The sequence below is a fragment of the Thermobia domestica genome, chromosome 17 (assembly GCF_964235325.1).
Source record: "Thermobia domestica chromosome 17, izTheDome1.hap1.1, whole genome shotgun sequence".
In the NCBI taxonomy this organism is placed as follows: domain Eukaryota; kingdom Metazoa; phylum Arthropoda; class Insecta; order Zygentoma; family Lepismatidae; genus Thermobia; species Thermobia domestica.
The window spans coordinates 179,738,433-179,882,611 of NC_137470.1; the positions used below are offsets into that span (position 1 = coordinate 179,738,433).

General features: G+C 35.4%; 2 protein-coding genes across 2 annotated transcripts; one reads left to right on the top strand and one right to left on the bottom strand.

Moving 5' to 3' along the window:
- The first annotated feature begins 3,242 nt into the window (after window positions 1–3,242).
- LOC145673836 (uncharacterized) lies at window positions 3,243–29,168 on the top strand. The gene is made up of 4 exons (XM_081743605.1): window positions 3,243–3,389; window positions 11,800–11,867; window positions 24,419–24,683; window positions 28,996–29,168. The coding sequence occupies exons 1-3, from the start codon at window positions 3,369–3,371 to the stop codon at window positions 24,642–24,644; spliced, it is 315 nt and encodes a 104-aa protein (XP_081599731.1). The 5' UTR covers window positions 3,243–3,368; the 3' UTR covers window positions 24,645–24,683; window positions 28,996–29,168.
- An 11,698-nt stretch (window positions 29,169–40,866) lies between these two features.
- LOC145674254 (uncharacterized) lies at window positions 40,867–106,511 on the bottom strand. The gene is made up of 6 exons (XM_081744089.1): window positions 106,458–106,511; window positions 73,337–73,416; window positions 66,917–66,964; window positions 58,309–58,414; window positions 46,980–47,117; window positions 40,867–45,186 (listed from the first exon to the last, which is right to left on the bottom strand). The coding sequence occupies exons 1-6, from the start codon at window positions 106,509–106,511 to the stop codon at window positions 45,046–45,048; spliced, it is 567 nt and encodes a 188-aa protein (XP_081600215.1). The 3' UTR covers window positions 40,867–45,045.
- Window positions 106,512–144,179: the final 37,668 nt, after the last annotated feature.

The following is a 144,179-nucleotide window of genomic DNA, read 5'->3' on the forward strand; positions in this document are numbered from 1 at the left end:
AAAGAGAAGTCCACAAAAGCGAAGTTTAAGGTGTGGGATTTCTTGGACATTTTTCTCGAAAATGACAGTTGATTTTAGTCATAATTTATGAATAAATATGTTATTAATAACATATGATATTGCGTAAATTATTTGTTATGAACATATCCACAAAAGGTAATTTACTTTTGGGGGTGAATTTTCCTTGGACGAAGCCTTATAATTTTGTTCCGACCTGCCAACAAAAATGTTTCGGTAATGACAGCAACATAACGTGATTTAGTATGAGAAATTAAAGAGAAAAGATCCCCTACTTTTTCTTAAAATTTTCTTCTTGCATCCCTTCCCTCCCCTCCCCCCCGATAGGGACACGGTGGCTCAGTGCTAGAGCATTCACTTCCCGTTTGAATGAAAGTGAACGTGAAAGTGAATGAAGATGATGGAATTGATTCAATGAGAATCTGAGAGGAAACAGAAGAACCTCGGGAAAACCCATTAACATGATGTTGTCCAGCACTAACTTTATTTGGCCTGGGATCCCTACCACCAAAGATGAGTGCTACGCCACTGAGTCAATATGCTCTCCGGGTATTATGATTTTGATTCTTATTTGTTTATTTTGTTCATTGTTGAGAATTAGTTGTTCGTTGAACTGTACCGTATCTACGTTTTGAGCCACGCGACTATACAAGACATAGATTTACAGTTTTTCGAAGTAAAAAATTAACCACCGTAGTTTATTCAGCGCTTTTGTACCAGGAGTCAAATCTGAAATCACGCGCACCAAAATTGTGCAAGCTATAGTACGAAAGGTATAACGTTGTTGGCTTCCCGCGAAAAGATGTAGTGACGTTTATGCGCAGTTGTCAGCTTGGTTACTCGTGGCTCGCTGACCGCAGTAGGCGGTTGAGATTGAGTGACCGTGCAGTGCGTAAGATAGGCAAATCTGAAGGGTGGTGATTGGTTATCCTCTTACCACACCCCCAGTGACGAGCAGGTCTAAGCACGGGAAGCCAGCGACGTTATACCTTCTGGACTATAGATACTGGACCAGATGAGAGGACTATGAATTTGACGCTCGTTGGCGAGTGGCGCGTTATTTGCCACAACACGATTTTTGTGTTATTTGCCACGATTTCCCACAGTATTTGCATTGCGATTGTATCAGATCTCATTATTGCGAAGATTTACACACATCTGGAGTAAAAGAAAGGGTTGCCAGGCACCTGTGTCTCTGATACACTGGAACAAGTCGTAAGTGTTCTCGCCTTTGGGGCGAGACAGGTCTCATTAGACTCGCTGCTGAAAGAAAACATTAAGATCCAAACATGTGAACACTAAACATCATTAATTTCACAATAGCTTAGTAAATTGATATAATTGCATTTTCTCTTTTAACGGAGTTCTTAATATCACCTACTGTTACATAATGTTGTTTCTCGTTATGCTACGCGACTAAAGAACTGGATTTTATATATTTAAGAAAAATGAAATGAAATATTTCAGATTTATGTTTCACAATTATGTCGTGTAAGCTAAAGGATATGCCGATGATGAGAATGAATGAAAAATAGAGTAATGAAGAAAGTGAGAGGAAACAGAAGAACCCTGAGAAAACTCACGTCGTTGAATTACAAACGGCTTGATTGTCGAAGCATTTTTGAGCAACAGTACACGCAACACTGAATCTTCTGTTCTTGCAGCGGATGAAGTTATTAATTACCTAATGGAAATTTATTTTAGAGGCAAGTTCGTGCTCTGTTGACAACAGTGTTAGGTGATTTAGTTTATCTCGTCCCAAAGAACTAACGATAATGCAACTAGTAAAATACGGACGCACTTGGAAAAATGTCTAATTGTGCTTTTAAAGGTACTTGCAGGACGTTGAGTCGAGTGAAAATATTTCTCAATATATCCATGCATAAGGAATCACAAGAAAAATGACCTCATTGATCTCAAGTGTTTGTGATTTAACAATAATTTACTCTCACCTGAAATAACAGTCATTAGCAGGATAAGGAAAATTTTGAGTGCCTTACAAAGTTCAGGAAACACAGATATATATACACTGAAAAAAACATATGTGGCGTACATAAAAACGTAGGTTACATATGTAAATCCTGTAGTTTTTGGATTTAACGTACAGCAAACGTATAACTGAAAAACTATATTTTATACGTGCTTTCCGTAAGAATGAAAGGACTGTAGGCTATATGAGCCGTCAGGATCTCACATACAGGTGAACGTACGTAGCATAGATTTGAAATATGTAACACACGTCTATGTAGACCCTATGTCATGTACGGAAGACTGTTAGGTGTCATACATCATGCAATTGCATGATGTAACATCTAAGGGCGGTGTGTATGTAGCATATGGAAAACGTATGCTCCATACTGATTTCCGTAGTAAACATAAGGATTCCGTATATTTTACAATATATCGCTGTCCGGATAACGGATTTTCTCAGTGTAGTCATCTGGAAACCCTTAGCTTATGAGTCGATTTTGTATAAATCTTCACGATTATGAGGTAACATAAATCAGAGAAAACAACACCAAAATCGAATCGTGGCAAACGACACCGTGGCAAACAACACGTAGTCGTTTGGTGTACGGTTAAACACCACTGGAGAATGAAAAAAAAAAACGAAACGTTTAAAATAAAAAAGTGTAGCGAGAAGAAATAAATGACTGAAGGGCAAAAGATCCTCACGAAACCTTAGATCAGAGACCACAGTGACCAGTCGATCGGCAGAGGTTGTATGTGGATACCACAACACGCGATATATAGTCTGAGGGGGCAAGACGCGTACAAGAAAATATATTACTACCTTCATACTTTCTCTTACAGAACAGAACAGTTATATTTCTCTATTGTTTTTTTATTATTATTTTCTTTCTGTTTTTTTCTTTATTTCCGTAACACACGTACATACATATATACATGACGTTTCTCATTTAATGAGAGAGTTAGATAATTCGTTAGTTACAGGTGATTGTTATGATAGAGTGCATTTTAGTGGACGCAACAACAGGAAGTAAAGAACACCGTTTCCTCTTTAACATCAGTAGTTGTGTAATGCATGCTGGCCAGATGATCCTTTTCTTGTGGGAGGGATACGATCCTCTACTTCCGGAAATTTTACTTTTTTGTTTCGTTTTCTTGTTGTGTTTCTCAAAACTGCAACAATTTTGCCGATCTGTTTTCACTCCTTCGACCATTGTTACAGATGGGATTTCCCTCTTACCCCCTCCCACTCCCGTTTCCTGGTCTTGTTTGGAGAAAAGTTCTATATAAGAGCACGGTACTTCCAACTTTCAGTACACTCAGTATTTCTGTTGCTTTGGGTGTCTTTGGAATAGTAGTGTTTATTCTAGGACACAGCGATGGCTTCAGTTACTCTTCCAGTAAGTGATGGGTTTTATATTTTTTATTTGCGGTAAAACAGCTTCGTAATGCAAGGATACATTTTGTGATGTGTTTTCTCCAAGGATGATTACTAGTGAAAATTTAAGTTTTGCTGACTAAATTACTTTCCTAAAGCGTGTGGATATTTTGTTAATGTTTTATTATTATTGTTATTATTACTATTATTGTTATTTGAAGTGGAGTTTAACAATGAGTTTAACATCGAAGTTATGCCGTAGACAAATCCAGTGTTTGAAATAGATTAAACGTATATGCAAACTCCCTGGTGGCTAAGGTTTTTCACCTTAGTCTTTGGTGTGCGAGATCCAGGGTCTATTTTTGGTGAAAGTTCATATAGGTTGCATCTTACATTAAGCTGCACATCACATCTCACATAATGGGCATTAAATCGAGGGGAAGCGCTCTTTCAGGGCTGAAGCGGTTAGCGTACGTGCCTTTGGCGTGGGAGACCCGGGTTTGATTCCCGGCGGGAGCTTATGTGGTTCGGATTACACGTTAATTAGTAGGTCCCATCTCATATAACCTCGCTGCTGAAAGCGTCGTTAAACTCAAAATTAACTCAACTAGACTGAGAGCTAACTATTAACTTACGTGTTTCTGCCGAGGATCGAATGAGGGACCATTTATTCGGAGAGTATGTGTAGTAACAAATCACACATTAACATTTCTACTTTGTTTTAACATAATTTTATCTGAGTCACGGTGGCTTAGCAGTAAAGTGCTTACCTCTGGTGCGTAGGTTTTCTGGTTCGATCCTCGGTTCAGTAAGTTTGTCATTGACAACATCGTGTCCATGGGTTTTCTGTTCGTACTCTTGTTTCCTTCTACTTTCTCATCCAACGCTTTTTTCCATCATCACTCACTTGCCATAATTATCCAACTCCCTTAGCCTAAGGGGCATAATCGTGCGACGTTAAACTCAAAGATTTTATTTTTTATTTCTTTTCTGAATGTAATCAGAAATACAAACTTCTGTATTTCTTTAGGTTTCAAACTTACTTTTCTCTACTTTTATTTTTAATTTTGCAATGATAACACAACTTACCTTAAGGTTGAACCTCCTTTTCAGCATTGAGGTCTAGTGGTTAAGGTCTTGTTCAAATAGTTAGACGAAATTGCTTCCAGGAGAAATTGCTCTACGGAAGATCGAACTATGGATCAAACAGTAGCTCCTTAGAAAAGAAGGTCTTATAAATTAAGAAAATATTTTATAATAGTATTTGTTTCATACTCTAACACTAAAAGAAACAAACAATAAACTCGTAGCGAAACAGCTCTTAAGAGCAAGGGCAAATAGTCGGCTTGTGACACTCATGAATTTGGGGCGATGTGTGGGCAGTGCATCAGCTTGCATAATAATATTGCATAATTGTCAAACAGTGTAAATTTCATAACGGCAAATTAATATAATATGTGATATCACTTATAATTTATAGAGCAAGTGATACATCACACTAAATAAGTAATAAATTTTAATTACATCCTGCTTTAGCTATTAGAACACCTAGGTATATCAAATTCTAATTATTTTGTAAAATCAATTTTCGTTCAGAAATTGTTGCTAACATAGTGAAATATAGTTCTTGCTCTTTCAAAATACAATCAATTATTTAAAGTAATAAATAGGTAATATACGTGTTGCTGTTAGAATAATGTGTGTCACTGTTAAAACTCTGCGTTTTAAAAGTGTATGTATGTATGTGTGCATGAGGGACGAGAAGAGGTGAAAAATAAAATGTCTAAGATGCCAAGATAACTGTCAAATTCAGAGAGGTTCATTATTGTTAATTCCTGTGTTTTCGGGGTCGCTGAGCTGTTAGGTGCCATTTTCGATTACATTTAATCCCGAAATTAGCCCCCCTCCCAAAAAAAGCATGTCAGCTGGCTTAGGATTTTGATTTGACTTGATTTTGAGCTTAACGTCCCTTTCAGTAGCGAGGCTACGTTGACCTACTGATTAACGTGGAATGCGAACAACATGAGCTCTCGCCGAGAATCGAACCCGGATCTCCCACGCCAAAGACCTGTACGCTTACCGCTTAGCCCCGAAGGAGCTCTAGCTGGCTTAGGAATTTCGAGGGTCAACGCCGAAGGCGTCGCCTGTTGTTGGTTATTGTACTCGATCCCTTATTTTCTGACGGTCAACCCCAAAGCTGTTGCGCATACCAGTTGGCGTGGACAACGCCGCAACAACGACAACTCTTTATTTATTCTATTCAGTCAGTAGCGGATTTATCATTAGCACACTAGACACGTGCCTAAGGGCTCAGCCTTTAAGGGGCGGCAGCCGGAAGAAGTTTTTATTCTTTTACCGGTAAATTATAGGAAAATTGGTACTTACAGTTAGTCAATGTGACCCTCAATTTAATTCCATTGGGAGGTTTTATTTTTTAAAATTCATTAACGAAACATTCCGTGCCAGGATATAGCATAATCTTCTATATAGTTCCTAGTCACGAAGTGAATCAGGCACCGTCGCATTTTGTGATTTAGGTAGTCTGATGGTCTTACTGCCTATTAGTTGCAGTCTGCTGCGAGTTTGCAGAAAGCACAATAAAGTTGTAATACTCACCAGTCTTACTGCACAGTTGTTAATGTTTTGTGATTATTTTACGGTTTTATTTCTTTGAAACGTATATATATATATATATATATATATATGGAAAATAATAGGAGCGTGAAGTGTATGGAAATTAAAATAAATTAAACAAATTTCTTAATTACACGGGTAGTGTCAAAGTATGGTCTTTGCATAGTAGAGTAGGACCAGAATTTTAAGGCACAGAAACGTTGCTTGTGTTTAAAAAAAAAAAAGTATTACTTGTTAAGTGCATTAAATAAAACTTACAAATCTTGTGAGCTGTCTTATTGTGAATCTTCTTCACCAACGTATGAAAAAGTGAAGGGATGAATATTTTCATCAAATATTACCTTAAAATATAGTACGTAATACAGACTAAGCAAATTTTAATCGAATTTTGCCAAGAACGGTATTGCGTCCAGCGATGAATTTATTCATATTCACTCTCTCCTAAATGGCAAAATATTTTATCTCAAAACGTATTAATGAAAATTCAAAACAATTTATTTCACTACGCGTTTCTTGGACAAAGACATGAATAAAAGCAAGGACGTTATAAAATAGAGGATCTACTTATATGTATCTTCATTCTATTAAATCAATGAAGCCAAAAAACAACCGAACATCTGCACGTCTGATTGGCAACTCTCGTTCCCGCCATCTTCTGATTGGCTACTTTCGTTTCCGCCATGATTGTTGGCTCAAAACATTGCGATTCTATTGGCCAGAGTGAGCAAAGTAGGGGTTGCGAAACTGTGACGTATGGCTTCAAGATTTTGTTGTAAGGGCAGATCCTATATTTTATAAGATCCTTGAATAAAAACGTGCCAATGACGGAAAATTAAACGTTGAGATATTTCCTATATTCGCGAAACACAAAGGGCCAAATCGTGCCTAGGGGCGACGCCATAGGTAAGTCCGCCACTGTATTCAGTTATCTATTTTCTGACAGGATCAACGTCTGTTGCTCGTACATGTATATATAATGTGTGTGTGCGATCCAAAAGTATAGTGAATCATTCTATTAAAAACAAAGTAATAAGTTTACATGGAAATTGATTTAATTTCCTTCAAAGTACTGTCTTTGGCTAGCAATACACTTATCCCAACGTTGAATACATGATTGGAAGCATTTCTGGAAGGCTTGTTTTGGAAGGGCGTTCAGCTGCTCTGCCGTAGCTCCCTCAATGTCAGAAATGATGTCAAAACGTTTTTCTTTAATCGCAGTTTTAAATTTTGGGAACAGCCAGAAACCGCACTATGCTATATATCTCGAGAGCACAGCGCATGTCGAAAGATAGGAATGTGTTTTCCACCAAAAACTCGCGGATCAAAAGCAAGGTATGGCATGGTGCATTTTCGTTGTGAAAAAAGGAAGTCATTTGCTCATTTAATGGGCGGTTAAAATACTCTTCACAGACCCATACAAGATGTTAGTTCTTTGGAAAGCTCTCGAATAGTGGCGGAGAGCTAAAATGACTATGATAAATCCATAGTCTCATACTCCCTAACTTGAGGGGTTCTGAGATACTTTATTGTCGGCAAAATTTTAAATGCAGATGCATTAATCAAAATGACATGATTCGAAATAGTTACTGTGTTTCAAAATTCGTTTCAAATGGTTCAACTGTTTGTATTTGTATAACACACAACCAAACAAAGAAACATTCGGTTTTATATATAAAATTAACATTTTTCGAGATTGGTTAGATAAGTGTTTAGTATTGTCTTCAGCTAAACCCCGTATGAGATAATGACCTAAACTTTAACGTGAATCGGAATCAGTATAAGACGTTCAATGCCCTCCCAACAGGAACCAAGCCCGGGTCTCCTCCTCCGGCCCAGTGTCGTGAGAACAGTTGAGCTACTTAAGGGCTCATTGATTAATAAAGTGGTGACTCCTCTAAAGAAAATCAGCCAAAATAGTGATGAGGCTTCCTAAGAGCTGTGCATATTCCAAAATTTACAAGCTGTCAGGTTTTCGATTGGTTAATTGATTTCAAATTTAGCGACCCATAAAATACCTAGGTTACATGAGACATGGACCTAGATTTTAAGATGGGATTCGAATAACATGAATTCTTAAGGAGAAATGAACTCCTGTCGAAGATTCAGAACTTCAAGCCCGGGAGTATAGTTTACTATGATTGTCGTTGAGTGTCCCTCAAACTACTTAAAACGGAAACGAAAACTTATCAGAATGTTATAAGCAAATAACAATAATTTGCATGCAGCTTTCAACTTTGGTTAAAATTGATCAAAATGCAATAAAAGTTGCGTTTACAGTAACTAATTTTGTGCTTCCCTCAGAATAACATGTTTCTCCTTGTCTTTCAGAGAACACACTCTTCCCAGTAAAGTTGGTTATAAGTTCCTATAGGCTATTAAAACGTAGTAACGGGTTCAATTCCCGGTGGAGGCACTCGGTCGAAAAAGTGTAAAACGCCTTTTCAGCCCCGCCACCCTGAAGGAGGTTTTCCTCATTCACACCAGGCAAATACCGGGATGGTACCTAACTTAACTTATAGGTCCCACACCAGGGACGTAGCCAGAGTTCTGAGTTTGATATATATATATGACTGTTTTGCCAGAGTCGTTGTTGAACATAATAAAAATAACAAAGTAAGTCTGCATTCAATATCTTCTCGTAAAACAATTAAAATATAAATTACTATGTTTGCAAAGATCAGTAATGAGGGGCAGGGCATCCTCCTAGCCTCTGAGTTGAATCAACCTTTCAGATTTGTCTTAGTTGGTTACAAAAAGTTCATTCACATAGATTTTTAACCCTTAGAACCTCAAGGCGACTATAAGGCTGGAATCACTCTAACGGTTGGAAGAACCTCGCAATGTTAACGAAGATGACGACCGGCCCCCAAAGTTACTGATCTTATACACTTAACATTTAAGAAATAGCATATAAATGGATTTTTAAAAAAATAACCTTTTCTTAGAAATATAAATGATTTCAGTTTACTGTGGATAAATTTTCATTTATTGTCGGATAAAAACAATTTGTAACATATAATTTTAAATAAATATTTGAAGGGGCCAAGCCAAGATTTTGGGAGGCCGGTGCCCCCCCCCCCTTAGCTACGTCCCTGTCTCACACCGCTTCCTACCTTCCCCAATCCTTTCTTCCTTCCCTTTCCCCGGATAGTGTGCTCGCCGAGGGACGTCATCCCTCAAACGTGATGGGCTAAATGGCCTTAGATGCTGAAAGCCCAGAAATCTAAATTCTAAATCTCTAAATCAAAATATAGTAAATATTTCATTGTATGAACAATTTCATTTCTGAAGTAGTATAACCGTCTGGGGAAAACAGAAAGTAATCGTTTGATTGAAATTTAAAGTGTGTTCGATGTGGATAAGGAACGAACGATATTGTAACTAAATCAAACATGTTAACATCATTTACAGGCGCAAATAAACCATCCAACTCAAAACGGAAAGAACTGAATGAAAGTGAAAAGGAAATTTGTGTTAAGTACTCTTAACGTAACGCAAGAAGTTCAAGGTTTGGCGTTAAGCAGGAAAGAATCTCGTACAACGGCGTTATTACATTTGCGTAACGTAATACATTCAAATATTTGCATAATTGTAGATGTTATTACGTATTTCGTAATGAGGGCTAGCAAGTAAGAAGATACCGTTTTCAATTAGAAGCAAACATCCGGTATTTTAAAAGCTTTCAAGTATTATTCACATAATCTTCTTCCTCTTCTTCTTCTTCTTCTTCTCTCTCTCTCTCTCTCTGTCTTTATTGTTTGTTTAAGTATTTAGTCTATGGACTTTCATTCGTGAGTTGCACGAACCGAAGAAAAAATAAATAAAAAGGCTTTAGTAAGATTTCATGTTCCACTTTCTCTGGATGGCTATTTAGAACATCATTGTACTTTTTCCCGTACAGGTTTACTTTTGGCGCATCACTAGAAGGAATTGTTGAAAGATTATAATCCCTTCACACCAATTTCGTTCTTTTTGTCCGCTAAAAGGTTTCCATTGGGCAACATGAATATGTATCATATGCAAGAGCGCCGATTTCTCTGTAAATTTGGGAGGGGGCATTCAGATGCAGAAGGTATATATATGAGGATTTTGAGACAAATTGCATTCAAACTATGCCAAGTATTGTATATCCATAAATACAATAGGGGGACCACATGAGCTTTGGGGGACCCGGCCTCCAGGATCGAAACCCTTGATCATATGGCATAGATAAAATTTAAGGGGATCACCAGAAGTAATTATTGAAAAATTACGATTATTTTACGATTTGCGTATAAATACTGCTTCCGAATGTGTAGCATAAAAACTACAGTGCGAGAAGCAGAAACAAACCTCTGGTAGGTGCCACTAAAAAGCACGAATGCTATCTAACCGAGTTGGAGCAGGGCAAAGCTCATGGGCTCGCGCGGTAGTGCGTGGGTGCATGCTAAGAGAGCAGGCGCGTTAACGATGGAGTGTATGTGCGCAAGCGAGGGTAGTGGAAAGAAGTATGTTTTGGCAAAGTTACAAGTTTCAATAGCACTTGTCATGGTTTCATACTAGTAAACATAAAATACAAGTTCTGTACACTATGCATAAATATGCTGCCGATGGAAAATAGCATGTAATAAGAGCTATCTTTCATATCCACTCACTTATTTTATCCGTCTTAAAGCACTTGTATTGATTTTGCACTAGTAACCCTACACTTGTAAATCTAAAATACAATTGTATTACTTTGTGTTTTATTCTGTTGCTTGCAGAAATTTCTTCCTTATAAACATGTCTCTTCATGCAAAGTATTTAATTTTACTTGTAAATCTTTCCAAAATGTGGTACACCAAAACTACGCCTGCACCCTTTTTTCTCTTCCTTGGGTCTTGTTGTACGATTAATCGCGTCTGAGTGCATTGTTTTCATTAAGCTATTTTTTCTTAAAAATGTATCGACCTTAATTACGGGTTTCTTTTTGTTAGTTTGTTGGAAACGAGAAAACAAAATGTTGAGCACAAGTCACATGATATGTAATAAAACAGTCTATATTATTAATTAACATTACTTAGTCACATAACGCTTCCAGGGCATTGGTTTAGAAGTGAATGCAGAGAACACAAGTACATGAAAGTTCGCTGGGATTGTCATACTGCAAATTATGGATGCGTCAAAATATCAAATAACACTTTCGAATATCTAGGATCAGTATTAACAGACCAAAATTATGTTCACGAAGAAATAAAAATATCGGCTAAAAGCAGTGAATTCGTGTTATTGTACAGTTCAAAATCTCTTGTCGTCGCGAATTCCGTCGAGGAATTTGAAACTTAAATAAAACGATAATCATGCCTGTTCTATATGGTTGCGAAACATGGTCGCTTACTCTGAGGAAAGAATATAGACTGAAAATATTTGAGAACAAGATTCTGAGACGAATATTCGGATGCAAGAGGAACGTGAATGGGGAATGGCGGAAACTTCATAACGAGAAACTTCATTTTATTGTTTCACTATAACTAAGTGGACGATATGATAATGAGCGGCGGAAAGTCTAGAAACAAACCAATCATAGAGAGCTGTCACTTTTATCCTCATTGTTCCAGGGATTGTGGTCAACTGATTCAATCTATCCAGAGATAACAGCGGTTAAATGGATCATTCGGGAGGGCCTGTGAAAGTCGACCATTTTTGTCATGGGGCGTTCTTCTGTATTGTTGTTGTAGCCTTGTTGATGTTGAATACGTTAATAAATTGACTAATTTACTCATTTTTTCCTCGTATCTAAAGGGATAATTAATGAAGATTGTATTTGTTGTCTATTTCAGATTCTTTGCATCGCTACATTGGCCTTTGCGACCATCTGTATGGCTGCTCCAGAACCAGGATATAAACAGTAAGTATGATGTATTTAGATGTACGTTATGATAGCAACTATGGTGCTGATAATATAACATCTTGTATGTGGATTTTCACCAGGATTCTCCTTTGTCCTCCCGCGTTATCATTCCTCCGTTTCTTACATAACAATTCACTTTTATTAATTCTCTGTATGCTTTAACCTAATAGAGGGACGTAAAACTGAAAGATACCGTTTCATTTTATAGAGCTGAAAAATGTGCAATCTTCAGTAAATAATTCATTTGTTCTTCTTATTATGCACACAAGAAGCAGTTGATTACGTTTAATTTCGTCTGTTGTGGTATCTACAAAACACGTGATAACACATTTGGGTCATTTAAAATATCTGGACTGTTTCGAGGAAGGTGCATTTGGAAGGAAGTTTTTAACTGCAGAGCCAAGCATTTCCTTCGTCAGTATCTGAGACAAAATTTGACAGACAATAAGTGTGAACGTGAAATAAAATCAAGGATAGGAATGGCGAAAGAAGCCTTTAGGAGGAAGAAAAGATTTTGTGGGACCTTGAATAAAGAGTTGAGAAAAAGACTCATAAAATGCTTCGTGTAGAGTATTGTTCTATATGGGTTAGAAACATGGACATTATTCAAAAATGATGCAAGAGGACTGGAAGCTTTCTAAATGTGGATGTGGAGAATAATTGAGAGAATTAGCTGGACGAGTGAAAAATGAAGGGGAGGATGTTAGGGGAAATAGTAGGACAGAAAAGAACAGATTTATATATTACTAAGAAGAGGAAGAGAAACTGGTTGGGATATTGGCTAAGAAGGAGTTCTCTCATGAGGGACGTGATAGAGGGTATGGTGGCAGGAAAGAGAGGGAGGGGTGAATGAGACTACAATTCATGAACGATATCAAAACAGAAAAATCGTACGTGAGGACGAAGAGGTTAACGGAAGACCGTGGAGCATGGAAGGTTTCCAGTTGGGACAAGTGTCCCGCTAAAAATAGCAGAATACCTATGATGATGATAATGATGATGATGATACAGTTGAAGGTCTGAATAGGTCTAAATAGTAAACCAACAGTCTCCTGTAGAGTTTGAAAAGTTCATGATTTAACAAAGCATGCAGGATCTAGTTAGAATTTCATTCAAAATTTTGACAAAAGTCAAATTTCTGTAACTTTTGAAGGACTAAAGAGCTTGGGCTTTCGTGTTTTCCGTCCTTGTGCAACCCCAAGATTATGAAGAACATGATCTACTTTTTATACGGGCTCCGAACAACAATCGAAGCTTTAATTTAAAGTACTTAGCTCAACTTTCACCGTATTAGCCGTTTCCCGCTATATTATCTCGTCTACACAAAGGCTGGATTGCACGACCACGTGCCCGGGAAATTTGAATTTTAGGATAAAGGAAACAATTTCAAGGGGGAAAAAATCGAAAGGAGCGGTTCTATTCTTTCTTTCGCTATGAATTTAGATCAAAACTTCCAACTTATGTAAAAAAGAAAAAACTTTGGGCTACATACAGGCCCGCAGTCAGAACATTGTGACAGGAGGGCCGATATAATTTGGGGAGGTAACTTGAGTTCACCTTGTATTCGTATATGCAAACTAGCAGGAGGCATCCAAGCACTTAATCTCGTATCAGTTCATTAAAACGTTATATCAGGTGTTCTAAAATGGCGCCCAAGGACTACAGACCAATATTTTACAAGTCAAAATAGACCGAATATATACAGGGTGTCCCAAAAGTAGTGATGAAAAATGAAACAACAGATTCCTGGCACCAAAACAAGAAAAATGTTTCTATGACATATAGTCCGGAATTGGACGGGGGCAGAGCTAGACAGCTTTGAATGTGGGTGGAAAGAACTTCATACCTGCCAACAGAATAATGATAGGAGTTAGGAAGGGGGTTCAGAAAGACATAAAAATCATATGAGCTTGACATGTTAAACGTATGTTACATAACTGCGACAGAGATTCTCCATACGTCATTTAGGGATTCACCGAATGTCTGTGCGGCAGGGGTATTGAAACGGTGCAGTAAAGATGGAAACCATACAGAAAAAAGTTCTTATCCATGGTACGATTGTACGCACATGTACCGGTACAATGGGAGTCAAAGCAAAAATCACTTAGCATGGTTGCATAATCTCAGGGGGCAATGGAAAGTGGTATACCAGATAGAAACTTACAGAGAGAGGGTAGCAATAAGAACAAGTGTAACTATTTCTGTCATATAATGAAATAACAGTCAGAATCCACAACGGCATACTGTATTTGTAACGTAGTATCTTACACAGAATAGCACTACAAACTATTAGGTCCTACGCGCTAATAACAAACGTACCTACAGAAGACGTTCAAAGTGTTGCCCTCCCACATCTATACAACGTGATAATCGTGAGTTTCTAATTCATTCCATCATTGCCGGTGTGTTGCGTAACTGTACACACGCATATTCAATGCGGTTTTGTAAGTCGGCAAGTTCCTTTCCCTAAATGTGAAGTTCATTTCCCCCACATTCGAAGCTCTCTATCTCCGCCCCTGTCCACTTCCGGACTATGTCATACAAACTTTTTATCTTGTTTTGGTGCCAGGAATCTGTGGTATCATTTTCGCCATTTCTTTTGGGACACCCTGTATATATAATATTATATAAAATTTTATATCTTTCGGGTCCACGTTCCTATGTGACAACGGCTCAGATAAAGAACCCCAGAGTGAATCTATCAATCCATCAAATAGTTACATGAATTCTTTCCAGATGGTATTTACAGTCGATAGACGTTCACACTAGTACCATCTATTAACGTAACAATCGATGTAACTGCTTGATGGATTTGATGTAGGCTGAAGGAGGCCCCGGCAGATGTATATTCGCCTTGCGTGCACCATGGTATACGGACAGTCAACTGAAAATTTCAGGGGGCTGGAGGAGGTTGCAGGAGGCGTCAGTCCTCCTTGGTCACCCTCTAACTACAGGCCTAGCTTAACATATCATTTTCAGTGTGTTTTGGAACTTTAAAATGACGCTGTTCAACATGATGCTTCGTTTAAAGGCTCTATCGCTAATGATCTGCTGGTTAATTGTCTTTTGGAGTTTAATGTTCTTTTAAGGACGAAGTTTTATTAAATAGGCCACCGCCTTAACTGGGTGCCGTGTTACCTCAGCTTCTGTACTAAAGACGTGTACGTTCACCACATAGCCACGAGAGAGCACCATGATGTCCGGAGCTAAGGAAATGGTACAAATTAACAGAATCGCCCTGTATAAACATTGTGTTATTTAGAGTGTCCATTACAGTAGATATTTGCAAGTGAATGCTCTGTGACGTCAAAGTTTGTTGCTCCGCTTGTCATTAAAACACATAGAGAGGAAGACAAGCATTCAGGAAACTTGGCGTTGAGAAAGAGGAGTGGAGGCAGAAATACCATCAAATATACATTTAGTTTTCCAAGTAAATTTCTTATATTTAACTCACAATCTTTATCCCTGGGCGAAGTATCTCCTGCTCCCACTTGAAAATTCTAAGTGATAAGAAAATGAAATATTTCAGTTTAACGTCTCACGATTATGCTATTTGGTTAAGGAGACGGATTATTAAAGCAAGTGAATGACAATGGAAGAATTAGTGGAATGAATGTGTGGGAGAAAAGGGAAGGGAGAAAACAGACACACACGATGTTGTCCACCATTAATTTACTTGGCCGGAAATCGAACCAGGGACCCCACGCATTATAGGTAACCGCTCTACCACTGAGCCACCGTGCCCTCCCAAGTAATAATGACAGCAATGTGATAAGTTGTCAGAAAAAAAAACTTTCTGATTACCTTTCCAGAAATGTTCTTATCTCTGAGTTTGATGCAGTACGTGTTGAGAAATTGAACTTGGCCTTTTTAATGTCATTTGTTTTATCTATCCAACTTCCCTGTCGATTTCTTAAAGATCTATGAAATTACATTAGAGAAACAAAAGTCACTGGCAAAAATAAATTGAATTTAATTGAATTTTATTGCGTTCAATGACCATTTATATTGGCTGATTGCCATATGGTACAGAACATGTCAATGATGTGATTATACAAATATATATTCACATTAAACTAAAAACCTAACTACTTTTACAATATTTCCCAGATGATAGAAAAATATAAAATATTGTGGTTTCCTTATACAAAAGCTACAGTTTTTTTTTTTTTTTTACATTTTCTATTTTTATTTTTTATTTATTTATTATTACAAAATAGAAAAATATAATATGCACAAAAATTACATTTACGACTTAGCAGAACCTAGATAAGTTTGCAAATATTCCTCCACAGTGATTTAGAAGCAGTGATTTAGTAACAGAGTACGTACTGACATTTTGAAACTTTCATGTTTGGTAGGGGACTTAAAAGAGTTCTACACCTTTGTATGCAATTGTTTTGGAAAACAACGTGGTATTATGAAGATGAACTTGAAGATGTGACTTCGTCCTCGTATTATATCCATGTTTAACTGAGTTCCTTTTATACAGTTCTTGTTTCTTGTGGACCAAAAGTAATGTCTTTTACATACACAATGAAGAAAGTGGAAGAATATTTAGGTCTTTGAATAGTGTTCTGCAAGAAGTATAAAATGAAGTATTGGTGACTATTATCACTTTCTTTTGAAGTATAAATACTTTCTTAAATTGAGTGGATGAACCTCAGAAAGGATATTCCATATCTGATTTTGCTGCGGAACAGTGCATGGCAAGCGTTGGTACTCTTTTTCTGCTTAAAATGGGAACAAGTGACCTTATTAGGAAAATTACAAAGGATAATTCATGACATAATTTTGCAATATGTTGAGACCAGGACAAATTATTATCTATCAGAAGACCAAGAAACTTGACTGTTTCGGCTGGCTTCGTTATTTTTTCGTCTATTTGAAGTACTGGATATTATGTCAATTTAGTGTGGTTAGAATGAAAATATAAGCAGAATGTTTTGTCAAAATTTAGAAATAGTTTGTTGTTTGCAAACCAGGAAACTATCTGTGACATACTGTTATCTATTTTCTTTTGGAATTGGTTGGTTCTAATTTTATAATGACGTTTGTATCATCTACATATATAATAAGTTTAGTCTTTCTAAGGTGGTCTTGCATATCACTTATGTACAGAAGGAACAGTATAGGTCTTAAAATTGATCCTTGTGGAACACCTACGTTGATGTATTCAGGGTTTTTTTTTTTTTTTTAGTTTGTTTTGACTTGTGCTTACTTTTGTATTTAGAGCCTTGGTTTAAGTGGGATACTTTTACAATTTCTATTTTGTTCGAGAGATAGGATTCTATCCACGATAATGGAATACCCCTGACACTGTATCTATACAACTTATTTAATAAAATCTTGTGGTTCATGTAGTCAAATGCTTTCGTCAAATCACACGAAAGATATTTGAGACGATACACCACACGAACGACATTGCCATTGAAACAGTTTGAGAATGTTTTCCTTATACTCTATATAGGAAAACTGCATGTCTCTTAAAGAAAACGGAGTCAGAAATTTCAACAAGTATTTATTTTATAAAGAATGGAAATTTTAAATGACACAAAGGGACTCTGAAAAACTATTAGAGCGGCACAGATTGTGTTTATCAGTTACAAATCCTTTCATCTTTTTGTTTATTTATTTTCTTGCTTCTGCTTCTTATCTTTATTGCCTTACTGCTGGATTGCTCGTTCTTCGCATGGGAAAAATATTTTTATGGGAAATATTTGAGTCTCCTTCCCTTTAGAATATTTATTTCTACGAAAATGTAATAACAAAAATACAGAAGATACTCTACTACTTTTAGCATAAATATTGAAATACCTACCCTACTCCAACGTAATACGCCTTAATCAAATTGTTATGAACAGAAAATAGTCAGCTTGAAGTGGGTACAGACTATATCTCAAAAGTCATTTCAAACGGGTCACACTTGTTTTGCCACCCCAAAAACTATGATTCGACACAAATCTAAGTCATTTGTGACATTTTGACTTTACCTACCGCCCTACCTTCTGCTGATGGAGATAAACTTAAGCGACATTTGGGGGCGTCACTGTTCATTTCACATACATCTAAAACTATGGATTACACACTAATATCAGTCGCTTTTCATTATCTTTAATGTCACTCCTTCCGACTCCCACCCCTTGGGGTATCTCATTGCCATTTTTTTGATTGAACATAATTTGCCTATCATTTTTTGTTAAAATTGCTCGAGCATTTCGGAGTTACACTGGAATATATATTCATAAACATAGCCTATATCCAAACTTATATAAATGTACGGGCAACGCTTTTGGCCTTTCCCTGTATATTTCCAATCCAGCTGATATGTTCATTCATACCTAAACTTGGAATTAAATGTCATTTCGATTCTAACTTACTAGCTTGGCGAACCGAAACTATGTATTCGACACAGTGATTTGAGACATTTTATTTTTCACCCCTTCTCACCCCTTGCCGGTGGTTGCTGGATTTAGACGTTAACGCTATTGGAACTGTAATTATTAATCTCAACGACATCAAGGACTATGGATTCGATATTAATATAGGTCGTTTTCGTTTATTTTAACAGACGTGTTCAAATCATTAGGCTCAACATTCAGTTTCTGAATATTTTACTGTTCTTACAATATTACGTGAGAAAATATGTTCGACCTTAGTCCAAATTACTACTTTGTAACTCTTTCCTAATTTCTAGTGGGTATAACATATGCTTTTCAACATCAATAAAACAAATGCATACGTAACATTTAAATATAATTACTATAAATTGTGTATATCCAAATTGGAAACAAAAAATGAAATGGAATACTTACAAGAAAATAATCACTCACACAAAGATTAATATTTCTTATGAAATCCCTTATTCTTTATTAACTCTTCTATCCTTTGTGGCAACCTATGTACGAGTTTAGCACATTTTACCTTCAATTCAGCATCGTGATACCACAAATTGTTTATCTCCTTGATCAATTGAAGTTTGGTTTTAATGTGCTTTTTCTCTAGCTTTTCTTTCATGAAGCTCCAAAAGTTTTCAATCGGTTTCATATATGGACTATTGCCCGGCCACTGAAGAACACTAATTTCGTTGTTCTCGAAGAATTTTATCACAGCTTTGGCACGGTGGCATGGGGCTCCATCATGCATAAAGATGAATTGTACGTCATCAAACTAGAGTGCAGTTTGGGAAAGTAGTTCTTCTTGAAGAACTTGTAGGTATTGGTTGTGCTTCATTGTCCTTTCTACTATATACAGTCTTCCAGGCCCGAAGACAGAGATCACACCCCAGACCTTGACTGAAGTAGGATGTTTCGCGTTTATTAAAGACATTCCAACTTGAATTCCTCCCAGGTCAACGTCGCACATATTGTGAACATTCATCAGACACATGATTTATCACTGAAACACACTATTCTCCAATCGTCAGCAGTCCAATATTCTAGGCCTCGTGCCCGTTCGAGGCGCTTTCTTTTTTTCTTTTTTTTTATTCTTTTTTTTGCCATGATTGAAATAGACTCTAATTTTTGTATTCTTTCATGACTGTGTGCTTTTATTCCCTCGGCACAAAGAATCCTTCGAACACTTTCAGGCCAAATGTTTGCGCCATACTCAGCCATTTTTTATGCTTAAGTCTCTTAGAAGTTGCACTTCTGTTTCCCAGAGCCAATATTTTTAGTTTTCTGATACCTCTTAGCGATAGCTTTGGTTTTCGCCTACACTTCCCAACCCTATTTTGGCTCTTGTTCATTTCAACAGAGAGTCTACTCACAGATTTTTGCTCTATCCCAACTCTACTAGCAATGTATTGCCGTGTATGTCTTATTTCCACCAGAAGTATTTTGTTAACTTCTATTTTACGCGATTAATTTTTTTTTTTTTTTTTTTTTTTTTTTTTTTTTTTTTTTTTTGCTTTTCTTATTATGCTGCAATTACAGGACTACACAGAATAAAAGATTAATACACGAAACACGTCACAATCATTTTAAACTGGCCCATTCGAACTGTTGAACGCTTTGAATGTCGTTAACTTCTTACGACAGCAACCACAACACTTCAGACTGTAACATGTTGATAGGAACCACAATAGCTATCTACAACTGAAACACCACTTTCAGAATTTCCCCCCTCACTAATACCATCAGCTGTTCAACGGTGATATCACCACTTCAACTGTACAGCAAACAAATGAAAGATCCTATATTGGTGCTTTAACCATTAAATTAAATGTTCTAGAACTCTGAAATTAGGACTCCTACATCAACTTTGCATTTTTCGAGCGTGAGTCTAATAATTTGAGCACGTCTGTACATATCAACCTTCCCACCACTAGGGGTGCTAGTGAGGATTAAATGCAGACTTAAATGCTACAGGTATTGTCACCAATCAACTTAAGGGCCTCAAAACCTATGGATTCGATACTAATATCAGTCACCTTTGATTCCTTTCTTCATGTTATCATTCCTCCCGTCAAGGCTACTAACGGGAACTGAACTTGGATTTAAACGGCATCTGGATTGTCACTATCCATCTCAGCGACCCCCAAAAATATGGACTTTATACTAATATCGGTCGTCGTTTTCTATCATTTTATACGTTACCTCCTTCCACTCTAGGAGATCTTACCCTTACTGGACTCTGAACTTGAACTTAAAAGTAATCTAAACTACCACCAATCAACTGAGAGTCCCCGAAAACTATGGAATACTTAACACTTATATCGGTCGTCCATTTTATCAATTTTATGTCTGCCAATACCACTCCCCACTTGGAATGTTAAAAAGCACTTGCACTTACTTGGAGCTGAACTTGGACTTAAGCGGTATCAGAACTGCCACCAATTAATTTAGTGATGCAGAAAACTAATGATTCGTCACTAATATCGACCGTTTCCGATCATTTTATATGTCTTCCTCTACCCCCTATTAGTGCTAGGGGATCCTCTTACCCCAACTTGGAGCTAATTTTGGATTTAAATGGCATCAAAACTGTCACTTATCAACTTAGTGACACCGAAAATTATGGACTCGACACTAATATCGGTCATTTTCAATTATTTTGGTATGTTACCATCCCCCCCCTCCTCAGGACTACTAAAGGCAGCTAAATTTGGATTTAAACGGCTTCGGAAATGTCACTGTTCATTTCAGCGACTCCGAAAACTACGGATTTGACATTAACATCGTCCGTTTTCTATCATTCTCATATGTATCCTCCTCAGCCTGCCCCTAGATGTGCAAAAGAGGCCTTACCCTTAATGGGAGCTGAAGTTTGACCTAAAGACCATCGAAACTGTCCCTTATCAGCTCATAAACCTCGAAAACTATGGATTTGACACTAATATCGGTCATTTCCGATCATTTTTATCTTCATTTCCGATCTGTTGCTCCTACTCCATCTAGGTGTGCAAGGGGAATCTTACCCTCATATTGGCGCTGAACTTGGACTTAAAGGACATCAAAACTGTCACCAATCAGCTCATCCACTCCGAAAACTTTGAATTTGCCAATAGTATGAGTAGTCTTTGGTCAATTTTATGTCTCACCCATTCCCTCTCCCCTAAGTATGCTGGGATCTTATTGTAATAGTACTCTTTTCCAGACTACAATATGTGTAACAAGTTTGGTTAAAATTGCTCCAGGCGTTCCAGAGTTATCTTGGAACACATAGATACATATATACATATATCCGTTTATATAAATGAAGCATTAGCGAAAGTGTTTACCATAATTAACTCTATTTCTAGGTAATATTGTATCGTTTTGGAGTAGTTCGTTATTCATATACATATATGACAAGAGTTCATTAAGTTTGGCTGTTTTGATATGTAATTTTCGAATTGTTATGAACGTTTAAGTTTTTATTATAAAATAAATCTTCTATCACAATTGTCTATATACATCATTGCAAAAAAAAAAAAAAAAAAAAAAAAAAAAAGGATGAAACATGTGAAATGAAGTTTGAATCATAGTTATCACCTATCTTGAAGTGGCTTTTTACCCTTTTACTTTTAACAAAATGTGTGTCCCAAGATAGGGTGGGGGGAGTAGATTTTTTTTTTTTTTTTTAATAGAATATCTCAGGAACCTCTGAAGTAACGGAAATCCACCTATGTATATAAAATTACTTTTAAAAATAATTCACTTCTATGGGGGAAAAGGGTGATTTCTATAGTTGGAATTTCAATTTAAGATTTTGTATTTATAACATGCCCAATGTGAAGAAACGACGAACCGTTTGAAATAAACTTTTGAACATTGTTAGCAATTGAGTTGAGCTGGAATTTTATCACTTTACTTTGATTGAAATTCGTAGTCAAAGAGATCAGTGGGGTAAAGTTGGTTCAAATCTCTTGCTGAAGAATACGGTAAATTACGACCCCGTCAAGTTAGGGAGATGAAACTCTTCATGAAAGCTCCTTATTAAAACTTAAGCAAGAACATCTCTCAGCGTTTATGAAAATCCCGTTTCTAAAAGAGGGAGAAGGGGGCAATTTCTATAATATTATAATTTCCGATTTTGTGTAAAGAAATTGTTAAATAGTATTAAATCAATTTTTGAACATCACTTCGTTCCAGTCGAGATTTTATTACTTCATTTTCACCGAGGAAAGAGAGGTCAAATTACTTGCCAATAATGAAACATGTTGAAAGTTTTTCAAGGTAGAGAGATGAAACTCCACATTAGAAACTTTTCATTAAAAAATTTGTAAAAGAAAGTGACCTCTTATCTCAGCGCCTTCGAAAATTCCACTTAAAAAAAAAATAATCTTAAGTAAGTCATTTAGGGAGTTTAATACATTTTTTGTAACCTTATTCATAAAATGTCAAATGTGAGAAAGTAACTGAACAATATAAAGTGAATTTCTGAACATTTAGTTTGCCCTGCGTTTTTATTCTTTCACTTTGATTGTAATACTTATCCTAAGAGGTGTAAAGAGGGTTCAAATTATTCTTTCAAATTTTCCGTAAGTCTTACTCTTATCATGCAAATAATGGGTATTATTGCCAGCATTAAATAATTTATGTACAACTTAGATTATACATTATTTTTGGCTTTTCAATCAGCGATCTACAGAAAAAGAAACGTTTAATATTTGACCACATACAAACAAACTATTACATTTAGTATATTTGATACTTATGTAAATGCATAGCTAGATACTGTTTGGTATTATTGTAGTGTGTTAAGGAGTTGATTGTCAATGCTATGATCAAACTTTAGGAAAAAACTAGCCTTTGGCTAGCTGGGGACTCCGTCCCCAGACCCCGCGTTTACTCGTCCTACGGCCTCGAATCTCTTAGGTATCAGCCTTTGAGCGAATTTTGTGCATTTGCTCTTTAATTACATTTCCTGAATTTAGCACAGCTGGGGACTTCGTCCCCTGACCCTCACGTTTACTCAGCCTACGGCCTTGCAGCTTTTAAATCCACAATTCTACCAAGTTTCAAGGTTTTTTTTTTTTTTTTTTTCTATTTCAACTATCTAAAAGATAAGATTTTGTATCCCAAGAAAACGCCCATTTAAATAACATGTGAGAATTTCTTCATCCCCTCTTTAGACCCCTTAAAAACAAAAAATATTCACTTTTGGCAATTTTCCTGTAGGTTAATCCCGGAAGTTAGTAGGTTACAATCATGCCAAATTTCATCATTCTAATCCTGCCCTAAGTACCTAAACATTTTGGGGTGCAGAAGATGTCCCATATAAATAACATGGGAAAGATTTTTCAGTTTCCCATAAAACCACTCTACAGTTGGATTTTTTTATTTTTAGCAGTTTGCTTAGTTAACGCTAATAAAAACGTACAAGCATACCGAATTTCAAGTTTTTATTGCAATTCTAAGTACCTAAAACATGCGATTATAGGTAAAAAAAACATCCATTTAAATAACATTGGGAAATTCTTCATCCCTCCTTTAGACACCTTAAAAATTAAAAATATTCACCTTTGGCAGTTTTCCTGTCTGTTAGTCTCAGAAAGCTACAATCATGCCAAATTTCAACTTTCCACGTCAACCGGAAGTACCTCTTTAATTTATGTCAGTTCATGTAGTTAGGATATATACACTCATAAGTACTTTATCGTTCAATTTATAGGCATGAATTTTCTTATACTTTGCAAAAATAAATAACTAATAGAATGGTATTACCAGGATCTCTTTATTTACAAATCTTCACGATCTAACTCAAAGACCTCAAGCGATCGAATTCAGTGTGAGAAAATGCATTCAAAACAAAAAACTTTTAACAGTTTGTTAGATACATGTTAGGTTTATTTTGGGGATTCTTCTCTCTGTAAGGAGGTGATCTGAGGGTAAGATTGGTTAATTTCTCAATACTCTCAAAGTTTTTAATTTTTCACATTTTAACCAAGTACGAAAATAAAGAATTTTCCCGAAAAGAAGGAAGGATTTTTTTTATCCTTTAATGAGAAGAGTCTGAAATTGAAGCCTTGCCACTGACCACATAAGACATTTGTTGTTAGCATTAAAGGTATTCTATACATGATTTATTATATATAATATTGATCATTGTTGTTTCTTTCCCAGCAAACACGTGATCATTCATGTTCCTCATAAAGTACACACAGTGCACCATCATCATACAACGATCAAGAAAGTTCCAGTCTACATTGAGAAAGAGGTCAAAGTGCCCATTTACATCCACAAAGAAGAGCCCAAATACGTAATTAAGGATTGGGAACCTCATGGATGGGAAACCAAAGGATGGGATACGAAAGGATGGGACTTGAAAGGATGGTCCGGATGGGATTAAGCACATAAAATAAAACACTTCAAATTCTGCATCAGAAAGGTAAATTCTGCATATTCAATTGAGACAGTACTTTAGTATATTTATTGCTCACAATTTAATTTTGAGTGTATGCCACTAGTAGAAGTTCTAGTCATGTACGAATCAAAGATAGAAGACAAATTTGAAAGTAGTATGTTACGAGTAAGCTAAAATAATTTAATGATAGTAATATTGTTAATATAAAAAAAATCTGAACATCGAAAGAAAATACATACGTAATATATATCATATACAATATACAGGGTGTCTCAAAAGTCTCCTGACAGACTAACTCTGTTATTATCAGAGTTACAATAAAGTGTAAGAGGGGAAACCGTCTCCAAATATAATGTTTTCAGTCTAAAGTGAAGTTGTTTTTTTTTTTTTAATTGGACGATCCCTTTGGGCTGTACACTCTTTATGCGCTCAATGTTAAATAAAAATGCAACGTTGCCATTTACCTGGGGCTGGAGGAGGAAAAGACGGAACAGGAGGTGGACAAATTTTGTAAGAGTACGGTGAATGGGGGCATGTTTGAAATGGAGGCTGACCATCAACACGTTAACATAACAGACAGTAACTTCATTCACTTATTTTGTGGGTCTAGGTAAATGGAAACGTTTCATTTTCATTTAACATTCGGCGCTTAAAGAGTTACAGCCCAAACGGCTCGTCCGATTAAAATAAAAAAAAATAAAAATAAAACTTCACTTTAGATTGAAAACATCATATTTGGAGACGGTTTCCCCTCTTACGTTTTGTTGTAGCTCTGATAATAACAGAGTTACCCTATGTCAAGAGACTTTTGAGACACCCTGCATATGATCGTACTTCTCACCATTCACCTCAATTTATATAGTGCAAATGATATGTGCGTAAGTATTATATAACAAAAGACCAACAACAATCTGATAATCAAAGTGCATTTTGCAATAGATAATTACATAAATAGATAATTTGTATCTGCAAAATAAAAAGTCAATTACTATCTTGTTAGTGCAACGATAAAGAGATTTCTGTACCAGTCGCACTTCAATAAGGGATATAGTTCTTGAACAGCATTTTTTTCTTGATTTTCTCAAAAAATATACACGATCTTTTACTCTCACCCATGTCCTTTATATGACAAATAAGATTAGTATATGATATGCAAAGAGTGAAAAAGTGGATGACTGGACCGAGAATTGAACCTGAGATCTTCAAGTGTACCGTGCCGATGCGTTAACCACTACACTACCCAGTTCGCTCTCCAGAACAGCCATACACTGTTTTTCTCTTGAAGTCGGTGCTCTTTATTTAGAGCACATGGCTTGTAGCCCAACCTACCCTAGAAGCAGAGATAACTTGCAAACCGCTTGCTGTAAGCTTGAGTTTCAAGTCCGCCAAGCTTGCATCCAGCTTGGAAAACGTGCAAGCATGCCGCAAGCTGGACTTAAGTAACGAAGTTACAATGGGACAACTTTGCATTTAGTGTTCCATTCAAGCGTGACGCAAGAGTTTTACAACTCAAGTCAAGTCAATAGTCAATAAACGGCCAGTGATGCTACGACGCTCTGACGTCAAGAGTTTAAAGCACAACAAAAGGCATATTGCATGAAAGCATGCGTTTCAAGTGCAAGCGTAGACAACGACAAGCACGCGCCAAGTGGCCGTAAGCTTTCTTGCTGCTAGGGTAGCTGTTGTGCTTGGACAATCCAGTATCCATATTCAGAATATCTTTGACGGTTGTAGTATCATCTCCCATCTTAGAACAATTTGTTTGTCATTCAACACTAATAATATCTAGAATATTACTTAAGGGCTTACCCCAAATAGACAAGCTCTGGGAAAATGCCACATTATATTATTGGCCACTTATCTCCAGAAAGTGTTTAATTGTAAGTCGAACTTCACTCTTTTATGCAAACTTTCTCTTTGAAGACAACACTGGAAGTCGAAAAAGTACCTCCTGAACCGAAGGCGGATTCGCTAGTCTCATAACTATGAAGGAGCTCGGTTCAAACATATTATTGGGATAAATTGTCAGCAGCAAGGGCAACTATGTGATAATTATGATGATGTTTCATAACAAAAATCATACTGTGGCTACGAATTAACTAATTCTTCAGGGGATAAAGAAATTAGAAACAATGAACAAGTTTAGGTTATTTTGAGACATTTTTATCTAAAATAGCTTTTGTCTAGCTTGGGGCTTCGCCCCCAGCCCCCACGTTTCCTCGGCCTACGGCCTCGTACTTCTAAGATCCACAATTCTACCTAATTTCAAGTTTCTTTTCCTATTTCAACTATCTAAAAGATAAGATTTTCTATCCAAAGAAAACGCCCATTTAAATAGCATGGGAATTTTTTCATCCTCATTCAGACCCCTTAAAAATTAAAAATATTCACTTTTGGCAATTTTCGAGTCGGTTAGTCCTGGAAGAATACAATAATGCCAAATTTCATCATTCTAATCCTGCCGGAAGTGCCTAAACATTTTGGAGTCTAAAAGATGTCCATATAAATAACATGGGAAAGATTTTTCAGTTCCCCATAAGATCTCTCTCAAATTGGACATTTTTATTTTTGATAATTTACTTCGGTAATGCTAACGAAAACGTACAAGCATACCGAAGTTCAAGTTTTTATTCCATTTCCAAGTACCTAAAATATGAGCTTATAGGTAAAAAAAAAAAAAAAAGAAAAAAGAAAAAAGAACCATTTAAGTAACATGGGGAATTTCTTCATCGCCCCTTTAGACCCTCCAAAATTAAAAAAATATTCACTTTTGACAAGTTTTCTGTGTGTTAGTTACCAAGAGCTACAATCATGCTAAATTTCAACTTTCCACGTCAATCGGAAGTACCCTTTTATGTTATGTCAGTTCATGTAGTTTTACATATATTTAGGAAATGTCGTAACATTTCTTTATTTTCCTCTGAAGTGTTATATTTTGTCAAGACAAGTTCTATCTCGTACAAGGTTTTGTCTTACTATGAGCTGCTAAAGACAAATGAGTTCCCAGTTCTGATGGTTTATTTTATTTAATTCCCAGCAACGAATAATTTTCTGTTTCTAATATTTCACAGTAGAATTGAACCAACTCTCAGGTAGACTTGTAAAAATTATTTATTCACTTTGAAATCTAAAAAAGTAAGGAAAAATTGTAAAAGCTAATGTGGTAGCATTAATAATTCTCTTCATTAATATATTACTCATGTCCCAAATTGACATACTACGAAAGATTGCAATCTGTTCCAATTTCGTAGTCGACAACGCTAGATATCAAAATTAATAAATCATTTTTCTTCTATGGAAAACAGTGGAATGATTCTTCCTATATGGAAATGAAAATTGAAAAATAACTTATTCTGTCATATGTTTGAAGTATCATCTAGAGGCATAAAATTCGTAGTTTGTGACAACAAGCAAACATTAAGTTCTGCAATATTGCCAAAAAGTGTGAGAAGCTCCAAGCTATGAAGAACAGATACACACTAAGTCATAACACAACCTCAAATCTCGTACTTACTTCAGTATAGTGATAACAAAGCAAGGCAAAAACAGACTATTTGACAAGATTTGTCTGGTGGTGGTACCCTATTCAATGAACTTAGAAAGTTCGTTACTGAGTTCGCTCTATCTCTCTCTATCTCTCAATTTTAAGCCCTCCATTCGATAGATCATCAAAAATTATTTGAAAGAAGAGATTGAACTTTTCGCATCACTCTTGCCTTTATCAAGATATTGGCCAAAAAAGTTCCGATTTCGGGAGATTTAAGGAGCCATATCACGGGAACCGTAAGTCATAGAGAGAGAGTATTGGTGTTGATCAATACCTAAGAGGATGGTGAACATTTTGGTACCAAATAGTAACCAGTGACCCCCAGATATTGGCAAAAAAGGTTCGGATTTCAGGACATTTAAGGAGCCTTATCTTAGGAACCATAAGTCATAGAGATGATATTTTGCGAATTTTTCAATGTTGAGCCCTCCATTTTGGACATGTGTCTTCATAAAACAACATATCGTAGAACGTTTTAACAGAAATTTTAAACAAAACATGTAGAAAAATTTAGTACTCAAGGAAATTATAAATGGATAGATATATTACAAGAATTGTTTAATAACTATAATAAAAATACGTAGTACAATTGGTACAAAGCCTTTAGAAGTTAATAAGAAAAAATAATTAATTTTAAGTTTGTTCTGGCAATGTTCTGGAGAATTCTCAAATGGTTTGCTTTAAAATTGTTTGTAAAATAGTTGTTACTTTCATTAACATTTCTAACATAAGAATAACATTTTTACATTAACTTCTGAAGATTTATTGATTTTTTAATCTATTTTTTAGATCTTCGGAGAGCATGCTGAAAATCAACACCACCGTTACTACATTCATATTTCGTTGGTATCCAGAACTGCTCAATCACATTTATTTTTGTATATTACAAAACATGTATTTTGTATATATCTTTCATAAAATAAAAACAAAAGCAACTTGAGTTGCTAACAAAAATTTCAAAACAGTTTTTTCACTTCATTTTCCGTTCATGTTAGTGAAGAATTAATACACTACGTATTTAATACTTAATTCTGCACCTAGGTTTTACTAACAGTCCTTTCCAGATAAAATTTTCAGTTAAAACTATAAAAGCATTCTTACTTTCTTCCGTTCTGCTACATGACCTGCCCTCCTGAACCTCCTAGACTTCATGACCCTAACGATGTTTGGTAAACGTTATAACTTATGCATTTTGTCGTCAGCAAATTTCTGCCAATTCCCATTCGCATCCCTCTTGAGTGAGAAAATTTGCCTTAGAACATTTTCATTTCATTTCATTTTATTTTCATCCATAAGTCATACATGAAGCTCAAAGGAAGAGAGCGTATGAATCGGACACGTCAATAAATAAATACAAAGAAATGGTTATTACATACTGAAAAGCAATAACGCCATGGTACTATATGAGACAAAATTACACTATACAATCTACACGCTGCATTTAACAGTTAGGTATTCATCTACTGAATAAAAACAGTTGTCCAATAGATTCTATTTTATAACTGATTTGAATACATTCATTGATTCAATGTTACGAATATCTTGAGGAGGATATTATATAATGTTGGACCTAAGTATATGGGACCGTTTTGTACCTGTGATTTTGAATGTGGAGATTTTCCCCATATCTAGTATTATGACAGTGAAAGTTTCCTTTATTGGCAAAGAATGTATTAAGACTTTGGCGCGTGAAAATTAACAACTGTAATATATAAAGACACGGCAGTGGTAATATTTGTAGTCTTATAAAAACTTTTTTACATGGTTCGTTTACTCTCGCATTCGATAATACTCTAACAACTTTTTTTTTTTTTTGAATACGAAAGATTAAGTTACCTCTTGAATCATTTCCCCAGAAGATAATGCCATATATTAACAAAGATTGAAAGATACCAAAATAAATGCTTCTACAGCTATTTATATCCAAAATATTTTTAATAACTTTCAAGGCATACGAAACATTATTAAGTTTTTGTGCTAACGACATTATGTGAGTATCCCATGTAAGGGTGTTACTTATATGAAGACCTAAGAATTTTGTTGAAGTTACATACTTTAAGTCAGAATTCATGATTGATACATTTATGTCATGAGTATATTTGTTTCGTAAATGGTGAAAGTTCAGGGCCACCGATTTTTCTGTATTTACTTTTAAACCGTGCAAAGTAAACCATTTCTGTAATTGATTGTTTATGTTTTTTATTTCCTGTTGCAGTGTATCGTATTTTTCACCTGTAATGAGAATACTTGTATCATCTGCATATAAGGTTGACTCCCTTGAGTGAATGTAGTTAGGAAGATCATTAACGTATAGCAGAAAAAGGACAGGTCCCAAAACAAAACCTTGTGGAACACCGCTTAAAACTGGGTTGGATTGTGACAAGAAATGACTACGGGATGACGGGTTTTCAAATAACTGTAGTCTACATTGTTCCTTGAAAATAAGCGACTGTGTTTCGTAATCATACAACATAATAAAATTGTCGTTCTATCTTCCACAGATTTGCGAAGATAAAAGAGTTTGGACTGAATAATGACAGGAACTCTCTCCTTTCAGTCCACATTTAATTTATTCGTGGATATGGTTTTGATTTGTTAATGTTAATCCTAGTTATTTGAAAGTGTTTACTTTGTCGGAAGTATTAAGTCCACAGTTTGCAGTATTACAGTGACGGTAATTTCTCATGTATTTCGTTATCTCCACATTTACTTATTTATACATATATATAAAGGCCTGAAGTAAATTTAAGTGCCATTTCCTGAAGTTTCGAGTTATAACCGGAATGACGGTCTATGGGCCAAGCCAGTTTAAATATATTCGGATCTAAGCGCCAGACCTGTGCGTAGTGGTTCAGATCATTTGCCAATAGTATGCGTAAGGTGTATGTGCACGGCACAAATTCTCGGAGGAAAACATCATTATCTCATAACTGTTCAAATGGCATTTAGATCTTAATTTACTTCAGGTCTTCATATATATATTCCTTTTATTATGTACATTTTTAAAGTATCTATGAATAACTACATATAACTAAACTATATTCTTTTGTATTCAGGGTCTTAACCAGTCTTCGCCTCTCTGCTGATAGGCCTCTGTTGCTTTCAATTCCTGGATTAAAAATACATATTTACGTTGTAGTCGGAAGTGATGAGGTTCCAGTCTCATTAAGATTATCAATTGTTCAGAGTGACTACTTTAAAATACAAAAAATATATGCTGCCATATTTCCTTCTTGTATTCTTGAAGTTGGTGTGAATTCCTCTAAAATAAAACAAATATTTTGGAATGGTCGTAATGAAAGTCTCGAGTGTATGACATAATTTCGTAAATGATACATTATGCCTATTTACAAACTTCTGCAAGATAATTACCGTTTTGGCGTTTTTCAGTTATTATTTCCACTACCGTCATTCGTTCTATTAAATTCTTGTCTCAAATTCGAATTTTAGTTTGGAGTTTTTTATTTTTAATAAACTATATAAGTGGAAGAATTAATTATTTCAATTAACCAACATACCATAGAGCATGGCAGATGTAAAATGTATTAAAATTGATATACACAAAGCATGAACTATCAATGCGTATAAAAGATTGAAGAATAGATACCTGAGGTTAACACAAGAAGAAAATTCCTCTGCAATTCTTTTCGTGTTGGTGTAGTTTCGGATCTACAAGATCTAAAAGCATGGGGAAACAAAGTTTAAAACCATTTGTTTCGAACAGTAACAAACACGCTGTTCGAGGTCAAATAAATTTGCAAAAAAGCCGATCTTTCTTCTACTTGATCTTTCCAAAAATGCACATTACAAAATTAAGCAATGTGAAATACAATGATTCCTAGTTATTTTTTTATCAGATAAAGGTAGGTTGAAATTAACTTGTATTGAAGAACCTCACAACAGCATAACAGGCAACACTAATTCGTTTGAGCCAACTCGATATTTAAAATTACAGTCCGCGACATTCTATCTATCTATCTATCTAACTATCTATAACAATGTTCTTTGCTTTTTAATCTATGGATGAATGAAATTAGATTATACTCTTTCGCAAGTAGAGGGCTGCGGAGGCTCAGTGGTAGAGAGGTCACCTCTGGTGCTGGGGTCCCGGGTTCGATCCCAGCCCCCGCCAAGTGAATCTTGTGGTGGACAAACATCGTGTGCGTAGGTTTCCTCGGGGTTCTTCCGTTTCCTCCCACTTTCTTCATTCCACCATTTCCATTCATTTCTCATCATCGTCGTCTCATTTAGCCTAGTGGGCATAAGCGTGGGACGTAAAACTCAAAGATTTTATTTCATATTTTCTTTGACAAGTAAAGAAATGCACATATAGATGAATAGTGCATCTTTAAATTGAAGTCACAATGTTGTGTAACTAAATTGATTTAATGGAAACAACGCAACTAAATAAACTATTTTAAATACAGAAAGTTGTCATCTTCTTAAAACAGAAGTTGAAGAAATATGAATACGCATCTAAGACATTTACTTTCCAAATAACTCTTTTCTAATCTCTGTTCTTCCGAAGAAAAATAATATCTGACCCAACACATAACGATTGCGTGCAATATTTAATTTATTTAGTATTTCATACCTATAGCTATATTTATCTATCTATCTATCTATATGTGTGTGTGTCCATTTGAAACTCATATATTAACCACTTTACCTCTTTCAATTATACCTATTTCAGCGATTTTCCCTTACCTCTCAGTTTCTCATCTTACTTGTCATTTCAAATACTTTATTTTGCTTTCAGTGATTTTTCCAGAAACAATCACACAGAGAAGAAAACAAATTGTTCTCAGCAAATTAAAAACTTCAAGTATTCCTAGAGAATAAACACACTTAGTAAATGCATTTAGTAAGGCTGTTCGCGTATGGATATAGAAAACATTGTATAGTTTGACTATACATAGAAGTTTTTGAAATACATTAAAGTTACCAGATGTGGGAAATTCTAAAACTTAAAATCAAGTGATTGGTCCGAACAGGTCTAGCCAGGCTCAATGTGTTTCTTCCCTCATCAACGAGAAATTACTTTTAATGATACTTAATATTGGAATGCTATCCATTCTGACTATGGAACTTCGTGTAACTTAAATAAACATAAGATTTGACCAAAACAAATTCTTATTATTACTAATCAGTATCTTCATTATCCAGAAAAGTTGCTGAAGAAGACAATGGCATATCACTGAAACTTGAAATAATAATAATAATAATAATAATAATAATAATAATAATAATAATAATAATAATAATAATAATAATAATAATAATAATAATAATAATAATAATAATAATAATAATAATAATAAAATTTAAAAAATGAAATGATGAAAAACTGGCCTGCACTGCCGTAAGCATGTTATACACGAACAGGAGTTTTCGGTAAAATCGCCGATTTCGAGGCTCTGTTAAAACGATTCTGTTAAGGGTAGAAATATGAGGTTTAGAATTTAAGCAGATATCGAAGAGATGTGCACATATACCAAATCTCACATTCCTAGCTTCAACCATTTTTGAGTACTGGACCCTAAAATATGCAGTTTTCATGCTAACTGATTCACTGACTCACTCATCAAATTGATTAGGTGCTTTCCAATGAGATAGAGAAGTGAGACTTTGCATAAAGGTACCTTCAGTATGGAAAATGTTCGAGAAAAAAAAAAGAAATGAAAGTTTAAGTTTTACCTCTCACGGTTATGCCGATTAGTCTAAAGGAAAGGGTGATAATGAGAAATGAAGAAAGTGGGAGGAAACTGGAGAACCCCCACGATCACGGTGTTTATCCACCACAAAGTCCACACGGCGCTAGCTGGGATTGAACCAGGGACCACAAGCACCGGAGGTGAACGCTTTACCACTGAGCTACCGCGCTAGTAGATGTTCGAAATTTAAGGAATGAACTATGGGAGATTTTTAAGTGCTTGAACTGTCCGTAGCCATTAGGTACTTCTTAATGAGATAAAGATGTGAAACTCTCCATAAAGATGTGAAACTCTCCATACGGCTTGAGAATGAAATTTGAGGAATTTCCTGTGATGAAATTTTTAATGAGCGAAAACTTGTCCTTACAATCAGAAATCGGGAACGGATTCCGTTATTGAACATATCATGTACATAGTTGTAATGTTAATCGTTCGAGTTGTCGAGTGGGCTAAGGCGCGTACATGCTGTCGTAAATTTCGTGGTTAGAAACCCAGAGAAGGAAAGCTAATATTTTTTCTTTTCTTTTTCTGTGAATATTTTTTCTTAATTGCAGTCATTGGTATGAAAAAGATATTCAAATTAAATTGCTAAGAGAATGTAGAAGTGAGGATGTTTAGAATCAATGAAGTTTTCCAAGAAATGAGAAATCCAATTTCTCGACTTTTATATGACATATGTTGGTGGCAAATATAATTAAGTTTACAAGCTATTTGAAAGGTGCATATCATTGGAAGGAAAACCCGAAGCAGTATGAAACTGCGCAATATGCGCGTGACGTAATAAACTCCGTTACTTCACAGTGTGGAAGAGTAGAGAACGACAAAGTATGTTGAAACACCAGCCATGTCTAGTGATGTAGCATCAGGGATTCAGCATCAAGGGTTTCGGGCCCTGTTGATTCTCTTCGTATTTAGGTAATGAAAAATGAGATGTTAGCGATCGTGTTTTTGTAGCTCGTGTAAATGTTAGAATTTCGTTTGGACATAACTCTCTGAGAGATGTTTAATAGAAGAAATCCTTTGCGCTGGTCTAATAGCTAGTATGTGTGCCTTTGTTGTACAGGGTCCAGGGTTCGATTCGCGGTAGGATAGCCCTTGGGAACTAATGTTGCATGTGACACATTATGACTCTTTTAAAATGTACAATTCTAAATTTAGATCCAACAATATGCCACAATTGAGAATATGAATATACGATATTGATTTGGTGAACCATAAAAAGCACTGAAATCTGAAGAAAAACACCAGGGGTGCAAAAAGTTCAGCCAAGTTCGTCAACCTCAAAAAGTGTTGAGATGAGGATGGATGAGCCACTGCATCTGAAACGAACACTGGAACTTGGCGTGAGGTGTCAAGAAAAATGATGTTAAGGAGCCTTAGGGATAGTGGTCGTGGGCGTGATGTGTTTGGGGCCACCACCAAACTTAGAAATATCAACTTCGCTAATGCGCTAAGGCACATATACAGTATACTGCAGTAAGATTGGTAGTTCGGAACCCATACAAGGAATACTTATAATCCTCCACGAGAAGCCAAGGAAAATTATGTTGACGAGCCTTAGGGATGGTGCTTGTGAGCGTGAAGTATTTGGGGGCCACCATCAGCCTTAGGGCTAAAATGTCCCGATCGTGAAACTAGGAACAGACATTTTGGTGTATTCGAATATGTTAGACACCTCACGTCAAGTTCCAGTGTTCGTTTGAAATGCAGTGGCCAGGGAACTTCGCACATGCATCGTCATCTGAACACTTTTGAGGCTGATGAACTTGGCTGCACTTTTTGCACCTCTGGTGTTTTTATTCAGAAAGATTAGTCAATTTTTTTCTTATTCAAGACTAACAGAATACCCGTTGTTCACACGGAGAGAATACATTTCATTTCGGAAATAAAGGGTTGAATTTGGATTTCAACGACATCGGAAGTGTCACTGTTCATCTCAGTGACTCCGAAAACTATGGATTCGACAGTAATATTGGTCATTTTCTATCATTATATATATATATCCCTCCTCCATCTCCCCTACATTGTACCGTCAAAGTGAAATAATAAAAAACATCCCAGGCACAGACCTCATCTATGTTGAAAATTTGATATAGATCGGTCTAGTGGCTCCAGTGGTACGAAGTCACAAACATAGTAACTTTCATTTAAGATTCAAAATATTGCTTCTGGAAATTTCCCTCCTTACGTGCAGCAAAGCAATAAATAAATAGATAAATAAAATTTCCTGTTTTTACATTTCCACTTCCAGTAATTCAATAGTGTTCTTTGATTTTTAATCTATGGATGAATGAAATTAGATTACACTCTTTCACCAGTAGAAAAAAATGTATTTATTATTAAAATAATCAAACGGGCCGCTCTGATGATTCTTATTGTTGGAAGATTCTTTAATAGTCTATGTATTATATCTCTTAGTAACATTTCGTTTCAAGATGAAATAGGAAATGGTAATTGTCTAATCAGATAGATAGATAAAGATAGATAAAGTAATAGGTGTTTCAAAATTCTAAAACATAACTAGTTTGTAAAAGTTTGCAAATCTCTGAAAAGTCACGGAATCTCAGCAAACTATTTTTTTTGTCGTGTTTAGTTACAAACTAATTTTCAATTAACTTAAAAAGTTCATTACTAAATTCTCTGTCTGTTATTTGCGATTTTTTTTTTCAATTTTGAGCCTTCCATTCGATACATCATCAAAAACTACCTGAGAAAATTATGAGATTTTTCTCGTCACTCTTACCGTTCCCAAGATATTGGCCAATAAATGTCCAATTTCGGAAGATTTAAGGAGCCATATCTAGGGAACCAGAAGCAATAGAGAGACGATATTGGCGTTGATCAATGCCTAAGAGGATGGTGAACATTTTGGTTCCAATCATACCAGGTGGCCACTGTCCAGCTAACCACTGGTTTAGCCAATGGCCACCAGTTAATATTGATATTTACCATCCTGTTAAGTATTGATCAATACCAATACCATTTCTCTATGATTTACTGTAAAAGAGATATTGGCCAAAATATAGTTCCGATTTCCAGATATTTATGAAGCCATATCTCGGGAACCATGAAGTTATGGAGAGACGATATTGGTGTTGATCAATATCTAAGAGAATGGTGAACATTTTGGTACGAAATAGAAACTGGTGGCCATTGATTAACTGTCTACTGGCCAACTGGCCACCGTTCTCCTGATATGGGCTAAAAAAGTTCGAATTTGGGGAGATTTAAGGAGCCATATCTCGGGAACCGTAAGTCATAGAGAGATTACATTTTGCGAATTTTCGCGACAAAGAGAAGAAGACGCTTATAAAAAATACTTACTATTACATGTAGGAACAATCACAGTTATCCTTCCCGCTCCATCTCTCCATTCATTTTAAGTTCGTTCTGGCAATGCTCTTAGAGCATTCTCAATTGTTTTTTTTATTTCTTATTTATTTATTTATTTATTTTTGAAAACAGAGTTTCAGTCTGTTTATTCCTCTAGCTTTTAGTATAACAAAAAGAGAACATTGAAAACCCAATATTTTCAATGGAAAAACTGATACATCATATCTTTTCCTCCCAGCACGTAATACGCTGTGAACTATTACTTGCTTATCACATCTCTTAAATCAATTAGAATATTATTTATGTCCTGGATTTCCACTACAAGCTTAAAAGAAACACAAGTCATGAGGTTTCATTTCGTAGTAGGATACATCAATGCAACACAAAATTTACGTTTTAGTTTGTGAAGAGCACCACTCATCTACAGAAGTCACGTAGCATAGAACAATATTTAGAATTTTACTGTTAGGTGGAAACTTCTGGTCTCTTCTAACTCAATAAACATAGAGAAATAAATCAATCTCTGGTTTTTCAACCTGTATGAAAAATATTTAAAATATATAAATAACTTTTTTTTTCGACTGTGATTTTTTTTACCACAATAGTCAGCATAGCAGTTATAATTACTTGTTGCATTATTTGCGTTGCTATTGACAAATTTTGGCAAGACCGTTGCTGGATGAGGTCCATGTTCTTCATCAACGTGGTTTGGTACTGTCATGTTCTCCCAAGTGAGTATCGAGTAATAAATTTGGGAAATGATACTGCACACAGGAATACGAAAATAAAATATCTGTGAAAAATCTTACCATTTCAGAATATAATAGGCCGAAATTTTTGGAGTAATTTTTCTTTAACAAGCAATCACTCTACATCTGGTGCAAAGATGGTGTGGGTCAATGGGTCGTGGCTCAACTGGGTCAAGATTTGTGAGTAGGCCAGTGGGTCGTGGGTCAAAAGGACATGACTCACTGCGACCTACCATGACCCAATGATCCACTCTGACCCACCGACCCACTGTGCTCAGTGCATTGTAGACAGCATCTTCTGAGCACTGGTAAATTTGTCTACGTTTTTACTTTCGAGGCTTCCATTTTTCTTCCTTTTTCATTTATTTCCAGTTACTTACCTGAGATGAGCATATCTAAGTAAGAAAAACTTCAGGCAGTTTCGAATATTGATATTTGTAATTGTAATAATAGCAATAGACCTTAGTACTCGGCCTTCGAGACACAGCCTGTACGGTTTCTGAAGAGTTGACTACTGGGTAAAAATATATATTTTTGAATCACCTCTAATATATGAATAATTGTATAAAAAATTGAATGTAATTATATGTGTGTGATTGTCACTGCCAAATGTCAAGACAAGTCAAATAAACTTTTGGTATGTAGTTAGGCTCCAATCCAAACTGGGATATTACCATATCGCTTTCATTATAATACATATCCTAAAGAGGGAGTGGGGTTCGAATTTTTGCGAAAAAATCAGTCTCTCACAAGTGGCTTAAGGTGGGTGGTGGGTCATGGTAGGTCGTGCGTTACTTTTGGTGGTGGGTCAGTGGGTCGTGGGTCAAGTTTTCATTGACCCACACTATCTCTGATCTGGTGCTTTAGGAGTTTGTCACATAAACTGTAAGTTTTCTATTACAAACCGCAGGTAGTAAACATGCAGAATAACAGCTCAAGGAATTCGCCAAAGGACATGAGGGATTCCCCGAAGTTCTGTTAATCAATAGTGAGTCAAAATAAGCATGGAGGAAAGACCACATCACTAGGAAACAAGAATTTGTTGTTGGAAGAAGTATTGTTTGAAAACAGTAACTTTCCTAAAAGTTGATTAATTTTCCAATGCTCTTCGTTTTATCCATTTAATTTTGTTATCGTTTACAACTCAAGACAATTATCATGGCATAATATGCAAGAAAAATTGTCATACGTAACTTTAAATTTAATCGATTAATTTCGAAGTTAATTTTAATTTTAACCGTTACTCTCATTTAAAATTAATTTTAATTGTAATCAGATATTTCTTCCTTATCTTAAGTTTAAATTTTATTCTATAACTTTTTTTAACATTAATTTTAAATTTAATGAAATCTTTATCTTAATTTTAAATTTCATTCCATTGCTCCTTTTAAATATTATTTTTTAATTTAATCAATTAATTTTTTTATTTTAATTTAAAATTTTATTCCATTACTCCTTTTAAATATTAATTTTTAATTTTATGAATTATTTTTTCTTTATTTTAATTTTAAATTGTATTCCATTACTGTTTCTTAAACTAATTTCTTTTTAGTTTAATCAATTAATTTTTCTTTATTTTAATTTTAAATGTTATTCCATTACTCTGTTTTAACATTAATTCTTAATTTAATATTTTTTTTTTTTTTTTTTTTTGTTATCTTAATTTTCAATTTTATTCCGCTTAATTCTTCATTATTTTTTTTAACTATACTAAAATATAAGACTGATTGTTCTAATAGTATAAAAGGCAACTTGCAAAGTTTTGAAAACACTAAAATGTAAATGTAATAATTCTTAAATCATATGTTTGGATTTCTTTCTGTAATGGTGCGAGACAGCTCTTCATCTTGACTTTTTTTTTTCTTAATAATTTGGGTGCATCTCAAGAAATTCGCATCTGTGACAAACATATGCCAAAACTAAAATATTTTTTTTTCTCTGTTAGGTCAAAAGTGATTCTAACGAACTATAAGAATAAAAAGGTTCCATCTTTAAATTAGACAAAACCAAAAATTACACATAAAAATTGTTGTTCTTGTGTAGCCTCCAATCTCTGGTGCATATAATCTTGATGACCAGTAATTTGTTAGAATCACTGGCTGACCACACATCATTCAACGATAATGACGCTTTGTCGGCCCGTAGCCGGTAGAGTGTTAAATGTTTAGCATTTTTGATTTTTTGGACACTCGCTAGTAGAGTAAAATGGTCAAAAATCGAATACCGTGTAATTTGAGCTGTATTGATCAGATATATCCCTCGTTTATGTGACCGCCCATTCACTTTCAAACTTGAGGATAGTATGTAGGGTAACCAGAATTAGTAAGAAAGGGCACTGAGCGATTTTTTAATCTTTGCATTTCTATATTTTACATACTTGAGATGGTGATATGCTATCTGTTTGCTTTTTCTGGGTGTTATTGTTTGCTCCCACTGTATTCAATGTGTCCATTCTTCAATCATTCATTTATTTAGAGTGTTATCTAAAAGTGGATTGACTCTATGTTCACTTAAGAAAAAAATCTTTGATGTGGTTTACTCAATTACAGTACAAATTTCTGTAGCTTATAGAGGAAATCTTTGCCTGCCATCTGGGACGTGTTGGATCTTCTCAACGCTCTTCACTACTTCTACCATTTATGGTTTCATGCCATGCTGTGGCGATATACTTGACTTATTTTTGCATACACTAGAGGTGCTGGTGCTTTCTGCCTTGGACTGAAGCACAGATGACATCTTGAAATCAAGAGGGACATTTTCAAATTGTATTTTGAGAAATTTCCACAATAAATGATGCTTTAATTATTTATTTACCAGCGGTAAACGCAGTAACATACAGAAATCACAACTGATATTGATGGGTTTAGAAAATCTGTTTATTTTGGTTCCAACAGTTTATTTACATTGTTATAAACAACTGGCTAAACATTTGTGTTTCAAAATATTCCAAATTCACAGGTAAAATTTCTAACGAATAAAATTTTACTTACTGTATTTTTAGAAATTTATTATGAGCTAAAAATGTGAAACTATTTTTTAATTTGCTACAAGATGCTTTAAAACAAAGGTATCTATATTATATATTTATTTACTGTGATATTACATGGGTCAGTCAGAAAGTTAGTTGCACTCCTTCGTAAATATTTTCGGTCAAAGGCTATTTTGATGAAACTGTGTGGCAACACTGTAGACATCGAGCTGTATTGTGTGACGTAGTAGCTTTCACGAAGCAAGTCGAGGTGCTCTGATAATCAGTCGTAAACATGTCTCAAAAGCTGTAAGTGGCGTCCAAATTGGAAATGTGTGCAGTGATTCATTTTTTGCTGGTGAAAATGTGTAACAGCACTGAAATTTATCGGTAGTTGTATCAAGTGTATGGTCAAAATGCAATATCACGTCAAGGTATCGCGAAGTGGTGCAACATGTTTGAGAACGGACTTTCGATATTGACGATCCTGAGCGCGAGGGAAGACCAACAGCGAGAAATCTGGAAAATGCTGCTCGCGTGAATGAATGCATTCTTACAAACAGACGCATAACAATAGACAAAAATCACAAATGAACTAGGTATTTCTCATGGTAGTATGCAAAACATTATCGCCAATCAGCTGAAATTTCATAAAATTTATGCACGATGGGTGCCTCGTCTATTGACGGAGGAACATAAAGAGAATCATTTTGCAAGTACGTTTGACTTTCTGCAACGGTACCAAAAGGAAGGAAATGAGTTTTTGGACAAAATTGTAACCGGCGATGAGACTTGGATTCGTGAGAACTTCTGACAAAGTTTAGGTGGGAAGTGTGGGATCACTTTTCTTATAGCCCAGACCTTTCACCGTGTGACTTCCATGAGTTTGGTCCCATGAAAAAGGAACTTTCAAAGCGACGATGCCACTCGGAAAACGAGGTGAAAGCTGCAGCCCGAATATTTATCGGGCATTGAAGGGAATTTCTTTGCAGAAGGCATAGAAAAACTTGTACCACGCCTCGACAAATGCCTAATAACGGAGGTCATTACGTTGAAAAGTAGATTGTGAATGGAACTTTACGATACAAATAAAGTTATTGTAAAATTTCTATCCTGTTTAATTTTCTGAAGCAGTGCTACTAATTTTTTTGACTGACTCTCGTATTATGATTGTATGTAAAACCAAAGTTCTCAGATAGATGAAAACACAAACTTATCAAGAAACTAAACATATTTATTTTAAATGTAGAACCTTCAAATAACTGGTATGATACAAACTATCACAGTTTCATGAAGTGCTTGTGAAAACCCATGAACACGATATTTGTCCACAACAAAACGTTGATGATGTATACTATACAACTCGCACACTCATATGTATGAATGTCCAGATGTCCAGAAAAACCTCATTATTTCTGTACTTTATTCTCCCCTAATCGAAAGGATACATTTACAACAGCCATGAATGAAGGGATTGAACTTTCAACTTGTGTTGTTCTTAGCTTAAAAGTATACTCTTGAAGGATTTTGCCGTCTGTCGGTTATAGATATCTAAAATTATTAGTTCATAAAATAGTTCATACCACTACAGTCAATAAATTCGTAGACTGGACGCAGTGTGTCGCTGGTGCTGTACTACAGCTAATAAGTAATGTTCTAAGGAAGCAGTGGAAGTTCGTCTATCGACGCAGCAAGAGTCAGGTATGTGCGTAGAGTGTAACCAGACTACTGTCTCTGTTATGAAAAAAGTTGAACTTGGCGGACTTGGAGAATGTCGCAATTTGAGCAACAGCCAAACATCATGTTCTGCCAAAAACTAGGCAAACATACTACAGACACGTTGCAGATGATCAGGCAAGAGTACGGTGACAACGTCCTGGGCCGAAATGCTATGTTTAAGTGATACCAGCGGTTTGCGAAGGGAAGAAACAGTTTACAGGATAATGAATGTACTGATCGGATAACATCAGTTCGAACTGAAAGTAAGATCGAGCAGGTTGCAACGGTGATGCGCGCTAACCATTCCCAGTCAGTAGACAACATCGCAGCAGCAGTATGGATCAGCCATGGTGCGTGTCACAACATTTTGACAGATGAACATGTTGTGTGTCATCCAGCACCGAATATGCAATATATTCGTGACACAAGACCAATGTGAAGAGCGGATGACCGTTTTCGGTGACCTGATCTGTAGTGCTGACGCTGATGGAACATTCCTGAACCGGCTAAAACAGGAGACGAAATATGGCGTTTCCGGTACGATCTGCAACTAACGAGCAAGCTCCCACCTGGAAATCGCCATGATCTTCAAAATACAAAAACCCGAAGCAAAACAGCTCAAATATGAAAGTGATGCTTAATCTGTTTTTCGAATCGCAGGGAATTGTCCACATGAAATTCATCCCACAAGGAGCAGCTGTCAACAAGACTCGCTACAAGGAGATCCTTCGCCGCCTACGCAAGTCAATTCGTCATAAGCGTCCTGAATTTTGGAGCAGGAAGAACTGGATACTGACTATGTTCCTGCACATCGCTGTGTCCTTGTCCAGGAGGAGCTCGGAAGAAATCAGATCACCATTTTGCCACATGCTTCATACTTACCTGATCTCGCGTCATGAAATTTCGATCTCTTTTCCCGCTTGAAAGCTAAGTTACTTGGACGTCACTTTCTTCTCCCGAGGAGATCGTCACTGCCACAAAGGATGGCCTTCAAGAGATGCCTGCTAACGCCAACATTTTTAAAAATGTTTTAATGGGTCTACGAACGTTAATAAAAGTGTATTGCTGCCAACGGTGACTATTTTGAAAGTCAGTGTGGATCTATAGAAGTGTCTGTGTGTGTAAGTGGACATTTAAGCCAAACACAGTAATCATGAAGATATCTCGGTTCTGCTAGTTGCATATATTCTAGGTGCCAGTCCACGAATGTATTGACTGTACTAGAATGTATTGACTGTACAACGACAAAATTGTCTGGAATATTTATCTTTTCTAGTTCTTTGATGTATTTTATTATTATCCTAACAATTTTGTGCGAAAAATAAAAAAAAACAAAGGTACATTAATATTATTCTTAGCTGTAAGCACAATGAAGAGATGATTCTATTTAACGATGCGAAGATACATTCTGTGGTTTGCAAAATAGGAGTAGACATTCATCTTTTTCTTCCTTTTCTGTATTAGCAAAGGTAAACACTTTAATATCACTGCAAGGTATACCTGCCTTCGGCAGTTTATGGAAGTAAGGTAACTAAGGAGTTTGATATAATAAGGGTGTAAGCAGGTTGCGCCCTTTTTGCTTCAATCGCATAAGTGGTTTTTACAGGCCTCTTTAACCTCCTGTCAAAATTTTAATTCAGCATCTAGATTCTAGAGGTCAGGGAAGCTCTGAATGAAGACCAATATGAGCCACAGTAGGGTGGAAACATTGTTTATCAGCTGATAACACTGTTTCTATCCCGCCAAAATCTGTTCATTTCCCTCCAAACATCACAATGCAGTCGTGTACCGTACTAATTTCTAATATGAATGATTTACGCAGTGAATCTGGAGATGAAAAACAGAAAAGGAAGAAGAGAAGAAATTGTGGTAAGGAATATAAGAGATATATTGCAAGTCATTGATGGCAGTACAGTTTTAAGAGACTGGAAGAATCATTTCGTGGACTATTTCTACCCAAAATTGAACCCTCCATAGTCACACTTAATTTTTGTGACATGGAAGTCACACTGGGGTCCAATGGACGGCAGAAACGGTTTTGTCTTATTTAATGTTTTAAATATTTTTTGCATTTTTTACTATTCTGTGATAGACGCAGCGTACCAGCCATAACAAAAGGCAGTGTTGCCAATTGAATTTACATGAATGAGAAAGATTTCAAAAAACAACAGGAAAAAAATCAGAACTAAAAGTATTTTCTGTGGGGTCTGTCAGACCCCAGTGTGACCACTAGTTGTCTTAAATACACGATATTCTTACATCTAAATTCACAGAAGTGCTATAATTCATATATTTACACAATTTTAAGGAAAAAATACATTATTGAAACTGAGTAAACGTAACCTAGACCAAAGCTCTACCAGTCAAATTCTGGTGCCCCTGGAACATCAAGGGTATCTGCAATTCGTAGGGCTTCGTCATACGAAACACCGTAAATGTCCATGTAGACTAATGTGGCAAGCTCAGGGATCAATACACCCATATAGTAGCCCGAATTCTGTATAAGAAATAAAAATATATTACTTTATTTTAATTTGCAGGTTTTTTTCATCGAGATTGTATAATACTGTATGTAGAATTTGATACACTCCTATATATCTAAACATCAGTTTTGCTTCAAATTGAAATGATTAAACTATGTCTCCTGAGCTCCTTCGTGGCTAAGCGGTTAGCGTACGCGCCTTTGGCGTGGGAAACCAGGGTAGACCCCAACGGAAGCTCATGTGGTTCGGATTCTACGTTAATCTGTAGATCCAGGTCTCATATAGTCTCGCTGCTAGACGTTAAACTCAAAATCAACTCAACTACATCTCCTCTTACTTTGTCAAAGATTTCATGATTATACTATTTTTTCTATTTCCTTTGTAATTCCAATCCTTTCAATCAGATTTGAAATCCTTGAACCTTTTTGGATCAAAAGATCCAATATATTTCAGACAGAAATTTTCTTGTAAGCCTTATATCTGGAGAACTACATATAGTGTAGCCAAACCAAAACTACCACTTAACTTAGTACGATGTGCTTATTCCGTAAAAAATACGAAAACTCGATTTAGGGGCCACCAAAATTTTTTTCTGGGCCCTGATCCAAAAAAAAACAATGTTTTTTATTCAATTATAAATTTTCTTGTAGGCCTTATATCTGGAGAACTTCATATACTGTAGGCAAACCAAACCTACCACTTAACTCAGTATGATGTGCTTATTCCGCAAAAAATATGAAATCTTGATTTAGGGTCCATCCAAAATGTTTGTGGCCCCTCATCCAAAAAAATCCAATATATTTCATTCAATCAAATATTTTCTTGTACGCCTTATATCTCGAGATCTACATATAGTGTAGCCAAACCAAAACCACCACTTAACCCAGTTTGATGTGTTTATTCCATAAAATATACGGAAACTCGATTTATCTAGAGTCCGTTCAAAAATTTTGTGGCTCCTGACGCAACATCTAATTATTGGCCAAGATCGCAATCTTTTGATCCATTTTTTGGATCATTCCTAAAATTCTTGTTTTTAATTCTTTTTGAACCTGATAAACTTCTAGTTATATGTATTTAAAATATAACAGTAATATACGAAGGTAAGTCAAAAATTATCTGCAATTTTTATATCTCTTCCTATATTGTTCATACTGTCTCCTTTCATTTTATTGTAATGTTATTGTGGTTATGCTATGAAAATTTGATCCTAATTTCTCTGTTTGTCTTCCTCTTCTTACAGATAGATCATGGCCGCTCCATTACAAGTTGTATGAAAGAGGAACATTGAGCAGTGATCCGGTTTTTATGGTCGGAAGGTGTATCAGGGACCGCAGTCCATCAAAGCCTTTCTGCACAATCCTGGAACAGAGTCTTGTCGCAACGGAGTGTCTACGAATGAATTTTATACCCATAAGTGGAAAAAATGGATCACACAAATATACAGGGGTATATATTGGAGAACCAGAGAACATTTACATTTTTTTGACAATTCCTAAATTTATATTTTTAGCAATTGTTACCCATGAAAGTTATGAACCCCCCAAACTTACAGAGATACATATCCTGGTCGTATATTACCATACCAAATTTATATTTATTTTTAATTTCCAAAATTAAGGTAGGATGGTATATGTACTGTACCTCTCCTAAAATTTAATAGCATAGGAGTGTGGGCCAACATACCCACGAAAGATTTATAGGGTGTGTTCCTAGGAAGTCCTATGCCATTGATACCAGTCCATCTATTTTTTTTTCTGACTTGACTAGACATACACCTGTAAAACTAGTCACCATCTTTACTTACGTGTAAGAAAGAGAACTTTTCTCTTTCGAAGAACTTCTCTATATATGTTGCCATGATAGTTATTTGAGTGTCTGTATATGCATTTAAAATCGGCCGATTTGCCAGCGCCAACGGATTTCCCCTATGTGAGTTGAACATCTGAAAAGATACAATAATAATAATAATAATAATAATAATAATAATAATAAACGTTTGATCTTATTTTCCTAAATTTTAAAGCAGTTTTCTTCAAACGTATTTACAGAAGTAACTATAAAATTTCACAATAGTTATAATATACCCTCCCAGTCAGTGGTCGAAGTGAGACGGTATGCGGTGGTATGCCATACCGCCTCTGGTTTTTCAGTGATTGAAGACATACCGTCTCTGTTTTTTCGGTGATTATATCATACCGTCACTAAAAAGTACATGCTAAATACCTTTAAGAAATCCATTTCTATATACAGACGAGAAGCTTTGCACATAACAAAAAAAAAAAATTCTTATGTAGAAGTAATTTCTAAGTTAATAGCAGCGACATTTTTCTTGCCTTTTTCCTACATTTTGTTTCTAAAATGTGATGTCTTCAAAGAAGTTCACCTAGTTTATATTTTGATATGCCATATTAAATTGTTTCTTTGTTGTGTATGTGTGTGTGTCTTCCTGCCTTAATGCACATAAATGCCATGTTTTGAGCATGAGCGGATTTTGGGGTTGTCTGCTGTGGGTGGCGGACCTTCCTGGTGTTTCGAATACCCCACAGCCGAGTGGGGGACCGGGAGTTTTCCCGGAGGAATTTGTTAATATCCTCATTCAGTTTTTGAGCATTTTCGTGTATAATTCTCTATAATACAACATAAGGAGATTTTTTTTTTTAGAAAGTTATTGGATGGGATCAAAGTTTCTGCATATCCCCCTCCCTCCACGTTACTACAGAGAAGCTCTCCAACGGTTTTCAGTCATTATGTAAGTAGATATGGAATTTTTTAGGAAACATACCCTCACTGCATTTCAACATTTAGATAGCCGGTACGTCGAGTCAAAATCGTAATAAAACATACCGTCTCTGCTATTTTTTTCCCCTTCGAACACTGCTCCCAGTGGTTTAGTGACTAGTACGTGCCTCTTTGATGCACATGAACCCGGGTTTGATTCTCGCTGAAAGATTTGGATTTCCCTCTAAATCTGTAGATCCATGTCTGATATGGCTTCGATGCTGAAAAGGGACGCTAAAGTTCAATCGATCAACTAATTAATCAATCAATCTCTGCAAAATGAGTTTAACATAGGAGGATAGTGAGACAATCTTCAGTCCACAACATGTGTTGCCACCCCTTTTAAGAGTAACAAACGCAAGGTCAGTAATACAGAGCTAAAGGGTGGGTGTATATTTATCTTACTGTCGAATACTGATCCATATCGGTACGTTATTTAGCTTGGATTAGGGGTCGTATCTCATATTGATAATTCCAATTATCTTTCTGCAAAATTTTTGTTTGATATTCACAGTAATTTTGGAAGTTATTCCTCAGAATTAACACATATTCTTTTCTAAGTCTACAGTAAATGGCTACAAAGTTACGGTGAAATATTTGCTCCCTAATTTGCTGATATTTCACGTTTGTTTGTTTATTATTAAGAGTAGAAGTAGTTGCTCAATTTTCCATCTACTCTTAGTGGTTTCTAACAAAGTACCCAAACATCAGCTTGCCTCTGATTGATCATACGAAGGAGAATCGGAAAATAAAGTTACAAGGCCAATATTTCTGGAGTTTCGTCTGTTACAGAGGAATGAGCAGTGTGCAGTAATTTTAATAAATAGAGTTGGCAACTGTGTAGAGTTTCAGCCACCCGCCACTTGTGGCGCTAGTTGTAGGTAAACACAAATGGCGACTGGTTTGGAAAACTGGTCACTCGAAGGAGTCCGCTCAGTTATACGATTTCTGTGGGCGAAACATGTATCCGAGGCTGAAATTCACCGGCAGCTGGTAAAGGTTTATGAAGAGACTGTAATGTATCATCAGCATGGCACAGAATGATGTCGAAAGATCGCAGCTGGTAGAGAAAAAGTCAATGACGTCAAGCACAGTGGCTGACGCAGCACGACATCAACAGATTTGAACACAGCTTGCGTAGAGGAGCTGATTCAGGAAACAGGAGAATTACGTTACGCCATCTGATGTCAGACTTAAGACTTTTATCTGCTCTTGCACTTGAAGAAGCACCTAGGGGGCCGTCGCTTCGCTTGAGACGAGGAGGTGAAACATTCCGTGACATCGTGGCTGAACACGCAAGAATAGGATGATTACCAGGAGGGAATCTTCAAACTCATCCCACGATGCGATAAGCGCCTCAACCAATGTCGAAAAATAACCTAAATGTATGTACTATCTATTGACTTATTGGTTGAATGAAACAATATATATATACAGGGTGGTAGGTAACTCCACCGACAAACTTTGGGAGGTGATTCCTTATATGAAATGAAAGAAAAAAGTTCTAATAAACATGGGATAAAAAACGTCCCCTTTCAGAGTTATGAACCGCCGAAAATTCGAAAATTCACGTTTCGAAACGCTCTGCCTTAGAAACTACACGACCGATCCCAAGCGGTTTAAGGAATTACAAAGGAACTAGTATGCGATCTATCTAAATAACCGTGTTTTACCATCCTCCGTTATCGGCGAAATGAACTGTAAAAAGGAAATTGAGGTATAGGGATATCCCTTTAAGTACTAATGGCGCATTCATTTCGTCGATAACGGAGGATGGTAAAACACGGTTATTTAGATAGATCGCATACTAGTTCCTGTGTAATTCCTTAAACCGCTTGGGATAGGTTCTATAGTTTCTAAGGCAGGGCGTTTCGAAACATAATATTTCGAATTTTCGGCAGTTCATAACTTTGAAAGGAGACTTTTTTCGACTTATGTTTATCATAACTTTTTTCCTTCATTTCATATAAGGAATCACCTTCCAAAGTTTGTCGGTGGAGTTACCTACCACCCTGTATATATATATATATATATATATATATATATATACATTTCATTGCAAGCTTTGTAACCTTACTTTCTGATACCCCCCTCGTAATATTTTAGAGATTGGTTTCGGTAATGTGCAGACTATACTTTACACTTGGTATTATTAACATTACGTAGATAATGGTACCAAATATTAATAAATGAGAAATTCTTTTTCAAGTATATTATATTTTGTAGTTGATGAAGGTAACTACGATAATGCAAACAAAAGAAATCAGTTGCTTAAATAAACTTAATAGAAACATTCAGAGTATCTTAATCCTACGAATGTTGAGAAATTAGAAACGAATATCATAATAATTTCTCTCTCTGAATCAGTGGGTTTACATATATATGTATATACTAAAGCCAGTGATTCAGTCACTATTAAATTTCTGAAACTATTCTATATAAGAAATTAGATACAATGCAGATTTACTCAACACTACAGGAAAATAAACACCAGGAAAATAAACTATGTACGCAATATGTATACTATTAATCAAACGCCAATTGAGAGAGTGGATAATGTTACCATCAAATGGGGTGAATAGAAACACATTTTTGGCTATATGAGAATATAAGTCTGGTAATGTTAAAGATTTCGCGTATCAGATTATTCCAAAAGAAAGGTCTTAATATGCTAATGAATTTCAGTAAACGTCATATTAATTTATCAACTCCACTTTTGTTCACCTTGATTTTTCTTAATGTTTCTATTCACCCCTACCCATGGGGTGAATAGAAACAATTACTTTATTTTCATTGTTGTTTCTTTTATACTATTGGAAAGGTAAAAAATAAACAGCGTATTTGTTGAAACGAACGATTTATTTGATACCTGCAAGATATTAGTTCAATAAGACCAGTATTACATAAGTTACAAACTTATAAAACAATACAATGCACAATATAGGTATAAACGACCATATAGTTTTGATGATATTTGAATAAGATTTAAACCACTGAAATCATCAGGGAAACTTATCATGAGTTGAGTTGATTTTAAGGTTTACGTCCCGTTCAGCAGCGAGGCTATATGAGACTTGGACCTACTGATTAACGTAGAATCAGAACTACATGAGCTCCCGCCGGGAATCGAACCCGGGTCTCCCACGCCAAAGGCGCGTACGCTAACCGCTTAGCCACGAAGGGGCCCGAAAGTGATCATATACTTAAAGCGTGCTGACGAACTCCTAATAAAACCCAACAGTTTCGTTCTGAAAATTTCATTGTTTATGTGCTCTCTTATAAAACACTCCCACATATGCATCATGTTCCCATTTTTGCACTTGGGTGCTGAATAGTCTCATCGAGTTTTAGCTTCTCATTTTACCACAGCAAAATCACCAGCTTTAGAAAACCATCATCTAGTTCGTGATCGTCTGGAATGTTGTCTTCTGGAGTGTTGTCTTTCTCCTCTTCCGACAATACAAAGGTAGGTTGAGTTTCGTTGTGATTTGATGAAAATGTATCATTTTCAGAAAACAAACCAAAACTCTTACCAGAAACATCTATTCGTACTCTCTTCTTCCCTTATTTAATTTTTTCATCTTCTCTCATGCTCCTGAGAAGATCCATAAGGGAACGGTTTACAGTTTGAGATGACTTTTGCTGTTCTGTTTCTTCTCGTTCATTGTCTTTTTTTTTTAGCAACATCCTCAGTATTTGGTCTCGACAAAGGGGAAAAATTCCACACTTTTCAAATCCAGCCCTGATATTTTCCTCCTTCAGGTTCAAAAATTTTTTTTTTTTTTAGAAGACTTGGAAATTTGTTCTTAGAGTTGGTTGATACATTCCTATCAGGTCCTTTTTTCTGCTCCTCAAGAATTTTCCACTCCTTGAGGAATTTCAAGAATTTCCCAAGAAGTGTTTCTATTCACCCCACTAATTAAAAATCATAACAATAACCCAGTAAAGTTAAATTTTGATTTTAAAAAAATTACAAAAGGAAAACTTTTACTATGAACGTCAGTAAATGAAACAACAAACTACAAAATAGGCATATGTTCAAATGCAACAAATATGAAAATGTCATACTTACCAAGAAAGTTTAAGGAGCGCTAAAATACCGTGTAAGATTTCAGTAACACATTAATGCTACTGCCGTCTACCTCAGTGTTCCCAACTCAGTAAAACATTTTGTCTCTGCCCTGGACACTTTAGCCGTATAAGACTATGTTAAGAAATTTCAGTTTTCTTGATTAATTTATCGTCCAAATAAATCCAAAACTAATCTGGGAGTTTTGTTTCTATTCACCCCCATGTTTCTATTCACCCCATTTGACGGTACTGATCTTGGAGTCACTCTGCAGTCAAACCTATCATTCGATATTCATGTCAACAGAATAATTGGTGAGGCCTTTAGGAATCTTGGCTTTGTGGTGAGATTGGGAGGTGATTTTTCTAATACTAATGCTCTCAAAACATTATACACTGCCTATGTACGGTCTAAGGTGGAATATGCAGCGATACTATTAGAGTAAGAAATATATAAATAAAATCGAAAACATTCAAAATAAATGTGTGCGCTTTTTGACATAAAGAAACAGGTATATATCCAAAATTTGAGAATTACGAAGGTCTTCAAAACAAATATTCATTACAATCTCTTGAAAGCAGAAGAAGTCATTTCATATTATCTTTCTTATATAAAATAATTCATGGTGCAATAGATTCAGAATATTTGTTATCAGAAATCAAAATTCGCGCCAGATATAGATATTTTTAGTTGCAAACAAAATTTTCATTTTACATAAATTTGTTGTATTCTGTATATCGTGCTATTTGTATTTTAACGTATATTTTGCTTTCATATTATTATTTTATTATATGTGTATTCTAGTGTGTATTACGATAGAATTGAGGTCATATTAGTATGTTATTATATGTGTATTTTAAAGTGTATTAAATACACTTTACAATAAGGAAAAACTGTAATTAGGCATTTGCCTGTTGTTTTTCCGAAATAAATAAATAAATAAATAAATAAATAAATAAATAAATAAATAAATAAACACTATTGTTAATACGGGATTTTGCGAAATCTTAATTTTAAGAAAGAGAATAATTTCCGTGTCACTTTATAAGATCCTGGAAACTGTTTATAAAGTAAAAAATTATTTTCTTTTTCTTTTTACTAACAATGTCCATGAATCTGAGGCTGTGATAAGGTTCGACATTAACATAAGGAGAAGCAACCGGGTCTTTTCAGATAAAATATTTTCGAGTAATGCCAAATTTAACAATTGTTTCACCTTAAAATCCGTCAAAACACAAAATAGTAACTCAAAATTTGATTTTAAGTAATTTTCACTAAACTATATTCAAATTTTAGCTATTTCATGTAAAATTTCGGTTGGGCAACCTAAAATTTGGGCATAATTCCTACCCAAATTACGGCAATCATGTTGCATATACATTTTTATACATCCAAATTTTGCCTTCTTTCATGGTTTGTGTGTAGAAGTTAAACAATGAATTCCTTATTTTGGCAATGAATATTTAGTGCCAATAATGTTCCATCTTTCTCAATTTTAACATGCAGTAGGTCACAAAATTTTTATTCTTTGTGTTTTAGACATCAAAATACTACAGTGAAATCTCCGAATAGTGAATACCAATGGAACATGATTATTTGTTGGTAAATGAGAGGTGTCTGTTCATAGAAATTACATATACAGGGTGTTTTAAAACAACGTCGACAACGTTTGGGAGGTGATCTCTAACACCAACATAAGACAAAAAGTATAGACCAACCTGGGTGCACAAATGCTTCCTTTTGGAGTTATAGACTGCCGAAAACATGGAAAAATGAACTTTAAAGGTCCATACCTTCAAAACTATGCGACCTTCCGTAGTCAGGTCAACACTTCACTTAGGAATTAGTATGTGCCCTATCCAAATATCTAAGTTTCAGAATCCATCAGTACTTCCGCAACAATTTTTACAAAGGTAGTTAGTGAGTATTTCAAATTATGTGGCTGTAGACAAACTCCCTCTATAAAAATTGTTGCGTGACTAGCTTAAGATTCTGAAACATGTATTTTTGGATAGCGCACATATTAGTTCCTAAGTGAAGTCTTGACCCAACTACGGTAGGTCCCATAGTTTTGGAGCTATGGACCTTTAAAGTTCATTCTTTTATGTTTTCGGCTGTCTATAACTCCAAAAGGAAGCATTTGTGCATCCAGGTTGGCCTAATACTTTTTGTCTTATCTTGGTGTCATGAATCACCTCATAAACCTTGACGATATTGTTTTGAAGCACTCTGTATATAGATTTGTCACAACTCATGTTGTAATTTATGCAATATACAGTACATGCGTTAATTATAAAGGTAAATGTAAAGTAATATCAAAATGCTGTAGTGATTGTTCGACTTACTGAAGGAATGAGTGGGTATCCACCTATGTAGAGAAACAACTGTGTGCTGGGGGTTGTGTTTACACAAGTTCTAAAATATATATGTACTTCATGAATGGTAATTTTCTATTCCACTTCATTTTACTCCCGTAAAACTTTCTTAATGCGCATACTGACTATACAAGAAGTAAAAGTAACGCAATAAGAACATGCATCATTATTACTAAATACTGACAATTTATTGTGAACAGTAATAAGAATAATTTGAAATTCAGTTTGCCACTGTTTCGAGTAATGGTTCAGAAGGTCATTGACTTAAGCGAGGTCATTTCGTGGGGAAAATGTTTTCTGTCTACTGTACTGCACCATAGATTTATTTTCAGATTATGACAAGCATTTTCTGTGGTAAATACGTATTAGCTTGAGAATACTTCTTCTTCGGTATAAAGATGTTACTTACACGTTGGGAGAAAACAAGACCGATCGGGACCGTACCTGGAAAAATGAAATGAAATCTTTGAGTTTTACATCCCACGGTTATGCCGGTTAGGCTAAAGGAGACGGTGATGATGAATAATGAATGAAATGGTGGAATGAATAAAGTGGGAGGAAACGGGAGAACCCCGAGAAAACCCGCGCACACGGTGTTTGTCCACCACAAAGTTCACTTGGCGGGGGCTGGCATTGAACCCGGGACCCCAAGCACCAGAGGTGAACGCTCTACCACAGAGCCACCGCGGCACCTTAGGGACCGTAGCTGGGAGTATCTACAAGAGGTAAGGTTATGTTCCGTAATAATACATATACTTTTACTAACGTAAAAGAAAATAAATAAAAAAAGTGCAAGCTTCACTGTAACTTACTATCGAAATTTCACTGCTTTTAATAGAGTGTTTTGTTTCACTAGGAATCACAACAGGGTTCCTACTGGTCAGAGAAGTCAGGAAAAAATCAGAGAAAATGATGCAGGTCAGGGAAGTTCAGGGGAAAAGACTGGAAATCAGGGAAAGTCACGGAGATTTTATAAAATATATATTTTTTAACATTAATTGTACATCAATTTCAGCTTAGCCAACCATTAAAATGGACACTGTTCAGTTTTTTATGGAAGGTAAGTGGAATGTACGTATGAGCATTTGATTACTATTTGTCTTTATATTCTCATATATAAATATTCACCGTTAGTTATTCCTTATTTATATGTCAACATCATCCGACACATGTCATCAAAGTCAGGGAATTACCTGCCAAATGTCAGAGAAAGTCAGGGAAATAGATTTTTCCAGATCAGTAGGAACTCTGCACAGATTTGGCCTCCTTTACGTTTAGGTGTACAATGTATCTGGATGAAGCTACAATTTTTGTTGTTGAACAATTATTTAAATTCTAGGTGTATTTTTACATTTACTATTCACAATTTCACCATTTACAATGCATAATATTCCAAAATTCGTTTCGCATAATAGTTTGAAGAGTAGTCCTGAGTGAAATGTATTGAATTTCGCTTTGAACTGTATTCGATTGGGATTACAACGACTCAATCATCAAATTCCATTTTGAATATTGTTTCTTTACTATTCAATTAGATAATATAAACTTTTAAAAGCTTAATTTCAAGAAAATTCTTTTGAAATTAATGAAATTTTAAAATGTGCAAGTGCTTGATCAAGACAGAATGGTCAGAATTTTGCATGTTCCTCTAAGTGTATTCATCGTGTGCAAAGAAAATAAGCAGTCATTTGTTTTAAACTAGTATTTCAGAAAAAACTGCTAGCAATATTGAAATGGGTCTCACGATTTGGAACAAAGGAAAATCCAAGCTTAAAATTCACTTTTAGTGCGAGTTCTTACATCTTCGGAATTACGTTGCACTTATTACTGCGAGCCTATTTAGAAGTCTACAAAGCTCTTAATTTACCTAGAATTCAAGTCGTCGAACTATACGTCTTTACTTTAGTCTTATCAAAGTCTAGTGAAGTATATGCAAGTGAGCTACAAATACTACCGTGTAAGAAATGTGGAAATACTGTGTTATGTTTTTCTTTCTTTTTCTCTTCTTGTGTGTGTGTGTGTGTGTGTGTCTTTATATGATCAGTCTCTTACAAATATCCTTTAGTGTGAATGTGCAAAATACAGTTCTATAAAACATGGTGAATACAATACAGTCCTCAAAACAGTTAAACTTTACCTTCAAACTGAACATTTGTAGTTTTGTCAGTTTTGAGTGTATATTGTTACACCAAATTATCTCCTTGGTGGAGAGATAATATACCATTTGCCTCTGTTAGCGGAATGATAATTTGTTTCCCGATCATATTTCTTCAGTAACAATTTCTATGTCAAACAAAGAACGAATCCGAACCCAGTATTTCATTTTTAATCAATTAGTCTCCCACAGGCCATCAACCTCAATGTCAGGACCAGGTATGTGGTCGAAACATACTAACTGACTACACATTTAATGACACCCTCTTGCTTCGATGCTGACGTCTTCATTAAAATTCAATCAATCAATCAATCAATTAACGACACTCTGCATGAACTGGACCAACAAGTGTGCTACCGGGTACACATTTTCCCCTAATAGCAAGAAAGTTTTCGGCCAGTTGGCGCGTGCATGGCTTTTGGCTCTCTACGCTTGCATTTGAAACGCATGCATTCATAAAATCTGCCTTTTGTTGTACTTGCAAGCGATGCTTTAAACCATTCGCAGAGCGTCATAGCTTCACTGGCCGTTCATTCACTATTGACTTGACGTAAAAGCGTCAAGCTTGAAAGAGACATTAAATACAAGGTTGCCCCCATGTAACTTCGTTACTAGAATCCAACTTGAGGCATGCTTGCACGTTTTCAAATCAAGTTGGATGCAAGCTTGGCTGACTTGCAATTCAAGCTTACAGCAAGCGGTTTGCAAGTTGTTTCTGCTACCAGAGTTATTACTAATTTTGAGGAACTATTAGATTAAGAAGCAATTCATTTCACGAAATAACTTTTCATTGTCCTATAAAGACAGTGATTTGCATTCTGTTGTTGTATTAAAATTATTACTGCTCTTCTCAGTAAAATACGAAATGTGGTGCTAATTATACATTGCAATGTGTTGTGCGCATCAGACAAGCCAAGAATAGATTTCACTCTAGCGCGGAACCCAACTGGAAATAATTGGCCCAATTGGCTTAAGGCCAGCCCTCTCTAAATGTATGTTGCTGAATCTATTGAACTAGTTGCGGATGTTGAAATGAATTTGGAATTGCATGTTCTCAGAAATATTCCCTTTATAACAAGTGATAAATTTCTAACTTAAATGTTGATTTAAATCAGTGACGTAGGAAAGGGGGGCCAGAGGGGCCGGCCCCTCCTCCCCAAAGAGGTCCGACAATGTACTTTGGTACTTTAGTGTTTCTAATTTTTATATATTTTTATGTTTATATATTTTTTTGTTTGTAATTTTTCTATATGTACACTCATGTCCAAAATTATTGTCGCATATCTATAACTGTCTTCTTGTAAGAATATAATTTGATAATGATTTTGTAGGGTACTTTTAATACTGATACTATGTGTATAACCGGGAAATGTATATTTGTGGTAAATTTCATAGGCAAAGAATTATAGATCCAAAAATTAGAATCAGTAAAACAAAATCTTGCTAAATGGAGAAGAAAGTTTTATTTTTGTTTTATTGTTCTCATTTACTGCTCTTTCGACATGAAATTTGCCACATACATGTCTTTGCCGATTATACACATACTAACATTATAAGAAATACCGGGCGAATTCGTTATCAAATGATATTTCTAGAACAACATATTTATAGACATGCGACAATAATTTTGGACATGAGTGTACCTATAACAGCACTTGATTCCCCCCCCCTCAAACACACATCCTGGCTACGCTACTGATTTCAATAGTAATAACCGATCAAATTAATCAAAAACAAAGTGTTGCTTGTACATTACCCTTGTGAATGGAGATTCTAATTCTCCTTTGTACATGGACTTGAGTCGAGGCAAGTACTTCTTCGCTAACCCAAGTAGCTCCTCCTCTTTTAAGGCTTTCGTTAACCTACAAAGGGAAAAATGTATCTTCATTACATTTTATTAAGAAATACAAATATTGCTGGTATATCTTAATGGAACTGATATAGGGATGAAAATAGAGCTTAAATACTACAATATTCAGTGCCATAAAGATGCACGTGATTTACCAATCTCGTATTGGTAATCTCAGTCTTTTCTCAGAAAAGAAATGCTTGACACAGAAAAATGTTTTATATCTGAGTTTAAATTCATTCAGTTTACATTTAGAAAATGTAGAGTGTTTCCTGTAGTGTAATCAATTCTTATATTCAAGGACATATTTCTGCGTTAATAACCTGCTGTAGATAGCTTTCCTCTTATGAACCTGGAGACGGTTCCTTTTGTATATAGAAGAATGAGACTGAACGTGAAGTTCACTGGATTCAATACTTATCCAGTAGAACTTAAAATGAGAATAGGGATTAGGAATTCGATTTATGGGCTTTCGGCATCTATGGCCATTTAGACCGTCATGTTTGAGGGATGACGTCCCTCGGCGAACACACTATACTCTGATCAATAATATACTCTGATCAAAGCAAACACTTATAATTTATAATCCGTGATACAGTTTCGTCAACATGTCAATCTTCATCCTCCCTTACCCTAAAGAGCAGAATCGTGGGACGTTAAACTGTCTGATAATATATCTGATGAAGGTGTTGGTATATTCTCGAAATTGCAGTACAAATTGTTAATTATTAGAGTTTACTTTGGTCAGATGTAAATATTTTTTAATTATTTGAGTTATACGTAGGATTCATACAAGTAAATCAGTCGAAATATCCAATTTATTTTATTCACAATCACGAAACTCTCTTTTATTCACTTCGTGACTCGAAGGAAATAAATGAAAATATGAACTACACACAAGATTCTCAACGGGTTGAAGAAGGTTAGGTATGTCTACATGCTGTAAGCATTATAAGTTAATTTAATCCTGGGATTATTTATGTTTTTAAAGAACTCTTTAAACATGGGACGACGCGGAAGGCCCGGGTTCCATTTCCGATGGAATGTTTTTCTAACATACTATCTCAAAACCGCTGACTCTTAGAGAAGCTGTAATCATGAATTCCGTTAAACGGTTGCAAACCATTATATATAATTTTTAATGTATTGACCAAATGTGAAAGTTCAAAAACAGAAAAAGGTTGGGACCTCACCAGCGAATTTTAATTACAACCAGAAAGTAAAAACTAAATGTGTGCATTTCCTCAGGAAACAATAATTAGCTGACATGAAATAAAACCTGTGTTGTTGCATTTTTTGCCTTGTGAATTTGTAGATTTCTACCTAAGTTGTAACAGATTAGAACATTTTAGTGAAAAAGGAACACTGAAAATTCTGAAAAATGCATGAATAATATTTATAATTCATGTGGTATGAAGGCGCAAAATACGTTAGCACAGTTATTAAATTCGTTAAGAGTGATAATAAATTTGTAGATTAAAATCACCATAATCGCTAAAATTTGATTCATTTCAGCAAATTTTCCGAAGCGTTTGAGCTAGCTTTATGGTCTCATGATGACTTCGAAACTTCAGATAACTAATCCTGGTGTTTTTTCATGGTTCAGTTGACTTTATTAAATGTGTTGTCTTTATTGTTGGTCTAATGAATAACGTGTGAACACAAGGTCTCAGGTTCGATTCTCGACAGGGTAGTATTAATCTCATCTTTAAACTATAGATTTCGTCTCATGTAGCGATGAATGGTTGGTTCATTTAGAGTTTATCATTCTTATCAGCAGCAAGACTATATGAGACGTGGACCTAAAGCTTAAAGTGAGATCCGAACCACATGAACTCCCACCGGTTATAGAACCCGGGTCTTCCGTGCCGTCGCATGGTAAGCATTTCTTTAGCAACATAAACATAAAGAAATAACACAATATTTATAACATGTAGACATACCGGAACTTCTTCAACCAGTTGACAATCTTAGGGATTTAGGAAATAGATTTCTGTTATTTCGGCATCTATGGCTATGTTAGTCCGTCACGTTTGAGGGATGACGTCTCTCGGCGAGCACACTATCCGGGGAAAGGGAAGGAAGAAAATGTTGGAGAAGAAAGGAAACGACCTGGGACCTATAAGTTAGGTACCACCCCGGTATTTGCCTGACGTGAATAAGGAAAACCCATGAAGACTTCATTCTGGATGGCTGGCCTGAAAAAAAAGAACTTTTACACTTTTTTGACCGAGTGTCCCCACCGGGAAATGAACTGTTGACAATCTTATACGTAATTTCTGTTTCCATTTTTTTTTTCCTTTCGAGTGACGATGCGAATGAAAGATAGTTTTGTGATTGTAAATAAAATGCATTGAATATTTCAACTGATTTACTTGTTTCATGGGCACTACGTATAACTTAAATAAATAAATATCTGACCAAAACAAACAGTAATAATAATTGGCAATCTGTGTTGCAACTTCGACAATATTCTAATGTCAGACACATTATCAGATATTGTGTCTGATGAAGGCATTTCAGTTTAAGATCATACGATTATGCCCTTCAGGCTAAGCGAGAATGAAGACATTGATATGTTGACGAAATTGCATTAAGGATTGTTAATCATAAGTGCTTTGTTCAGAATTTATTAATAAAATGTCTTCATTCGACGAAGACTTATAGAATGTCGAAACTGCAACACATTTTGTTAATAATAAGTTTTGTTTTTCGTCAGATTATTTGAAAATATGTCTGATGAACTCATTGATACATTGCCGAAGCTTCAACACAGACTGTTCATAATAACTGTTTGGATTTTTTTTTTTTTTTAATAGGACTTGTTTATATAGCCCCGAAGCTGGAACATAGATTGTAATTGATAAGATTCATTTTTATTTAAGCCAGAAAGTTTTCTTCCTCTATCTCCATCTATTTGTTAACTGTTCTTTGATCAGTAACTCTTTATTCCTAGAAGTTACTCCATTCAATGAATCGAGAGTAAATTTTTAGTGTTTTGCGACTCCTTTAGGAGATATTAATTAATTTGTCTCTAACCTAAAAAATAAAGGTAGTTTACTTCATGATGAAACTCAAAAATTCCGATTTTTGAAAACGTATTTAATGATTTTATTTAGAGTTCACAAATCAGTATCTCTTTCATACCCTTACATCAGAAATTTTATCTCAAAAGAAATCTAAAAAGTAATTATTTCTCGAAAATTCTCAGGCCATTGTTCAAATAGCATAAATAAATATTTCATTAACTATATTACAATATTGTGTGTCATTTTTCTTCGAAAACTCAAAGGGTAGTTTACTGGTGGAAAGTTTATCTGAAAAGTTTAGGCGAAAACTCTTCTAATAATTTTCTTATTAGTTGGTTAATTACTGTACCATATTATAATATTAAGGAATTTGAAGAAGATAAGAGTATATTGAAATAGGGATTTAAAAAAATAGTTGTAAAACAGCATTTGACGTTGTCTATTGTCTGTATACAGACTTAACGACAATAAAAATATTTTATTCTATTCTATTCAATAATAATAAAAATAATAAAGTTTATTAGTGGGATATAAAAGAGAACGTACAAAATCCTTTGTCCGCTCATCACGCTAATACGGCTGAACCAATTTCTTTCATTTTTGGGGGGTTATTAGGATTTGGACCCTAGATGGTTTTTATCATATCACTTTAATTTTTAATTACCAGTGTCTTGAGATAATTGACCATTCAAGTGTCCATAACGTACAAATCCTTTGTTATTAGTTCATCATAGGTAAAAATAAACGTATTTATATGCAACCCGCATGACCGTGTCACTCGGCGGGTTAACATAAATGACAGGCGATATACAGCGGAAAATAGCTTGAATCTTCTGTTTAAAATTTTTTAATTGATTTGCTTATTTTTACAGACACTTTTACAATATGCCAGCACCGGGATGACCGCAGCGAAGCGGGGCGGGTTAACATAAATGACAGGCGATATAATGTTAAGATTTACTGCAATCTTCTATGGTTTTTATCATATCACTTGAAAGCGAAAAAGTAAAAATTATCTAAGTAACAAAGTTTATTGCGTTCCGGGGTGACCGCAGCGAAGCGGGGTGAACGCTGCTAGTTAGTGGGATAAGATTTTATTTCAGACGATATGCATAAAAGCACTTCCAGTTGTTTTTCGTAAGTAATTCAACAAATTGACGTAAGTCTTTGTTCCAGGAAACATTGAAGTGGTTTATACAGGTGAAGCGATATTATCCTCTAATAATTTTTTACAAAATCGGATCATGCAACATTCTCCAAATGTGTAAACGTTTTATTAACAATCCTTGAATATGGCATGAGTTATTTGCCTTGGAAAAGGAAGCATCAATAGTTGCTTCTAACTTTAACTTGTTTTTGAGTAAATTTCTAAAATACTATTTTGTATATATTTGTAAACAAATAAATCAGCCCAATATAATTAATTCTAAGCCCTATATAACATGAAGTCTTAATGCCACATTCACGGAAACTCTCCATTGACTAATTCGTGCTTATTAATTATTTTGTTTTATTCATCGTTTAGACTTCAGAAACATGCTTCCATCTACAAAGACAAACGAAATATCATAAAATGCATGAACCATATTCTTCAATTTGTTATTTGGACAAACTTTGAAATTCATTGATTTCTTTTCAACATTATTCCTTTCTACAAAATACGTTGAAAATTGAAAAAGCGTGCTAGGGATGGCCAGAATATTTCGAATCCGGTTACTTGGTTCCAGATTCGGTGAGAATCGGATAGATGGTTCGAGAACCGTGGGTCAAGTAGCCGAATATCAGATACGCGGATCCATTATTACTCGGTACTCTAGTATTTTAGGATCTGATTTCGGTCATCCCTAAAGTGTGCACTCCTTTAGGCTCGTTCACATTCGAACACTTTTATATTGTCCTCCATATTGTCAAATTTCTGAGGATGTTTCTCTCAAGCATCGACAAAATTTAATGCCTGCAGTCTGTCCTTCAAAAGTCAGTGTTTTCTACTTAGAGATACAAAACTACAACTAAGAAGAGCACAGGTGTCTGTACTTATGGATACTACTCTCATCACAAAAGAAGGAACTGTGATTACACAGGTTGAGTTTTTTAAACTTGAGACTGCAAAATATCTTGAGAAATAAACATCAGACGAAAAATTGCAGAAAATAAATAATTATTATTTTGGAGGAAATTCAAGTATGACAAAATTAGTCCCCATCGCACCCTTTGGGAGTGAGATATGGCAGCTGGCAACTAAGAGAACTTAGGTAAGGCCCCACATTTCTAATTGTAGGTTGAGGCTCTACGGAAAAAATAACTAAATTTTATTTGAAACATGTTTTCGAATCTTGATAGGTGGCGGTGTGATCAGTGGAAGCTAGTTTCACTAGGGTATCTTCAATTGGGACAATCAACTGGGACAATTAACCGTACGGTGCACCTAATTGCACAGCCTCATTCGTCTGAATTGACGCGGAAAGCAGAGCAATCTTCCACACCACATATCACGAATGGAGAGAAAGAACATTTAAGACAAAGATTGGCAATGTTCATCACAAATTTATTGTAACGTGGAACTTGGTGGCTCCCGTCTGAAGAGACTTTAGTGAAACTAGTTTTCACTGATTACAATGCCTTCTATGATGAATCGAGAAGAAAATCGATTTCGAACAAAATTTACTTATTTTTCCCCATAGAATACAAATCTGTAATAAAAAATGGGATCTCTAAGTTTACAAACTTGCCTTCACCCCAACTTGCTAATTTTATTACAAGTCAGTTTCCTCTTCCAAAATAATTATTATTATTTCGAACATTCTTTCATTCGATATTTATTTCTCCAGATATTTTACAGTCTCAAGTTAAAACACTCATCTTGTATATGAAAGCATGTAGAATGTATTTTAGTGGACGTTACTTCAAGTACGTGATCTTACTTTACTAGGTCAAACGAGTTCCAGAATTACTTCTATTCTATAAATATGTTTCACCTTGGCTTAAATCATTTGTTTCAGAAACATCAAGGAAAGGTACTTTGTTGATTGAATTAACTGCTTTTTTTTTTCTTTTCTTAAATAACGATTAATACGGTTTCTTTATACACTATAAAAAGAGTGAAATCTTTCTGTTTTGGCGAACACCTGCTTCATTGAAAAGTGGTCAACTTAGACAGATGGTGACCTACAAAATAATTGTATTTTGAAACAAAAACAGTTATAAGCTCTGACGTAAATGATTATAAAGCCAGAACTAACTATTTCCTGCGTATTTATATGTATTTTATAAATAAGAATTTTAGGAATGATTAAAAAAAAAATGGATCAAAAAATTGCGATCTTGGCCAATAATTAGTTTTTGGATAGAGGGGGGGGGGCACAAAATTTTTGAACGGCCCCCAAATCGAATAAAATAATTAATTGTAAAAAAATCTACTTATCTATCCTTTAAATTTAAATTTTTCGGCGATACTCACCCACTAAATACCCGTTCTAAAGGAAATACAACACTCGCCGTTCAAACGCACAAATCTAATTTCTTTTTCAAATCTTTCACACTATTTGCCACCAAAGCTTGGAATGATGCCCCTGAAAGCATCAGAAACTCTGGTTCAGTGTTGACTTTTAAACGTCGGCTTATAGAATATCTTTCTAATAAAGGTCGTCAGTTAAAAAAAAAAAAAAAAAAAAGTTGTTACAAACGAAACTATTCCTTGCGTTACCATGCAATTGATCGTTTTTCTTTTTTTCTCTCTTTCTATTTCTTCTTATTTTCTTTTCTATTCCCTTCTGATACATGTGTATCAACGTATACCTTATACACAATCACTTAAGTATGTGCATCATTTTATCTATACTTAGTCAATCATAGAAATGTATTTTATATGTTATATATAATCAAAATTGATTTCTTTGTTTCTCCTTGTATAGTTTAACATGTCTTCAGCATTGTCGCTTGGTTATTTTAGTGTTTATTTTATATGTAATAAGTTTCATTTTCACTTTTCATGTTTTATTTTCTGTATTGTTCTGTATGTTTGTACTCTTTAACGTTGCCTAAGTGTGTATTTTTTTTTCTCGTTGTAAAAAAATAAACTATTATGAGATCCAATTATAAAAGAAAAATGTAAATGGTTGATTGGAAGAAAAGGTTATGTCGCCATTTTAAATAAGAAATAAATAAATAAATAAAATTTTCGTTTTTTTTTAAATTTTTTTAACGGAATAAGTACATCATACTGAATTAATTGGCTTTAGCTACAATATATGTAGTTATTCAGATATAAGGCATACAATAAAATTTTTGATTGAAATAATTTGAATCTTTTGATGCATTTTTGGATCAAGGACCTTGGGAATGATAATTAGCTACAACTCGCTTGGCCATTTCATTTGCTCTTATATACCCTTCACTTATGACGGTAGATAGAGATAAAATGATCAGTACCAAAAAATACCAACAACACCTTTACTATGTCACCGCTTTTAGTAGGGAAACAATAAACTTGGCTCTGTCGTGAGTTTCAAAACAACTACTAATTATGTTGCCAGAAAGCAGCGAAACAGATAAAGGATTGTCCTGTTATCATGCATTTTCTTTCTTTTTAACATTTTGGAACAACAATTCCTTCGATTTTTTTTTTTTTTTTTTTTTTTTTTTTGTCACTTTCTTGCAAGCCTCCAGCAGGAAAGAATTCTAAGACGTGATGAAAGCAAACAAAGGATATTCCTGAATAAGTGAAACTACATTTAACTCCCAAATATCTTGCAATGTAGAATATGAATAAGAAGCGATGTCCCTCTTTTCATACACTGAGGGACGAGATATGAAAGTAATTGACAGTACTACCGCCTACTGTATTTTTCGAAAAGTTAATTTCGGGGCCATGGTGGCTCAGTGCTAGAGCGTTCACCTCTGGTGCTTGCGATCCCAGTCCCCGCCAAGTGAACTTTATGGTGGACAAACACCGTGTGCGTGGGTTTCCTCGGGCTTCTCCCGTTTCCTCCCACTTTCTTCATTTCATCATTTCATTCATTTCTCATAATCACCGTCTTCTTTAGCCTAGCCGGCATAACCATGGGACGTAAAACTTAAAAAAATTCATTTCATTTTCATTTCATTTTCGGAAAGTTAATTGCAATGGACATGCTGGCGGGAGCTTATATAGTTCAGATTCCACGTTAATCAGTATATCCATGTCTCATATAGCCTCGCTGCTGATAAGTACGTTAAAATCAAAATCAACCCAACTCAACTCAATAGACATGTTTTTCCCTATCACCCTGTGTCTTTGTTGACCTCCCGAAACAAGTTATATTCTGGAAGGGTTTTTAAGAAATGAAGATTACGTAGACGTCAGACATACAGAGGTGGATTTAGCATTAATAACATAAGAATAGTGTTGTTTCAATAATGGCAAGTTTCAAGATAAACAGGTGGCCAACTTAGAGAGGTTTCACAGCATATAACTGTAATTAAGACAAATTTAGAAATTTTATACTTGCCTTGCCCGGTCTGTATCACTGCTAAGTTGGCTTGAAGTAGCCATATTTCTGCAAAAAGAACAAAGAAATATAAATATGAGGAAGAAATCAATATTTACATGTTCAAAATACGAAAATAACTCAATACAGTATATGATATAGAAAGAAAATTATAAAGTGTTACCTGATGAAATTAGGTTTATTTCTTCACACAATCACAATGCACGTTTAAGCACATGTTGTATCGTTTCAAGAGTCCCTCAAACCAAGCTGCAAAGAATGTCCGTGGTTATTGTAGTAGTCAGCTAGTAAGCTTTCTATGGACCTCTACATGTCCTGGAACCGGTGGCTAACAGGTCCGACGAGATGGAAGTCCAATGGGGTCAAATCCGGGCTGTATAACGAAGGCTCGAGTTGTTCCCAACTTATGAGATATACAGTGTGTTTCAAAACAACACCGACAATGTTTGGGAAGTGATTCCTGACACCAAGATAAGACAAAAAGTATAGATCAATCTGGGTGCACAAATGCCTCCTTTCGGAGTTATAGGCTGCCGAAAACATGGAAAAATGAACTTTAAAGGTCCATAGGTCCAAAACTATAGGACCGTCACTTAAGAACTAATATGTGCGCTATCCAAAAATACATATTTCAGAATCCTGCTATACTTCCCAACCATTTTTATAGATGTAGTTCGTAAGTACTTAAAATTATATGTCCGTAACCAAAGTCCCTCTATAAAAATTGCTGCGTGAGTACCTCAGAATTCTGAAACATAGATATTTGGATAGTTTCTAAGTGAAGTCTTGACCCGGTAGGTTGCATAGTATTGGAGCTAGGGAGCTTTAAAGTTCATTTTTTCATGTTTTCCGCAGCTTATAACTCCGTAAGGAAGCATTTGTGCACCCAGGTTGGTCTATACTTTTTGCCTTATCTTGGTGTCAGGAATCACCTTCCAAACGCTGTCGGTGTTGTTTCGAAACACCCTGTATATGTGAGCCACTGTATCATTGACACTGTGTGGACGAGTCGTTTTTATTCAACAGAAGAACTTGAGTTCTCAAGGCAATTTGACCTTTTCCTGCGAATGGTTTATAGTAACTTTCCTAGTCGGCAATACATGGTTGCAGCGACAGTGTGACCCAAGGGCAGAAATTCCACAAGCAGGATGCCTTGACTGTCCTTAAAAACAGTAACCATCACCTTCCGTTCTTACTGAATGACCTTACACTTCTTCCTTTTGGGTGATGAGGGATGTTTGCATTCTATACTGACGCGCATTCTTTCCGAACTGCTTAAAATGTTGTATTTGCATAAAATATTTGTCGTTTTCCTTCGCGTGTATGACATTAAGAGCAAAACCTTTTACTTTAGGCTACGAAAAGAGAGAAGAAAGTGACTGTGAAAAAATCGAATTCTAGATTTCGACGGATTAACACGTTTCATGGCCCATAGAAACCGAAAGAAAGATTTTTCGACATCTGTCCGTCTGTTGGTCCTAGTGTATATTCATCAAGAGGCAATACCATTCAGCGTATCGAGACCACATTTTAAACTTCAGATTTTCTTATGATTGTCTACTTTTTTTTAATTTTTTTTTCCGGACCCCAAAAATGAAAGTAGTTTACTGAGGTGTGAAAATCATAATCTCCGATTTTCTGGAAAACAAATTTGTTTATATTTCATAAATTATTTTTCTTTAACAACAACAACAATAATAATAATAATAATAATAATAATAATAATAATAATAATAATAATAATAATAATAATAATAATAATAATAATAATAATAATAATAATAATAATAAACATGTTGTGGTATAGCTCATTTCTCTACGAAAAATCGAGAAGGGGTAGCTTATTCCTGGGAGTGAGATTTTCGAAAGATTATCTCAAGAATGACTAAGGTGATTTTGTTCATATTCTATAAATAAATAATTTCATTAATTACTTGACAGGATGACATAACTCATTCGCCCTCAAAAAACTTAACGAGGATAGCTTATTCTTGAAGGTGAATTTCTTGGGCGATTTCCTCAAAAACGACTCAGGCCGTTTTGTTCATATTTTATTAATGAACTACTAATATGGCATAACTGAAAAATCGTACGAATGTTCGTTAATTCTTGGGGATGATTTTTCCGGATAATTAAAAAAAAACTACGGCGATTTTATTCATATTTCATAGTTAAATTTTTCATAAATAACCACACAATATGGTATAACGTATTTGTTCAGAAAAAATTATGAGGGGTAGTTTTGTAACAATTTCCTCAATAACTTGTCATGCCGTTTTGTTCATATCTCACAAATAAATATTTCATTAATAACACTATGGAGAGGGTGTCGTGATTACGTGGACAGTGCAGCGGTGGTTTAATAAGTTTAAGGACGGTGACGAAACACTCGAAGAGGCACCACGTGCCGGAAGGCCAAGACATGTACAAAATGAAGATCTTCAAGCACCAATTGAGACGAACAATGGCCAGACATGTGGAGAACTGGGACAAGAATTCAGTGTGAGTGGAGAAACCATTCGGCAGCACCTCCATCAACTTGAGAAGCACTACAAGTTGGGTCGATGCGTCCCACATGATTTGACTCCGGGCCAGAAGGCAACGTGATCAGACATCTGTTTCTTTGCTGTCTCGTCTGAGGAAGGAGCCATTCCTGGACAGGGTGTTGACATGTGATGAGAAGTGGGTCCTGTACGAAGCTCCACGGGGCCGTCATTGGTTAGTATACTCATCCTCAGGGGCACAAAATGGCTTAAGTCTTTCTTCAGAGCACGGTCTTTACATTATTATTATTATTATTATTATTATTATTATTATTATTATTATTATTATTATTATTATTATTATTATTATTGTCTCAACAGTGAAAATACAAGAATATCTATAAAAATTACACAATATTAATATACTACCACTCTTGATAGACAGAAAAAGAAATATGAATATCGTGTTCTGAAGAAAGTCATAAGCTGTTGTGGGCCCTGACAATTAGTGGCCGAATGTTATACTCAAAATATTGGAAGAACAATTCACTGAGAGACGTTACTTTCATTTGAAACAGTCGGACGCTTTAAAATTTTTATTCTTAGCATGTTTAGTTCCCTTGAATCCCCGAATAACAACAAAATTCAGAGACAGTTGGTGCTAAATGCCTGACATTAACACACTGTGTAGCATTTTTCTGCTTTAGCAGACATTAAAGAGTAAACATGCACTCATTTTACATTGCTTTGCAGAAAAAAAAAAAAAGCTGTATTTATAGTTTTCATAGTACTATTTATAAATTCTATACTGCTGTCCTAGAAATTTAGCAAATCCCTTTTCTCTTACTTTTCGGGTTGGTGTGAAAAAATAGTTTTGGTTATTTTCTTTCTAAGACTTTAATTTAGAGTTACTCATTGTTAGAGCGCTGGGCTACATCAAATATGAAATTAAACATGCGTGGCTTTATATGTTGTTTCGAGTTTTTTTTTTTTTTTTTTTTTTTTAATGTTACCACATCTGTAAAGTAAAATCGCTCAAACCGTCCTCAGGCAGCTTCAAAGGAAGAGTAACACCATTGAAGAAAAGCACATGTTTCTTTGTTACATGAGAGGGATATTTCAGCAAGTCCTTCCACTTGAGGGAGGCCTGCCAGTTGACCTGCTGAAAAAGAAAGCGATGTTGCAATGTTCACTCTCTTGCGTACTGGTTCTTCAGTAGTCTTCGCAGAAAGACAGATTTATCTAGTTTTTTCGTTACTTTTGTCTTCGTTCCAACCTCCTTTCGTCTCCCTTAGCTTGAAGGGTATAGTTATGGGACGTTAAACTGAAATATTTCATTTAATTTGAATTCAATTTGAATATGTTGTAATGAAAAGAAAAAAGAAATCAATCATTAATTTCATGATGTGTGCTTATTTTACTTTTAAATATAGCATATTGTGTAACTTCCATAACGATACCGCTTGTACGAATCAAACATGTTAAGTGGTTCGCCACCCCCCCCCCCACACACACACACGTAAGGCATCAGTGCCGCAAAAGCCTGATGAGAAAACAATACAATCTTTCTTTGCCACCCCCAAAAATCCGTCCTTGACCTCGACTGTCCATATTATTACATTGAATTCCTTTAATGATTGTTGTGTTAGTGGTTGTTATTAGTTATTATTATTATTATTATTATTATTATTATTACATAATGTATGCATCGATAATATAAGTTTAGCGATGACAACAGCGTATCACCTCGATACTAAACACGTGCCGTTTATGGCTTATTTGGAGTGTTATTTATGAGGGCGTTTAGGGTAAATTTTCTAATTGAGTACAAAGGAACCCGGTTGGGGACCAATAGAACGTCTCGACTATAATGTCTAGACGTGCTGGGATGCTGCGAGGTTTACAGTGAAGGGTGTTCTTTCTAATCCGTATTAATTCCTTTACATTTTAAGTGCATTACCCTCGCATGTTTAGTAGTTTTTCACCCCACAAATACTTCTTGTAATTTCACTTTTTAAACGCAAAAGTACATTCAAGACAGAAAGAAAAGGTTCATGAATCAAACACATCATTAGAATTTTTCAAGAAATTCTCCATACAGAATAATGTTACTAGATGAAACAAATAAAATGAAGTCTTCAATTTAAAATGCCACGATTTTGCACCGAGTATAACGTAGACGAAGAGGATGATGGTAATAAATGAAATGATGGAATGACGAAACTGGAGTACTCCCGAAAAACCCAAGCACATAATGTTCCTCCACCACAAACCCAACTAGGCGCGAGTAGGGATAGAGTCCGGAGCCACTGGATCTATCGCTGACCCACCTTGGCCCTTATGATTATATATTAGTGTTGTGATAATACTTATATTGATCAATAAACAAGCACGTCGGACATAAAAATCCCACTTACGGATTTAATATTGTAAGTTTGTTATCACCGTAAATGGCGTTTTACTGGCAACATGTCACTAAATAACTTATTTCTGCTGGAACAAGATAAATTCAGTTAACTTTCGTGAGTGTGCCAGATGGTTGTATGAAAACAGGTTGTCGAGTTGAAACCCATATTTTACCCAGCAGTAAAATGGTACCATTGCCTAAAACAAGAAAATCAGTATCCCTTGTACACGGTAAATGAAGATATCCGATTTGTTAGTGTATAAAAAAAAAAAAATCTCTGTCTGTCCAACGAATCTATATATAAAGAAAAATCTAACACGTGACTCAACGCAAAACATCATCACAACTGTGGCCGCATAAAAATTAAATAAAAAAAAAAAAAAAAAAAAAAACAAGTCGGAAGGACTTCTGATGAGTTTCTGGCCTCGTGAAAGAATATCGTTTCTAAAGTCGACAGGTTTAGTCGGTGATACAGACCAATCACAACCAATTTCCGAAATAGTATTGCGAAGGGTATTTCTAGCAATGGACAGTTGAATCAAGTGCTATATAAGAACCCACTTCTCATTGTCAACGGTCTTAGGACAACATACATTAGATTGAAGCTAACTGGAAACGTGTAGTAAGATCCAACGAGTAGTACCTTTATCTGTAGTTCAATGATACAAGACCCGAGTGAGCCACAAACCCAGGAAACGTTACAATCACAACGTGTGGAGATGTGTATTTCAAGTTCCACGAGGATCTGTGATGGTGTATGGGTGTTCTTTAAGCCATGACTTTGTTTCTAATACAGGTCAACATGCACATGAACCAGCATGTTTATCTTGACATCTTAAGTAGGTAGATGTTGCGATTACTCCAACTCTTTCGTAACAAATATATCATGTACACTCCTTTCGTAAAAAAAAAAAAAAAAAAAAAAAAAAAAAAAAAAAAAAAAAAGCGGAGGTGTTGAACCACTCAAAGCGTTTGTACAGTCCGCAGCAAAAAACCTGCAACATGAGCATGTAAGTTTATTGTGAAACGACCAAGTCTTTTGCTTCAAAATAAGTGTGCAGTTGAGGATGTCGAGGTTTCTCCTTATTCGTGCCACTTAGCGTTATGTTGATTCCTTGCGCTGTGCGCTGTTACGTGCAGTGTGCGAATTGAAAAATTTTCCCAGGGGGGGATGAATTTCACCCATATGCGCACCCAGTCCTCCCCCCATATATATATATATATATATATATATATATATATATATATATATATATACTAACAAGTACAAAACAGTTGAGATGTGAGATCTTTCATAAATTTTCACTCAAGTAATATTTAGGTTAGCTACGCAAAGTAAGAATTGTTCCCTTTTTCTATCTTATCTTTATGTCCATTTAAAAATACTCCAGAGGAGGAAAAAGTTATCCCTGCCAGGGATAAAATTTTTCTTCTCCAGGGTGGGAAAGATTTTTGTCAGGGGGGGAAATCCCTGGCATCCCCCCCCGCCAATTCGCACCCTGGTTACGTGTAGTTTCACAATAAACTTACATGCTCATGTTGCGGGTTTTTTGCTGCTTACTGTACATGGTTTCGAAAACTTTCAGGTATCCTCTCTTATCTGGTTTGGCCTGCAAAATTAGATTCAATTAAAAATCTGTGGGACTATATCATTACAGTATTTTACTCCAACTTTGGGATCTACTTGAAAGCAAGTGACTTTCAGTTTCACGCGATGTAGCAAGTCTAAACCAGTTATGTGGCGTAGACTATAATTTTACGTCTACATGTGATTCTACTGTAATCTGTAATCTACACATAATCTACAAGTAATTTTTCCGTTTAGAACATGTAGACGACATGGGCTATGATTAATGCTATTTTCTTGTACAGAAAGAAAATTTGAACTGCAAACTAAGTGTAAACTGAAAATGTGTACACCATCACAGATCTTCGGGAGGTGCATCAGGAACTGGTACCAGCTGGTAAGAACATCAATGCACCTGTGTTCTGTCAGCAGTTGAGCCGCGTTCAAAAAAAACTGAAAACTCTGAAGCCAGCACTTCTGAGTCGCAAAAGGATCTTCCTGTTACAAGACAACGCTAAGCCCCACGTAGCTAGGATGACCCGGGACACCATTCTACGCCTTGGATGGGAAACAGTATTGCATTCGCCATACTTCACGAGCATTGTACCGTCCGTTTATTACCTGTTCCATTCTTTGGACAGTTACCCTAGAAGACTCCAGTTCAAATCCCTAGTAGAGGTGCAAAATGCACTTGATACCTTCGCTTCACGGTCCACCAAATTCTACCACGATGGGATCCATAGCCTCCCAGAACGTTGGCAGAAGATCATCGATGCTGATGGGGACTATTTTTGATCTTTTAGGTACGTCTTAGCCCTTAGGTGACATATCGATGTTCGAAGGTAGTGGCTGAGAAAGCGATATAACTTCCTTGGTTACCTTTATAGATAGGTTCTGTGTACAAGGGCTTAAATTGAAATAGTTATGCACAAAGGTATAATGTTTGGTCCGGGGCAGTAGTTCTTGGTTAAACATGATAAAACTGACTGGAATATAATTTATGGAGAAGAAGCAAAAATAAATATTATAATAATAATAATAATAATAATAATAATAATAAGAAGAAGAAGAAGAAGAAGAAGAAGAAAGAGAAGCTAAAAAGCAGCGTTTTTATTTTCCCGGAAGAAAACCAAAATTTTCCGGTTTTATCAGGCCTCAAAAACACTAACTGCAACACGTTCTTTTTGTACATTGTAGTTGGCCCCCTTCAAAAACGACGGGCCTCTCTTACATAAACCTGCTAGCTACACCCCTGTGCTTAGGGCAACCAACTTTATGCTTTATACAGCTGTATATTTTGCTGTATTTTTCCTTACATTATGCGTTATTATACTTTTTTCTAAATTATGACTTAATATGCTGTTTCTTGAATTATACTTGTTTTTTACCTCTTTTTATTACATATTTGTTTTATTTTACTCGTTTTCATTACACAATTATTAAAAATGGATATGAAACTATTAATTTTCCCCTTTAAAATTACATAAATACGGTGGCATCAAGGTACGGTGATACAAAATTGCATCAAGGTGCCCAGAGAGGAGGAATTCGAACTTTCCATTGTTACGCGTAAAGGGAACAGTCAGACCGGTAACCTGTTGCCCCCCCCCCATGTAAGCAAATTTGATTGGAATTGAGCTAGATCGTTTGATCGCCAACGATTATCGTTTGATCGTCACGCATGTGGACGTACTTCAAATAATTATGTAGGTGGGCCAACAGTCCTCCCCCCCCCCCCCGATTGAATTAAATTTGATCAGAATTGGGTCAGATCGATTCATCGTTGTTTGATCGCCAACAATTATTGTTCGATCGCCACGCATATTGACTGGTCTAATGCAAGTAATTATGTATGGGGGCCAATAGGTTAATCTTTTAGCCCCCCATGGAACCTAACAGGTCACCGGTTTGATTTTCATTGTTTACGGCATTGATAACAACCTTTGCTGATTTTTTTTTCCTTTGATACAAAATATAACAACATATTTTTCTTTGTTGTACACATACACAGGTTCTGGAATAAAAAGCATTAAGCATTATGCTTTATGCTTTATTTTTGTAAATTATGCTTTATTATATTTATAAGATTAGCAAATTTGGATATGTCAAGTGGTCAAAATCACCGATATGGTACAAACCATAGGTGGAAAATTTCATTATGCTCTTACTGCTTTTTATGATTTATGGTTGCCCTACTTATAATGCTGATTGGATAATTGAAAGAAGAACAGTGAAAATGGGCGGAAAATAGCTCTACTCTACCTCACAGTGGTAAGGCAAGGACTCATTCCCTTCGTTAAATCTGAATAGTCGAAAATTTACAAGTTCCAACAGTGTAAAGGTTCTACTTTTGCCACAGTAGCTAGAGATGCGGACAAGACAAGATTTGAGGCTGTCTCGTCTCGAAAATGTGCTGTAAAAGTGATGTCTCGACTCGAAAAATTATATTTCTCTATTCGAAGAGCCGTGTCTCGACTGGAATTTTGTCAGGAAAATCCTGTCTCGACTCGTCTCGTGCGCATCCCTAACAGTAACACAATATAGGTTCGTACATATTTGGTGAAAAACAATCAAAGCATCAAAATAATAATAATAATAATAATAATAATAATAATAATAATAATAATAATAATAATAATAATAATAATATACTGAATAAAAATTACAAGCGAAGGAAAGAAATGAAACAGGAATAGCTGCGGGTAAGCCATGTTAAAACAATAACATTTAACTAGAAATAGAACATTCTAAACTGGTTCAAGGTGCTGTCGCCCGGGGCCACCATCAATGGTATTTTAGATATCTCACTATCTCAAGATAAATTTGACGCTTATTGTCGAGCCACCGCACCCGAAAAATTCCAACGTTAGATCATCAGGACAAGAGTGATTTTGAATTACTGTTAATCAAAATTCCGCAGTTTATGTATAGTAACTGCTGTGCCATTAACACCTTCAGCGAAAAAAAAAAAAAAAAGTCGAACACTATTAACTTCAATAAAGATAATGAAAAATACTGTTTTATTTTATGAGGGCATACTTATATTAATGAAAAAATAATTTCTTTTAGCAGGAAATGTATTTTAACTGCCTTAGAAAGTGTTTTTAAGGGAGGAGTTACAATTAATGGGTGCAGATTGACTTTAGGAGAGTTGAGTATAAATACAGCGTGTGGAAAAAAAAATCAAATATTTCAGTTTAACATCTCACAATTATGTTCTTTAGGCTAAAGGAGACGGGTGATTAAGGCTAGTGAATGATTATGGAAGAATTGTTGGAACGAAATGAAATCTTTAAGTTTTACTTCCCACGGTTGTGCCGACTAGGCTAAAGAAGACGGTAATGATGAGAAATGGAGGAATGAAGAAAGTGGGAGGAAACGGGGGAACCCCGTGAAACCCCGCACACGGTGTTTGTCCACTACAAAGTTCAGTTGGCGCGCTGGGATCGAACAAAGAACTCTGAGCCACCGCGGCCCCAATTGGTGGAATGAACATGTGGGAGGAAACAAGAGTACCTCGAGAAGAAAAAAGGTCACGATGTTGTCCACCACAAACTTACTTGGCCGGGGGATCGAACCTGGAACACCACGTACCAGAGGTAAGTGCTCTACCACTTAGCTATGGTCCCCTGTCCAGTGTGTGAAAATATGGCGTAAAGACTACAGTGAGCAAAACACGAATGCTATCTACCATAATCAGGGCAGAAGCGTATTAGGGCGTGCGTTCGTAAGGAGCAGGCGCTTCCGCGACAAAGGATATAGCCTATGCATAAATAAGAATAGTGGAAAATAACTTCATGTTGCAAGGGGAAAGAATACGACACTTCTCTGATCACGTTTTACACGTAAGCTTATCTTATGTAGTGTATCACGCATTGCACTATGTGCTAATGTGCACACTTCTCATTTCGTATTTCTATCTCACTATACATGTGAGAGGTAAGATCCCGATATATTTTGATTAATTATGTAATCCTATTTGTGAAATTGAGTAACCCATTTCTTCCTCACATACCAAATTTATGCTCCTATAAACTGGGATAACACCGAAAGCTTAAAGCCCGTTATAGACGAACAATATTCCATGATATATTGTATCAAATATTTCATCAAAGCGCAATTTGAACATGTATGATACCAAGTTGTATGCAATTTTGCGGTTGGTTACAACATTTGATACAACTGTTCTAAATTAGAACTTGTTCTATTTCTATCCAACATTGTATCAAAGAAAACAAACGAAAATCGCTATGCGGTGGCACTAAAATCGAGTATAATGTGGACAGGGAAAGTTGATATTCTTTTGATGCATACTAGCAGTAATTTGTGTTATATAACTATAAAATTAAAGAATATTGGAGCTAAGTACCACAGGTGACTTCCCAAAATTGGCGTAGATTGAGAATATTCCGTGAAATTAAAAAAAAAAATAATCTTTCACTTTCCTTGATTTGAATGATTTCTTAAGACTTTCTGGCATGTTATTACTTTGGCGCACGCTCAGATTATTGCGTACAGATTGACAATATGCCTGCATACGATGTCTCTGGAATGATAATGTGCTATCTTATTATATGTAGTTATTTCTTCACGAAATTCATTCGTAATGTCTTAAAAATTGTTTCTCAGGGTATGAGTTGAATTCATGAGTGCAGATTCACTTTATGAGGACACTTTAAGGTATAAATACGCATCGGACGAATACCATTTAAAAGGAGACTGGAGAAAAAAAGCAACTTACGATAGGTGGTCATTAAAAGAAAGGATGATATTTAACCGATTCAGAGCAGGAGTACAGCATGGGACCTACGAGTTAGCACAGGGTTGGGTTCGCAAGAGACAGCGGCATCAGTGACTCAAGGTGAGAGCGAAAAAAAGAATAGTGTGAAAAACACTTGATGTTGCATAAAATCACATATGTTAGAGTGCGTAATATTTTTGCATTTCTAAATATAAATTAGTAGTTTCCTACACTGGAAAGTCCTCCGGAATTAATATCCTACAGAACCCTCTTTAATATGTGCTCTCTCATTTTAACTGTAAAAACTAACATTTGGTAATTGTTTAGTAATGGGGGGGCATCACTAACGAAGACAGAAAACAACGTGCTCTGCGGGACTCTAACCCGCCTCCCCGTCTCCTTTAACCTAACCGGCATAAACGTGGGACGTAAAACTCAAAGATTTCATTTCATTTTTGTAACCCGCCTCCACTCGCTAACGCTCGCTCGGCAATACTGTGTGAATTAAATGTAATTAACCTAACGTAACCGAATGTGAATAGAATATCGCAAAAAGTCAATTAAAAACCTGGCCCCCCAAAGCTAAACAATAGCCTAACGTTTTTATGGTGGACTGTTTATTCTTAATCAGTGCCCCAAACCAGTAGCGTACCCAGGAATTTATTTCGGGGGGGGGGGGGGTTCAAACTAAATATGAAGCTATTTTATATTAAAATTGCTAAAATTGCCCCTAAAATTAGGCTAAATTTTTAAAAAGTCGAAATTTCGGGGGGGTCCGGACCCCCGTGTCCCCCCCTTCCGTACGTCCCTGCCCCAAACTTACTTAAAAATCAACTGAATTAGACGAAAGTTAAGCATCGGACAAATAAATAGAATATAGATTCATACGTATTTACTCAATAAGAAAGGAAGCATGAAAATAAGATTTATTTGGGAATAGCAATTAAGGAGGGAAATGAGACAGAAGTAACTGTGAATAGTCATTCCATTCATTTCTACAACATTATTCATTATAGTTACACCAGCAGTTACAATCATAAAACTACACAGATACGTTTAAGTAACCTAACAATTGAATCAAGAAATATAAACATTCGAACAAGTATATTCATCTTTATGTTTGATTGTTTATAATGGATGCGAAAGTTTTAGCCAACTTATTTGACCAAATTACCATCAAAGAAAAAATTGATACAATATTTGATGGAAAAGTATGACGATGTATAATACGCTTAAGCTACACCTTTTTGTTTTGCAATATTGTTCGTGCAAGCTTGATTTTACTGAGTTTGCGTAAAAGTTTACCCCTGTAAACCCCACTTCAGTGTCTTTTTCAAAAACTTCAACTGATTGTCAGCCGAGGGTAATTGTAGAATATTTATTCAAAATTTCAAGGTTTTGTTCAATTTTGTGCCCGATATTTTCGGAGACAAAGTTATTGTCCCTATAGGCACGACCAACATGTTAAGACTGAAGTTAGGTTAGTTTAAGTTAGCTTAGGTTGCATATTTGATGACCTACCCTCCGACATATAGCCCAAACAAAATCCCAAGTTCAGTTTATAACTTAAGTAGTTAAATTGGGCAAAATACTCTCATATTTACAATCTAGGATGAAGGCATAAGCGTACATGATTAGATTCAGGTATTGCCCAATTTAACAAACAGGTATTTGCTTATTTAAATGTTTATGCATATGCGTAGAACAATAGTTCCGGATATCTGATTAATGAATGACCATTAGATTTACTCTTTGAAATAGCTGTATGCATAAACATCTAAATATCAGTTAGTCAATAATAAATTTCAATTAGCATACTAAATGTGTATAATTATAGCAACTATAACATATACTGCATATTAATTATTATTAACAAAACTTATTCACCGTCCTTATCCGTTCCTGAAAATATTCAAACAAATAGTGCGATAGGACGTTGAGAAGATAAATGTCTTTTCCGAAACAATATTTTTTTTCTACAAAAATCTGTCTAGTTTCTATAATATTTACCTTTTATAAGTCGATCACCAGTAAGCACAAAAGGCGCCAAATAAAGATAATAAATTTATGAGTATACTGAATTAAAACTCACGACTGAATATAAAATTCTTTTGCCGCGCAGTCAAAGATATAATAATTCAGATAATTGATAACAACTACAAATATTTCTTCTTAAATAATTGATTAAATTTGTAAGCCATCTTGTGTCAAACTAACAGCTAAAATTAAATAATTATTATGACTTTCTCTTTCTTAAAATTATGCTGGAATTTGAGTTTCACCTACGGAATGCTAATAACAATATTAGACTAAAACAATTGTTGATTACAAAATGAACACAAAGATGAACGCTTGAAGTTCTTTTTTTCTTTTTGACTGTTTAACATTGATCCCATTTTACAAAATGGATGCCATTCTACCTAGATATTGAACATTCTGGGTTTCAAGGACGAACTCAGCCTTGGATACTTTTAAATCATTATTATTTACCCAAATTAATTAATAATATAAATTTCAACAATTGTACGACATTATTACCTTAACGTTATAAATGGGTTCAGATTTACAATAGCTGAGCATAATAAAATTTAATTTCACAGTTAAAAATGAGTGAGTGCATATGTCAGAGGACTGTATTAGACATTAATTTGCACTGGCGGAGTATACCTGACAATCAGTGGCGTATTTAAGGAAGAAATCAGGCGTAATCCCCCCGAAATTGTATTTACTATGTTAAAGTAAATGAAATATCTTGCATAATTTTCACATTTCCAGGAACAAACTTAGACAATCCTTCCCCCCCCCCGAAACAAAATCGTAAATACACCACTGCTGATAATGGAAAGGTGTATTTTATATTTACAAGAGTAGGGTTACTAGAATGAAACCATTACAAATGCTAGTTTCCAACCAGACAATGTATCCATGTAAAAATATTTCTGTACTGGATATAAATAAGAATGACAGTTACTTTGTTTGAGTACTAACTCCTCATTGACCGTTCCATCTATTTAAATTATTTTTGTTGTATAGTCTAGCCTAGCTTAGATTTTTATCACACTTTCAACTACGAGAAGAGATGGAATGAAGGATCAGGGGCGGATCCAAGGGTCCCCGAACGCCCTCACCCCCCAGAAGAGGAAACTTTCTTATCTTATATATAAATAAAACCCATCCCAGAGTTTGAAAGCTCTTAAAACTAGCTCTAAGTAGAAATATTAGAACCCACCGCCCCACCCCCAGAAGTCCATTCTGGATCCGCTCCTGTGAAGAGAAAATCACCGATATTAGTGTCCAATTCATAGTTTTAGTAATCGCTGACAGAAATAGTAGAAGCCCTGACGCCGTTCCAAATTTATTCCCCGTTGACATGGAAGTAAAGGGCGGGGGGACGAGATGTAAAAATAATCGATTACAACACATGATAGGGTCCAAGCTATAGTTTTGGGGGTCGCTGAGGCGAATAGTGGTATTCTCATTGACGTTTGAGCTCTAATTCATCCTACATCGGTATAGAGTGAGGGATGGGGATTATGGATTCGGTTTCTTTCGATTTGTGCTTCGGTATTTGCGTTCTCTGAATGCATTTGTGAATTAAATGAAACTGATATTTAATTTAATATTCACAGAAATTTAGATAATCACTGGCTAGATTACGCAAGTCAGAAAAATTTAATACAATGTTAAAATAGGCGGATTCAGGCAGGCCAAAGAGTCGTTTGCCTGCCTTTCAGCGGCACAGGCACCAGTGCTGCAAAAGCCTTCTGACAGTAAAACTAAGAATCTTTCACCGCTCCTGCCCCGACGCTCCGCAGTAGTTCGTCCTTGGTTCGCCCCTGAATGTTAAGATGATTAGGGGACTAGTATTGTGATTTTAATTTGCGTATTACTGCATTACGTATTAACCCCTTATCGCATGCCGTGCCATATATGGCACATACCCTTTTTTCACTTTAGCTTCTTTGTGATTTATCAAAGGCATCAAATGACTATTTTGTCTGTTCTGTGAGAAATTGACGTGTATGAATAAGAGATTTTCGTGTTATCTGACATGTTCTTTGTGAGTTGTAAGTGTGTTATATATGGCACTTACTTATTTCTGGTCGGAATTAGGTGAAAAATCTAAAATTCAAGTTTTAATTCCCATCTTAGTTTTAGAATAAAGAGCTACTGCTTTATTTTACTATCTTAGATACTGTGTATTTCACCTTCCCATATGAGGATTTCCAATACTGATTATTTTTTTTAATTCATAAGCTCAAGACCGTCATTTCGAGATGATTTAATACCCGTTATATACATTAGTGGTAAGTACTTACCATTTTTAAAATAATTTTCTAACTTAGTAATACTGGAATTTTGGTAATATTTTCAAGTCGCTATATTTCCTCTGAGAATCCCGGTATTTATTAATCTGGTAGTGTTTGAATGAATTATCTGGCAACACTGGTGGGTCAATGCCCTTTCCGGCCTCCCGTCAAAGAGATTGAAGAACTAGAGCCTTTCGATTTCAACTGTATCCCTTCTGGCGCTGTTGTCGATATGTGATTTCCCGCACCTCCCTCGAAAGAGGAAAGACAAGTTGCTGAGGCCGACATCTTTCAATTGTTGAATGCGGAAACGTTGCCACAATGAATTATTTCAGGGACTTCGCTGTGCACTGTCTTGTTCGCCATTCTAAGTAGCCTACGATCTTCACTCGTCAAGACCAAACGACTGAATGACAAATTGGCAACGCAGCTGACGTCATTCACTTCTTTTCCCTAAGCAAAGGAGCGTTTTTCATCCACCAGAAGGTGGCGGGGGTGGGGTCGAAGTGTATTTCGTCTACTTTCCGAGGGCACAGGTGAAACACACAGTATCTAAGATAGTAAAATAAAGCAGTAGCTCTTTATTCTAAAACTAATAGTTGAATAGCGTCGGCAGTTGGCAGGAATTTTCCCATAAGATGGGAAATATTGAATCCTCAGAGAAATGTGGAATTTCTTATTTAAAATACAAAAAAAAAAAAAAAAAAAAAAACCGGGAAACTCTGCAATGCTCAATTTTGCTTGCACCTTTTTTTCATTCACATTTCTTTAATTATTTTACTTACCCCCCTTTCTAGCAGCAATACAGACGCAAACAGTCATCCATCTCAAGGTTGACGGCCATTGATTTTATCTAAACAGACATAACTGACAATCTAACTGAGGAAGAGGGAAATTATATTAAGGTAATAAATAATATTAGAATGAAGTCAAGGATAAAAGAAGGGATTAATACCATGAACCGGAAAATAATCGTGGGTTCAAAACAGATCTATTCGCTGTGTTTCTTTGCACACGTCGGATGGTGTTTTATTTTTCAAAAACACAGGAAAATAGTCATCCGATCTGAGGTTTGCGTTTTGGCACGCTCACAAACGTCACTGAATGGCTAGAAGAAACATATATTTTCTTTGCAGGAAATTTTCATCTGATCGGGAAATGTCGTTGCTTATAGCAGAAAATTTGCTATTATGAAAGTGAGAACATACTTGTAGAATTTGTTTTGACTCTGATTGTGATCACAACTTTTTCGTGCTTCGAAGGTGTGAAGTCTCATATACACCAAATTTATGTATTTCCATCAATATACACTTTTTATTACTTTATACAGACACACATTCGCTGACACGCCAGTGGTGGCTCTTAAAGGAAGTCCCAACGGCAATTTTTTTATTGTTACAAGTTAAAGGAAGAAAATTCAAGGAACATAAAAATTATTAAATAAGGTTTCCACCCCTTAGTTTATTAATCTAAGAAGTGCTTTTAAAATTATCACCTCCCTCAAGATCCGCCACTACTAGTAGCATTTTCAATTTATACATTTCCATTTCATATTGCCTTAACTATTTTACTTTTCGCCTATCTATTTAACATGAGTATATATACATTTAATAATAATTATATATTAACAGTGATGAAACCGTGATAATAAAATGCGGATAATAAATTACCAAACGCAAAATTTGCGTCACTGATACCGTATCTCAAAATGAGTATGCGATATTGACTATGCCAAACTAAGATAACTTTCCGTAATGATTTGCGTCAAAGCAACGCAAAATCTGCGATTTAATTTGCGTTAATAGGCTTATCAGTTTTGGTAAGTTTTTGCGTGGCGCTACGCTTCGCAATTTTAGCGGTGGGTGTTGTGGAACAATGTCTCTGAAACGAAGATTTTGTGGTCGACAAATGCAACCGTTACCTAATGAAGTCTCTCTACTATATTGCCGGTATAGGTACTGTACATTCCGTAACGATCTACACAAAATTTGCCGATCATAACTCAACGCAATTATAACTGCATACCGATTATTGCAATTTAAAATACAAGCTTACCTGTCGTTATAGCAAACCGCTACTGAATAGGGTTTCTTGACAAATTTTGTCCTGTCCTAAATACGTACAAATCTTCGCCAAATGTTTGACCGCAAATGCTGAGAATACATGAGTGCAAGAAGCTAAATTTATGTTGTTTTGGTGCAAAACTCTGCAGAATGAAGCTCCACCATTTGACTATACTTACTAGGCTGTTTATTAATTACACCCTATTACTGCTTACGTTTTCCTTATTATTTACTCAGAATTACTGTTTTATTGTTCACTGCCTCACTCTCCGAAACATTCTGGTGTTAGAATTCTATCTGTGGGAATTATAATAAATAAGACAGTAGAATTGAGTTGAATGGTACAATAGCGACTTACGTAATCTCCTATTGTAAGGATTAAATTTAAAAAATATATATATATAAAAACTATAGTTGGTATATCCTTTACTCTCTCTCTACCTTTACCCTACATACATATTATTCTTTTCTAACTTTTTTATTTTCTCTTTTTCCATCATTTTTGTTTCCGCACTCTTTTACCTTTCCCCAACTATCTGGATTGCTAATCTCTTTTGACTTTACCTCAGACCTGATTTTGGCTCATTTTACCAATTCTGACCATTTATTTTAACTCTCCCGGTAAATTCAAATTTCTAGTATATCCATTCAATACTTATTGAGCCTTTCATAATATCTAAATTCAACTATCTTTATAACAATGTTAAATGTTGTAGGTATTTTATCCCACGATTGCACAATATTTTTTTTTTCTTTTACCACTTGCTGTTAGGAATGAGAAAAAATAAATGACATTAAAGGCTACCAACATTCGTTCAGATTATGAATACAGTTGCCGTTTTTCTGAAAATTTACAGGTAGAATTTGTTAACTCATTAAGGAAGGTGAATGTATAGGGTGTTTGGGTATGTCGTTGACCGTCATCTAATTCATATATTATCGTAGATACAATACTGAAAGATTGACTCTATAATCACGATGCTATATTATGTATGTAACATTTTTAACGTGCTATTTAGTAACATATGGCAAAGAAACTTGTATTTATACATTAATATATAAAATATTTTTTCGCTCATTTTAATCTACGTTATGAGTAGAAATGCTGGTGCAGTTTGGTCATATTAATCTATATTTTTAGCAGAAAATTGGTGCAGATTGAAAATAGGTCGTCATAGAGGAACTGCACTTGTTTGGCCTGTATTAGACATAGGGTTCAGCTTCGGAGTATTTCTGCAAATGGGAGGCCTAGTAGAGCTTTATTTTATGCTTAAAAGTGTAGGGTTAACAGTCTGAAACTCTTAAAAAGCAATGATGATTTCTGACGATCTTTTCCGGTGGTTTTCAATATGCACGGAGGTTTAAGTAGTACTGAGGAAATGCTGCTAACGCTTATTGAGTAGGATCGGACATTTGCTACAGTAGAGAATGTTGTGATCCGGAGTAAATTTTCTCCTGCGGACGACATTAGACGTACTATAAAAAGGTTTAATTAAGTTAGGGCATATGAAGGAGGACTGTACACTGATTAAGAATAGTCCGTCATAAAATCGGTAATTTTACAGTTAAAACGAGGCCACTTGTGCTGTATCGCCGGACCAGTGCGATGGCTATGGTTAGATTAGATTACATTACGTTAGCTTAACTTTAGTTGCACGTCAGTTGCTGTAAAACTAAAACTAGAACGAACCGTGATCCTACAGGAAATCAATATTTAAAAAAAATCCCTATTACACATTTTCAGTCAATGTGTTTAGTGAAGTAGCTATAGTGTCATCCCTATTTGTCGTAGGATCGTGGTTCGTACCTCATTTTGTTTATAAGGCAACATTTGTAACGGTACCACTACCGTGGCGCTGTCAGGTACCTGAGGGGATAAATTACAGAAAAAGGAAATTTCCCGGTACTTCTTTGTACATTTTGGGCGGGAATTCCTTCCCTCAGATACATGATAAGGAAATGCTGGTGTACGGTAGGAAACACTGCTTCACTACGAACAAAATTAGGTATAAACCATGATCCTAGAATAAATAATCTTACTGCTAGAGCTGATTTACTAAATTTTTCTCCCCATTTTTGGGTAATAATCACTAATGTATTGTTATTCAATAATTTCTAGCGTCAATAATGTTCATTGTAGGATCGTGGTTCGTACCTCATTTTGTTTGTAATGAAACAACATTTCAAACTGTATCACTCATGTGGTGCTAGCGTGTATACCTGGGGGAACAAATTCCCGTAAAAGGGTTTTTCCTGAAAAAATCTTTTTCACACGTCGAGCGGGATTTTTCCACTTCTGGTACATAAAAGGAAAATTTGAATCCTACAGTTAGAAACACTGCTACATTACAAGCACAACGAGGTACGAAGCATGATCCTACAATAAAGAGTCTTGACACTAGATTTTATTGAATAACAATAGATTAGTAGTTATTAGGAAAAAATGGGTCGGGAAAAAATAGTAAATTAATTTTAGCCGAAGACTATTTACCCGAGGATCATGATTCATACCTCGTTTTGTTCAGAATGAAGAAAAGTTTTTTAGTAACATTCACATGTCCGTGTCATGTACTTGAGGGGGGAGAAATTTGCAGGAAACGGGGACTTTTTAACAAAAATCTATTTTTTTCTCACTTTGGGTGGGAATTTTATTGCCTTAGGTACATAATATGGAAATTTGACTTATACAGTTGGAAACCTTCATTGAAAAATAATAAGATGAGGTATGAAACATGATTCTCCGATAAATAGTCTTGACGCAATAGCTGGTTGAGTGAAAGTCTACAAAATGCCTCAAAAACCCCAAAATTTAAAAGAACTAATATCATAACAAGTATACCTCTCCGCTTATTAGTCTCTTCCGCAGTGTTGGTTACAACATCAAAAAAGAAAAACACTACATTTTCTTAAAGTATTCTCCCCTCTTGACTTTCGCTGATTCTTCATCAGAAGCCAAAATAAATTCTCCAATTTACACGTAAATTTCCTAAACTTGGTCCGTTCATACAGCAATTAATCCAAACGGAGTGAGTGCATATCAAAGAGGATTTTGTACGATTTTAAATTTAGTATTTCATGTTTACAAGTGTTATGATACAAATACGAAACCATTACAGAGGCTATTCTCGGGTTGAAATGAATGAGTGCGTATGAAAGATGAATTTGTAACAAACTATTTGTAACAGTGCCGGAATGTTTGTGCACAATATAGGAAACCTGTATTTTATGTGTACAAATATAGAGTTACAAGTGCTCTAACCTACGTGATTTTATGCGATATCAAGTATCCTCGATTATGCACATATCCTCCGTAGCTTTTTGTTGACTTACATGCGCGCATGCTCCTCTGTTGGGTACTTTCCCTGATTCTGTTAGAAAACATTCTCGCTTTCATTGGCATAAAATGGTTAGTATTGTTCGGACAGTCTTTTCTATAACACGCGTCCGGACGTGTATTTGTACCCCTAAAGAGAAATTCTGGTAAAGTGATCATGAATGCAGCTTCTGCCGTAAGAAATAATATCCAAAGCATTGTTAGTGGAATAACACATAATAATTTCCAGGCCACATCAATTTGCAGTTATATTATCAAGCTGTAACACAATATTTGGACATTGGTCAGGGTAATAACTATCTAGAACGTCTTAGCGCATCATTTACAGCAAGAAAAGAAAAATCCTTCTTTTAATTTAAAGGACTATTCTTAACCTGCAAAGATGACTATATTTGATATTGTTTCTCACTGGTGGAGTATTTGTACACAGTGTAAAAAGATACGTATATTAAGTTTACAAGTGAAGTATTATTAGCATAAAATCATTACAAGAGTTATAGAAAATCTTATCAGTAAGACACCGACATTGAGGTACTTAGAACTGTAGCATACAAGCACTAACATAATCTAGCCTACACTGTATCCGACTTTATTAACGTAATCTAACCTAACCTACCGTACCGTATCTTACTGTACTTTTATCTGTTCGACTTTACCATAGCACTGTTAGTATATTGTGAATTATGTGAATTACCGTTTTCATGGTAGATCAGTGTGCAGGCATATTATCAAAATATGCGCAATTATTTGTGCATGTACCAAGCAAATATTGCAAAGCAGGATTGAAAGAAACGCGTTTAAAAAAAAAACGTTTTTTATGTTTAAAACATGTTTTTTTAAAAAAAAACGTTTTTTTTTGTTTAAAACAAAGTACTTTGTTTTAAACAAAAAAAAACACGTTTAAAATGTTTATTTTGTTTAAAACAATAATCTAAATAGGCATATATATTCCATTTTTACACGCTCACAGGTATTGCTTGCCATTTATATTCAACCGTTAGATCAAATTTCGAGAACTTCCCTAATCTCGATCTGTCCAAATGTTCAATTCCGGAGAAAGAAATCGAGATTTTCCCCATTTTTGTTCAGTGAATATGTAGTTTCTTTGTGTTACGTTCTACTGGTCGTCTGCATTCTTAATCTTTAAACGCCCATTGACGCAACTGCTGTATCAGGGCTTTAAACCTCAATGGCTCAGTCCCTAATTAAGGCTGGGAGATGGCTTTGAAACCAATTTATTCCTGAAGGATGCAGCTTTCCGCTGGTGTGCATTTTATTTATGTGGGGGTACCACGTGGCGGTGGGAGGAGGGTACATATCGAGTTCTTTTGTTTCTTTTTAAACGTTTTTTTGGGAGCCATTTCCCCTCTTGGGGTATAGATTCATAAAAATTGGTACGTGAAAAAATGAAGTAATCCACTACATGGTAATATCGTGTATTTGTGCTTCTTGCTTATATGGGGGAGCATGGAGGGGGCAAAGTTAGCCAATTTTTGGAGTTTCAGTTTTTTGCCCGTAAATTACATTTATTTTTACAACAAACATCAATAGTTCAGCCCCTAATTAAGCTAGAAAGATGATTTGGTACCAAAGTATTCCTGAGGAATGAACCCTTCCGCTAGTATGAATTTTATTAAGGATAGGCACGAGTCGAGCTAAAACTCGACTCGACTCGAAACTCGAAGCAAATTCGAGTCGAGTCAAAGGTAATTTTCTCGAGTCGAGTTTCGAGCCAAGTTACTGTTTTGAGGTCGAGTTTCGAGTCGAGACGAGTTTGATAAACGGTTCGCTCGTTTTAACTCGTTTTGAAATCATGGCCTGATTAGACTGGAAAGCGAAAGTCATAAGAAATGTAAGCAGTAATATGGAACATTTTTAATGTTGCTCAGAAGATGGAACACTGCTCGCATCTCGTCCCGATTAACAAGACGACTATGGATTTTTATAACGAGACAGGCTCAAATGTGAGCGCCGATGTAAAAACCGGTATATACTGTAGTCCTTACCACCAAGGTTGAGACCTGCGCGATCTAACTTTTGAGCCGAAGCAGAAGCCCAACCCAGGTAGTGATGTTAACTGGGTCAGTTCGGTTCAACTGGGGAGCAGCTCGAGCCGGCTCAGTTGAGATGAGAAACCGACTCGACTCAGGTGAGCCATCGGCTCGGTTGGTGGGCTGTTGGCTCGGTTCGATAAGGAATGAGCCGCTAGAGCCGTTGAGAACCCGAGCCGAGCAGGTTTGAACATGTTTGGCCCAAGCAGTCTAACTATTAACGATTTTTGGTTCGAGCCTGGATATTTGCTCCTCCGGAACTGAAACCCAGAAACTCGTGAACGATGTCCTTGCTTCCTTAACTTCATCTTTTCCGAGGTCAGCAGTCAACTAGTTTTTAGTGTTCAGATACAAACCGCCTATCATTCATATGTATACACGCTGGTGTTGTTATAATAATAATAATAATAATGATAATGATAATAATAATAATAATAATAATAATAATAATAATAATAATAATAATAATAATAATAATAATAATAATAATAATAAGTATCATTGATAATAATTATTTGGTCTAGGAATTAATTCGTGCGGTTGGTACGCACACATTGAAGCTGTAGTACAAACACAAAATACATAAATACCTTAAGAAAAATATTGTCCATCGCTAGCCACCACTTTCGCCCATCTGTCAGACAATGTACGGATTCCGTGGCGAAAGAAGTCCTCATCCTTGGAAGCGATCCAGTCAGAGACCCATGTTTCGATATCTTCTGAAGAAGTAAACCGCTGTCCAATCAAATCGTTGTTCATGCAATCGAACAAGTAGTAGTCCGAAGGAGCAACGTCTGGTGAATACGGCGGGTGGGGTAAAACTTCCCATCCGACATTTTCTAAATAGGTTTTGACCGGTTTTGCGACATGTGGGCGAGCGTTATCATGTTGAACAATAAGTTTATCATGTCTGTTCTCCCATTCTGGTCGTGTTCTGGCCAGAGCTTGCTTCAAACGCATTAATTGTCGTCGATAACGTTCTCCATTCATAGTTTCACCTGGTTGCAGCAGCTCATAGTACACCACACCTTTCATATCCCACCATATGCACATCATAACCTTTGCACAGTGAATATCTCGTTTTGGTTGTGATGGACCTGGTTCACCTGGTTTCACCCAGGCCTTTTTTCGTTTAGGGTTCTCGTAATGGATCCACTTTTCATCACCCGTAATAATTCGATGCAGAAACCTCTTTCTGCTCTGTCGTTGAAGCAGCAATTCGCAAATGGTTTTTCGTCTTTCAACGTCTCTGTCTTTCAATTTATGTGGAACCCAATGTGACATCTTTTGAATCATTCCCATGGCTTTCAAGCGTTTGGAGACTGTTGTTTGATCAACGCCTAATGCTGCTGCAAGTTGTTCCTGCGTTTGACACGAATCCTGCTCGAGCAATGCTGTCAATTCTTCGTCTTGAAATTTTTTTGGCTGTCCAGTTCGCTCTTGGTCTGCCAAGCCGAAATCACCACTTCTAAACCGTGCAAACCACTTCTGACACGTTCGCTCAGCTAGAGCATGGTCACCATACACTTCCACCAAAATACGATGACTTTCAGTCGCACTTTTCTGCATGTTAAAGTAATGCAGCAGGACACCCCGCAAAAACACTTTATCAGGCACAAATTGCGCCATGTTCACTTAACTACAAACTGGTGTTGTTGACGCTTTAATCCACTGCCCTATACTACGAACGATACGCGATGACAGGGGTTTGCAACACATGTGTGGATACACGGAACTGTGGGACGCTCCGTTCGTTGCGCCATCTCTTGTTCACCCGCACGAAATAATTCCTAGACCAAATATATTGTCTATGTAGGATACTTGAAGAAAGTACTTGAAACTACACATAGCATTTGGCTCGATTTGGCTCGATTCGACTCGAAACTCGAGTCAAGTTGGAGGAAATTTTTCGAGCCGAGTTCTCGAGTCGAGCTCAATGATATCGGTTTCGAGTCGAGTCGAGTTTCAATGAAAACTTGCTCGAACTCGCTCGTGCCCATCCCTACATTTTATGTATGTAGGGGGTATTTATGTACGGCCGAGAGAGGGAGGATGAATTTCGTTTTTTAAATTTTTCATCAGATTTTGGAGGCCATTTCTCCCCCTTTGTGGTACATCCACAAAAATTAGTATGTGAAGCAATGAAGTAATCCTCTACATGATAGTAACCTGTATATGTACTTGTGTTTATAGAGGAAGAGGGGGTGAAATTTTGCTAATTTACAATTAGTTTCAGAACGGTTCCATATAAGGCAAGATATATTTTACTGAAGTGGTCTAGAAGCATAATTCTTGTTCGTATATATGATGTGTTCAGCAAAAATGATTTGCATATGGACGTGGTACTATAGTGGGGGAGGGAGAGAATTTCAATGAATGTTTTTCTGTGCATTTTTTAATACTTCCCACATAAAACGAATTCGTTACGCAATGGCAGCAGGGCTACCATTTCTTATATTATTGTCACAAGTATGTGGCCTACACATTAGCATCATTTTGTCAGCGCAGGTGACTGCAAGAGTTGCCATGGCCCCTCAAAGTCAATATTTTCATATTTTTAAATGATTTTAATGTCTGTTCGATTCTACAAATACGGCGGGAATTTTACAAATGTTACCTCGTTGGAATCTGTGGTATATAAGCTTTCCAACTTGTATAAACCATGACTCTGTGATAATTAGGAGGGTCACCAGAGCTCCGAACGTGAGAGTGTACCATTTTGTTAAAATCCCTGGCGGGCGTCTAAAAGTTAATTGTGTTGTTATGCCGTAGACACTAATCATTGTTAGCTATCCATGTTGCAGATAGAGATGAATCTTAAAAACTGTTTAGTTAAAAAATGTCATTTGCTCCTTCTAGGCTAGTCACTGTAGCTCTTTTCTATGAGTTGTATTTGTCAGAGTATTTCTTCTAGCTTATGATGTGAGAACTGTTCGTTATTATGGAAATGGTAGTGACCAAAAACTATTCAAGTTTTGAATTTGTGAATTTGGATCTTAGAATAGTGTATAGTGTGTTTAACGTCAGTTATTCTTGGAAATTAAGAAATGTTCAAATACTTCACTTGAATTTCGGTTTGGTAGACGCACATTGATGTACAGAATTGCTGTTATAAGAATATAATTCTGCTTGTAATTTACTTCATGCACAAATCCTGCGGAGGATGGGTTGTGTGTTAGAAAATTAAATTAGCTTCTTCAATATGATATTTTAGTTGTTTTAAACATGTCCAACCACCATCGAAAAAAAACACGTTTAAAACAATTTGTTTAAAACGTTTAAAACAAACTGAATAAAACAACATGTTTTAAACACTTGTTTTAAGCATTTTGTTTTAACCATATCAACCCTGTTGCAGAGTGTCTTAAGATAATTATTTAAAGTGAAAGAGGTGAAACCATCGCACACGTTGGTGCGTGTTTTGTTTTTAAATAACTGTATTTGTGGCATAGAAGTTTGCCGTACTACTATTAATCTGTGGGCAATTTGGACATACGTCAAGAAAATAACACTCTATTATGTATTATTGGGGTCTCATTTAAAGCATAATGATGTAAAATAATTTATAAAATGGTCTTCCAATTTTTATTCTGCACGTAGGTACTTTTCTTTTGGGTGACTTACGGACTGAATTATTAATTCTGAAAAAAAATGAAAGCTTTTAGTTTTACCTCCCACGGTTATGCGGGCTGTGCTAAAGGAGATGGTGATGAGAAACGAATGAAATGGTGAAATGATGAAAGTGCAAGGAAACGGTAGAACCCGGGGAAAACTCACGCACACGATGTGTGTCCACCACAAATTATTAGTCCAGAAAGGAAAGGTAATATTTAATGGGCTTATATATGTAAACACCAAACATGTAACTAACCTATCGACATAGAAATAGTGTTGAGAACTTTACATTGCTGAATAAGACCACAGGGATCATCTTTTAGAATACTTACGTGCTTGTACGATACATATACGAGGAATGTTCAATTTATAACATGAATTACTTTTCTCTGTTACATAGAGAAGACAACATGCGAATCAATTACTGTTCTTTTTTAGGGTACTCTCCATGTATACACACACACACACACACACAAAATTTTGCTTTAGTCCTTCTTATTTACTTATTTTGGAACATCAATTGCTCACAACAGGTTGTTCATTTTGTATAATGAGAAGTAAACTCAACTTTTTCAAATAGGTTGTAATCATTTCATATCTATCAGGCTTCTCATATTTTTTCTTTCTATTTTTTCATTTTTTTACTTTTCTGACTCATGACTTTTTCAAAACAACTGACTCAATAAGTATAATCAATATCTATCAGCTTTATTTTTTTATTTTTTTTCATTTTATTTATTTTTTTATTTTTTATTTTAGAAAACCATAACATTAATTGTAAGTTGTTCAATTTTATATGATTTGATTTTGAGTTTCGCATCCCTTTTAGCAGCGAGGCTATATGAGACATGGACTTACATATTAATGTAGAATCCAAACCAAATGATCCCTCGCCGGGAATCAAACTCGGGTTTCCCACACCAAAGCTGGAATTTTGTGTATTTTATGGTTAAAAAGAGCTATTATGATTATATTTTATGAACATTTTTGTCCAGTTTGGTGCTGAGCACTACCCGTATTGAGGAGAGAATATTGACAATGTATGGCCACCACAAAATAGTGGCCACTAGTGCTGTATTATCAAAAATACTGAGGCAATAATAATGTCAATGATATTGACCTGTAACTGTAACTTCGTTTCTGGATTACTCAGTAGCTTCACGTTCAGAAAATTGTAATCTTCAAGTAATAATAATACACTTAATATATAAATGTAACACAAAATATAATGTTAAAATTTGGATAATAGCGTCAAACAACATAAAAATGTATTTTGAAATAAAGGTAGTAGGAGTTCTGAATATATTGTTTTTAGCTCAGAAATTACTAAACTGAAAACAAATATGCGAAATGAAGATAAATAAGAAGAAAACCAAAGTAGTAAAGAGCACAAGAGCAGCACAGGAAGGGGCAAACGTATGGCTAGAGGGAGAGAAAATCGAAGACGTTAAGACTTCCCCTATTTAGAAAGTCTAATATTCTCGGACGGAAAAAGTGAAAAAGACGTAGGCTCAACAATAGCACAGGATAAACAAGCATTCAACAGAAAAAGAGGACTGCTAACATCAAGAAATGTGTCGAGGCACGTTGGTAAACGTTTTATTAAGACCCTGCAGCGTGGCGCTTTACGGATCAGAGACGTAGACATTGAGAAAAGCTGATATATCCAAGTTGGGAGCATTTGAAATGTAGTGTTGGCGCAGAATGTTGCACATGGACCGAAAGGGAAAGGAATGAAGACGTACTAAAGGAAGCTAATGAAGAACGCCAGATCATGAAGATAATGGGAAAAAGAAGAAATAGTATGCTTGGCCAACTTAGTCGACACTCCGATTGGATCATCATGTTGACAGAAGGAAAGGCAGAAGGAAAACCAGGAACACGAAGACTAAGGATACAATGTCTAGATGCAGTTACGAAGAAGAGACCTTATCAAAGTATAAAACAGCTCTCGCAAGACAGAGGCGGATCCAGGATGGAATTCTGCGGGAAGGGGGTTGTAATACTGCTACTTAGAGATACTTTTAACAGCTCCAAACTCTGGGATGGCTTTTATTTATATATATAAAATAACGAAGTTTGCCCTTCTGGGGCGGGGGGGGGGCGATTGCCTCGATCACCCCCTTCCCTAGATCCGCCGCTATCGCAAGGGAGAAAAACTTAAAATTTCCATGTTGCTCACCAAGCTATGGTTCTCCGTGATAACCTTGGTATTTCATAAGGATGTTAAGCTTAAACATACGAAATGAAACCAAATTATACATTTCTACTTGAATGAATGCCTGTTGTTTTATAAAGAAGCCAAGGTTGCTTGAATATATTAATATAAATTGACAAAATTTATCTACTGCCTACGTAGCTTCCAACACCAACTTGCATTTGACTTTGCTTTAATTTTATTGAATGATATCTACATACCAAATTTGTAATTTAATACCTCAGTTTTAGTGCAGTGATTATGATACGCTGACCTTAAGATTTTACATACAAATACATTTAAAGTAATAACAGGATTTTCCCAATGGCTAAGGTGGGAGTTTCCCGATTTATATATAATTCTGGTATAATGTTTTTACTTGTGTAACTGTTTATCTTTTTGTCCTTCTGAAATGACTCTTGACAATTATATTAACAAGTAGGCCTATGTAAAGATCAGTACAACGTATTTTTATCAGGAGTACTTCGTGAGTGAGTCGGCAATCGCATTTGTGACCAATTAGCCCCGTTCGTGTCTAAATGGACAATTTTTCTTGGATGTAAGTCGAGAAGCGATTTGGATTCCGCTTTAAGCTTATATGACCCCTTCCAGCATAACCTTGTTGTTGCTTAATAACACCAAGGCGAAACAAACTAATTTCTGTCCATATCTAATATAAATACATAAATTATTTAAACAAAAAAAACTGGTTTAAACAAAAAACCGGGTTTAAACAAAAAAACTGTTTTTTTTTTTTGTTTTTTTCAATAAAAACCATGGTTTTTGCCAACCCTGCCTATTACCTTATAAAGGTTTTGTGATACAAGTGTGCCCGGCACGTAATATTTAGATTTATGTGTTACGTCGTTTAAATGAATTAAGTTAAAAATATGAACGTATATAAGTGATAATTCCAAATGTTAAACTAAGGTATAGCTCAATCCTTAAATGCTTCTGGATCATTATGTTTTTGTAGAGCAACATTAGTTTATTAATTACTTTTTTCACTTATAAGTTTCATATAGTATATTTTCAGTCAAAAAATAAAGTCTAAAAAGTAATTTCATGAAACGATGTAAAGCACAATATTATAAAGTAACACTGTTATTCAACACATCTTCTGGGGCCGCGGTGGCTCAGTGGTAGAGCGTTCATCTCCGGTGGTTGGGGTCCCTCGTTCGATCCCAGCTCACGCCGTGTGGACCTTTTGGTGGACATACACCGTGCTCGTGGGTTTTCTCGGGGTTCTCCCGTTTCCTCCCACTTTCTTCATTCCACCATTTCATCCATTACTCATCATCACCTTCTCCTTTAGCCTAACCGGCATTACCGTGGGACGTAAAACTCAATAATTTCATTTCATTTCATTTTTCAACACATCGTCTGCAGTGTTTCTGTCTTTTTATTTGGCGTGTTTCTCGTTCGAGAGTTAGAAACTACCTTCCACGTTATTGAACTATTCTACAGGTGTTCAATGACCTAACTCGCAAGACTTCTGAAGCAATGCTAACTATCTGTAACAGAGGAGACTGCTCAAAGTGGTGGTACCTGTTACTGAGGATATTTAAAAGATGACAATACAGGAAGAGTGTTAAATTTCATAATGTAGGTTAATCTTTCTTTACATAGTTGAGTACATAGAATCAACTCTTGAGTCTCTTCAAGAAAATCTCCCATGTTAGTTTCATAATCCCATATCACACTCAATGACAATGCTCTTAGATCAAATCTTAGAAATATAACAAGTGTATTTGTTGGGACCAGCTTTCTTCATAGTGCTTTGACAAGACTTTGTTATATCTTAAATGTTTGTAGATCTTACAGGAACACCTCATTCAATTACAATTGGTTCAATGACTTGTGCAGTTTCCCCTCATTTTACAATGCTCATAGCTTCATCTAAATCAATGTTGTAAGATATTTTTACCTCTTACCTATTCTCTGTCCTTCTTTTCGCAATTCTCGCTCTTTTGTTAAGTTGCAGTTTAAAAGTTCACCTTTTGATTTTTTTTTTTTATTTATTTATTTGTTTCGTTTGTAACCTCCGAAACAACCTTCTTTTTTTCACTCACTCTACAGTTATTTCCCAAGTCACAAACACTTGCAGGATTTTCAGTTATTTTATGTACTCCTTATCAATGACTAATGTTGAATATTTCTTCACTCAAACTCTATATGAACAAAGACAGTATCAGGTGGAATGAAAGAATATCCTACCACGAGTAATATTAACACTTTTAGGATTTATGGTACCTTTAGATACCATGGCGTAGTGTTGTCTTTGACCGATTATTTAGATTCTATAACATGTATTTAAGAAATATTTTTTATTGGTCAAATCAAGAATGTACCAAAGAACACCCCAGATGCATTTTGGGACCGGATGGTCAATTTGGCAGCGACAAGTGGGAGCGGAGGGGAGTTATTTTTTTTTCTTAAGGCAAATTAAAAAATAAAAAAAATCACGCCTTTAGTTTTCAAGATACCAGATAGAAACTTTGCATACGGATTGTGTGGCACCTTTGAGTATTTCTCAATTGTTTTTCTGAGATGTCTATGTGAAACCGGGCCCGAGCCTGAGAAGCGCAACCATTCCGAGGGGGTGATTTTTCAGAAAAAATTCCGGTTTTTCTCAAGTTTCCTGTTTACGTGCATCATACGAACGCATGAGTGGTATCGTTAAAAAGGGCTCATTATACTGAAGAAAATGGCATTTGAACCATGGCTCTAGGCCAAATAGTAACGACGCAGTAAATTTTTATAACATACGTATATATATGGTCCAAATTCAGACTTTCAAAAAAATTTTCCGCGGTTTGTTTTCAAGATACAAGATTGAAATTTTGCACACGTATTGTGTACATAACTACGTATTTTTTTAAAAAAAATCAGATCCCTAGGTGAACCCAGGCCCGGGCCAGAGGGGCGCAAATATTTCGAAAACAAAAATCGAAAAATCTCACGGTTTCCCCGATTTTCCTGTTTTTGGTTTATAATACTGGCAAGTGGGTAATACCGTTGGGAAGGATGCTTTAGTATGAAGAAGATGAGGTACGAACCATGATCCTATGATAAATAGTAAGGAAGCAGTAGCTGTTTGAGTGAAAGGATAAAATTTACCTCAAAAAATGGAAATCCTAAAAGGATTAAAGTTATTTTGTTGATTAAATCTGGGGTATTTTTACTTAAAGATCTGCTGAGAATTTCAATTGCCATTTTATATTTAGTTTGGTCGCCATCAACAATCAACTTGGTTGAATGGTAGTTATTTAGATCGGTTGACATTAATCTGTTATACAAAGCTGATGCTTCTTGATTCGAACCTTTGAGATATTCAATTACTAGTCATACTTGTATTGTCTTTATCTTGGAGATCAAATTCGCTGACACACTGTAAAGTTATATAAATGTGTCTGAGGCAAATAATATGCTGACTTGCCAGGAAATTTCTGCACTGAGTGATTCCTTCGACAATAAAAACTGAAAACAATCTCTTCGTCGTCAGATTTGCATCCACTCCTGGCACAACTTTGTAACTTAGGAACAATTTAGTATACGTTTTCCAGTATTTACAACCTATCGTTGTCTTAGCAGCATGCCTTAAGAATGTGAACTATGTGCTCACTAATCTCATGTGAAAAAATCAAGTTAGAATCTCGTTTCGCAAAGTTTGAATTCCATTATCGAGACCTCTCTTTACTTCAGCTTTAGCTTACTCTAAAAGATCGCACATTAGTAATCTCCCAATTTCTCGTCTCAGTTCTTCCATTATTAACTTGTATCATTCCTCGTTACAAATTTAATGAAGCTGTTTGTTATGTTATATTAACAACACCTACCTCATTCGCCTTGCCACATTCCTCTTGCAGTTTTCCTTCTGTGCTTTCTTCCTTTCCCAAACTTTGGTGCTTTTACATGAAGAGGATCCGTATGTATTGGTCTAAAGCAGCCTACCCATCAACCTTTTCCACACTGCGGCCCCCTTTATAGTCTACAATACATGTGAAGGACCCTTGCAATATATACGGTTAGTATTTATATTTCTTTCCCATATTAGTAGATATGTCAGTGTGTGTGTGTGGGGGGGGGGCGGGTGAGTGTGAGTGTTTTTGTTTCTTTTTCCAGTGGTATAATTATGTTAGAGTGGTATTATGCCTACTCCGTAATCAGGTGGTCCTGGGTTTCAAACGTGGGACTGGACACCTTGACTAAGATGTTTCAAATATATCAATAAATCCAGTACGTAAAGAAAACTAGGTAAGGGTTCGGCTCTTGGGTCTAGCCAAGAAGGAGCTGAGCTATTGGAACGAAACTTGCAGGATTAATAGCCCATTGGGCAACAAACAAACCGCGAAGAAAAGAAATTTTCAATTTGCAAATACAAAGGGGGGACGGGGGGCAAAACCCTAGAAAATTGTTCAAAAGGCACAAAACTCATAAATATTAATCAGAGTAACGTACTGAAGACAAAAATAATTTTAAAAAAATTTTCTACTGCTATTTGAAGGGAGCAGAGGGGGCATATTCCTCCATAAAATCCTATGGTTCGGCTCTTGGATCTAGCCTAGAAGGAGCTGAGCTATTGGAACGAAACTTGCAGGATTAATAGCCCATTGGGCAACAACCAAACCGCGAAAAAGAGAAATTTTCAATTTGCAAATACAAAGGGGGGACGGGGGGAAAACCCTAAAAAATTGTCTAAAAGTCACAAAACTCATAAATATTAATCAGAGTAACGTACTGAAGACAAAAATAATTTTTAGAAAATTTTCTACTGCTATTTGAAGGGAGCAGAGGGGGCATATTCCTCCATAAAATCCTATTGTTCGGCTCTTGGGTCTAGCCTAGAAGGAGCTGAGCTATTGGTACGAAACTTGCAGGATTAATAGCCCATTGGGCAACAACCAAACCGCGAAAAAAAATTTCAATTTGCAAATACAAAGGGGGGACGGGAGGCAAAACCCTAAAAAATTGTCCAAAAGAAACAAAACTCATAAATACTAATCAGAGTAACGTACTGATGACAAAAATAATTTTTAGAAAATTTTCTACTGCTATTTGAAGGGAGCAGAGGGGGCATATTCCTCCATAAAATCCTATGGTTAGGCTCTTGGATCTAGCCTAGAAGGAGCTGAGCTATTGGAACGAAACTTGCAGGATTAATAGCCCATTGGGCAGCAACCAAACCGCGAAAAAAAGAAATTTTCAATTTGCAAATACAAAGGGGGGACGGGGGGCAAAACCCTAAAAAATTGTCCAAAGGGCACAAAGCTCATAAATATTAATCAGAGTAACGTACTGAAGACAAAAATAATTTTTAAAAAATTTTCTACTGCTATTTGAAGGGAGCAGAGGGGTTATATTCCTCCATAAAATCCTATTGTTCGGCTCTTGGATCTAGCCTAGAAGGAGCTGATCTATTGGAACGAAACTTGCAGGATTAATAGCCCATTGGGCAGCAACCAAACCACGAAAAATATAAATTTTCAATTAGCAAATACAAAGGAGGGACGGGGGGCAAAACCCTAAAAAATTGTCCAAATAGCGCAAAGCTCATAAATATTAATCAGAGTAACGTACTGAAGACAAAAATAATTTTTAAAAAATTTTCTACTGCTATTTGAAGGGGGCAGAGGGGGCATATTCCTTCATAAAATCCTATGGTTCGGCTCTTGGGTCTAGCGTAGAAGGAGCTGAGCTATTGGAACGAAACTTGCAGGATTAATAGCCCATTCGGGAGCAACTAAACCGCGAAAAAATTAAATTTTCTATTTGGAAATACAAAGGGGAATGTGGAGGGAAAACCCCATCAATTTATCCAAATGGATTAAAACTCAAAAATGTTAATCACAGTTACGTATTGAAGACAGAAATAATTTTAAAAATTATTCTACTGCTTTTTGGATGGAGTAGAGGGGGCATATTCCTCCCCAAAATCCTATTGTTTGTTTCTTAGATCTAGCCGAGAAGAATTTGAGCAATTGTTACGGAACTTGCAATATTCATAGCTCATGAAACAAACAATAAAACCGCAAAAAAATCAAATTTTCTATGTGCACATTATAAATACGGACGGGTTACAAGACCCCTAAAATTAGTCAAAATGGAACAGGTCTTACAAATTTTAATCCGAGTAATGCCCTGAGATCAGAAATAATTTTAAAATATTTCTACTGCTATTTGGAGATAGTGGATGGGGCATATTAGTCCATGAAATCTTTGGTTCGGCTCTTGGGTCTACGCCAGAAGTAGTTGAGCGTTTGGAACGAAACTTGCCGAATTCATAGCTGGTCAGACCGCAATAAACCCGCGAGAAAACAAATGTTTTTATTAGCACATACAAAGAAGGAACCGGGTAAAGACCGTAAAAAAAATAGTCGAAATTTGACAAAACTTATAAATGTTAATTCGAGTAACGTTCTGAAAACAGAAACAATGTTTGAAAATTTTCTGTTGGTGTTTACAGGAAAGAGAGGCTTCATATTCCTCCTTAAAATCAGGGGCGCGGTGGCTCAGTGGTAGAGCGTTCACCTCTGGTGCTTGGGGTCCCGGGTTCGATCCCAGCCCCCGCCAAGTGAACTTTGTGGTGGACAAACACCGTGCTCGTGGGTTTTCTCGGGGTTCTCCCGTTTCCTCCCACTTTCTTCATTCCACCTTTTCACTCATCTCTCATCATCACCGTCTCCTTTAGCCTAATCGGCATAAACGTGGGACGTAAAACTCAAAGATTTCATTTCATTTTTCCTCCATAAAATCCTATGGTTCGACTTTTGAGTCTAGCCTAGAAGGAATGGAGAGATTGGAGCGATACTTGTAGGATTAATAACTCCATTGCCCGTGAGCAGAGATATATAAACCAGATTAAAGAATTTCTGTTTGCACATTCGAAGGAGTGATGAGGCTTGCCTTTATATAAATTTGTGAATGGTCTAAAATTTCCAATAATTAATGAGGTTCTGAGGACCAAAATATTTTATTTTTTTTCTATTTCTGTTTGTTTTGTGCAGATGTGGCATAATCGTTCATATAAATTTATTATTCGGCTCATGGGTTAGGCTAGAATGACTGTGATGACAATAAATACACTCAAAATATCAATGTCTTTGTGCTTACGATTGAAAAGAGAAGAATGACATTTTCTGTTAGGTGGCCCATAGACCCCCTATACTAGCGTATTTTTCAGTCGTTACCATAAAATTTCATACAGTAGGCTTGTTAGCATCTGGCAATACGTTTGTATGTGGGACCTGTCGTAAGGTTACGTACCGAATTATTATACGCTGGAAAAGTCTGGTTGCTTTTAATTTCGGGGGTAGATAGGGTCTCTAAAAACGGCTCAGATGAAAGAGTTTTCTAATGGCAGACACTGTTGAAGAACTTCGCAGGCAGAATGTGTGTTAATTCACAATTCGTAAACACAGTAACAAATCACAATCTTTGATGGAAAAAATAGCTAAATGACAAAATTATTTCGGTCCATCTACCAGCCAATCTCACTTGGACGCAAAGTAAGAAATAAAATCTCGGACAATATATATATATATATATATATATATATATATATATATATATATATATATATGTGTGTGTGTGTGTGTGTGTGTGTGTGTGTTTGTGTGTGGTTCAATTCGACTACTATAGCTTTGAAATTAATTTGTAATTTGATTGTTTTCAGTGTCGTATCTCCAGAATAACATATATGTTTGTTTCATTTTTTTTAACTTTACTTTATTTTCGGCTTAATTCTTTATAACTATGCTTCATACAGAGAAATATGCCTTATCCATTAAATACAAGAACTGCGCACATAAAAACCATACAATTTGACGAAACCTTTACACTGAGAAAAATGAAAATTTAAAATAAAACAAATTTATTTTTTGAAGCAGGAAACCTAAATCGTTCCGACCTAGATTCATTTAGATCATTGGTTCATAATTTGTGAACCAAATGTAGTAAAAATAAATAAATTTAAAGCAATGAATGAATTTGGCTCAAAACGTATTTAATGGGTTAACAGTTTAAACTTAATTTGTTAAAAATCTAAACCAACATTGGGTAGTTCTCAATTGATTTTAATATGCAATTGGATTTGTACCAACATGTAGTCAAATTTAAACAAACCAGTCGTTCTAAATAGTTTAATTTTGTTCGAAATCTTTCAACCCAAACTTTGTCGAATTTGAGAATAGAGGGTTGTGAATAGCCAATGTTTGGATGAAATTTGACTACTATTTGTTCGAAATTAAATAAATTAAGGCATATATTGTGAAGATATATGTATTTGGACACATAATGAATCGTTTTATTTCGGACTTTGGGACATTTCATTTCAAAATGCAAAGCAGTAAAAAGCATAATCGTTTATTTAAAGTTAAATCACTTTCCGTTTTTTTCTAAGTTCATTTACTTTTCTTACAGGATAGTTTTCTTGGTGTTTGTTAATTTCTTCAACACATGTAATTTCTTGATCAATAAAAACGACAGATTGTTCCCCTGTCCACATTCCTATCATCACCTCACCTTTGGTTAATGTATGAGCACGCACTTTTCATCGAAACTGAAGAAATAGTCAACGACCCAGGATATTAACCCGAAAGGGACATGGAACAAAAACCATTGAGAGACTTTTGGAAAAGGTAGTCCGGATTGTATGAGAGATGAATCAACATGTAGGAGCACGAACCACAATTGCGACTTTACAAGAAGTTTACCTTGCTCTAACTTAGAGAGCACTTCGCCTTAGTTAGCGTTGTAGTTATAAGTTGCGATGGATAATCCGTTAAAGAGCAATTTTGACTTTGATTAGATTTACTGTATTCGCAACGTTAGTTTTCCTGCCCGGGTTTCGCCATCCCTTAACTCACAACTACTTGGACGACCAGCTGACCAGAGAGAAGGATGGACAGACATCAATCCACTGGGAGAATCATCGAGAAGGAAACACTGAGATTCACTAGTAAGTGCAAGTAGATTAACCAGTCCTAACAGTTACTCCCTTTCACACCCTTTTCAATCCCATTGACATCACAATCTGTTTCTTTTGTACATGTTTGATTTTATTTATATACAACCCAGGTCAGATCCTGTACTTTACGCTCTATCAAGTTCTATGTTTACAAAAATCTTGGCGCAACTTGTCAGTTCTGACATCCCCAATTACACTATCCATTAGCTCGTTATCTGAGTTTTCAGACTGACAAGGGGCGACTGCACAATATTATTGTAAAGCTTCGTGATATTATGCCAAATATCACAACTACAGCAAATTCATGAAACACCTTCAATCATTTGTAACAACCCTATGTTTGGTTATTTGCATTTTCTTATGTTCCCATGTAACATATACTTGCAAATATAGTTTGACATAAAAATTTAATATTTAGTGTAATAACTACAACAATTTTATGAAAGCGTCAAAAACTACCTTACTTCCCGCGGTCAGTTGCTGTTGTGCAAGAGTATAGATCGATTCGCTTGTAATCGACAGTACTAGTGACGGCGATTGGGTATGAATACTAAAGAAGGGGGAACAAAACACTACTAACAGTAAGAGAACATATGATTAGATAATGGTGTGTAACTAATGATTAACACTAATTCGGAAAAGGTAAGCTAACTTACTCTTGTGGATGGGATTTTTTCGGAGAATTTTATGAAATACGACGCAGGCTATTCTATCCATATTTCATGAATAAATATATCATTAAGAATCCTATAATGTACCGTATATAATTTGTCCTAAAAAGTTCAACAAGAGGTGGATTTTTCTTGGGGTGAGTTTATTTCATTTTTCGGACAATCTCTGAAAATTGCTTAAGTATTGTGTTCATGTTTCATAAATAAATATTTCGTTATCTGTCTTCTAAGATGGTGTAAGTAATATTTCCTAACGAAGTCTACAATTGACAGTGTACTCTATGAGTTTCATTCAGTTTTCCAATAATGTCTATTAATATCTCATAAATAAGCGTTCCAGTGATAACTACATCATGCCTTGAGTCAATTTGCTAAACTGAAGCGAAAGTGTATAGTGCAGTGATCCGAACCATTAGTGCGGTGCGATTTTTGTATTTTATAGATCTTGATGCAAGTTGATGAGGTAGCTGGGTGCGAACAAAATTGTTCCCAATTGAGCCCAACACATCATAAGGTCACCCACGAGCTTAACTGTACGTTCCTTACAAACTATGATTCTATTGTCACCTATTGTCGATACCGAGCTGTCAAATATGTGACACATTCAAAATACAATAACAATATCAGGTTGTCTAAAAATTATTGAGCTTTTCATGATCAATATTAAGAAGATAGTTATTATAATTTGAAATTAACGCTATGAAACCATATATAATCTATTTTCTTTGATTACCTTCTATCATTTTCCAACAACACCATAATCAACTTGGTATAGATCTTTTGTTGTATCTGGTTAAACAATTGTGACACGTGGTTTTTACAGGCCTCTTTTGAAACTAAGTTAACACTAGTTAAAAATATTCAATGAGTTTGGCAGAGACCGAAACAAATGATAATCTGACGGTGCCAAGTAAGGGCTGTAAGGTGAATACATTAAAACTTCCCAGCAAGTTCTCGTAATAAGACGGGTCATTAAAGATGTATGCGATGATTTTGTCAGCGTGGAACACGGTATCCTTTCTGTTGACCAGTTCCGGATGTTTCTAATAAACTGCTAGGTACAATCGCGCTGATTCTCGACAATACAAGTCCCAGCCTATGTTCACGATGCCCTTGAAATCCCATCAAACTCACAGCATAGGCTTCGCCACGGACTGTATAGTTTTCACTCGCTTTGGCAACGCCCATTTTCACACATTCTTATTTAATGTTATCCGCTTCAGGAATAGCTTGATTCCGTAGAGGTTCGCTGAGTAAGGCAGATCATGAAGCTTCCAGTAGTCAAGCTTAATTTTGTAGCTAACTTACACCAAATGGTTTAACACTGTTTCATTATGAATGTTAGATAATTAGCGATGTCATGACTCCTTACATACTGGTCTTGCTAGATTTTTGCCGGAATATCATCCATTTTTTCTGCGATTGGTCACTCACTTCGAGGAGCATATTTCTTCACTACCTTGCGCAATATTAATGCCTTTATCGAAATACAACTGTAGAATGTAGCGCCGTTTTGTGAAAATTCCACTCAAAGACGCAATTATTTTATCTGATCATAATAATTGTATTACATTTTGCAATAATTCAGTATTCATCCAATAGGATCAACTATCAGAGATAACCCGCTACGACTCATATACCCTGAGTTTTGGAACACTAACGCTATCTCGTGAGGAAAAGATTCATATTGTGGAAGAATATTTTGGGTTTGGTTTTAGTATCTAAACAGACCGTTTCCTTTAGCTCAAAAGACAAAATCGTGGGTACTTGATTTATTGTAGAAGTAAATAAATACTCTTTTGGGGACGAGAATACTATGAAAGTTTTTTTTTTCTGACTCGGAAACATTAAGTAATCCACACTAGTAAAGGTCTGCTTATCTTCTGAATGCCAAAGGAGAGAAATATCTCATGAATACACAAAACTGGAAATACGGTATGAAATACTTTCTACTACACCTACGAAAGAACAAGCAAGTAAATTCCAAATAATCTTAAGGGACTGTAAATTAAAGGACAGCTTAATAATCTCAATAATCACACACAAACAAAGAGTTAGTTATACATCATAAGTTAGCAAAATTAATATACCCAAATTAGAATTTGAAGGAAGAAAAAGGAATCTCTCCAGAAATATACAAAAAAAATCTTGTGAACTAACTAAATATAATATTAGAATAAATATGAAGAACTACAGACCAAAATAGCTATACAAAATATTTATGTATATAATTGATACTATAATGCAATAAAAAACTTTTAGAACAAATTAAAATAAACAAACCATAAGATATGAATTAGCCTGTGTAAATCAGTAACACACAAAATAGCAATAGCGAAAATAAATAAATATTGAACAATTAAAAGATAATAGTAAAATATGTATGATGATGATAATGAAAACAACAAAAATATTTAATTATAATAAGCGGAAGAGAAAAGTTATTAACATAGGCTATACTATACATTACATACATTCGTGACAATCACATTGAAGTATATTCGAAGACATAGGATTCTTCCCTACACCAGGATAGGCTCTACCAATGTCACGCAGTAATCTGGAAAACTTCCCTTCAAGAGTATCTATTCTATTCAGAATGTTTTGCCTGTACATCCATTCCCCTATGTACGATTCCACAACGGCAATTTGGTTGCAAGTACGAAGGATGGTCTTCAGCTCTCTCCAAACTCGTTCTATATTTTGAGTATGGGCCCGAAATAGTTGGACCCCTTGCCTTGGGAAAGGACCATTCCAACTATTGTCCAAGCAAGCATCATTGAATCGTCCAGCTGGAACCCATAGTGGATCTTCATCTCTAGGTGGATCAACAAAATTTGTAGTGTGGTTCACTGTGAGATGCCCTCCAAATGCAGCGCCACAATTATTATATGCTGGCCATTGATCCGATACAATTAAAGTGTCATTATCTATATAATTCTGCATTATTGGCATCAGGGTTTCAGCTGACCTATCAGGAACGAGGACTCCAAAGACGAACTTTGAAGTTCTACTTATTCCACCAAATAGCCAAAAATGCTGCCACATTTGTCTCCTTCCCACGTTATTCTTCCTCTTGAAAAGGTGTGTCTCATCAACTTCAACAACATCATCTCCACCTCCGATTGGTAAAAAATCGTGCCAAGCAATCTTTTGTGTGACATCTCTAAAATATGATGACCAGGCTACAGCTGTTTCCCTTCCAATGCCACACTCTTCCTGAACATTACACAAGGGTCTTTTTACCATCCATAAATAGGCAAATTTTACTAGAACATCACACCCTAATTCTTTATTGATGCGTACGTTCTGTAGAAAAGTGTTCTTGGTTGGTTCCACTTTTAAGGCGCAGTTCGTACAAGAAAATCTCCATCCAATACCTCGAAACCTTTGCCTTACAATTCCAAGATCGTTGCCACAGCGTGGACACAGCACAGGGTCGACATTCAGTCTTTCCTCAGAAGGAACGATGCCATACAATTGAAATAAACGAAGCCCTTGGGAGTTAGCTACAGCAGCCTGATTCTCATTAAATCTTGTCCCAAGATATGCACCTAAATTAAACGAATTCAGCCTTCCAGGCTGCATTATATCCATAGGATCCATTTGCTTACGAATTTATCGAGCCCAATTGTCTGACTTCTTACTCTTTCAAGAGTTAATACTAAACTAACAACAATACAGTTACAGCTTGCCAGAAAGAAAAAAATAACAAAGGTGAAAATCTCGGCAATAATAAACGTTAGAGACACAAACGCAGTAAGTGATACCGCGCCTTCAATTATTAAAACAATAACTAACAAGAAACTTGCAATTGTTGAAACAATGTATTATTTAAACTGTTTATGAACTAAGTCTCCCTAAATCTTAGTCTTTCATGAACAACAATAATACTTTCTAAACAATATATCTTCTGTCGTTTCCTTATCTGCCGTAAGTACATAACCATAGACACAAATGTTCGATTAATGCAGGGTTGTCCAACTGCTTATATTTTAGTCAGGCTCAATTATATATTTAAAATGTGATTATTCTTAATCAGTTTTGAGTGCTGGTAATGTTATTTTTTATTGTCAATGCCAGTTTCGACTAGGAGATATGTTAAAAATATTGAGTTTAGTAATACATTAATAATGGTGATCTTAGGTTTTCTATTGCGTTTCGTTCAATTCTTTCTCTAACAATGTCACTCTTCACATAAACATGTTCCCTCCTTCATGTTCACATTCTAAATGCAAGATTTCCATATTACGTTCCCACATTATTTGTCCATTTCACAAGAATGATTTAGTCTTCCTTCTTTATATAAAATGAATAATATATTTTCACTTTTAATTCTCCTGCTCTACTTAAAAAAAAATTGTGGTCCTGTGAGAAACATAATATCTTTTATCTTTAGGTAATTCAAAAAATGTATGTATTACGAGCTCACCCCTACCTCCCGTATACGCAATGACGACGCTAATTTCAAATTCTTAACAGAAGGGGCCACGGAAGGCCAATGATATTTTGGGGGTTATGTACTTTTTGCACACCGAAAATGATACTATATTAGACTGCTTACTGCTTGACTTACATTAGAATACAACATCTCTTGAGATAGCGTTTGACCCTTGTCCCCTTTTTCATCGTCCTACGTATGCATAATAAAATTATAATCCGTACTTCGAACAACCGTGTGTGCATTTTCTTCACGTGATGGCAGGAGACCTAGGTTCGATTCCCGGTGGGTGCTAATTTGAGTAGGATCTCATATTAAGCTGTAGATCCAACAAATAAGTTTCATATAGCTTCGCTGCTGAAAAAGCTCTTAAATCAAACGAACATGTGATCTGGGTTGATTTCAGAAAAATCTATAGTATACTCAGGTGTGACATCATACACTCAACAAGTGGAGCATGGAATGCACGCACATTACCATTCCAAAAGAAATTAAAATAATTTCAGTTACCACTGGGTCACTATCTAAACAAACCTACGACAAACCACAAATGTAATCTACGTACTATTTTAAAAAACAAATCAACTGGAATTCAAAAAAGTGCTAAAAAATAATATTAACGTGTTAAATTCTTATGGCACAATAACTTCTCATTTCATATTTTTCAGCAGAGGTCCAACTTTACATTTGTCTAGGGGCCCAAATATTAATGCTTGCCCTACCAGGGAAAGTTCCAAGTTACGGTGTAGGAAGTACGTATAAATTAACCCTCCGTTACACACATAGATTGCTGCAGTTCAAAATTTTAAGAAAACTGAAATCATTCCCATTTCAATGAAATATATAATTCCTGTCATCACCCTCGAGAAGTCATTGAGTAACTATTTTACTCTTAAGTTTTTTTAGTTCATGTATCGTATCGTCTATGTACTTAGAAACAAGATTTCATATCCATTCTTATTTATGTTTTGCTATCTTGCGAAATGAACACTCAATTGTTCACTTCCGTACTTCTCATATGGATTTCTAAAATAAATAAATTCTACTTTTAGTCGTAGTGTATGATAATAAACACAAATAAAAATTAAAAAAACACTCTCCCCACTAGACTAGTAGTTATCACGTGCGGCTTTGGTACATAGGATCTCGGGTTTAATTTCCGGCGATAGAATTTTGAAATTTGAACGCATTACGTTGGTCCGGGTTCCACCCTAAACTGTAGATCCACATCTCATATAGCCTAAGTGTTGAAGGGGATGCTAAACTCCAAATCAACTATTTATAGAAAGTGAAAACGAAACTATAACAAGATCAAAACTTACAAAGTTTTCGAGTTTCCTCTTCACACATATACACACTTAAAAAAATCATACGTATATGCACACATAAGTTTCTTACAAACATTTTTTGCTTTAAAATTTGTTCGTTACATTATTTTTCTGACTCCTTCTTCATTATAAAAAAGAGGTTTTATTTCTTGAATTTTATTCGCAGTTTTCTACATATATGTATCATATAAATTCAGTTTAAATATGGATAAATGACGATTATTCTAAGACAGACGGAAAAGAAAAAAAAGCGACTTAAGAAAAAAGTTTGCAAATGTTGTTGTATTAGAGATTCTTTTACCTTTGCTCCAATATCTCACAATAAATTCCACACACATTCGGGTCATTCCAGTTTGCTACTAATTCCACTATCATTCACCTTGCGTTGAGCGACTTACGTTGATCTACAGTGTGAGAAAATTTTAATTATCTCCCAGAAATTATTGAGAGATTTTGATGTGACTCGGCCTGTGTAGACATTAAATCTTGCATGTATCATTAAGTGAAAATTATTCACGTATGATATTTACTTTCTCTATACCTAATGCTAGTTGTCAGTAAAGTGCAACAAAGGAAGACAGAAATTTGTAGTTTGATTAACTTTGTGAATTTTAAGGATTGTAGCGCCCGGAAAATTCATGATGAATTAATCTTATCTACGGTATTGATCCTCTGAGACTGTCATGAAAGGAGCAAGAATTTCAGAACAGGCCATAGGTCCCTTACAAATGAACCAAGGACTCGATGTCAATCAACAACCGCCACAGCCGCTGCATTGAGGAAAATGGAAGAGTTGATCCTGGACGATCAACTAATGACCATCCATCCACAACACTATACAGCACAATGGAGTCCATTGAATGGACTCAGTTATGGTAGTGTATTGAAAATAATTAATGGAAAATTACACATGTCCAACGTAACAGCACATTGGGTAAAGCGATAACATACTCCGCTTCAGACAAAAGCTCCGCAGTGACATGTCGTGTCATTCCTTGAAAATTTTGGAGCAAGATGAAGAGAACTTTTTGCTCATGTGGTAACGTTGCACGAATGTGGACCTATGTATATTATCCTGAAACTAAAGAGCAAGGAGTGGAAACATTCCTCCTCATCTCACAAAAAGAAGTACAAAAGTAAGCAAGTAAGGTCATCTTCTGATACTCTGAAAAAAACAAGCTCCCCTCCCGCAAAAAGAGAAGCAAAAGAAGGTACAAATAATTTTTAGTTTTAGAACCTCAAGGAGTTAAATTTTGCAAAATTTTATCAAATTCAGATAATTTCTAAACAATATACATAATAAATCTACTCGAGAGAGTAAAAAAAATCTCTCTTCAGTACGTCACTCTGACTAATGTTTATGAGTTTTACGCAATTTAAAATTTTTGGGGGGTTTCTCCCCCCATTCTCTCTTTGAATTTACAAATGGAAAATTTAGTTTCTTCGCGGTTTCATTGCTGTCTGATGGGATATGAATCCTGCAAGTTTCGTTCCAATCGCCCCACTCCATCTAGCCTAAAACCAAGAGCCAAACCATACGATTTTTTCGAAGAATATAATCCTTTTCTCACAAAAATAGCAGTAGAAAAAATTTAAAAATTACTTATGTCTTCACCACGATACTCTGATTAATATTTATAAGTTAGTGCCATTTGGAAATTTTTTTGGGTTTTGCCCGCCGTCTCACCTTTCTACTTGAAAATGCAAAATTTAATTTTTTCGCTGTTTATTGCAGTCTGATGGGGTATGAATCCTGCAGGTTTCGTTTCAATCGCTCAACTCCTTCTAGGCTAGAATCAACACAGAAACCATAGGATTTTATGCAGGAATATGCCCCCTCTGCTCCTTCCAAATAGCAGTAGAAAAACTTTTAAAATTTTTTCTGTTTTCAAAATGTCACTCTGATTAATATTTATGAGTTTTGTGGCTTTTGGACAATTTTTTAGGGTTTCCCTCGTTCCCCCTTTGTATTTGCAAACTGAAAATTTCTTTTTTTCGCGGTTTGGTTGCTGCCCAATGGGCTATTAATCCTGCAAGTTTCGTTCCAATAGCTCAGCTCCTTCTAGGCTAGACCCAAGAGCCGAATCATAGGATTTTATGGAGGAATATGCCCCCTCTGCCCCCTTCAAATAGCAGTAGAAAATTTTTTAAAAATTATTTTTGTCTTCAGTACGTTACTCTGATTAATATTTATGAGCTTTTTGTTTTTTGGACATTTTTTTAGGGATTTGCCCCCCGTCCCCCCTTGGTATTTGCAAACTGAAAATTTCTTTTTTTTGCGGATTAGTTGTTGCCCAATGGGCTATTAATCCTGCAAGTTTCGTTCCAATAGCTCAGCTCCTTCTAGGCTAGACCCAAGAACCGAACCACAGGATTTTCTGCAGGAATATGCGCCCTCTGCTCCCTTCAAATAGCAGTAGAAAATTTTTTTAAAAATATTTTTGTCTTCAGTGCGTTACTCTGATTAATATTTATGAGTTTTGTGCCTTTTAGACAATTTTCTAGGGTTTTGCCCCCCGTCCCTCCTTTGTATTTGCAAATTGAAAATTTCTTTTTTCGCGGTTTGGTTGTTGCCCAATGGGCTATTAATCCTGCAAGTTTCGTTCCAATAGCTCAGCTCCTTCTAGGCTAGACCCAAGAGCCGAACCATAGGATTTTATGGAGGAATATTCCCCCTCTGCTCCCTTCAAATAGCAGTAGAAATTTTTTTAAAAATTATTTTTGTCTTCAGTACAATACTCTGATTAATATTTATGAGTTTTTTGTCTTTTAGTTAATTTTTTAGGGTTTTGCCCCCCGTCCCCCCTTTGTATTTGCGAATTGAAAATTTCTTTTTTTCGCGGTTTGGTTGCTGCCCAATGGGCTATTAATCCTGCAAGTTTCTTTCCAATAGCTCAGCTCCTTCTAGGCTAGACACAAGAACCGAACCATAGGATTTTATGGAGGAATATGCGCCCTCTGCTCCCTTCAAATAGCAGTAGAAAAACTTTTAGAAATTATTTTTGTCTTCAGTGCGTTACTCTGATTAATATTTATGAGTTTGTGCCTTTTAGATACTTTTTTAGGGTTTTGCCCCCGTCCCCCCTCTGTATTTGCTAATTGAAAATTTCCTTTTTTCGCGGTTTGGTTGTTGCCCAATGGGCTATTAATCCTGCAAGTTTCGTTCCAATAGCTCAGCTCCTTCTAGGCTAGACCCAAAAGCGGAACCATAGGATTTTATGGAGGAATATACCCCCTCTGCTCCCTTCAAATAGAAGTAGAAAATTTCTTTAATATTATTTTTGTCTTCAGTACGTTTCTTTGATTAATATTTATGAGTTTTGTGCCATTTGGACAATTTTTTAGGATTTTGCCCCCCGTCCCCTCTTTGTATTTGCAAATTGAAAATTATTTTTTTCGCGGTTTGGTTGGTGCCCAATGGGCTAATGATCCTGCAAGATTCGTTCCAATAGCTCAGCTCTTTCTAGGCTAGACCCAAGAACCGAATCATAGGATTTTATGGAGGAATATGCCCCCTCTGCTCCCTTCAAATAGCAGTAGAAAATTTTCTAAAAATTATTTTTGCCTTCAGTACGTTACCCTGATTAATATTTATGAGTTTTGTGGCTTTTGGACAATTTTTTAGGGTTTCCCTCGTTCCCCCTTTGTATTTGCAAACTGAAAATTTCTTTTTTTCGCGGTTTGGTTGCTGCCCAATGGGCTATTAATCCTGCAAGTTTCGTTCCAATAGCTCAACTCCTTCTAGGCTAGACCCAAGAGCCGAATCATAGGATTTTATGGAGGAATATGCCCCCTCTGCCCCCTTCAAATAGCAGTAGAAATTTTTTTTTAAATTATTTTTGTCTTCAGTACGTTACTCTGATTAATATTTATGAGCTTTTTGTTTTTTGGACATTTTTTTAGGGATTTGCCCCCCGTCCCCCCTTGGTATTTGCAAACTGAAAATTTCTTTTTTTTGCGGATTAGTTGTTGCCCAATGGGCTATTAATCCTGCAAGTTTCGTTCCAATAGCTCAGCTCCTTCTAGGCTAGACCCAAGAACCGAACCACAGGATTTTCTGCAGGAATATGCGCCCTCTGCTCCCTTCAAATAGCAGTAGAAAATTTTTTTAAAAATATTTTTGTCTTCAGTGCGTTACTCTGATTAATATTTATGAGTTTTGTGCCTTTTAGACAATTTTCTAGGGTTTTGCCCCCCGTCCCTCCTTTGTATTTGCAAATTGAAAATTTCTTTTTTCGCGGTTTGGTTGTTGCCCAATGGGCTATTAATCCTGCAAGTTTCGTTCCAATAGCTCAGCTCCTTCTAGGCTAGACCCAAGAGCCGAACCATAGGATTTTATGGAGGAATATTCCCCCTCTGCTCCCTTCAAATAGCAGTAGAAATTTTTTTAAAAATTATTTTTGTCTTCAGTACAATACTCTGATTAATATTTATGAGTTTTTTGTCTTTTAGTTAATTTTTTAGGGTTTTGCCCCCCGTCCCCCCTTTGTATTTGCGAATTGAAAATTTCTTTTTTTTCGCGGTTTGGTTGCTGCCCAATGGGCTATTAATCCTGCAAGTTTCTTTCCAATAGCTCAGCTCCTTCTAGGCTAGACACAAGAACCGAACCATAGGATTTTATGGAGGAATATGCGCCCTCTGCTCCCTTCAAATAGCAGTAGAAAAACTTTTAGAAATTATTTTTGTCTTCAGTGCGTTACTCTGATTAATATTTATGAGTTTGTGCCTTTTAGATACTTTTTTAGGGTTTTGCCCCCGTTTCCCTCTGTATTTGCTAATTGAAAATTTCCTTTTTTCGCGGTTTGGTTGTTGCCCAATGGGCTATTAATCCTGCAAGTTTCGTTCCAATAGCTCAGCTCCTTCTAGGCTAGACCCAAAAGCGGAACCATAGGATTTTATGGAGGAATATACCCCCTCTGCTCCCTTCAAATAGAAGTAGAAAATTTCTTTAATATTATTTTTGTCTTCAGTACGTTTCTTTGATTAATATTTATGAGTTTTGTGCCATTTGGACAATTTTTTAGGATTTTGCCCCCTGTCCCCTCTTTGTATTTGCAAATTGAAAATTATTTTTTTCGCGGTTTGGTTGGTGCCCAATGGGCTAATGATCCTGCAAGATTCGTTCCAATAGCTCAGCTCTTTCTAGGCTAGACCCAAGAACCGAATCATAGGATTTTATGGAGGAATATGCCCCCTCTGCTCCCTTCAAATAGCAGTAGAAAATTTTCTAAAAATTATTTTTGCCTTCAGTACGTTACCCTGATTAGTATTTATGAGTATTGTGCCTTTTGGACAATTTTTTAGGGTTTTGCCCTCCGTTCCCTCTTTGTATTTGCAAATTGAAAATTTATTTTTTTCGCGGTTTGGTTGGTGCCCAATGGGTTAATGATCCTGCAAGTTTCGTTCCAATAGCTCAGCTCCTTCTAGGCTAGACCCAAGAACCGAACCATTGGATTTTATGGAGGAATATGCCCCCTCTGCTCCTTTCAAATAGCAGTAGAAAATTTTTTAAAAATTATTTTTGTCTTCAGTACGTTACTCTGATTAGTATTTATGAGTTTTGTATCTTTTGGACATTTTTTAGGGTTTTGCCCCCCGTCCCCCCTTTGTATTTGCAAATTGAAATTTTTTTTGGCGGTTTGATTGTTGCCCAATGGGCTATTAATCCTGCAAGTTTCGTTCCAATAGCTCAGTTCCTTCTAGGCTAGACCCAAGAGCCGAACCATAGGATTTTATGGAGGAATATGCCCCCTCTGCTCCCTTCAAATAGCAGTAGAAATTTTTTTTTAAATTATTTTTGTCTTCAGTACGTTACTCTGATTAATATTTATGAGCTTTTTGTTTTTTGGACAATTTTTTAGGGATTTGCCCCCCGTCCCCCCTTGGTATTTGCAAACTGAAAATTTCTTTTTTTTGCGGATTAGTTGTTGCCCAATGGGCTATTAATCCTGCAAGTTTCGTTCCAATAGCTCAGCTCCTTCTAGGCTAGACCCAAGAACCGAACCACAGGATTTTCTGCAGGAATATGCGCCCTCTGCTCCCTTCAAATAGCAGTAGAAAATTTTTTTAAAAATATTTTTGTCTTCAGTGCGTTACTCTGATTAATATTTATGAGTTTTGTGCCTTTTAGACAATTTTCTAGGGTTTTGCCCCCCGTCCCTCCTTTGTATTTGCAAATTGAAAATTTCTTTTTTCGCGGTTTGGTTGTTGCCCAATGGGCTATTAATCCTGCAAGTTTCGTTCCAATAGCTCAGCTCCTTCTAGGCTATACCCAAGAGCCGAACCATAGGATTTTATGGAGGAATATGCCCCCTCTGCTCCCTTCAAATAGCAGTAGAAAATTTTTTTTAAAATTATTTTTGTCTTCAGTACAATACTCTGATTAATATTTATCAGTTTTTTGTCTTTTAGTTAATTTTTTAGGGTTTTGCCCCCCGTCCCCCCTTTGTATTTGCGAATTGAAAATTTCTTTTTTTCGCGGTTTAGTTGCTGCCCAATGGGCTATTAATCCTGCAAGTTTCTTTCCAATAGCTCAGCTCCTTCTAGGCTAGACACAAGAACCGAACCATAGGATTTTATGGAGGAATATGCGCCCTCTGCTCCCTTCAAATAGCAGTAGAAAAACTTTTAGAAATTATTTTTGTCTTCAGTGCGTTACTCTGATTAATATTTATGAGTTTGTGCCTTTTAGATACTTTTTTAGGGTTTTGCCCCCGTCCCCCCTCTGTATTTGCTAATTGAAAATTTCTTTTTTTCGCGGTTTGGTTGTTGCCCAATGGGCTATTAATCCTGCAAGTTTCGTTCCAATAGCTCAGCTCCTTCTAGGCTAGACCCAAAAGCGGAACCATAGGATTTTATGGAGGAATATACCCCCTCTGCTCCCTTCAAATAGAAGTAGAAAATTTCTTTAATATTATTTTTGTCTTCAGTACGTTTCTTTGATTAATATTTATGAGTTTTGTGCCCTTTGGACATTTTTTTAGGATTTTGCCCCCTGTCCCCTCTTTGTATTTGCAAATTGAAAATTATTTTTTTCGCGGTTTGGTTGGTGCCCAATGGGCTAATGATCCTGCAAGATTCGTTCCAATAGCTCAGCTCTTTCTAGGCTAGACCCAAGAACCGAATCATAGGATTTTATGGAGAAATATGCCCCCTCTGCTCCCTTCAAATAGCAGTAGAAAATTTTCTAAAAATTATTTTTGCCTTCAGTACGTTACCCTGATTAGTATTTATGAGTATTGTGCCTTTTGGACAATTTTTTAGGGTTTTGCCCTCCGTTCCCTCTTTGTATTTGCAAATTGAAAATTTATTTTTTTCGCGGTTTGGTTGGTGCCCAATGGGTTAATGATCCTGCAAGTTTCGTTCCAATAGCTCAGCTCCTTCTAGGCTAGACCCAAGAACCGAACCATTGGATTTTATGGAGGAATATGCCCCCTCTGCTCCTTTCAAATAGCAGTAGAAAATTTTTTAAAAATTATTTTTGTCTTCAGTACGTTACTCTGATTAGTATTTATGAGTTTTGTATCTTTTGGACATTTTTTAGGGTTTTGCCCCCCGTCCCTCCTTTGTATTTGCAAATTGAAATTTTTTTTTGGCGGTTTGATTGTTGCCCAATGGGCTATTAATCCTGCAAGTTTCGTTCCAATAGCTCAGTTCCTTCTAGGCTAGACCCAAGAGCCGAACCATAGGATTTTATGGAGGAATATGCCCCCTCTGCTCCCTTCAAATAGCAGTAGAAAATTTTCTTAAAATTATTTTTGTCTTCAGTACGTTACTCTGATTAGTATTTATGAGTTTTGTTCCTTTTGGATAATTTTTTAGGGTTTTGCCCCCCGTCCATCCTTTGTATTTGCAAATTGAAAATTTCTTTTTTTCGCGGTTTGGTTGTTGCCCAATGGGCTATTAATCCTGCAAGTTTCGTACCAATAGCTCAGCTCCTTCTAGGCTAGACCCAAGAGCCGAAACATAGGATTTTATGGAGGAATATGCCCCCTCTGCTCCCTTCAAATAGCAGTAGAAAACTTCTTAAAAATTATTTTTGTCTTCAGTACGTTACCCTGATTATTATTTATGAGTTTTGCTCCTTTTGGACAATTTTTTAGGGTTTTGCCCCCCGTCCCCCTTTTGTATTTGCAAATTGAAAATTTCTTTTTTTCGGGGTTTGGTTGTTGCCCAATGGGCTATTAATCCTGCAAGTTTCGTTCCAATAGCTCAGCTCCTTCTAGGCTAGACCCAAGAGCCGAACCCTTACCGAAAACTAAACAAAAATAGCCTACCCATCAGATATAGAAAAAAGCGTATTTTTCTAAAAATATAAAAAAAAATAAAAAATAAAATAAATAAATAAAATGTATTAACTTCAACAACTTAACATGAAAATAAGTATGTGACTCCCCGAGGTACACAACTTCAGTCAATGTGATAGTTGGTGTTGTCTTTCATCCACTAACTTGCAAATGTTATGAACGAAGGAACTTTTAACCGAACATCCGCCTCAGCATCAAGTGTATTCCTGTACTTATTCTTCAGGTACGAAAGAGCAGAAAGCGGTGTATTTCTCACCACAGTGTGTGCCTTTCTCAGATTGGCTTGCGGAACCCTGAGATCGTCTTGTGGGCCCCTGCGGGTCCGCGGACCTCAGGTTGGGAAAGGTTGGTCTAAGGCATATGTTACTCATGACATTTAATAAGGTTGACTGAACAAAGAAAAACGAACGGAAACATCAACAATAATGAACTATTTATCCTTAACGACTCTCAAGCGGTGCTACGGACTTGTGAACATAGAGCGCATGGCTAGTGATGATGCTGAACGTGAGCGTGAATTCCTATTTATTATCATTATTACTAACTAGGGATGACTCCAAAGTTGAACCTTGAATCTGAGGATAACCTATTGTACCGTAAGTCAAAAAATAAATAAATAAATAAAAATAAAAAATGAAATAAAATAAAATAAAGATATAAAGATTAAAATGAATTGTGTTATATCATAAATTTTGTTATATCAATTACAAAAGGAATTATAGTGAATTTGTAAATTAAATTAAAAGAGTGAAATTAAACGAATGGTTGCAATCTCTTATTGTCACAAATGACAATATTTTATTGATGACTCAATTAGCTTACAATGGTAGTATAGTGTATAGTCTTTTGTAACAATATAGTTATTTGACTGTGAACAATTAAGAGTTTTGAGTTCAAAACCAGACATAGTAGGTTAGCTTAACTGTATAACAGATAATTTTAGAATAACTCAATGCTAGGCCAATTACAACAGAAACAAGCTAAATATTTAAACGTTCAAATCCACCTGTCAATTTTAGAGACGTCCTAATATCATGTCACATGCAAAATAGACAGTTAAAGTTCTTTGTAGTCATACTTTACCTTATTGCATATTTCGCTTGGTTTTGACCAGACAAGGGTCTCTCTTGCGGTGTTTGTAATTTTTCATACAGACCATTCCATTGCTACGCTGGATGCAGGACCCAGAATGCAGAATGAACTTTTAGTTGCAAACTTCGTCATTTTATATGGAATATTGTCCTTATTTGCCTTAATTATTTTTCCTTTTTATTTTGCCAAAAGCCAATATAAAAATTTACAAAATCTTAGGAAAGTCCTAATTACATTTTCTGAAAAATATTGTTATCTAATGATGTAAAAATAAGTATTTTTGAACTTTAATTTACCTTAAGGGTTTTTTTTTTTCGTGATTTTATCCAAATTATTAATTACTACTGACAAGCATTTTTAACACAAGCGTTTTGGTCCAGGCAATTCTTCACTATTTTGCTTATGCTTCCAACGATTTCTTGATTACAAATACTGTTCTTGTAATTTTTAAAAATAATGTTATGCACGTATCCAACAGTTAAGATATTACAAAAAACTTCGTTCCATTTTCACCTACCAAACTGCCATTTTTATGAATAGAAATGATGATTTTTTAAATTCTTAGTTCATGGTTTGATTACACTATATATTCCCTAAAAGGGTTTGTCGAGCAAATTCCAAAACAGATTCCAATTTCTTGCCCGGAAGTGAACCCACACCTTCAAGGTTGGAAATATATAGAACAACTTGACCTATATATCAAAGTACTCCGTAAGACTAGTAGATTAAGAATATAATATGCACTACCCAATTATGTACTATATCAAGGTAATAAACCCAAAAAAATGACTATTTTACTATAAATATCCTATATTAGTGAACCTCACTATCACGCCGCAGAGTGATCGTGAGACACTGTGAGTTACGTGGCCCTCACACCTTAAAAACAAAGGTCAAGTTTTAAAACTAAAGCCAAGCTCCGGCAAATAACATCCAGCCGGAGTCTACTTCCCTCTCATTAGCCTGGCCTTCTGTGACTAGAGGGCTTAAACCCTGAAGGGTGACCAAACGGGTTTATATAGCTACAAAGAAAGAGCTGTTCCGATCGAGTAAATGAGCTCAAATTACTATCACGATTAGTTTTCCGTAATTAGTTACTCAAAATATTTTTTGAACATTTCTGTACTGTTGACCTACCAAACAACTCTTCTAGATGAGATTTGACGAATATATAATGAACGTACTGATCTGACAACGTATATAGGTGAAATCTTGGAAAATATAGAAATTGAAATACGTAAACCTGAATGTGTCACATCTAGCCATAATAATGAGTCACATTAGTTATGATACCGAATGACTTACTGTTGACAGAATATTATGGATATGCCTTTCTCAACTTTAAATGTTCACTAATATAGAATATTTATAGTGAAATAAACACGTTTTTTTGTTTTATTCATTAATATAATTGAGTAGTGCATATTATTTCTTGATCTACTAGTCATGTGGAGCACTTTGGTACATAGGACATATAGGTAAAGCTGTTCTATATATTTAAAACTCTGAAGGGATGGGGTCACTTCCGGGCAAGGAATTGAAACTTGTTTTGGAACTTACTCGATAATCCCCTTCAGGAAATATATAGATTATCCTCAGATTCAAGGTTCAACTTTGGTGTCATCCTTGGTAAGACATGAAGTATAAGCATATTTAGATTGGAGTATTTGAGTATTAATTTTTTGTGAAACCATTAGTTCGTTACGAAAAAGAAAAAAGAATAAAATTAGGATTCAATTTCATGTTCTAGCAAGTATCTTTCTGTTGAGCAATACTTACAATGGTCGCACGTGTCTAACGCTCTCAACCTCGATGCAAGTGACACAGAGTGTGATTCCTGGTGGGGAACACTCGGTAGAAGAAAGTTCTTTTTAGGCCAACAATCATGAGTGTGAAGTTTTATACCCTGAGTTTTTCTGTCAGGCAAATAAGAGGATGGTACATAACGTATGACAATATAGCCCCCCCCCCCACTTTAGAAAGTTAAAACAATGATTAGGTCATTCGTTTGTATTACGTTTGTACCGTTTGTACTGAAAATATTTTCGTTTGTACCATTTTCCTTATAAAGTTACTTGAGAGGTCAACTGGGGGAAGGGGGTATCTTGGAGCCAAGATAGTCCCCTCAAATGTCATCCCCTCTTTTTTGAAAACTGGGGCCGCGGTGGCTCAGTGGTAGAGCGTTCACTTCTGGTGCTTGGGGTCTCGGGTTCGATCCCAGCCCCCGCCAAGTGAACTTTGTGGTGGACAAACACCGTGTGCGTGGGTTTTCTCGGGGTTCTCCCGTTTCCTCCCACTTTCTTCATTCCACCATTTCATTCATTACTCATCATCACCGTCTCCTTTAGCCTAACCGGCATAACCGTGGGACGTAAAACTCAAAGATTTCATTTCATTTCATTTTTTTTTTTGAAAACTATCAGGGTCCAAACAAAACTTATTTCGGTACAAACGATACAAACGGTTTGCTTTCGAATGGTGTATTTCAACTTTTTGTGCTGTGGTACGGGGGCTATCTTGGCGCCAAGATAGTCCCCCTAGTTGACCTCTCAAGTAACCCTATAAGGAAAATATTTTCGGTACAAACGGTAGAAACGAATGAGATAGTCATTGTTTCAATTTTCTAAAGTGGGGAGGGGGGTATCTTGCCATACGTAGTACATACCACAATACACAATCGAATGCAAACAATTTTAGGGACACGTTTTTCTGTGAAAAACAAAATTATTAATAATTGAGCTTTTTAAGATTTTCCAATTTATATCACTTCACACTTAGGGATTGTTCTAAGGAAGAATAAATCTTCCACTATAGAAATCATTGTTTTCTCTTACTTAATAAAGACTTCCCATGAAATGGTTATTATCATTTATTAAACATGTTTTCATTCATTGAACGTTTATTTATATATTAAAGTGGGAATGCAGTGGCTCACTCGTAGAACCCTTATCTCTGGTGCGTTGGGTTCTTGGTTCGATCCCTGCGCAAGTAAGTTTGTGGTGATAACATAGTGTTTGTGGGTTTTCTCGGACCTAGGGATGCGCACGAGACAAGATTTGAGGCTGTCTCGTCTCGAAACTATGCTGTAAAAGTGATGTCTCGACTCGAAAACAAAATATTTCTCTATTAAAAGAGCCGTGTTTCGACTTGAATTTTGTCATCAAAATTGTGTCTCGTCTCGTTCACATCTCTACTCGGAGTACTCTCGTCTCTTCCCACATTCTCATTCCACTAATTATTCCATCATCATTCACTTGCTTTATTCACCTGTCTCCCTTAACCTAAAGGACATAATGCCGAGACTTAAAACTGAAAGATATTGTTTGACTTTTTTTTAAAATTTAGTAACAAGTTAAATGGGTAGATATATCTCTGGAAGAGGGATATGAATTAGTAAGAATGGCAGGTGTATATCTAGTGGCAAGTGTGATGATTATTGACAACTTCAACTCTATCCTTCTATGATTCTCAATACGCATCTACAAATGGAGTAACTTTGGGCAATATGGGCAGAACTAAGGTTTTCAGAGTATTACTTATACCGTAAGGCTTTGTACATCAGGGGTTACTTTGCACAAAATATGAAAAGAGTTTCACAGTCCCCTGTCGGTAAAACTATGAACAGTAAAGAAGAAGTTTCCACTGCCACCGTAAGATTGAACATCTAACTGTATTTTGGCTATAATGTTGGCGGTTAACATCAGTTCTAATCAGCGTAAAAAACTGGATAGACAGACACAAACACACTCACACACACACACACACACACACATATATATATATATATATATATATATATATATATATATATATATATATATATATATATATATATATATAGGGTATTTGCTTTTTACTTCTATTTTTAGTTCTGATATTTCGTACTGTATAAAGGATGCTGATATACACTAATCACTATTCCAAGTAAGATGACCCTTGATAATTCATAAATATAGTATTAATGTTTGAGTTTTCAATATTCTTTGCAATAAATGTTTACTCTGTTCCTTTAAGTATAAAATTTTATAATTAATGAAGTTTGATGTATAGTATTTCTTTTTCCGAAGTATAAATTTCTGAAAGATACGACATTTGCTAGAAATAGGGCATTGGTTTCCCATACTCTCTTTAGGGATAATCATTTCTAAATACCTTTGAAATGAGCTGTAAAGTTTAAAAAAAAAAAAAATGATAAAAGTGAAACACCTTGCAACACCTAACCTAATACCAAGTAGGGCTTACCTTACCTAATACCTTACAGTCTTGTAAATGAGCTCCATACCCTGTTGTTCATTTCGGCGAAAATATTAATAGCTCTTTCTTTGGATTCAGGTATCCTACAAAGCTTCCACACCAAGTTCGTTATTGTAAGTGTCCGTAATTCAGGAAGTGTTCATAATTTTTCATGCTGTTCGTTAAGTAAGTTTTCACTCTTTACAGGGCACTGAATGAATGTTTTCAAAAAACTGAAGTTGATGGAATGCTCAATATCATATTTAGCAGCTTTGTTGTCTTTCTGATATACGCTTTGAAGTTCATTACTGAGAACATATTTCAAGTATTTGGGAAGAGAAATGTGTTGGTTACTACCGGAACATAAGTTGATAAGTTCATTCTTAAGCTGATCTGAGCAAAAAGTGTTAGGAAAAGTGGATATCAAGTCATTCAGTTTGCCGTATGGAAGAATTTGTTGATATATACTAAATTTTCTATAATTTATTAGTTCTACAATGACCAGATTTTTGTATTTTTCAAATGTTTCATCTGCACAATTATTTAGCGAAGAATCTAATATAGATAAAATTGAGTTTGTTTGTGTGTTTGTCTGTCTTTGTGTATGTGTGTGGCCTGGGGATCAGACGAGTGGACCGAGTTATCAGAATTTGGTCACGGGTACCTTGGTCTAGGCCCCAGACCAAGACGAAGCGTTTTTTTTTTTTTTTTAATTCGAACCTGGTGGTCTAAGGGAAGGGGGCGTTTACCGGGACATGTAAAAGTACTTGTCACTCTCGCGAAAAACATAAAAGTGATAGAATTGCCAATACGTCTCAACTTTTCGCTAAAAGGCTTCTTTTTTTATTCTGATGTTGGAGACACATAGGACAATATATATATAATAATGTTCTTCAAGGGTACGTTATAACAATTTAACATTTTATAGAGGGAGCTCGAAAGATGGTTTAAAATAAGAAGAAATAGCGGTCTGTTTCTGTCACTTACAAATCCAGCTTAAAATAAACAAGATAGGCAACCTTCTAAACGTAGACAAAACAGCAAATGTCTTTTCGCAGGTACTACTACACAGTGCGAGTCTTTGGACTTTAAACTTCTCACGTGGCTTTTCTCCTACGCTTCTATAGGTTGATGCAAGTTAAATGGATGCAGAAGAGAAATAATGTTCAAGGTTTCGCGAGACACTTTGCTTTCTGTCTTTCAAATGGAAGCATTAAAAAAAAAAGCTCAGAATAAATTATAGGAAATTTTAAGTTCGGAATCTTTAAATTAAAAAAAATTTAAGTTAGTAATTTAGGCTTAACGGCTTAATACATATAAAATTCTAAAGGGTAGATGCTGTCTACCCTGTCTATCCTTAATCCTCACCACTGGCTCTAATTACCCGGAGGGTTTGTTGTAGAGGTATGGAAAGCAGTCACTGTAAAGACCGCCAAAATTTGAAAGATATCACCTACAAGAATTTCAGTCAAAGTTAAGTCAGTTTTGTAGAATACTACTGTGTATAATGGGACTTTGATGCAATAGTTGAAATTGAAATGTGAAACGTTTTAAAGTCATAAAAAAGTAAAACTGGGAGAAGGAGGTTTCAGCCTCTACTCGGAGCGACTTTGTACCGGTCCAAAATACCGCTTAGATAGGAAATTATTACTGCTGGAACCTCCTGTATTCTAAATTTAGCTAAATTTCCTATTTAGGTGGATGCAGAAATGAATTTCTTGTTGGAAAATAAATTATGAACAGTAGCGGATCCAGAAAAGTAGTTTGAGAGGGGCTTCACTCACAAAGGCTTCGTTTTTTTTTTATAGAAATAATTAGACTTGGCGGGGGGGGGGGGGCGCTTGAAGCTTATACGCATAGGAATGACTAACATTAGATTTTTTAAAAAAGGAATCATGCAATTTGGGTGAACGTTAGCCTGGAAGTTCAAAACCCCGTAAATCTTACACTAATTACGATTGGGATGATATTCTTGGACATAAGGAATAACCAAGGCAAATTAGTTCACGAGGATTTTTTTTTTTCTGTTCCTGAGTTGGTATTTTTGTGGGACATATGCTAAACTATTACAATGTGGTTCTTGTGCCAGTACCAGAAAATGCATAATTTCCTTTACAAATATTGTAATTCATACTAAGTATCGATACCAGTACCCTCATTCTAATATCAATATTTGTACTCTGCATGCAGTTTTGTGTAGAAAGTAAAATGTATAAATACGGGAAAAAGTTGCACAGAAACGTTATATTCGTGTGTTGAACAAACTTTTTTTTTCTTTTTGTATGTTGTGCAAAGTAACCCCAACTACGGGGTTACGTTGCACCAAAGTTTATATTTTAATAACTATGATCGTACTGAATGTTTACTAATGCACTTGCATGAATGTTTTCCTTATATATCTAGCTATTATATGTTTAAAATATAGTGTTCTAAATCATTATGTTTGTAAGTTACATGTGATTTTCTTTAAAATTCCTTAAATCGTGTGCAAAGTCTTACGGTACCAGAATTAATCTAAAACTGATTTTTTAGTTGATAACATTGTGTACACCAGTTAAAAGCTAGATACAAATGTGCACGACGGTTATGATATTATTTTGTGCTATTTTGAAAAACAAAGGTGAGCAAAAATAAATAAAATAAAAATAAAATTATCAGATAAACAATGAAACATTTTCATATTATATATATCTTTTCCATCTTGAAAGAGAATGTTTGAAAAAATATTGTAAGCACAAAAATTATATTTTACTTCAAAGTACGCCTGTCTGACTTCAAATAATTGGCTACAACCAATTGACAAATCTCTCTTAAGACCATTGAAAGAATACACAAGTGTGGTGAAAATCGGTAAATATGACAAAGATAGTCAACGGGTTCCTCGCTCTGAGTTTCTAACTCTAATGCAAGAGCAAATGACGTTTACTTTGGAAATAAACTGAAACATATGAGTGAAAACTATAGGCTATTTCATTTATATCATATCATATACATTTAAATTTATCAGATTTGGTTTCGGTGTCTAACGTTATAGTTTTAAAGTAGTTAAGAATATTACAATATATATTGTATATTTTTTTTAGTGCTTTCGTGTATTTTATAGTGTTATTGTACGGCTTAAATTTGTTTAGTATTTAGCACTATTTCATCCATTATCATATTTTGGTCTTAGTTTCTCATGGATAATTTAAGTACCAATTAGAAGCACCTGCACAGAGAAAATATTCTCTTTCCGTTCTCCGGACAGCGGTATATTGTACAAATATACGGTATCCTCTTGCTTACTATAGAAATCAGTACGGAGCACACGTTATCCGTATTCTACATAGGCACTACTCTTAGATGTTACATCATGCCGTTGCAGGATGTCTGACATCTAACAGTTTTCCGTACATTATATGCATATACTTATGTTACGTTCCTCAACTATATGTTATATACGTCCATTTGTATGTGAGATCCTGACCGCCTATATTGTTTCATACGGAAAGTACGTATAGATGGAACAGTTATACAGAAAGTATTATAAAACATGAGTTTTCACTTATACGTCTGCTGTACGTTAAGTAAAAAAAAAATAAAAATAAAAATAAAAATAAAAATAAATAAATAAAAAAAATATACAGGAATTACGCATGTAACCTATCTTTTTAAGTACGCCTCCTACATTTTTTTCTCAGTGTGTTCATTTTATCTATAATGCCTGCCCATATTACACATGCATTGTGCTAAATATGGGCAATTGTAGTAAGGTTAGTATTTTTAATTTTTTAATTCAAATTTTTGAAAGCGAACTCTATGAGAGTAAACACAAGGTATTAGTCTACATTGCTGTAATATTTGTTGTCAAATTATATTGTAATATCTATGAGAAATTTTAACATTGCAATGGAAATGCACAGGATAATGCATATCGAAAGTACTTTAGCGTTGAATACCATTGTCATGTTATGAATTGTTTCGAATGAGTAAGAACGAAGTTACCAGGGCTTGAATTCTTTTTTTTTCTTTCATTTTCTTTTTTGTAAAGCTTTATTTAAAAAAAAAATGCTTCGATAAGTAACACATCTAGTTACTTGTATGGTTTGTAATGGATGTGTAAATTACTTTGCCGTTTAAAGCACTTCGATATCTCAAACAGTTCTGGAAATATGATAAACATTGATAAAGTTCGCAGCACTGCTGAAAATGACGTATTTTTGGAAAATTGTTAAAATGAATGTTGTTTTCCTTCTCTTTTATAGCTTTTAGTAACTGTAATTACAAGAAGTTCTGGCAATTACACGATTCAAGCAGTGTTGTAAACTTCAGCAATAATTTTCATATCTCCAGAACGGTTTGAGATATGGAAGTGCTGTAGACGGCAAAATTATTTTCTTGCCAATTGCAAACCTCACAAGTAACTACATATGATACTTATCCAAGCATTGTTTTTTGAAATAAATTTGTAACAATTTGTAACAAATAAAATATCAGTAAATTTACGTTTTTGTTTCAGAATTTTATTATAAGACTAAAAACAAAAATGCGCTTTCTAAATGTACGTAAAATATTTTAAAAGTTTTAATTTTCATGTGTTGCGGTATTTTGTTAATAATCTACCAAGAGTGTATTCAAAACAAAATAATTCTTAGCTATCCAAAAACATTTCTTTAATATTACCTTACAGATTTACTTAACTATCTTTTATTTTACAAGTCTGTATTTACTTTTGTCACATGTTAACAATTTACAGTTATATTATTAACATTATACAGTCACACTATAACATTCAAAGTTGATTACCAGATAATAACTAAAGACGACATATATTCGCACACAGAATAATCCATATTTAAATTAATAGAGTTAGAGTTTCTCATTAAGATATTTATTCATAACAAACCTTCATATATTGGAAGACCAAACAGATCTATTTTACACATGGTACCTTCTGAACGTTTTGAACAAGTCAGGTATGTTATTGTGTAATTTACAACAGTTTCATTAAATGTTTTACTACGAAAAACAGCAACAAATCTTCATATATTGGAAGAAAAACAGATCTATTTTACATATGATACCTTCTGAACGTTCTGAACAAGTCAGGTATGTTATTGTGTAATTTACAACAGTTTCATTAAATGTTTTACTACGAAAAACAGCAACAAATCTTCATATATTGGAAGAAAAACAGATCTATTTTACATATGGTACCTTCTGAACGTTCTGAACAAGTCAGGTATATTATTGTGCAAGTTACAACAGTTCCATTAAATGTTTTACTACAAAAAACAATAATTTTAGGAAGACACTAGACACTTGTTCATTACGGCTAGAGTACTTATGAACACTTATTTTCCTAAAACGTTCTCTCATCTATAACTGTAAACTTTTTTAATACCCTAGTGTATATATATGCAAGAAAGAGACAATACATATTTTGTGGAAATAGACCTGCAGGATACTCTTATCGGTGCCGAATATTGTTTTACAAATCATTTTCTGTCTTTTTTTTGTGTGTGTACATGAGAAAAGTATTTGTTACAGAAGTAATTAAATTGTGCTTTGCTTTTTATATGTGGTCATTCATAGTTTAGAATCAAAACAACCCAATATTGTAATACTCTATGTGTGTTATAGAACATTCTAACATGTTGTTTCAACAATTATTTAAATATAGTGAAAGTATCGATGTGTGTCAGCTACCAACACTACTGAAACAACATAGAGCAAAATGGAAGTATTAAAGTAGCGTATGATATAATTGAATTCTACCTTGGTAAAGAACTGTTAAGTATAATTGAATCGATGAGTTCTAAAACCAGTCATCTCCACATTTTTATTAAATTGGGATTATTGCATTTTCCAATTCAACTGATCTAGATACACATTTAGGCTGGGAACAAGGCATCTATAAACACTGGTAATAGAAAATATTGAACATTGAAATCTCCATTTAGTTTGAGAACATGCCATTTGCTGGTTATAACAGTTTTAATTACATTATTAGAGTAAATTAGAGGTTTATTTTCAGAAGATAACATTTCCACAATTACTAATTTCACACTAGAAGTGAATGAATGAGGTGTATATGTTCTCTGTTGAGAGAAACTACTAAACTTTCATTCTGATTTCATTCAAAAGCGTTCGTGTTTCCATAAACTTTGTTGTATAATTTATTGTATAATTTCGTTAAATTATATATTCATGCAATACATTAGGACAAAGAAGATTCACATTTGTTAGATGCAAGTCTATCTGTACATAAGACTGTTTATCAAGGAGGGTATCCCTATCTTTAAAAATTACTATACTTGAAGTTCATGCAATACATTCGGAAATAATAATAGTAATAAAAAGATTTCTCAACATAAGTACAAACTTCTGTTAGGTGGCACGGTATATGAGTCGCACAAAAGTGTTGCTTTCGAGGTTGTAGATCAGAGTTAAAAGCAGTGAGGTTTTGGTAGAAGATTAGTAATTTTGGATGAAAGAAGTGAACGTGGATTCGAAATTAGAACGAACATTAAACGTTGTTCAATTATTCATTCATTCATTCTTTTATTCATCCATGTTGTATATTATTGGTCAGAGACCAGTACATAGGACTTGTCAAATAATATGAAGACATTTCAATATATCTGATATTACATTAATTTACAAACTATCACCCAAGTATTCATTAATATCATAATACATTTTGTTACAGAGAAAAATTAAATAGTTTATTTTTGAATTTCAGTATGCTTTTGACATTCTTCAAGTAACTTGGGAACTTATTAAACAACTTAGCGGACATAGGAAGGACACTTCTTTTGGTGCACGCATAGTTTTGGTATGCTGTGAATATGTTATTCTTTTGTCGTGTGTTGTATGAATGTACATCGTCAACCTGAAGAAAACTACTTTCATTTCTCTTTACATATATGATACTTTTGTATATGTACAGACAAGGCACAGTTAAAAGTTTATTTGAATGAAAGACACTTTTGCATGAGGACCTTGGTGATAGATTAAAAATAGACCTTATTGCCTTTTTCTGTAGACGAAAAGTAGTAACACTGAAATAGGAAGCTCCCCAGAAAATTATTCTATAATTTAACAAGGATTGAATCTAACCATAGTACAATAACAGCAAGGTTTCTTTTGACACTGAACCACGTAGTCTATAAATGACAAAACAGATATGGCTTAATTTGCTATTTAGCTCAGTAATATGTGTATCCCATGTAAGCCTATTGCTTATTGTTACACCTAAAAATTTAGTAGATTTTGAATAGTCTACATCAGTTGGATTTATCACAATGGGAAGTACTGTTCGAGGTGTACATGAATAATGAAAATTTAGTGCTTTTGTTTTCTTTGCATTTATCAGCAGTTGATTCTGAGATGTCCATTTTATCAAACGCTCCACAGTTTGTTTTAATTTACTTTCTAGTTCAATTGTATTATCTGCTGTTACAAGAACATTTACATCATCAGCATATAGTACCAATATGTTGGGGATACATATATTGAACAAGATCATTTATGTATAATAAAAAAAAAGAATTGGCCCAAGAATTGAGCCTTGAGGAACACCAGCAGAGATACTAGCAGTTTTGGATGAAAATTTGATTTGCTTATTGTTAATTATTTTTTTGTATTTTTACTACTTGTTTTCTGTTTGTCAGGTACAAGCGAAACCATTCATGTACTACACCCCTAATACCATATTTCTGGAGTTTTGCCAGTAGAAGAGAATGTTGAACACTGCCGAATGCCTTGGAGAAATCAACAAATAAACCTACTGCACAGGTTTCCCTTATCAAGTACTGTAGAAACCTCTTTAATAAAATTAAACAACGCTGTATCACTTGACTTGTTTTTTTTCTTTTTTTCTTTTTTTTTTTTTAATCCATGTTGAGAAGACGAGATTAGGTTATGGCGGGATATAAAATTACTGCGGCGATAACATTAGTGATTCAAAAATCTTCGAAAAACAGACAAAATAGAAACAGCCCTATAGTTTTGAACATCATAAGTATTTCCTTTTTTGTGCAAAGGTATAACTTTTGCAATCTTCAATCTGTCGGGGAAAACGCCTGATTCAAATGATACGTTTACAAGAAAGCATAGTTGTTTCACTATTAAATGTGCACACTTTTTTATAATTAGGGATGGGACTTCATTTATACCTGCAGAACGGGTACCAGAAAGCCTTTTGATACAGTCTAACAATTCTTCTTCAGTTACCGAAGTTACATACATACTATGCTTGTTACATGGAATATTTGGCTCCACAGCAAGATCCGACTTTCCAGGTGGTGAATTAGTATTAAGAAAATAGTGATTAAAGACTTCAGTGATGGCAGCAGGATCAGCGAAAGAATTATTTCTATAATTAACTTGTGATATTTCGTGCATTTGAACAGTCTATGATGAATTGTTTGTTACGTTCCACGCACCTTTCATTTTGTTTTTGTATCCGTGTATTATAGTGTCATTGTGGATTCTTTTGGCTTTTCGAATAACATTCTGATATAATCTTTTGTATGTTTTATATGGGAAATAACTTTAGCTGGTAAATTAACAAAGGTTTTCTTAAGATTATTATAATATATAAGCTTTTGTTTTGAAATTTTTATTCTTTGCGTGACCCACTTTTTCATGTTATTAACACCTTTCCGTAACTGTAATGGAAATGCTATGTTAAAATTATGTAGGAAAACATCAACAAAATAATTGGATTTGTCATTAGCACTAGGTAAGTCGTACAAGGAGTTCCAAGATTCACGAGATAATATAAAACAAAAATAATCTATATTTTCCGTTGAAAATAATCTGGTTGTTCTCGTTATCGGTTTCAGACTTTCCTTCACCAGTTTTTCGGTAGGTATTCTACAATAAATGGCTTCATGATCAGAAAATCCAAGTTCAATAACTTCAAACAAACGTTTAGAATTACTTTTGGAATAATAATTTGGTCGATAGCTGTCTTTCTTTGACGATATTTATTATTTCATAAGAACAACAGGTTTAATGACTAATTATAGTGTCGTATACATAAGCAACACATATACTATCCTTGAAGCGGGCAAAAATTCCTGTTTAACAATCGATTTGAATCTGTTTTCAGACATACTGAATATATCTATTACATGAAATTTTATCATTTGTTTGTATGAAGCACACATTCTCAACGGAGGAGAATTGTGTAATATGTTAGTTCCCGCTTTTATACTATTAAAAAGAAAAAAAAAAATATATTCTTGAAAAAGCAGATGTGGTTATGCTAGTGATATTCCCACTAAAAATAAAATCGAAATTTGTGATGGAACAATTCGTTTTACCATTTAAGTAAAGCGGAAAATTTTCCCTGGTAATTACAGCTTGTATATCATTAAAACTTGATCAAAATAGAAAGTTGAATTGCTTTGTCATGACGATGTTGACTCTTCGAAATTGCAAGTCTTCCTTATGGTTTCAAATATAGAGATAGGTAGATTTTAAACATCAAACATACGTATATCAATAAATATGCCTGTATGTATTTTACAAATTTAGGAGGAATTGAAACCGAGACTTCCATAATCACACAAGTGCAGCTGAAGAGATATTAAGAAACTCAATAAAAACTGAATATTTTTGTTGGAAATGTGAACTTGAAAATTAGATTTCTTTTCATACTAAGTGACATTTGTTATTCAGCAAAGTGTAAGTATGAAAAATGGCTGATTTCCAAGCTTACATTTCCAACAAATATCTAGTTTTTATTGAGTATCTCAAAATCTCTTTAGCTGGACTTGTGCGGTTATGAAAGTCACGGCTCCAATTCCATGGTCTTGAAACGATTCAGATAAACGTTTAAAATGTTTGTTAAAGGACTTGCGTGAAGTAGATCGGCAAGAGAAACTCAACAGCAAATTGGTTGCAGGGAAGAATACAACATGCATCCCCAAAGAATCTGAGCAAATCGGTTGGTGATGAAGAAGAATTTTTCACCTGAATGGAAAAGATATCCTCAGGTGCAAACAAAAAAAGTTTTGCAATAAATTGCGCAAATTTCTCTTCTACGTTAATGCGACTAAAATTCAAACATTAAAGAATAGAAAGTTCACTGTTAAAGAAATCAGTAGTGAATGCATTTACTTTACATTGAAGGAAACTGAGAATGGAATTCAGCAAGTTGCTATTTTTATTGTTAATATAAATTCGTCATTTATAATCAGTGATTGATACTAAGGTTGCATTTTAGTCGTCGAAAACCATGTAACTCGAGTGGAGGGCAAATTCTTTACTACTCATAAAATAGAGTCATTTAATAAAATCAGTTAATGTGTTCACACGACAAAAAAAAAAAAAAAAAAAAAAAACGAAGTCTCTCGTAGCTATGTGGTTAGCGTAGCCGCTTTAGGTGCGGGTTTGATTTCTGGATGAAGCTTATGCAGTTCAGAATCATGTTAAACTGTAGATATACAATATCATTTATTAACGACAGAATAACATATAAATAATACGAGGACAAGTCGAAAATTATCTACACTTTTGTCATAACTTTTCTTACATTGCGCACTTTGTCTTTGGTCCTCGCATATTTTATTGTTATACTGTTGTGGTAATGCTGTGAAAGTGTGATACTAATTCTTCCATTTTTCTTCCTTCTGTTGCAGATATATCATGGCTGCTCCATTAGAAGTTTGCACCAAAGAGGAACAATGAGCAGTGATCCGATTCCTCTGGTCGGAGGGTGTCAAAGGGTCAGATATTCATCGCAGACTACCATCGCAATATGGGAGAAGTGCACTATCACGTAAAACTGTGTTTTTGTGGCTCCAGAAGTTTAAAAGCGGCCGAACAAGTGTAACGCATGAAGAGCGAGCAGGACGGCCATCAACCTCCACTATAGATGACAACATCCAGCAAGCTCGAGAGATGGTTCTGGCGATAGGCGAATCAATATCGATGAGCTAGGAGCTGCTTTGAACATCAGTCATGGCTCTGCCCATCAAATCATCCACGACGAGCTCGGTTTTCATAAAGTCTGTGAAGATTTAGAGGTGCGAAATGCGGTGCAAAAGTGTCTTCACGACCAACCGAAAACCTTTTATTTGGAAGGAATACGTTGACTGTTGGGCCAAGTGCATTGATAAGGAAGGAGATTGCGTAGAAAAATGATGTTCATAGTATAACCCTAGCTTCATGTAAATAAACTGTAGAATGAAAAGTGTAGATAATTTTGACTTTCCCTCGAAATAATATCTATATTTATTTTATTTTCTTCTATTTCTTTTGTACTAACAATAATAGAATATGTTTTGCTAAAAATGACAACAAATATGTTATTTTACACACTTCGTGTACTATTGTCATATTTGTTAATCTTCGTTGAATTAGCTTAGTTTCTTGAAATTAAGAATGTTTTTTCTTTATGTTCAATTATATTGCAAAAATTAAAAATTTGCAAAAGTTTATAAAAGAAAATATTACACATTGAGTGAACAGTCTGTGAAATGGATTTTTGAATAGTGTAGAAACGAAGAAATAGAGTAAGGATTCATGAGAAGAGCCTTAGTGGAGATACCTGAAAACGAGATGAAGATAAAACTGTTATAAAAGTGAGGAAAGAAACAGACAATGATGATCCGAAGAAGGCAAAGAATAAGGAATTCAGAAACCAAAACAACTTCGAATCACATTAAATACAGCACATTCGCATTCATAACGTCAAACAGCTGCGGAACTATTTCTAAGAGAATCATCAGTAGAAAACTTCAAGCGTGCCTTCAAATGTCGGGAAGAATTATATCCGCTGGATATTCATGATTGAATGATTTTGATAAATGATCCAGTTATACCCAAAACCACAGTAAAAGACCAACAGAACCATAATATTGAAATAGATCTTAAATCGGATAATCCTATTATGCGACGAACCCACTACGAATCGTCAGCTTTTATAAGTGAAACTTCGAAGTATCTGCACTGTTATGTAGGACCATATAGAGCTATAGGAATCTTGAGAAATTGTGCTGTACTTGTCACTTTGGGCAACAAGCCAGCTGGAACACACAACTTCAAAAACCTAAAGTACTTCAACTGTTTACCAGAAGAATGGAAAGGACTATTAATTAAATATGGTAACAAAACTCAGAGAGAAGAGACTGTAGCTGAAATGACTACGGCTGTGAAAGAAGTATAACGTCGAAGAGAATTATATATGTCGTAAAATTTTCTTTTAGAACGACGGGAGAGCTGTAGTGCCTCACCATGAGAGCTATGGATTACAGTTCGTTTTATTTGTTTTGTTTCGTTACATTTCATTTAGTTTATGATTTATGTTGTAATTACTGGATTAATTTTAATTCTGTTACGTTTTGAGAACTTATGCAATCTTCTCCTCATTCTCAATCTGTAGCAAAATTCACATGCAAATACTTTTGACTAAAATTTCGAGTTAGAGAAAACGGTTAAAATTATCATACTTGATGCTGAAGAAGAGAAAGAAAGGAATATGTACAACGGGGTTTGTTTTAAAAAGGATTACCAGCAGATATTAAAGAAGGATTTTGAGAATTAATATATTTTCTCTAAAATTAATATATAAAGGCGATGTCTGAACAGTTGTTTATCAGGTATAATCGCATCGGCTCTTTATATAAGATACAGATGAGTATGGAAAGGGGGCAGTGCAAGTTCGAGTATAGAATTGTATATGTACAAATTTTCTTCAGAAAGAAACCGAACTTTCAAAACATGCGGTCAACGAAACTGTTCTAAACTTGGTGCTTGCCAGCGCCCAGTAGTGAGATTCTTTCCCCAAAGTAATATCATCATCCTGCCTTGTGACGCTGTGAAATGAGAACGTTGAAGCCAAGTTCTGTTCCCTACTTCTGGTGATTTTGAGATATTACGAGATAAAATTTTGGAAGAGCAGCGTATGTTCATTCAATTTTGTTTTAAATTGGATAAAAAAGAATTTACAGAAGCTTTAAAAATGTTGTACAAGATGCACTAGGAAAACATATAAGTCAAAGCCTTTTAGGAGTGGTTTCACGTTTCAAAGCACGACGAACATTCATCGAATACTAGATGAATTCTGGACGCCCATCATCGTCATTAATGACATTCTCATTCAGAGAGTGTGCAACTACTTTCCACGTACATTGCTATTACAACTAGTTTCTTTTACTGTTGAAAGTCTACAGTAGACGCCAATAGTCAAGTCGATCACAAAAGCATTGGAAAAGTGCTGGGGTCATTATGGAAATGAGTATATTGTAATGTTGCTAACCGTGAAGATGTAAGTATAGACAGTGTTACAAGCTACTTCGAAACAAACCAAACGTATGAATACTCGATTTGGAACAAGGCATTAAAAGCAAATATTGAGCTCATAGGTTTCAACACAGACGTGATTCCTACTTTCACAAAAAATACGTATATGTATACTCATACGTGTATGCAGAAAAAATGGGAAAGATTACACTACCAAATCAGAATTAAATTCGAATAATTTGTCGAACAGCTGAATGGAAAATTATTTCTCTTCATTAAAATTTGTTCTACATAAATATTTTCCACTGATTATTAGGTTATTTAACTGCTTATAATATATGTATTAGTTCTACCATCCTCAAGGCTGCTTCACTCAAGACACAATAGAAGAATATTTATTTATTTATCAACACAACAGACAGATTCCCAATTACAGTGCTGAAATATACATTACAATACAATTTTGCATTAATGTTTTATAGTGTCTTACATGATATTGTAGACATATCAATTTTATCATGTTTTCCACATAATTTGTCATAAGCAGAACATATTCTTCAGACTAGCGAATTCAGCATTATATTTGTCTCAGCACTTTTGCAATTGAAGAGATTTCTATTATTAGTTCTACTACTAAATTAAGAAACAGAGATATTTAATGTTGAAATAAAGTTTGAGTAACTAAATTCAATTTGAACTAATTTTTGGAGGAGTATCAGGTCAACAGTATTACTCTTTTTTCTAATGAAAATATTAAATTTGTTTACCAGTGGGTTATAATACCAAGCGAATGTTAAATTCTAGTTACTTTGTATAGCAGATTGTCACTGAGCTTTTCTATTTGACAGCAATACTTTGTTGCTAGGGATTACAAATTGAAACACCGTATTCCAAGTTGGAGTGTATATATAATACAGTTTCATAGTAGTTGCTATATAGGTGAGGTTTTTACTACTTTTGATTATGAATCCTTGTAATTTAAAATCATTATGAGTAAACTTTTAGATTTGAATATTGAACAATAGTTTCTAATCAAGCGAAACATTTAGACATGTAATAATATTAAAACTGCTTATAGAAAAATACTAAACTTATAACCATATTTAAGTGTATATCTGTCTCTACGATACGATACATTTGTTTATGTTTACTTCAAATTTATTGACTTAAACCACTTCCAATTACTCTATAAGTTTCGCTGTAAATTAAGAATTTAAAAAAAAATGGCCCGGAAAACTAACTCACATATAAGGAGATAGCACTATGGATTTTGGTAAATTAAAGTTAGCGATCAAAGATTTGATGCCAGTATAAACACGAAGAAAATGTTGAAATCATGTTAACACAATGCAATGATTTCACACTGCTAATGGCAAGAGCGAAGTCGCAAACTTAACTTAGAGTGCTGTGCTCATGCTAATACCAAGTCAAAAGAAAATGAAATGAAATGAATTTTTTGAGTGTTACGTCCCACACTTATTCCCTTTATGCTGAGAGAACGATTGCGGTAAAGACTGAAAACTGAGAGAAAGCATAATCGAGTATCAACCTAGTACATAACCAAAAAATGCTACGTCGGACGAAGCATCAAAAGTTAAAGTTATATTGAGTATGCAAAAAGTACATAATCAGGAAATAGAATTTAGTGGTCGGAGTTTAATCCAATAGACGACAAGACATCCTACTCCAACTAAGAAACACAAACTACTCAGCAATTGTTTGGGATCTACCAATAGACCCTGTGAAAAATGTTGACACTTCAAAACTGACACAAATACTGGAATTTTCATTGAGGAAGAGAGCGTTTTCGTGGAAAACCAAAACCAGAGAAAGAGTAATTGAGTATCAACCTAGTAAACAATCAATTATTGCTGACTTGGGCGAAGACTCAAAGTGGAAAGAAAATGAAATTGAGGATGCAACTACTACATAATCAGGAAATATATGTGAATGATTACAGTTTAATGCAGTAGAGCCTGTTACGACAGCCAAGATAAACAAGCTACTCAGCCGTTGTTTGGGATCTAGCAATAGAACCAGCGAAAAAAGTTAACATTTCTAAACTGAGCCAAATGCTCAAATTTACCTTGAGAAACATAGCGATTTCGGCACAGACCGAAAACTAAGACACAGCGAAGTTATGCAACAACCTTGTACACAACGACACACTGCTGCGTTTGACGAATTTTCAAGCGTAAAAGAGATTGAAATTGAGAAAGCAACTAGTACATAATCATGAAATAGAATTTTAGTTGTTGTAGTTTAATACAATAGACCATACAAGACATGTTACGATAACGAAGATAAACAAATCCTGAATGGCACGTTACCAGAGCAAAGATAAAACGAATTAGTTAGCATTTATTTGGAATCTAGCAATATGCTCTGCGAGAAATGCTGACACTTCCAAACTTAGGCAATTACGTCACTTTTTCCTGAGAAACAGTGATTTCGGCAAAGACTAAAAACTAAGGAAAAACGTTATCGAATATTCACTTAGTACATAATCAATAACTAAAACTGTGGAACAGGACTGTAGCTTGAAGGTAATTGAAATTCAGGATGCAACTACTACACAATCAGGAAATATATTTAGATGATTGGAGTTTAATGCAATAGAGCCTGAAATACATCTTACCACACACAAGAAAAAGCAAACTATTCAGCCTTTGTTTGGGATCTAGAAATAGACACTGCGAGAAATCTTGACACTTCCAAACTGAGCCAAATACTCGACTTCTTCCTGAGAAACAGAGCGATATATGCAAAAACAAACAAACAAAAAAACTGAGAAAAAATCGAATTCAAGTATTAACGTAGTACATAATCAAAACTTCTGCGTTGGACGAAGACTCAAAGGTGAAAGAAATTGAAATTGGGTATCCAACTAGTACATAATCAGGAAATACATTTTCAATGATGATGGTTTAATGCCGCCGAAAGACATGTTAGCAGAGCTATGATAAAACAAACTATTCAATCTTTGCTTGGGACACAGAATTATTTAAGGGTTGAGGACTCATGGCAGAAACGGAGCGTAATCAAGTAAGCACCTACCACATCATCAGAAAATACTGATTTGAATGCTGACTTAAACCTGAAAGAAAGTGAAATTGAGAAAGCATTGATACACTACTACGAAATATTATATCCATAGTGGGAGTGTAATGCAACAGACCCTTCAAGATATATTGGCACGGATGACAGTAGTTCAAGTACTCAGCCTTTGCCTACGATACAATTGACTTAGGTAAATACTTAAAATTAATACAAATTAAAACGAAATAATATTGTACGCAAACGCAGACGAAAATTCGAGAGAAATTTTAAATAGTATAGATTTAGGGCATAATCTGAAACTACTATTTTACTCACTCACAATATCTCAATGTCTGCTCCATAAGAATGCATTTCAAATTTAAAAAAAGAGTTTAAACCACCAGTAGTAAATCATGAGAGCTTAAGTTTAGTTTGCGGCAAGTAAAAGAACACTACTGATGGTGCGGATGGAAGAAGTTCCAAAATAATATTCAAAGTAGTAATGAGCACTGAATATTACAAAATAAATTATTTTAAGTCATCGTTAGTTGAGCCTGAGGATTGCTTGAATATCTTGCAGCGGTCACAAAGTAATTTTAGTGAAGGGTTATCTTTTCCCTGACTACCAATATGTTATCAACACTTCCAAAAGTGACCTTATTTTGCTGACAAATAAGGTGACTCATTCATCGTCTATGAAATTTTGGGAACTTGGCAATAAAATTCAAGGTGCTGTTTACGGGCTAAAATCTGCAATACTTTTAGAATATATATTTGTTAAGTGGAATTTTGCGTTCAATTACACTATAATGGCAGCTAAATTTGAACCCACAGAAACCGAGTGGCACTATTCGCTGGTGGATCATCAAATTCAGGTTACTTTCCAAGGAAGAATTACGTTACTCCTCATCTCCACAAAACCAAAAAGGATGCAAAAGCAGAAGTGGTTCGATTTTCCTTACAGCAATTGGGTTGTTTCCCGAAAGCTCAGTTTTAAATGGAATATGAATACAGGCTTAAAACGAAGTAGGACATAGCAATAGACTCTGAAAGATACATTGACACGGACAAATGAGGCAAATACTGGCCTTCTCTCTATGAAACAGAGCGATTTCTGCAAATACTTCAAACTAACAGAAAGTGTACTCAAGTATGCACGAAGTAAATCTTCAACAATACTCGGGTTCAGACTCGTACCAGACGGAAAGTATAACTGAATATACATCTTGTACATATTCAGAAAATGTTCTTTCAAAGCTGGTGATTGAATTTAATATATATGGTCAGGAAACGTTGACACCGACAACAATAAAACAATGACTCAGCCATTGTCTGACATATACAAGGCTTTCACTGAAAGAGTCAGAGCTGAGTGAAGCATAATCTAGTATGCACGTACTACACGGACATAAATACAAGTTTAAAGATAGAATAAAACTGACAATAGATGAAGTGTCCCACCGGGAGTCATACTCGGGTCTCCCACATCTCGATTCTGAATGGAATGCTAAATTACAACCAACAAATCAATCCGAAAATTTGCTAAATACCTATCTTTAAAGAATACAAATATACAGTATTAAAAGGTAGATTTATTATATTGTTTGCAGTGTTGGCGAAATTTGCTGAAGCTGGGATATTTGTAAAAAACAATCTAGAACCCAACATGGGTAAGTCCAAGAGATGGCGTAAATCATTGTAACACAAGAGATTCAAATAAATATTGAGAAACGAATAATAGAATGATGTGATCTTTGATGAGTGTAAACTTACGTTGGAACTTTCTCCATTGGCGCCGAAGGCTAGCGCAGGATGGGGACAGACACCCCTCTCTTTCATGAAAATATATACGTAATATGGCAAACCACGTATATGAAATACCAGACGTAGTACACCTATAGCAACCATGGAGATTGGCCCCTCCCTTGAAACTTTTCTTCGGGCGCCCCTACTCCTGTCGCCCTTAAGTATTACAATTTCCGATATTGATGGAGCATTCAACACACTACGTTGATATGCAGTTTGTAAAATAGAATATAATCAAAATAAAGTATTAGTATTAATGAGAGTGTGCGAATGGAAAAAAGTCAAACTGTAAGTCAGTTGAGAAGTTTTGTACAGATGAGTACCCGACGCAAAATGTAAACCAAGTAAAACGTAAGGAGACACCGAAGGCATTAAATGAACCTGTGATATCATCTGGAGCCAAAAGGTATACTTCCAAAGTGAAAAGTAGCGCCTGAATCACGGTAGTTGGCCACAATGACATAAAGAGTATTGAAAAACATGTCCGATATTTCTTGGAAAGACGTCTGAAGAAACTGCAACTATAATATAAGACAACGAAAGTAGCTGCGCGCTGTTGAGGAAAAAAATAAAGGAAATATTTCATTTTAAAGTGACACGATTATGCTAATTAGGCTAAGGGTGATGGTGATTGAGGCAAGTGAATAATGATGGAAATAATGGTGGAATGAAAAAGTGGAAAGAAACAGGACCACTCTGACAAAAACCCACGGACACGTTGTTATCCACCAGAATCTTACTTAGCCGGGTATCGAAATAGGGTACTCACTAAGAAGAGGTAAGCGTCTTATGACTAAACCACTGTCTCCGCCTGTTGTGGAAGAATTAAGTAAGACCAGGGTTCGAATTAACGGCGCGATGGGGATCTTCCCCTATTGTCACTTCTTCATATTGGGTCTAGACAAGAAAATATTTTCGTTGCCGGGATATATTTTTCCTATATAAATATGTGAAGATAATTTCTAATATTACTATTTTATTACATGGGATCGGTCTTATTGTCTGCCACATCTCGATGCTGAATGGAATGCTAAATTCCAATCTACTAAAAAGTCAACCCTAAAACTTGTTGAATACTTACCTTTAAAGAACGTTAGTATACAGTTTTTAAAGGTAGACTTATTATATTTTTTGCAGTGTTGGCGAAGTTTGCTGAAGCTGGGCAATTTGTCAAAACAATTTAACACCCAACATGGGTAAGTCCAAAAGGAAAACTATTCCTGATAGCAGCAATGATGAGCAGCGTACGGAATCACAGGGAAATGGAAGTTGTATACCACGTGACTTTGGCATTAGTGAATCCTTTTAATCACATCACACCGATTCCATTGATTCAGTCATGGAAGGCGAAACCAGTAGTAATAGGACGAAA

Coding starts and splice junctions, on each gene's coding strand:
- LOC145673836 (XM_081743605.1), top strand. CDS start 3,369: ATGGCTTCAGTTACTCTTCCA. Junction 3,390..11,799: donor TGGCTTCAGTTACTCTTCCA/GTAAGTGATGGG, acceptor TGTCTATTTCAG/ATTCTTTGCATCGCTACATT. Junction 11,868..24,418: donor CCAGAACCAGGATATAAACA/GTAAGTATGATG, acceptor TTTCTTTCCCAG/CAAACACGTGATCATTCATG.
- LOC145674254 (XM_081744089.1), bottom strand. CDS start 106,511: ATGGGCGTTGCCAAAGCGAGTGAAAACTATACAGTCCGTGGCGAAGCC. Junction 58,415..66,916: donor AGTGATACAGACCGGGCAAG/GCAAGTATAAAA, acceptor TTCCCTTTGTAG/GTTAACGAAAGCCTTAAAAG. Junction 45,187..46,979: donor AAAAGTTCTCTTTCTTACAC/GTAAGTAAAGAT, acceptor TTTCTTATACAG/AATTCGGGCTACTATATGGG.